Source organism: Andrena cerasifolii, chromosome 15 (assembly GCF_050908995.1).
Source record: "Andrena cerasifolii isolate SP2316 chromosome 15, iyAndCera1_principal, whole genome shotgun sequence".
Taxonomy (NCBI): domain Eukaryota; kingdom Metazoa; phylum Arthropoda; class Insecta; order Hymenoptera; family Andrenidae; genus Andrena; species Andrena cerasifolii.
Genome location: NC_135132.1, coordinates 3,907,904 through 4,015,524, shown reverse-complemented (window position 1 = coordinate 4,015,524; position 107,621 = coordinate 3,907,904). Strand labels below are relative to the sequence as shown.

At 35.3% G+C, this 107,621-nt stretch overlaps 1 protein-coding gene and 1 long non-coding RNA gene across 4 annotated transcripts; one reads left to right on the top strand and one right to left on the bottom strand.

The window, feature by feature from the left end:
- Positions 1–4,833: 4,833 nt before the first annotated feature.
- Positions 4,834–99,767, bottom strand: Hnf4 (Hepatocyte nuclear factor 4). Of its 3 annotated transcripts, none has more exons than XM_076828250.1 (7): positions 99,517–99,767; positions 27,512–27,713; positions 24,302–24,396; positions 23,250–23,386; positions 18,655–18,925; positions 10,581–10,733; positions 4,834–7,155 (listed from the first exon to the last, which is right to left on the bottom strand). In XM_076828250.1, the coding sequence occupies exons 1-7, from the start codon at positions 99,548–99,550 to the stop codon at positions 6,647–6,649; spliced, it is 1,401 nt and encodes a 466-aa protein (XP_076684365.1). In that variant the 5' UTR covers positions 99,551–99,767; the 3' UTR covers positions 4,834–6,646. The 3 variants fall into 3 exon arrangements, with proteins under 3 accessions (XP_076684365.1, XP_076684366.1, XP_076684368.1); XM_076828251.1 differs by having other exon boundaries at positions 10,581–10,715; positions 99,517–99,766; XM_076828253.1 differs by lacking the exon at positions 99,517–99,767 and adding an exon at positions 85,919–86,428.
- Positions 33,698–37,086, top strand: LOC143376862 (uncharacterized). Its single transcript, XR_013087178.1, has 3 exons — positions 33,698–33,940; positions 35,318–35,545; positions 35,751–37,086. It is a non-coding gene; the product is annotated as an uncharacterized LOC143376862 (long non-coding RNA).
- Positions 99,768–107,621: the final 7,854 nt, after the last annotated feature.

Genomic DNA, 107,621 nt, shown 5'->3' with positions numbered 1-107,621 from the left:
AAGAAAATTTATTTACAATCGGAGTGATATTTGCGCGCTTTCAATGGCGTATTGTGAAACAGCTTATTTATGAATTGTTTATCTTGGTAACAATTAGCTCACAACCCATATTAAATGATTTTTACTTTAATGATAGTGCTTATTCTAAAAAAAAAAAATGAACGCCGAAGAAACAGAATAATTAGATAAATAATGTTTAATCGACAACTGTTTTCACTGTTTAAACAATTGTTGACTTTCCACAATTTTGAAAATGATGATATCGATGATAAAACATGACTTATTTAATAATGCGTCAAAAATCGAAAATTAAGAGTATGTGTATCTTTTAATATAATTTTTTTTTTTATGTTTACAGTTTGTATATTTATAAGTTTCGTAAGAAGTTTAAGGAAGCGTTTCTTTCCATTATTCGTTCCAACTGTTAATAACAAATATTATTAAGCTTTAGTAAAACAGCGTGTTAACACTACTGGTAGGTACAGTAAAAAATAAATACAAAGAAAAAAAAAACATTATGCAGAAACTTGTTACAAGTTACCATTTCGTTTAACCAGTTTCCTTGTTTACTAACAACAATATTATCACTTCCACTAAATTACAGAATACACGCGCACGTGCACGCATATCACATAGAAAACTATATTTATATATTATATACTTTGTATTGCATAGTAGTAGTGTTACACGTTAAAAAAATATTGCTAAATTAATTATATTATTGCTTGCTATCCGGCCATAAATAAGAAATCTAAGAGAAGTCGCGCTGAACACTTGGAATCAACGATTTGTTTCTTCAAATTCTTATGCTCTTTCAATTTACTGAGTCTCGTGACTAATTATACGTGTGGAATAATTTCACTGTATTAATTTCACGAATACATCTAAGTGTAAGTATACTTTTATACAAATATGTAATTTTTACATAATAAATGATTCCTTAAAATTTAAGGTTTATTTTCTCTTCATACATTTATTTTGTACTGACTATATTGTATTAGTTATGTGATTCTATTGTTTTATTTATCTAATCCAGATTTTAGCAGGCATATCATTTTCTAAAACAGAATGCCACAAAAATATTGAAGAAACATTAATTAAAGAATAAAATCTGATGCACATGAATTTTTTTCACAACCTTCCAATACTTTCCCCCAAAATTCCAAACACAAGTATTACAGGTGGGACAAAAGCGTGCGGCCCCCCACGACCACTGGGGCGGGGCTATCCCCACCATACCGTTCTGTTACTCCCACCACTATTTCTCGATTCCTCGCGCAGTCCTGTAAATCCAGGTTGACCAGGTTAATCTATTGAAACCGTTCAAATTTGAGTTTGACAAGGAACGATACACCGATCAGAGTACATAGTGGTCTACGTTTCTATCATTAATAGCTAATTGTTTACAATTTTTTAAATGCCTCAACGCGTATTACATCATTTTCCTTGCTATTAATAGTAGCTTACATTTTATTCTTAACTTCAATGAATGAGCTGTATGTTTCATACGTAGGCACTTGGCTTTAGAATGCAAAAAAAAATAAAGCGGCCATGTCTATCCATATCTTCAATTCCAAAACGAACCACGCATTTGCTCCTAAAAAACTTTGAGAGCAAATTCATTGAATCAGTGAATATAATATCAGTTAATATAAGACACAAATTAACGATACGAATTTTGTAAAGTAATTTTCGATTGATGTTAATTTCATAGTGACAAGTATGGTTGTGGGCGTGGCTAAACAGTATGGTGGGGGATAGCTCCGCCTACATAGCCTCGAACCGCCCATTGGACTTGATCTAACTGTATTTCGTGGAATTCTTATTGCATAAAAAAGTATCCGATGCTGCTGTCTAAAACATTAGTCATCAAATTATCATCACGAACAAAGATCATCACCAATGAAACATGTTTTACTGAAAGTTAAACGTAAGAAACGAATCGCGCTCCAACTATACAGGGCATTTATAAAAGCACGCGTACTCCTTCGCTAAGAAAAAATTGCATTGCAATGGCGTGTGCTCCTTCCTTTCTTCGTCGAGAGGGGCGATAACTACTCGCTAATTGTTTTTGATTTTTTTTTTCTTACATATGGAATGTCATTTACTGTGGACAGGGTACAAAATCGTTCCAGAAAGTGCGGCGTGGTTCCTCGAAAAATCTACGAATTTGTTTCGGATGTCACATACGACGATATTCTTAATAATATTGCTTGTTTCTTGACAACGATTTGTACAAACATTGCGCTTGTTTAACTGTGAACACGTACTCAATCAGTGGCGTCTCATCAATGTTAACAATCATCGTGGAATATTAATATTTCTGTTTAGCTTTAACGATTGTAATGATTGAATGAGTTTTAAACAGGATGCTTATCGACTAAAATTTATACAATTTTAAATTATGGTAAGCCTGCAATCTTTGCTCTCACTAACTTACAGTAGTTTGTGAAAAGTTTTTTAGCTATGTTATTTCGAAATTTGAGGGCAATCCGAAAATCAGTTTTGTTAAAAATATCTAGCAAACGTATATCTACTGACAGTTTTGAAACTTTTTTTATGAATGTAGTAGGCGTTCGTTAATATTTACTAAAACATGGGATTCCACGTATGGAAAATATCGGCATGTATCTTGTTGGTCCAAAGAAGCTTGACGCTACAAGTGGAACAAAATCAAGTGGTCGCTTAAGATCATTTGGTTACGCCCACTATTCTTTTTCTACTAAATATAAAAAAAACGTCAGAGAATTACAAAGAGAAATACTGATTTAATGTACAAGTGAAACTTGTGGCTTTGACCGGCCACCACATTTTGTTCAGACTGTAGCATCTACAATATTCTGTAAAAAATTCATATATTCCTGGAGTGTGTCCAACGTCTGGTATATCTTATCAATTCTGAATGAAATTGTTTTAAATTGTTTACAGAATATTGTTTGTTCTACCAAATTAGCAAGGGAACTTCGGAAATCAATATATTTGTCCACGCGATTATTTACGCTTTTATTTCTTATCGTTCGAATGAAATATGTAATTAAAAAAAATTAAAATCGACTTAAAAAAAAATAAAAATGCAGAAAAAAGTTAAAAATAATTGTCTTATTTAATCTACAACTCTCAATTTTTTTATGTCGGCACCTCATCATTTGCACTGTGTAAATCTGGCGTCGACTTAAACAAATTGAGAGTTGTAGATTAAATAAGGAAACAAAATTATTTTGTACTTTTTAGTGAATTTTTTTGTGGTCGTTTTTAATATTTAATTTTTTTTTATTTTTTACTTTTTAGTTGGTTAAGTTTTATAACTACATTTATTTTTAAAAATATGGGTAGCTCTACACGAAGAGCTGCTCGTAAAAAGTACCGTTTCCTAGGAACGGAAGATTGCAAATATAACCGATATGAAAAGGGAGAATAAGGATGTCAAATACGGTATACGGGGTCTATAACTCAAAGCGCGGAAATACTCTAAAGTGCGAGAATGATGAGACTACCGGGACATCGCCCTCTTTCGAATAAAAAAAAGATTATCAAAATCGGTCCATATGCTGAGGAGCTATGCGGGGATAAACATAAAAATATATATATACTGGTCGAATTTGTAACCGCTTCCTTTTTGAAGTCGGTTAAAAATAGAAATACTTGATCACGCATCGAAATAATATATTGTCAGCTAAGTTTAATACACATATCTGTATTTATAATGAAATTCTGCATATTTTTTTTATTATTTATTGCCAAAAAGGCAGTGGGGGATGTTTTATATTTTAAACAATTTTCATTGCACAATTTTAAACAGCATAAAAAGTCATTAAATTTTCATTCTAACAATTTTTGTATATCCAGGAAAATAGAAAACGACGCAGTGAAATTTAAGGGATGTTTTCACATTGAAGAACCAAAAAGTAGCAAAGAAAAAAGATTACCCGATGCTTCTATTGCGGTGCCCTACAAACCTGCAAAGTTGCTCCAAAATAGGAATTTTCGGGTTTCCAAAGTTCCCTTGTGACTATTTTGCATATTGAAAAAAAAAGTCTTTAGGAATAACAAATCTCCTACGTAAGAATAAAATGTACATACTCTTAAGAATTGAATAAAATGAGAAGAAATGTTTTATCTGACATAGCAGGTTTTAAAAATTTTTGGATTTTTTTCAGAAAATTTTTTAATAATTTTTTTTCCAAATAAAATTAAATATTTTTCCTTCTACAAGGTACCAAGCAGTATGGTCTGTTTTTTTTGTGCAGTGACATTTTTTGCACATTGAATAGGAAAATATGTTTTTCATTTCATCCACCATCTTTTAATATGCCGAATGGCATAATATGTGTTTAAAAAATTGACATGCAGTGTTCCCTTAAGATAATCTGCTCCTCTCAAGTGAATATGTGTTGAAACGATTGAAGCACTCGATATTGCATGTTGTCTAATATTATTACGAAAAATATAATGCATCAGTTATAAAAATATTCGATTATTATTACAATCGTTAGTCACTGTTTCTGTATAATACAATGTATATTTTGTATAACAGGTGTAACAAGTTGTTTATTGCGGTAACAAAAATATTCTCTGTAGGAATATATTATAAATAATATAATTAATTAACCCTTTGTATAAATAACAATGCACTTACTTCCTACGTATGTAACAATTAACGCTAATTATTATTGGTGTGTTCAGAGGTCGGTCGTTTATGAGCGTATAAGATGCAAATTAAATGAAAAATTATTTCTGACGAAGGTCCAAGTTTAGAATTAGAAAATATTACATTTGATTAAATACGAAATTACTATAATATTATAGTTTATTTGAAAATGATAAATTTCTTTAAAAAAAATAACGAAAAACCATTGAATATTTCTTAATTAAACGAACGTGAACAATCACAAGGCTTTATTTTTTTATATTTCCTTTTTAAGATTCGTAGACTATTCTACACACTAATTGTTCATTCCCTCTACTAACATTACAGTCGCTGAACATTATGCAAAGAAAAGAGAAAGTTGAAAATTAACGACTTTATTTAATTGTAAACTGACTTCGCGGTGATAAAACGCTTTTGTTGGTCGACCGATTTTGATTTGACCTTACGATTAAGGTAATTAAGGATTAATTGAGCAATCGATTGAGCACGACTTTCACTCTGAAATCGGAAATCGAGTACAGCACTTCTGTGATGGCTATAGCTCGAACAAAATCAACTGACCGCTCGAGACCACTGGGGAGGAGCTATCCCCACCATACCGTACGCTCCCCACTCCGTCTATTACTGGCTTAAAAGTGGGCGTGGCTTCAAGCGGCCAGTTGATTTCGTTGTAACTTAGCTATATTTTTTGCGAATTTTGCCATGAGATACAATAAAAACCATTTGAAATTTTACTTTTAACACGCAAACCAGGTGGACTCTGGTCTTAAAAACTGTTCCCAAAGTTGCAATATTAAAAAAAAAAAAAAATTATTACAGCATGTTACAAATGTTCGAGTGACTTGTACCTGCACCGCAGAATTATTTATAAAGATCACTATAAATCACCAAATTTTTCGTTATAAACTTGAAGTAAGTTCAGAAATTAACCTCTACTGCGTGATCTTTAAAAAATTCGAAAATCCCGTGATATAATTCAAGATCTCTGATAATATTTGAAGACAGTTCTCAAAATCATCAACTACCTTTATATATCTTCAAGAAATTCTGTGATTTACTTAAGTCACGGAAATCACCATCTCTTCAGTACCTTCTATAATTCCATCTTATCTTTACGACTTCTTGAAATTATTCAAGAATTATTCAAGAATTAATTATCAACGGATAATGTCACTTTGAAGAATCTTGTACACTCCACAAAACTTACACAGGATTCTTTTAATATCTTCAAAACTTTTTAATATTTCTTAATGTTTGTGAATTTAAGTTCTGCACGATTCCTTGCAGTCCTTGCTCCAGCGTAGCACCAATCACTTTCAAAATAATGTAAATTCCTTCAATCCACGTTATAAAAACTTTAACAAGACGCTTTCACTATTACGACGTTCCACCCTTCCTGGACATTTTTAAAAACCTTTCAAAGTCTTCCTTCCTTTCAAAATCTCAAACTTAGTCCAACGTAGTTTGAAGGATCCAGGTTCAAAATCTGGAAAGATCCTGGTTCACAATCAGTTGTGACACATACTTTATTACCTTAGACCTTCGGTGTTCTCTATTTTGTCCTGTGGAAGTCGTCGAAGTCATCTGCAAGTTTCTCAAGGATCGTGTGCACTCCTTCCGTTTCTAATGAAATAATTTTTCCTCAGGAACAATTTAAGATGACAAACTCCCCTGGGTTGTAAAATTCTTAAGGCAGAGGTGGGAGCAACTTCGTTGAGCAGATTCTATGGCACTTCATCTTCAAACAAACTACAAAACTCCTTTAAGATTCCACTATTGTCCCCCAAAAACTTTACAGACTCTTCGATCCGTAACAGGAGCCCCCTGACTTCTCTCGTACCTCCTGAATCTTTCAAGATCCTTTCACACCTTCAAATTCCCGTCGTAAGTACGTCAAACTCGCAGATTATACTTGCCAACAATCGTCTAGGTGAACAGCAAGTGGCATTCTAGCCAGAAGATCTTCCAACTGTCCATGAAGATTCCTTAAAAGAATTCTTAAAAGGTGGACTCACTCTCGAGACTGGGCTCCTGCTTGAACATCCTGAATCCGGCCACGCTGGTCACGTCTTCTTGGCTCTGAATCGGCGTGAGATCCCTCAGGATCATAACAGGACTCCCGCCAGCTAGCATGTGATCCTGGGGACTCAGTGGGGGCGCGTTGGCTGGCGTCAAAGGACTACTTGGACTTTCGTTGCTGCTCACGTAACTGCCAGGAGCGTTTGAGATCGGTATCGGCGTTACAGTGCCGTTTACTTCCGCCGTGGCGCCGCCTAGGAGCATCTCTTGTAGCAGGTTGTCGATGTGCGCGACACCAAAGAGTCTGACGAACTGGATCTGCTCGATCATCTGCCAGGAGATGGACTGCAGAGCTGGTAGGGTCAGGAGGATCTCGCCGAATCGACCGCGGCTGTCGTACTGTCGGTCGCTAATATAATCCTCCAGGTTGATCTGGATCTGGTAACGGAGTTGCTTGATTCGCTGCGGCTCGCTCAGGCCTTTTGCATCTGTTGGCAGAAAGGACGTGGACGATTTTAAGTTGTAGGTTATATAGTATACCCTTGCTATAAGAACTATATAGCAAGTTATAGTAGAATATGTATAGTATACCCATGCTCTCGACATAAGAACGAGTTTCGCTCTCAATATAGAAAAGAGTATCACTATCGCTTTAGAAACAATTTTCATTCTCGCTATAAGAACGAGTTTCGCTCTGGATATAAGAACCATTTTCATCCTCGCTATAAGAATAAGTTTCGCTCTCTCTCTATAGAGAAGAGTGTCACTATCGCTATAAAAACAATTTTCATCCTCGCTATAAGAACGACTTTCGCTCTCGATATAAGAACCATTTTCATCCTCGCTATAAGAATAAGTTTTGTTCTCGCTATAGAAAATAGTATCACTATCGCTATAGAAACAATTTTCACCCTCGCTATAAGAACGACTTTCGCTCTCGATATAAGAACCATTTTCATCCTCGCTATAAGAATAAGTTTTGCTCTCGCTATAGAAAATAGTATCACTATCGCTATAGAAACAATTTTCATCCTCGCTATAAGAACGACTTTCGCTCTCGATATAAGAACGAGTTTCGCTCTCGCTATAGAAAAGAGTATCACTATCGCTATAGAAACAATTTTCACCCTCGCTATAAGAACGACTTTCGCTCTCGATATAAGAACCATTTTCATCCTCGCTATAAGAATAAGTTTTGCTCTCGCTATAGAAAATAGTATCACTATCGCTATAGAAACAATTTTCATCCTCGCTATAAGAACGACTTTCGCTCTCGATATAAGAACGAGTTTCGCTCTCGCTATAGAAAAGAGTATCACTATCGCTATAGAAACAATTTTCATCCTCGCTATAAGAACGACTTTCGCTCTCGATATAAGAACGAGTTTCGCTCTCGCTATAAGAACGAGTTTCGCTCTCGCTATAAGAACGAGTTTCGCTCTCGATATAAGAACCATTTTCATCCTCGCTATAAGAACGACTTTCGCTCTCGATATAAGAACGAGTTTCGCTCTCGCTATAAGAACGAGTTTCGCTCTCACTATAAGAACGAGTTTCGCTCTCGATATAAGAACCATTTTCATCCTCGCTATAAGAATAAGTTTCGCTCTCGCTACAGAAAGGAGTATCCCTATCGCTATAGAAACAATTTTCATCCTCGCTATAAGAACGACTTTCGCTCTCGATATAAGAACCATTTTCATCTTCGCTGTAGGAACGATCTTCACCCTCGCTAAAGAATCATGTTCACCTTTGATATATGCACGGGATAAATCCCCCATCGCATTTTCTTCGCGTATATCAAACGAAAGCCCCTCGCACACGTGCAACCGAGAGCGATAAACTCGGCATACAGGATGAGTCATCTACTCATATCAGTAAATGTCTAGATGTTCACATTTTGCATTAAATATTCATAGGAGTGCTATTAATAGATTGGGGAAGTTTCCTCAATGATAACTGAATACGACCTCATTTAGTCTACTTTTAATTGCATGTAATTTGAATCGCGATTCAACTTGGCAAGTCGGTCGCAAATTGTGTATAATTAAGGGTAGTCTTATTCAAAACTTTGAATTGAACTTTTTTTCGATATCTCTTACGATATTAATATGAAAACTTACAATTTCTTTGAGGGCGTGATTTCACCCTTAGGACCGTTTTAATGCCGAATCAAAAAATAGTAACGTTATTAGCATCACTTGAGGTACATTGCTCTAAAATTTCAGATTTTTGGGAATCTGAAGAGTTAAATTTTTTTTTAGAATTACAGATAGTCTGGGGAGTAATTACTACGTTTATACGGTATTACAGCGGAGTCTTGATAATCCGAGTTTCGCTTAATCCGAGTTTTCTCGTATGGTGCATATAGGCCCCAATCTTTTTGGACAGCCTGTACTTTTATTTTGAATCAAATACACCGAGTACTTTATGACTTCTTCATTCAGTTTCGAACTGTGGTATTTTATGCTTCTTAAAATTTGACAATTTTGAAATGGAGGAACCAGCAGGGGGGTAAAATAAAAAAAGCAGCGAGTACCCGATCGTTTGCAATTTTCATCGACATGGCGGCGATGACCGCGCCGATGATCAATTAAATCTCATTGAGGCAATCGTTCTCGCGTGCCCGGCAAATCTTCGTCGAATGACACGCAAATTCTTCGTCCCCTTCGGCTGCAGATCGCGAAACCAGATCGTCTAAGATAATCGATCCCCAGACACGAATATCCACAAACGGAGGCCCAACTTAATTACTCGCTTGATTGTTTAATTCGCTACCTCACTTCTGCGTGTAATTTTTATTTTTCATTATTCCAGTGCTGGTTTACTTGCTTATAATATCAACATATAACAAAGTTATTGAAGGAAAATATTTTCTTTGTTTTTTTCGATAATATCCATTGCATTTCTTAAGTTTAAGAGAAAACTTCCGTATAACTCATTCGTGCTCAAAACTCATCTTAACTTCGCCTGTTGTATCCCACTATAGCTTAATATACCTCTACTCATAAGTATTTTAATTAAATAAATATTACATCACCCAAATAAACGGAACGGAATATTTTATATTCAAGACAATTTGAAATTTCATAAGAAAATACAAGAATACGAAATTTCTTTTCATAATAATTTTAGAATTTCAAACGTCACTATAGGTAAAGCTTACGTAACCAATACCTATTCTAATTAGAAGTTAACTTTAATGTTGACGAAACCTTAAGACATGAGTACTTTTTTTAAAAAAAAAATTATGGTTCACAATCGATATCATCAATTGTATCAACTGCAACGATCCAGACAATGAAAGCCACAAATACTTTATTACTGCTAATTTTCAAAATTTTCAAAATCTATCATAAGGCCAATGGAGGAATCTACGTGAGAGGCGTCCCACTAAAAAAGCTCCCCTTGCACTTATTCCCTTACTTGACACTTTGCATGCTCAAAAAGTGGCGTTGTTCAGTAGAAGTAGTGATGGGTTGAAACGCACCACGAGTATTTTTGTTTGACTGCAACTACGCGATTCTAACACTAAAACAAAACTGCTGCTGGAACACGATTACCTACATTTCGAATTCTATTACAAGGCTAAGCAACAGTTTTATACAAATAATCATTGAAATAAAATATTTTCTATCATGTTTCATTTAAGATACTTATTCGTCACATTTACTAGCATCATTCGTTCTTTTGAACAACGATGATGGAAATAAAATATTATTGTATTAAAATGATTAATAATATAGTTAATCTATTGGTCCGTTTATTTATTACATAACGAAGTTGCAAATCATTTTATGTTTATTTAATACTGTCTTCTCAAATTTCCACCACCACCCCTGCCCGTTGATTCTCCCTTTGACCTGACCCAATAGCGGTCACGATAAACTGAGACACATGCGAGGAAACTTACTGGGATCAAAAAAGACGATGGCTTTGAGGCAAGCGAATTCGGTGTCGTCGATTTGCACCTCGTTCAGAGGCTTCACCAACTCGTCCATCACCCTGACACCGACCTTGCTGATGTCCAGGTCCTGGTTGCGACCCTCTGCGGACAAAGATATGACTGATAACGGCGGTTAAACCGTTCCCATCGAGCCTTACTACCAATCGACTGAGCCCGGATGAGATACGTGGTATTAAAAGCCGCTGAAACCAATAACCAGTTGAATAAACCCACTATTGCAGCCATGCTACTGCAATCGCAACGTGAAGGCCGGACTCAGTCTACTAGCTACTCCCCAATACGTTCGTGCAACTTATTCAACGAGACTGTCGATCTTCTTAATACTAGAAATCATTGGATTCCTCTGACGAAATCAATTTCTTATTGCGGAAAATAATTCTACTAGGTAAATGCTTTTGACTTCGTCGATTGCCTTTACTAATGAACTTACTTTTTTTTTCAGTTTTGGAATTTACTTGGGTGATTTTCTTAGCGATACTTTAGAAGATAGGTTCTTTTATTTAGATGACCTGTTGGGACACAATACTATTTTAAGTATTATATTTATTATCGTTTTCAAGGTCAATACTCCCCTTCTCCCCACCACCATTTATCAGCACGTGATAAGTTTCTTGCTGCCATGTGACAAGTCCGTTGATCTTCTTGTTGTGTTGTAACGCGAATCTCGTCTCAGAGTTCGGAGAACTTCGTTTAAAGTGGTAAACAGTGGGATTGAAATTTTGAAATATTAACCCCTCGTGGTCACGCGGGGTGTATTGCACCCCGAGAATAATTTTCCAGTTAAAATATCGCGTGCTTACGACTTCCAAAGGGGATTTATCGCAAGAAATTTTTTTTTTAAAAATTTAAAAAATTGCTTTTTTTCCCCACAACCGTGGAAAATCGCCCAGTTTCAACTATAAATTTTATCACATCAAAATTTACATTTCTAGAAAGAGACTATTAGACCATGGTGGTATAAGTATTACGAACGTACAATTATCACTGAAAAATTAATAGATTCAGAAATACGAAAACGGTAACTCGAAAAATGACGCTGGGGTGCAGTCAGGGCCGGCGCGAGGATGGTTGGCGCCCTTATGCATGAAAATTTTTGGCGCCCCCAAATTTTTGCACCCGTTTTCTATTTAATATGTTTTGTCTTTACGAGGTACAATAAAAGAATAATTACATTTACGTTTTGTTTATGTGGGAGTTGGATTCCTTTATTATTAAGTGTCCGATATAGTTCTTTAGCGCCCCCTTCGGCTGGCGCCCCACAGTGGTACATAGTGACATCTTTTGTTCGAATCACCCTACAGTTCGTAATTTTTCAGAAAACTTGACGATTTTTTTTTTAAATTCTTCGCAATTAAATTCTCCATCGATCTGTCCGGCCGAAAAATTGAATTTCGTTGCTGATTTTTTTATATTTAGCGGATTATACAGCACTTTTCGAAGATTAGCACCTGTGGGCTTTTTTGGCCGCCTGTTCCGAATTTCAAGTCAGACTTTCGAAATTGAAGGTGGTGAATCCAATATGCCGAATATAGTTGACTTTTCTGACTGAATATTGATGAGCAGTATTTTTAATGTTTGATATTTTTAAACACGTACATAAACAAAAAATCAGAGACTTGCTTCCAGAAGCACAAATTCTGCTTCTCAAACAAGATTGCACATAATAAAATCGGATTCCTAAAGGCAACCGAGATAAAATGTCAAGTGAATATGGCTTTCTAAAAATATCAAACATTAAAAATCTTGCTCATCAATATTGAATCCGAAAAGTCAACTACAAGAACTCGTATGAACACAGACGAATAGGCTTAAATATGCAAAATCACGTACACATTTATGAGATGCGTAACAATTTGTCAAAATACGAATGCCTATCCGCCATTTTAAATTTTGCAATTTAATCTACAGTATTAGATCTGTGGTACAAATAAAAAATTTGATCTTCATCTAGAAAATCTAGACGCACTATGTTTCTTCCGAATAAGCTCATTTTCAGAAATTTTGCTTCAACATATTGGACTCGCCACCTTTAATTTCGAAAATCTGACATTAAATTCGGAACAGGCGGCCAAAAAAGCCCACAGATGCTAATCTTCGAAAAGTGCTGTATAATTCGCTAAATATAAAAAAAACCAGCGACGAAATTCAAAATTTCGGCCGGACAGATCGATGGAAGATTTAATTTCGAAGAATTTAAAAAAAGAATCGTCAAATTTTCTGAAAAATTACGACCGGTAGGGTGATTTAGGTGCGCCCTTGTTCCGCCAGCCCTGGGTACAGTGAACCCCGTGTGACCAACTTGTGATCATAAAAAGGTGTGACCACGAAGGGTTAAAATTCTTTAACCTTCTAAAGGGGTGCTTCGGAATCACTCACGCCGTGGATTTAAAGACCCAAGAAAACCATGAAATTCAAAGCCATAATGTTACAAATTGATCCAGGGGTTCTCAAGATATTAACTGTGCAAAGTTACTTGAGTCACCCTGTATGCATCCATAATATAATGTATATAAAAATTTATTTTGTATTAATATTAATTCTGATGGGAATGCAACTACAAGTCCTACAACACAACGTAGTCATATATACCACAGAGAATAATTTCCAAAGATTTAATACAGGATTTTCTGCAAGTATTTGAAAAACATTTGGAACCTTATGATATAAAATATTGATATTAATAATTTAGTTCAGATAGACTTAATAAAATGTCTGACAACAGGGACTAATTAAGATCGCTAAGAAAAATTACCTTCCACGTTATAAAATTATTTTCCATTGATCGATTGTCTCGTTTTACAGTGCCTCACCCTGAACATTATAAACACAAATGTCCTCCACAAAAATTCAACGAAAGTATAAGGGACAACGTGCTTGCTTCTATTATGCACCGAGTAAAGTCCCACTTTGATGTATAAGTCCAATGAAACAAGTCGTGATTAATAAAAATAAACAGCCAAACTTTTGTGGTTGAAACCGAAATAAACGAAAAATAATGTTAGCCAGTTTTAAACATTTTACGCATGCACACTGTTAATCACTCACCCATATTGCTCCTCATAAGTATGCCATACCTGTTTACGTAAATTTGCAATTTAAGAAGGGAACTTCGAATTACAAATTTGTTTCCTCTTTGAACGAGCTAGCATTCAAATGTTAAATCATTTAGCTGACAGATATGTTGAAGCAACTATAAAATTTTATCGCCACGAAAATAACGTCTTTATTTGCAGCTTAAAGTGTAATATATATGTCCACCAATGATGCTTTATATTGGCATGCAATTGTAGGGAATATATTTAATCGTAATTTGTATTAATATTTTTTCCTCGATAGTCTTTGCTATTGAATACAATTTTTGATTGCTTCAATTCTGGGGGATTTTCAGTTTCGAATAATGTTACTCATTTTGCACTAAAACTTTGCTTTCGATGAATGAGGATTTAAAAGCTGCTTTTCAATCTCGAGGTTACTGTCGATGCTAGATTTCTTGATAAATGTTTTCGGTATTGAGTACTTTATCACTTCGGTGGAAGATTCCGTGGAAAATAAACAGGAAATATGAATTAAATAATAATTCTGCAAGGGATATATGACTCAGAATAATTGTGGGAAAGACAGTTTTTTCTTCGGGTGGTTTGATACAAAATTTCAAATATTATTTAGAATTTTATTTAAAAGGACAGCCATGCAAATAAAAAGTAAGATAAAAAATATTTTGAGTGGGAAATAAATAACTAGTTATCGAATACAACTTTGATCTTCGGTTAATATATTTTCATTTTTAGAAGCATTCGGATTATTATTTTCAGATTATTAAAAAGCTGCGAGAAGACTTTATATTTTTTAACGATTTTATTATCAAACCGAAACAACAACGATACTTAATCCTTAGCAAAATTATAAAAAGATTTGTAGAAATTAGTTTGATTGTCTTTAATATTTAATTGACAAAACTCATTTTATGCACAACAATCTAATGGCTGGAAATAAATTATCGACGATGTAATCATTTGTGATAAAATTACTTTTGCTGGGATTAAGAAGTTATCATAAGTTTAAGGCGTGTACTAGAAAGTAGACACAATTTTTAATTATATCACGATCTGACAAGATCGGATTTATCTCTACTAATTTTATGGTTATTTATATACAGGTGTGATTAAAAGAATATATAAAAGGTGGTCTATGCAGATTTAAATTACGACTTTGTGCACTTTCGTTACGTGCAAAATTGTGGGCAAGAAATTTAACACTTTTCTTCAAGGAATATTACATAAATTTTTCATTGCACAGAAAATTATATATACAGTGACTAGTTACTGTACAATGCTCCAAATTTGAAGCACACAAAATATTAAAAATTGTTTTAAAGAATTCAATTAATAACTAATAACATAAAAAAATATTGAAAATATGGTTGTAAAATTGTTGGAATGATATTAATAATCAATGCGATTAACTTCTCGAATTATTTAAACGATTGTATGAATTTTAAATTAGAATTAAACATACAGAGGATTGATATGTGAAACGTTAAACTTGGATGGAAAATGATTTATGAATTGAATTTTTTTTAAAAATCTTTTGGAAATTATTTTTATGCTGTCAAATTTAGGAACACAGATGAGACAATTTTATTAAGATTCTTTATATAAACGTAGTCGTTTCGTGCTTGCGTACCTACATTTTATTATTTTTAATCTTCTGAAATCTTATCTATCAGTGCCGTGGAAGGATGAAATAATACTGTGGTGTAATCTATATTACGATCGAAAATATTTTCAGCTGTTTCATGTTCTATCAAGATTTCTTTTAAAAAATATTTTGCCGTGATAATTACGCCCGATAACACTGGCGAACGAAATAATTATATGCCTTGGACAAATTTCTCCAATAATCGCTAATTTCGAAGGGTAACTGCAGCTGTACTTTAAATATTTATTTTTTCATAATACTTACACAATTCAAACTCAAAAAAATTTAATTCAGAGAAGGGGACATAAATTCCGCTTTTTCCGGCAATGTTAACAACAAATGTACAAAATAAATCCTATTCAGGATTATTGAAAAATCCCCATGGAAGGAAATACGTATAAAAGTGTCATAAGGAAATTTGTTTAAATTTCACACTATTTTACCAAAATACGCAAAAACTTTTGGGACACCCTGTATGCATATAAAGCTAGAGGTTTTGGCTAGTGTGATTCACAATGGAAGAAGTGAGTCTAATTGTAAAAGACTAATTATTTTTCTAATGAGTGCACAAAACCCCCGAAGCTTAATTCCCAGTGAAACCCTTTAAACAATAAATTTGACGACAGAGTTAGTATCATTGCGAACGATGCTGAGTTAATTCACAGAAACTTGTCTACCAAAGTGTATCCTTAAGAAAAGGATAATATGATGTCTGTAAATTCCTTTCGAATGAAGGAACATGTTGCAATTGTTAGAAACAATTATAAGTATCATTCTTCTCCAAAAAATCAGATGGGAACAACTCCAAAAACAACCTCAAAGTTCGTAATTTAAACCACATTACGGAAGGAAATTATAGTAAATTCTTGAAAAAGAAATTGGGGTCAGTGGCGAATCCCCCTCAAGATTAATAAAAGAGAAAAAATAATATGACAGTGTGTATTATTCTGTACAAATAATAATTAATGTGAATTTAATTATTTAGGCTATAGTATCAGATAGAGATATTAAAATTTAAATTACAAGCACATTTTGAATTTTGTAAAAGAAAGTTAAAAAATGTACTTATATACTTTTACATATTTGCCTCTCCCCACCCCCCAAGAAAGGCTCCTGAATCCGCCACTGGCGGGATAGGTATGTTTAGGTATATCAGGCCGTAGTGAGGTATCCAATACGCATGCGCAAAGGAAAGATGTAGAAGTGGATGGAACGCGTAAATTCTGTGAGAATAGCGATGATGGCATTCGAAATTTGGCGGTCGACTTTGCCAGTGCCTTATATTGTGTTTGAGCATGCGCGCCAGAGACATCTGTCGGTGTTTGTGGGAACTAAAGAAGTTTTTCAGCGGTGTATGACCGTCAGCACTAGATGATTCGCTATATAATCTCGAATCTAATTAATGGGAAGAAACTTTTACAGTTTTTTGTTACTGTATAAAGGTATATGTTTACTTAGAATAGTATATAAAAGAAACGTGGTTCCAAAAGCAATGGAACGCAATAACCGGGAAGCAAGAAGAATATAAAACAAAGAAAGCAATGTCTAGTCCCATTAATTAGTCCTCATCACTCTGAGGGCGCCACCGTCAACGTCTCTAGGGCGTCAGGAACAGAGTAGCCATGCCTAGGGAATTAATGGCGGCTTAGGGAAAACGTGACGTAGAGGGGGAACACCTACACCAATAACGGTATATTTGTGGTAGTGACGATGTACGCAAGACGTATTAGTGTACATATATAGGTCGATGCGAAGTCCTGTCTTGGAGTTCGCTTACGCGTAGGGAATTGTCTGGCAACTCTGTTCGGGATTACTTTTATTAACACTAATCTTCCCGATATAGTTTGCGGTATGGAATAGACGGCACTGATGGCTCCACCCACTTGCCCATCTTCTGTTTGGACATGCGCATCGGAGACCTCACTATGGCTAAGAAGGGAGCACCGCGAACCCTTACTCACCGATTGGAACGCAACTTTGTGAGTTTATAGAGTGACGCAAGACAAGAACAGCGGTATGCTTCATTCGTGCCTAATCACCCTCTAAGGGTGTGAAAACTAACCTCAAAGTCAAATAGGCACTCCCACTTTTTCGCGTATAACTTCTAAAGTATAAGAGACAGAAGAAAAATTTTCAAACGAAAGTTTAATGGTACACTAAGCGCTGCAAACTTGCGTTAACAAAATTTTGAAAAAAGTTTCAAAAAATAAATACCTGACCAAAAAAAAAACTTTTTTCAAAATTTTGTGAACGCAGATTTGCAGCGTTTAATGCACCATTAAACTTTTGTTTGAAGCATTTTTTTCTTTCTCTTGTACTTTAGGAGTTATACGTGAAAAAGTGAAAGTGCCATTTGACTTTGAGGTTAGTTTTCACACCCTTAAGGGGCGATTGAGCGCACCATTGTTCCTGTCTCGAGTCACTCTATAATCCTATCAAGTTGCGTTCCAATCGGTGAGTAAGGGTTCGCGGTGTTCCCTTGAAGGTATAACTATACTATACCCTGATAGCCAGATCTGGCAGCAGAATCTGACGTCAGAACTGCAGCAGTCTGTGTCCGCATTTGGGTGCGTTCTGATGTGCAGAGCCTGAGGTGCAGTGCCTGATGTCAGATGGACAGCAGATCGACAGCAGATCGACAGCAGATTTCGCCGTCTGCTAGGCACAGCAACAGCGCTATCTGAGATCCAGAATTACCAAGCAATTGCCTACAGATGGCGCTGTTGCTGTGCCTAGCAGACGGCGAAATCTGCTGTCGATCTGCTGTCCATCTGACATCAGGCACTGCACCTCAGGCTCTGCACATCAGAACGCAGCCAAATGCGGACACAGACTGCTGCAGTTCTGACGTCAGATTCTGCTGCCAGATCTGGCTATCAGGGCTATAAGTACCCTCAAAAGGTGTGAAAATGATATCCTTGAAACTCAAGCAAATATGTTCCTTTCTACTATGTTCCTTTGATAAGTGGCGGAAAAAATATTTGGTGACACATGTCCTCAAAGATATTATATTTGCGATATTTGCTATCATTTTCTTCGCCACCAAATTCGAAATTAAGACCTTTGAATTCCCCTTTTTATGCGTTTCCATCTGACAATGATTTCGAGGACCAAAATGGCGTCATTCGATATCCCTTGATCTTCCCAGCGATCCATTTCAACCATCACAACCATATTGTTACAAACCACTCTGCAGAGTCAACATTGTCCCCAGCATACAGTCTACATTTTCCCCCATCACACCAAACAAACATCTAGCCAACACCCCCAAAACAAAGAAACAATAAAATGCAGCCAAGACAAGGCCAACAGCCCAACGTACCAGGACAGTTCTTCGTGATGATGCAGTTGTTACCGAGGAGAAGGACATCCTTCAGCTGCATGCTGCGCCTGGCAACGCCCAGAAGGAGATGCTCGCCGGCGTGTGCCCTCAGGAGTGCGACCTGATCGTCGAGGGTCAGCTCGCTGAAAGCGGGTATGTACTTGGCCCATTCGACCAGGATCAGAAGCTGCTGTTTCATGCTGTCGCAGACGTCGTTTATGTTGGCGATCTGTTTTGTGCTTAAGTCGATATCGCTATCCGGGCCGCCTAGCTGTTGACAGATAATCTGGAATTATCATCCAGGAAATAGTTGAAAACTTTTCAATTTCTTGTCGATGGTAGGTTCTTACACATCTATGAAGAATAATATTAACCCTGTGGGTGGCATTGCCAGTGCGTGTACTCCGCGGGAAACGCCTATAGGCGTTCCATAAGTATGACCAGCAAATGCGAATGAAAGACTTCTGCACAGTGCGTGCGCTGTTTTAATCTCAACGCCGAAAGCGTTAACTGAAGACAATTTATTAACTACGGGGCTTGGTTAATAAATTGGTGTTTATTTTAACGCCTGTATCATGTCCTACATGGAAAGGTCCCGAACCCGGAAATTCCAAAAATTCTGAAGCTTTGTGAATGTGTAGGGGATTTCCTCATGATTACATCGCAATTTTTGTTTGCTGCCCAAATTCACCCTAAGGGGGTGAAATCGGCCCCTTAAGCTCCGGCTATTTTTCGATTTTGCGCTATAACTTGCGCACTGTAAGAACTGTAACTTACCAAATGATAGACCTAATTAGAAGAAGTAACTTTTGTCTGGAAACCTTTTTTCTAAATCTTACAGATTGCGAGTTATTTAATTAAATCTGAAAATTAGCCGATTTTTCAGGGATTTAATTTCACCCCCTTATTGTGAATTTGGGCAGAAAAAATGCGTTGTAATCAGGAGGAAATCCTCTATATTTTGACAAAATTTCAGATTTTTTGAGTTTCCGGGTTCGGGATCTTCCCTTGGTAGTATTTGAATTACTATAAGGTCACTTTGCACACTATTTTTGTGCAATAATTATGTATCGTTATTATTGATTTTCTTTTTTTACTTTTTCGTTTAAATAAAGTGTATTTATCATCTCGAGTTGGACTACAGTCTCAGTGAGCAGTTTCATGAAAATATTTGGGAGTAGGTACCATAACTGAATTATTTCCCATTCAAGTATTCAGTGACTGCACCCTTTATGAAGCAAAAAAAATGATTCTCATTATAAACCCTGACTGAACGTGAATCAAACAATATATTTTTAACTCGTATTTACAATTAAATGCAACTTGTTCTGCAAGTCCTCGATATTTCAGAAGCAGCGTTAATCTCTAAGTAATTATTGTACCACGAACAAAAATGCAGCTAGAACCCTCGTATGCCTGGCATTAATTCAAAATCGCAACTGATTCGTGAATACTTAATACTTCTTTGACCAATATGTCCTCTATGTGCATCGCCAGCCTTTATTTGCCCACATTAGCATAAATATCGTGGATGTTGAGAGGCTCTGAATTAATTGACATCATAGTATCTTCTAATGATGTCTAAGCAGTACTCGAGGCACGTGGAAGCGTTACTTAAATAAGAGAGAATTCTTCCAAGGACATCGCCTAACAAAGGAATGGTTCGAGATGTTCGCCTTTGATTTTATTTAGTTTTGCAGGACGACTATAAATCGTTGATGCTATCTGTAAAATATTAGGCGAAGGCACTTGCTAATTTTGGAGACTGCAGTAATTGAAATTACGTAAGGTGTACTTGTGAATTTACAAGGTGTTTCAAAACTGTAGATAGAAAATCAACTTCTTAGTGGAACTCGAGATATTAAGCAACTAATTGCTTTTTATATTATAAACCAATGGTTCGAATGACTACAGGTGGCGTAAAATGATCGGTACCTCTCAAGTCAAAGAATGAATATTTAAACATTTTTGAATAAAGAACAAGCCTGTTCATAAATTAATTTTGCTTAAATATTCAGTTATACGACGATTTGTTCCACGTAGTCGTAGTTTGTCTAGGAGATTGTAAATCTACGTTTCTCACTGTTTCTTATACTTCAGAAGATTCTCGTTGTTTTCTTTTTATACAGACAAAATGGACGTCTTTAAAAAAACTCTTTTACTAAGAAACAGAAAATTTCAAGGAGCTTTAGTTTGCGACAATAATGTTTGTCAAAGTATTTTATTCCCTTTTATGAATTCCATTAAGAGATAAGTTTGTGCCCATAATTTTGAAACGCCCTGTATATATCACAAGTTGTAATATAAGGAGCTTCAATTAGTCTTATTTGTAGAATTATTCGGTGTATATAACTAATATTTTTATAGTGTTTAATATTTATTTTACAAAGCTTTAGGAAGGCCGCTCAATTCAAGGTTTTGGATTTTGGGGTAAGTGCCGCGTGGTTTTTCAGCGGAGTTGCCATACGTAGGGAATTAACGGGGATTCTCGCGTAGCTGCCCCAAAAATAACTGATATTTATGAATAATTTTTTTTAAAAAAACTATTGTTAATACTGAGTTAAACTCTTTTGGATTATAAGGAGGCATCTTGAAATTTACAGATTTTTTTTCATATTGGTCCTCCTTATTATTTATTAATTTATGTGGAATCCTTCCCTACGCGTAAGGAATCGCCTTGCCACCGTCAAAGGGCAAAACCCTCGAAGGCAGAACAGCATAAGGCCACCCGCCCTGATTCCATTCCAACCACTTTGACGCTAACAAGTGAATCACTAATATTAATAAAAAAAATATATATAATAATATTAATATTTGAACATGAAATTCTAAAAAAATTATTTTTTAAAATTATTATTTCTAATTACAAAGCAAATCAACTGTGAAGAAAATGGAGTCATTTGGTAAGACTTGATTGTTTACTTTGTCACTCTATGTACAGGTGAATTTAAGTATGCTTTACTTTAAGGCTGAGAATTGCAGTTGGAGGGCACATGATTGTTCAAAACGGGGATGAAACGCAAATAGGTGTACCAAGCAATATTGGGACTTGTGGACGAAGTTGGAAGGAACCTTGGGTTACGAGATTCTGTTTGATCATGCGCATTAGAGACCTCACTATTACCTAACAGTACAGCTATACAGTTATAGTCCGGCGTTTGAATATACTGTTTAAAACTCGCTGATCACTTGTCCCTTACATAACTATTATTTTCTAATTATTTAAGACAAATATGCATCTACATTCGTATTCAGTAGAATTTTTGTCACAAAAATTTGCTACAAAAATAATTTTAAAATAAGATGAGTATCACGTTTTGATTATTCAGCATACAGTAATTTATTTTCAATCCGTTCTATATCCTCCTGCAATGCTCAAAACATCTCGTACATATAAGTGTATTTTTCATTGCGTTGTGCCCATAAATCCCCCCCCCCCTTTTAAATTAAGTATGGCGTATTGTGAGCTAAATTTCTGAACAATAGTAACAGCATACATGCTTCACGATAAAAATAAATGGTTGGAAAGGAATCGCGAGTTTCTTAGCCCTGTATTTATCGAATTCCAGTTGCTTTGGAAATAAGCTCTTGAATTCTTTGCACAGAAAATGGCCGGATGTCTGCCTGTCTCGTGGCATTTACATAAATGTACATTGAGGGGACCGTCTTCATTAATTCCCTTTCCTTCCATACTCATTAAGACTGGCGCATTAAATGCGTTTCACCGAACGCATAAACAAAATATCGAACCTTGAATTTGCATATTCATGATGATTAAGTTCAACAAGCTCGAGTTTATTCAGGAAAGCACTGGCGAGGAGAGGCCCCGAAGTGGAAACGCGTTTTTGTAATAAGTCATACATACATATATCAAATTGTGGGCTCGTTCAAGAAACACCCACCTTTTGGGTGCAACTGGTCGTTTGTTTTCGGGATATTTGCGTTCGATAAATAGGTTATAGTAGACGCTAGGAATTAATACATCTCCGTACAATGCGGTGGTAGTGCGCGTAGAGCGTTGACTTCTGAATTCGAAGGTCCCTAGATCGATTCCCAATAGATGCGATTTGAACAAATGTATTTTTTTTATGTAAAACAAGTAAAAAAGATAGAAGGCTAGGTCCCCTTTGACGTTCAACTATTTAATTTTCTCTCAATAATCGATTTTACCAATGATATTTAATGTAAAAAAGTATGTCGAATCTAGTATACCAGCGCTGTCCAAGGTCACGTAAGCGAAGACGCTAGCCCAGCTAGCCCGTCATGGCAGCCTTCGTAGCGTCGCGCGGTCTCCTTGACAACGGAAGGCACGCTGCGCCAAAGAAAGATTGGAAGGGGAAGCAGCCGCGTAAGGGGCCCCTATACTGGGCAGCGCTGTAGTATACTATCTTATACTTTCCAGTAATCATAGTACTAAATCTCTCATAATAAATGTTTTTGCAAAATATTCGTATAGGTGAAAATATTGACACGTGATTCGTTCGCGTTTTACGCCCACAAAAGAAAGTTTGACTAAAACAGGTGACACTGCTACTGTCACAGCATCTTCTTGGAAGATTGGACACTTTAATTCATGATAATTCATGTAAACTAACCTCAAGCGCTGCGCCGACTTGTCTACTAAGCATTTCGGCCTGAAGAAGAGAAACGACGGAAAGTCCACTTGCGTTGCTACTCTGCTCCTCGTAACTTGGCCTTCTACAGCTTATTCGGTCCCTTTCGTTTTGTACGGCTACGTGCAGAAACAAAAACAACCCGAAGGATAATCATCAGTTGCAGAAACACGTCTTCGTGATATTTGACTTATGAAGTGAAAAGCTTTGATTACTGATTTTCTAGGAATGTCAGCTTTTATTGATTATTACCGCAAATCAAATCAACACCTGATTCCCTCAATACTGTTTTCTTTGTATGAGTTCGTTCACTAGTTGCAGACTATTTCAAAATTTTGCGACAGATAGAATTATATAAATTCTCTCCGTCAAGAGGAACCGAAAAGTCCTTCAGCATTTTGCAATTCGAGGCTGCGTTTTCGAAATATGAACAATTAAAGTTTCGAGGTGTAACGACTAGCGCGCGCAGTTCAAACGCCTGGCGCTTGGGGGCGTATTTCCACATGATGTTACTCGACGAAGAAATGCCAAACTACAAAATGGTAGAGGACTTTCCGATTTCCTTTCACATAAAGAATATCTATGTGTCAGATTTTCGCATATTTTAGGGACTCTCTTTATAAGTCCTTCAAACATTTTCATTCAAGATAAATTAAAGGAAGGAATTTACTAAGGAAAGTGTTACAGTGAGCTGTATCAGTTATTCGAACAAATAGGGTTTTTCTTTTTTCAGTTCCACATAAATTTTGTCAAATTTTGTGAAATAATGTGGAGTTCGTTGTAGTTATTATTCAATTGTATTAACAGCAACTTGGTAACACAGAAAGCAGAGTAATTAATTAAGTTGCAAAATATGATACGTTGTAATTTTTCAATTTTATGGAATCCTTTTGGAATTTTTTGCACATTTATATGTAGCTTCTTAAATTGCAATGCATTCAAAAATTTGACTCTGAAGATATATAGATTCCTTTTAAAAAAAGGCAGGGGGAAATAATAAGGAAGCAAAATATAAACACTACGGTTTCTCTCACCTTCTTTCTTCATCCCAGCCTTGAAACATTTTCTTAATCTGCAATACCTACACTGATTCCTCTTGTCCTTATCCACTACACAATTTCTACTGAACCTGCAACAGCGACAATACACACAATTATAAACTTGTGAAAAAATTCATGAATTAACCGATCAATAAACAAACAAAATAAGATTGCAAATCTGAAAGTCTCAAGGGAATAATACTTACAAATGCTTTAAAATAACATTACTTATTTGTCTCGTAACTAACTCTAAGAATATGCAATACACAAATTTTGCTGTCACTTTGATCATCATTGGAAGCATTTAAAAATACGAAATGTTATAATCATGTGTCATGTAAGACCACTGTAAATCACGAAGGTCGTCACAAATACCAACGTTGCCATTACCATTTCTATCATTCATCACTTTGATTTTTGGTACTTCAGTTTAATGAATAACTTCAGTCACCCAACTTTCAGTTAACGTTTTCTTTTGAGTGTGTAAAGTGGTTGACCTAAATTCTTCCCTTCAGAAACGGGTTTCAAATCGATGCCTTTATAGACAAGCATTCCAATTACGAATTCTAAGTTTATTTGTTAAACTGTTCTCGCCTGATTTGCTTGACACAGATGGCGCAAAAGCTAAAGGGAATCTAATAAGGTGTTCAGTAAGATTACCACGTGTATTCCTCCCCAATTATTACCAGGCTGCACAGACCCAAAATTACTGTTCACCTTCGTGTGCACAGACCTTTAATGCGCTATACTTGACGCAAAATAAATTGGCCCATCAAGGCCATTCACCCCATCATCCTATAACACCCTCTGCCAATATTTAATCTACCTCATTGTTCTTTTAAGCCTGAAAGTGCAAACAGCAAGACAGAAACAGAGATATCACGCCAACGAGGCAAATATTGGGTTCACTAGTTTGTGGAAGTCAGATACTGTTCAGTAAATGGATTGTCTTCACCATTGATCAAAGCACAGAAAGAAGTATTCTACATGGCGACTTAAAATTCACTTTAGGGTTAACCGAAAAATGGCAAATATTCATGAACCTGATAGAAAATCGTGCCGCAATAGAGATGAAATAATTATATTTAATGTAGGTCCGCAAGACTCGAATCTGTAAGATACAGTTATATTAATTTTCACGAGATGATGATCTCATACAAAATAAAGGAAACAGAGAAATTCGCCAACAACGCGTGCTGCTCTCGAGCGATCGCCCACGTATTTCAAAGAAGCAAGAACGGATAGCGAAACTGTACGTATAGGAGGGGGTCACTTCTGATGTCATTCATAGTTGGGCAAGTGGCCCTGAGGTGCCACTTCACTTTGCGTCAAGTATAGTGCTCAACCACTATACAAAATGTGTCCCTGAGCTGCTGACTCTCTACTCTCCAGTGCGGTACCATCTTCACGTGTACAGCTCTTATAACCCCACTATGTTCCTTTCACGCTACATATGCCAGTCCTGGCCCACGGGTAGTGCCCCTTATCCGTCTTTGTGCCTCCTCTACACTTCATTTTTTGTTTATATGAAACGCGTACACATAGTAGAGCGTGAGCTATGTACTGTTGTGCACGTAGCAACGAAGAGAGAGAGTTTTGAGGTGGCAAGTAGCCCGATGCCTCTAGTAAAGAATAGGGACTATGTACCTTACGGATCTGGCCACGGAGTGGGCAAGGCGAGGATGCCTTTTGGTAAGAGGACGATGATGAGAGCAGGGTTGCTGGAAGCATTCCTCCTCGGCGGGACGAGGTCTCGGTTAGGCGACGGCACATAGACTTATATACAGTAATATGACTTGCCCACCATGCAAGGATCCCCCTCTACTAATCCCTACTACGTCACTGAACTCCCGCCGCGGCCCATTGAACTATAGGATATCTGAAATGCGAACTGTGGGTACTAAGAGCCGGGCAGAGATAGTTGCATTGCTGTTTCACTCTTACAGACGAGTCCATATCTGCCTATACCCAAATTTACTACACGCTAGAAGTACATTTACTACAGGATAGTATCCTCCATTCCATATAAGAGTAGACCTACCTCTTCCGCTTTGCGACCGATCTGCGCAGCTTCCACGGATCTGACACACGCGGTTGGACTTTCCCTGCCGGTTTCCTACCAATCAACAGTATATCCCTGCGCGGAACGAGTCTAGTGGAATGCAGCATAGTATAATAAAAGATAGACACCCCCCAATGCAACTATCTCCCGAGGCCCGGCCCGTCTAGCATTTTACGTACCGTGTTCGTATTCCAGATATTCTATAGTTCAAGGCCGCGGCCATGTTTCCCCTCCTTCTGGCAACCCTGGTGATGAGCCACGCGGCACTTACCCAAGAACCTTGGAATTGAGCAGTCTTTCTAATATATTTCTAACATACACCAACATGCGGTTGGTCCCAAGAATGTGGAATTCATTATTCCGCCCTACGGACCCAAAACGACTCCTTGGCAATCACAAAGTTTTAAGGGGAATATTAAAAAGACGTCAACACTTTGTTGTATACGTATCTGAGCTACTGACGTTTGATGCTCAAGAATGCTACTGCTTTCAATCTCTACTACTTCTATTGAATGCTTATTGGTAACAGTTTTTCAGAGGTGTGTAGTAACTGCAGTACACCACAGTGGTTCCCGGATAAGCTGGTAAGTTCAGGTTCCGGATAGTATCGCTTATCCGGGGTGGGAGGCGAGTTTCATACCTCCAACTTCATGCTTCACTGATTGTGAGTTTTGGCGCTCGAAAATAGGGGATCGAGAAGACAAGGATACCACTAGCCATTAACCCTTCACTGCTATACTGTTTCTTTCAAACGTAACTGGTATTCTGGGTTCATGGCAGACCCCAGGATACAAGTTAAGGGTTAACAAGGAAAAATTGTCAAGTTCCGAATTTCTCATTGGATCTTCACGAAAGTGACACCGATCAATTCCTTGTATTTTCCCGATGAAGATGATACCAAGTGCGACACAATTCAGGCTATAATTAACAAAATCACGCAAAAAAATAATTTGCAGAATATGCGTTAAGTCCCATTTACATGGTATTTGGGTCCCGCGTCCTAAGTACACAATAGGTGGTAGTGGGGACCATTTTGAAGCAGCTCTACCCAGGCAAAACTCATCATCTTACCCGGGGACTACTGTATTTGATCAATAATGTCCTTCAGCTAGCGCTGCATGCAATGAATCCACTTTACCAACCTGCAGGTGTAGAGATGGTTCTTCCTGACCGACCGTCGGAAGAATCCTTTGCACCCGTCGCAGGAGGCAGCGCCATAGTGCTTTCCAGTGGCGCGATCTCCGCAGATCGCGCAGTGCTGTGACAGCACACCTCCGACGCCCGATCCTGGGAGGCCAAGCACCGAGCCCCCCGCTGCGCCTGCGCCCATGCTCAGATCGGCGTCTATAACAAACAAATATCGACTCATGAGTATCACTAGATTCAACGAAAGTTGTATCCTTGTAATAACGAGGAAGTGGTTATTATATTCTTTCCACTTCGGGTGTATGTATGATGTACCTCCCAAGCATACCGAAGTTCAATTTAACGTTATGTGATCATTTCCTTAAACCCTGCATAAATAGAAAAAATTGTAGCTGTTATGGCTAAGCGAATTATAATTGTTAGGGTTTAAACTGCTCTACTGTAGTATTTGTTATGTGCACATCCTATATTTAATGAGAGTGCGGTGGATCTATGGTTCGATTCTACGCCTCTGCAAGGGGCTATATCTTCTAGGGTAGGGTTTCTGAACCTTTTATGCTTCATATAACCCCTGGAAATGTCCGCTTACAGCAGCGCTGTCCAGCGTAGGAGCCCCTCAAGCGCCTGCTTCTCCTTCTAATCTCTCTTTCGCGCAGCGTGCTTTCCGTTGTCATGGAGAACGCGCGACGCTATGAAGGCTGCCGTGACGGGCTAGCCGGGCTCTGTGATGCCAGATCGGGGACGGGTTCCCTCGAGAATCCCCCCCACCTCGCGCACACTACGCCGGAGCTGCGTGTCCGTGAGTTGGACTCCGAAGCGCCGAGCTCACGGACACGCTGCTCCGGCGTAGTATGCGCGAGGTGGGGGAAATTCTCGAGGGAACCCGTCCCCGATCTGGCATCACAGGCCGGGCTAGCGGCTGATCTGTCATGGTCGCCTCTATAGCGTCGCGCAGTATCTATGACAACGCGGACGAGAGTGGGAGAACCCCGAGTGTACACGTACACGACTTGGGACAGCGCTGTCTTACAGTGAACTCTCGCTAACGGCTCGCGCTTGGGACTGACGGCGAGCGCTTAACGAGTAGCGTCGGCGATTCCGAGCCGCCGATGGCGCGAAAGAGACAGAACGTAGGCATGTGAAAGACGAAGTGAGACAAAGTATGAAGCTTTCTCTCTTTTTCTCATTCGTCCTCTAGAAAGCCTAGCCGCCTTTTTACAAAACGCCGTCGTTTTATCGAAAAAGTGTTTTTACCTCATTTAGGCTGAGGAATTATAGCCTTTCTGTAACAGGTATTTTTATATATAGGTACCAGTGCCGTCTGAAGCTGGAGGCGATAGAGGCAACCGTCTCAGGGCCCCCGAAAAATTGGAAAATTAAAAAAAAGTTGTGAAAGCTAGAAAAAATTTGGAAATGTGCCGTCCAACTGTGGCGGAAAGAAAATCACGGATACACCAAATTAAGATTTTAAAATGAGGTCTTTTTTCGTGGAATGAGCCCCAAGTTTAATCCTATTTATTTAATTGTTTTAATACTTATTCACCTCGCGTGTTAACGCGGTATTTTTTATTTTACTTAATTGAACTTAATTTTTCATTTTACTTAATTTTAAATACTTTAATACTTTTTGGTGTTTTCCAAACTTTCCATTACATTAAGGCTGGAGGTCTCCATCCATATTGCAAAAAGGCTACGATTCCTGAACCTAATTGGGGTAAAAATTTTGTAAAAAAAGGCTAAGTTTTTTACACAGACTAATTTTACAATTATACTGCGACATATATGTATCAATTAAATAAGGGGCAAAATCGACTCTGCATTAAACACGTGGTCAACCAAGGGCGTCCGGAGGACTTTTTTCCAGGGAAGGGGTTTTCCACCTTGGGATGAGGGTAAAGAAAAATATACCCCTCTTGCTTTTTTAACCTATTTTATAACCTAATTCAATTAAAATTTTAAAACCGAAATTTAAAAATATTCCCTCTTTTAGTATAAACTTAATAAAGATCAGTTTTGAAAAATAAGCGATTTTTTCTCAAAGCCAGAGAGACAACTACCCCTTTTGCACCCACTCCGGACGCCCACGTGGTCAACCTATCCGCCGATTAAGGGTTAACTATTAGGCTAAAGGTACCAGTAGTTGTCCATGTACCAGTAGTTGACAACTTTTCACAAAAACGTGAAAAATAATGTTTTTAGAAGCGCAACTATTTCATCAGCGCGCCGCGGCTCCTAATGCCCACAGTTGGCCACTTCTGAAAACCTTATTTTTCACGTTTTTCTGAAAAATTGTCAACTACTGATACCTGGCCAACTACTGGTACCTCTACCCTAGGTTAACAATGGTAGCTACATGTACTTTCGAGGCTCCCCAGAAAGCGTGAACTTAAAAACACCGACGCCACTCAAAGTAGAAACGTGACGGTGACACAGTGTTCAAACCTTGTTACTCGAACTACTGTCCCCCGAACATTTCGTTCAGATGACAATGGCTGTTAATCTCCTGCTTCCGAGCAATTTCGTGTACGCGATAGTACATGGTAGGAATTTCACCAGATAACGATAATCATCCCTCTCCATGTACATATGTACCTGTCTATCTATCCACGTATCACTTTGTATCTTTGGCACATATCTATCCAATTGATCATCCTTTTATCTAACTTTTTCTGATTGCTTATTCCCTCCGCGTATCTCTTTGTGACACTTATCACTGCCTAATTGCATATGTAACATAATAATTTTATACAGGCTAATGATTTGGGTGTAAACGTAGTCCCAACTTCAGGAGAAGTTTCGAATTAAAATTCTAAAAGTCTTCGTTGCACTTTTTCTTTGTCAAAGTTGCGGAACTAACTTTAATAGTTCTGTCAGAGTTCTATGAAATTTATTCTTCCCAAATGGGCAACACGAAGACATTTCAATACCTGTTATTGACTTCTCCCATTTTTGAAGTAATTAGGCAACGGAACTCGCGAAAAGAAACTAAACAATTAAATTGAAAAATTAAATAGGTGTAGGGATTGTTTAATTTTCTAGATCAGAAGCTAGTAACTACTTGTGGGACGATGTTTTGAGGAATCCAGTCTGTCAACAACCGGATCCTGTTATGGATTAGTGTTTGTTTGCACGCTCAGTGATGCCAAGGTTTATTCGGAGCAGTCGCGGCTTCTCTAAACAATCGTGAATCCATGGTTCTTACTATTTCCCTTGTTTTTTCTTTAATTTTTTGGATAGTTTAAAAGCCCATGTATTTTGCGCGTGAATGTGGAATAGCCAACGTGAAATTGGCAGATCCATCGTATATCGGAATTTCAAAGAAGAATTACTAATAAAGAAAAGACTGAAATCTGTAAACTTTGAGGACTTGTATTTTTTAAACAATTGCGAAACTAGAAAAATGGTGACTTAAACCCCCCCTAATTTCACATGGACTAAAATATATTTAAATATGAAAATTAAAAAAAAATAGAAACCCGACTGCTTAAAAAAACAATAAAAAATTAATTTTTAATTTAATTTTCTTATTAATCAACAAAATATGCTGTAATTCTGAAAATCACGAGAAATGGACATTCCCTGTACTCCCCCTTAACCTTCATTTGTGACATAGCTCTGAAACGCCCTGTATAAGTGATTTTATATGAATAAAATGTGAATATTTCTGTACATTTCGCAAGAAGGGCTTAATTCGACTCTACGAGTTACACTCGTAAGAAAATAGTAAATGCATATTACTGGGTTTATGCTGCATTCACTCAGGGTGAGATGACATAATTGATGTGACAATTACAGGAACAGAGTTATTTAGAAGTTGCTTGGCCATTACCATATTCTTTTCATATCGCACCATTCAATTACCTTCCATTTAGGACCCTTCAGAACATCTTAAATAGAAAAATTACGCAAATCATGAATAATTTGAGACTCGGTGTGTTAGTCAGTGTAGAAACTCTGTGTCAAATTTAGTTGCTTGATTTGAACTTTTTCACTGGCTAATTGTGGCAGTCACAAGCTGGACTGCTGTTAAAAAATTACTTGTCGACTTTTTGCTTACAATTAGAAACATTAGCTTAATTATTTACCTTGTTGATTGAGCTATATATATATTTTTAATATTTCGTTTGTTTTTTCTATTATTCCTTTTTTATAATTATTCACTTAAAGTGCTAATGTTATAAACATCAATAATCCTGTATTCATTATTTGTATAATTTGTTTATAAGACTCCTACTTGCATAATAATGATATTATTATTTTATTCTATGTGGCCATTAATTCGAACAAAACGGTTTCTTAACTGGTAAAATGAAGAATTTTGTAGAAATAGCGTTGGTAAAAAATTACATTGTACATAGAGTTTATAGAAAAACCGACTTTTGAAAAAACCGGTTTTCGAATTCCACTATTCCCAAAAAAATGATTAAACTGGTTTTCGAATTTTCACAAAAAAATAAGTAAAATAGAAAATAAATGTTACATTTTAGAATTACAAAAAAATAGTACAATAAAATACACTGTAGACAAAACCAAATATTAAAAAAAAAATGGAAAATTTTAAAATCAGTACAAATATTTATTTTCTATTTTAATTTTTTTTGTGAAAATTCGAAAATATATATTTTGTAATTCTAAAATATAATAGAATAAAATACACTGCAGACAAAACCAAATATTAAAAAAACTGAAAAATTTTAAAATCAGTACAAATATTTATTTTCCATTTTAATTATTTTTTTTTGTGAAAATTCGAAAATATATATTTAGTGAATCTAAAATATAATAGAATAAAATACACTGCAGACAAAACCAAATAAAAAAACTAAAACAACTAAAATCCGTACAAAATATAAATTAGAAGTCTTTATTTAATTTAGTTTTTTTCCGAAAATATAAACTCATGAAGATTAGTTTTACTAATATATGCTTGTGTCCAAGGCGATTTCAAATCAAAATGTTAACGTTTTTAATTAAATAATCAATTCTTTTTTACATATTAATTCTACTATATAAAACCGTTTTTTTTTTTAAATTTAAAATTCGGTTTTCGAATTTCACAAATTTATAAAAAACAACCGGTGTTTAAAAACCGACAAACCCTAATTGTACATATCTCGTTAAATCTTCTCTAACAAATTTCGTTTTCGTGTGAAATTATGTAGAATCTGTAATGCGAACTATGAAACAAAAACTACTATATTTATTCCACTTATCAGCAGAAAATTCAAAATAATTCTTGCACGAAGCATGAAAGCACAAATATTAAAAAATTATAATTTTATCACGGTTAAACGTGCCCAAAACCTTAATTAAATTCATATTAAAAAAACGAGAAACATTGTACACAGTCGAATCCGAAAATTCCCCAAAAAAATTATTCATCCTGCTAATCTGAAATCGAAGCGTGCACGTTGAGATACATCCCGAGGCACTTTTCAAAGAGCTCGGTACGTTTGCTATTCGATAACCCGAAACTAATTTTACTGTCGCTTCAACTTGAACTGTAGAGGAACCTCCGAAGCTAAAAGTGTGTACGTTAATAGATTATTTTTATCGGGGCCGCGGGAGATTTCGATGTAACTGAACGATAGCCTATATTTAACAACAATTTACCTCAGGCTTAACCCACGTTCAGATAAGGTCAGCATGTACATACGTCGACCGGAGCCAAGCCACAATTCCAGTATTGGCAGAGCGTAGACTTAGTTCAGTGTAAACCGAGGGGCATCCAAAATCTCGTTTCCAGAACGCAGCGACGCCCTTATCGCCGCGAGATGTATAAATAACGATATTCCAATGATAAATAATGCCGATACGCCCCTCTGCTTCCCAGCGCGTTCCTTCACGAAACTTCTGCTCGTAGCGAGCCCGCTGATAACATCCTTCCTTATCATCCACACACCCACGCACACCAGCGTGCGAGGATCTTTGTTGTGATTTTCAGGAGATCGAGCAAATAATTGCAATCTTCAAATCTTATGATCGTGCAGATGTGATATTTGCACGTACAAAGTCTGTGCAGGTTATTAGGGAAAGGTAAGTGTCTGTTCCCCCTGTTGGAACAATTTTTCTTGATACATTACTGTTGCCCGATGGAAAGAAGACCGTTGAAATGTCAGGGGCGAGAGGGGTTCCTCGCTCGCATTGGCTCCCCCCCCCCCACCCGTGTCCCGCTTGCTTACTCCGTATTCGTCGACGTTGTCGCGCCGGCCAATAGGGATAGACTATTCGGACCATAGAGTTTCTCAACCGACTTCTTTCCATCGGGGCACAGTAGGTGCTTCAGAAATATAATTGTACGTATTCTTCGACAGCAGAGAGCAGATGGGAAAATTTTTAGAATGTGGGCCTGTGTTTCACAAACTTTTTTCAGCCGCGATCCCCTTTGAGGTTATTCAAATAACTTGCAACCCCATCTATATGAGGTAAGGTAAATTTAATAAGGTAAGGGAAATTTGAATTTTGATTTTATTAGTTCGTTAGTTCTATTATTTTGTTTTATTGTTTGTTTATTTTTGCACTAGTTTTTTTCTCTTCTCTTTTCTCTCACACTGTCTCTTTGTTAGTTTTGTGAATTGGTTATTGGGAACTGAAGAGTCTGTACCCGTGGAATAAATAATAAAAATATAAAAAAACAGGTTAAAAATAGGCATTGCGGAATATAATTCCAACTTAATAATATTTAAAAAAAAAAGAACCCCCAAAAAACGTGGCGACCCATTTGGGGTCACGACCCACAGGTTGGGAATCACTGCTCTGAGTAATGATTACTCCCTAGTAATCGCTCGAAAGTTACTCGAACTTTTACAACTTAATTGCAATTGTAGGCACTGTATTGTACAGTGTGCAATCTCTCCAGAATTCTATATATTTGTGGTTAATCCGTAACCTGCGAATGGATATGTCGATAGCTTCCAAATGCAAGCTGAGGCCTTTTGGGAACCTATCTTGACATTTTACTAGCATTGCTGGTAGACAAATAGGGGAGGCCGGGGTAAAGTGAACCTCGGGGTAAAATGAGCTTCCTTAATTTGTTCTTTAACAAAAGAATAAATTTACAAATTTTAGTGACGTAATAAATGTATGTAGTATAAGAATGATAATTATGCACATTCAGATATCGAAAAATGTAAATTCATTTAAAAAATTAGAAATTAATTTTTAGAGACTTCCGATTGGTTCTCTTTTCCATTTAGCTTTTCGCATAAACGAGTCATAAATGTGTTATTTTAACTCCAATTTTTTTCTGCGTGTTTAAAACAAGCTTATAAACATACACGTACAGGCGTTTGCCAAAACATTAATCCTAACATTATTAAATAATTAATTTTCCACTGAGTACATGTTCGGGGTAAACCGAGCTGCAAATGACTGCTAAGAACCGATGCGCAAGTGATGTGCGCAATATCCTAACCTGTCAGCTGGCTAGAAAACCGGCGCGGTGGAACAGAAACTAACCCCAAAAAATGAAAAATCTGTCACAGTTTTTGACAACCACGGTGCAAAAAAAGCCAGAAGCTGCCGTGCTAAACATGTTATTCCAGCGCACGGGGTTAATATTTACCTATACCCTTAATTAAAGTTCTTATTTTCTTGCATCTCACTTTACCCCGGATAGGAGTTCATTTTACCCCATACCACTTGCATCATTTTTTTCAAGTTGAATTTTAATATACTCTAAGTTTATTTTAAGTATTGCTATTCGTTATTTACCAACAGTAATGTTTAAATTATATTATAAACCTATTCCCACGCATTTTTATTGAAAGGGAAAAATTTTATTCGACTTCAAACTTTTTCAGGCTCACTTTACCCCGGTCTCCCTTAAGTCCATGATGGATGTATGCCTACAAGCCTCATAAAAATTCGAAAGGTGCACTGCTAGCAACTCTGAGGTCCAAGAGTGCACTGCTGCTAATTGCATTAGAATCTGATGGATTCTTTGACACTACTATCAGGAGAGTTCTGAAGATGTGCATGGCTACCAGCTCCATCGCATGTCTGAGGACATGTACCACCTTCGCTCAAAGGTGCATTGATAATAATTTTGTCAGAGGTCCTATGTACCTCTGTTAACAGTCCTATTAGAAGAGACTTCTAGAACTAGAGTCCTACGATACTAGTTTCATGCTAGACGTAGGATTCTATGTTACTAGCTCCAGCAGAGGTCGAAGGATACCTTATTATTACCCTTACTACTGGTTCAAGAAAACATTGACACTACCTTTGTTACAGATTTAAAAACGCACTGATGCTTGTTGCATCAGAGGTTTAAGAGCCCACTGATGCTAATAGCTTCACTGGGGGTCTAGAGAAGTACGGATAGTACCTTCAGTAAATTCATTAGAGGTTAAATAAAGGGAGTAAGACCAGCTTCACCAGGTGTCCAATAAAGTATAGGTACCCATTTCACTTTAATACTTTTGTAATTGTTTTATCAATCTACATCCTGGTATCTTTAGTGAAGTTAAAATACCAAGATGTAGATTAATCTACCGTATCAGGTAATTCTTGCATGCACTGTATCCTTATCACCTATTTAACATGTTAGTTTCGCGAATCTTTAGGAGAATTATTCGTAGAGCTTTACTTGATCAGCTAATCAGTTGTCTTATCAAAACTTCAACCGAGTTACGTAAATATTATTAAAATTCTTGAATGACTTTTTCAAGGAAACATACTTTACACTGGAGCCTGAGACATTTAATGTGACATGCTTAAAATTATTGAAAATCATATCAACCATGATATCCAACCTTGCTGTCTCTTTATCTACGACATATCTATCAAATTACTAAAATTAGTGAAGTGACAGTCTGACGAACCCGATTAAGAATGAATTTCAGTGACAATCTTAGCCAAAAGTTAATCGATTTCCAAGATATTAATGAATTGTCCGGAATTCTTGTGGCAATATAGTACGGTGCTTGATATTTCTATGCAGAAAATTTCAAAAACTTTGGCTAAATATTTCACTCTTAATTTTGTAGTTATATTTCTCGATAATTACGTTTTCCCATAAGAATACACGTTAAATTAAATGTTAAATAATTCAAAGACTACCGAATCAATTTTTCTAAAAAATTGCGAGGGATGTTATTATTGTAGAAAAATTCACTCCTCCAATTTTCAAAGATTTTCGCTTATTTTGAATGCTACTGAAATTCATCCTTAAAACAAAATCTGAGTACCCAAAATTGTTGCAATTGTATTTCATTGCCTTGAAACAATTCTAAATACAATTGAGACCCAGCAAGTGGGACTCAAATCACTTCGAAGTGTTTTGAAACGTTCTCTCGAAGTTATTACATGTTTTTTTATTTAATTCAATATAGTTATTATACTTTCTCTTAGTAAACTTTAAAGTAACTTTTAGCATTATAGAAAACTTGGAGACTCGAAATTGCACTTTCATATTTCTTCGAGTCATTCCTACTGAAATTTTGGTGAAGGGAAAGTTTTTTATATTTTAAGTATTTTTTAGCGAAATTAAGTAATTTTTGACAAATTTTAGAAGCAAATTCCGTTAAGTCCGAAGCGTTTTTAATTTAATAAGTGATAAGGTTATAGAAATCGGACAATGTGGGCAGATGAATCAGCACTTCTCGTTTGGTATCTGTGCTCTAGTTCCACATACTAACTTGAAATACATTGCGACTCTGAAGCTGAAACTACATACCTTCAACATATTCTAAAACGTATTGTTTACTTTCAATGCACGTAATAGTATTCATAAGACAATCTGTTTATCTCGAATTTGATACAGATTACAGCTTCCAGCCTTGAGTTCTTTTAAAAAATATCAGATCATACCTGAAATTGAGTTTTAGAAAATTTTAAATAGTTTAAAAATTTCGCGGTTGAAGGAATTTTCATGACACAAAAAAAATTTTGCAGTTGAAGGAATTTTCGTGATGCAAGTGTTAAGGTTTGAAATTTTTTTCTATGAATATTTTTCTTTTTTCTTGTTTGGTTTGAAAAATTTTCCTATCAATATTTTTTTCTTTTCTTTTTGAAAATATTTTTTTCTTTTCTTTTTGAAAATATTTTTTTCTTTTCTTTTTGAAAATATTTTTTTCTTTTCTTTGTGAAAATATTTTTTTCTTTTCTTTTTGAAAATATTTTTTTCTTTTCTTTTTGAAAATATTTTTTTCTTTTCTTTTTGAAAATATTTTTTTCTTTTCTTTTTGAAAATATTTTTTTCTTTTCTTTTTGAAAAGAAAAAGATATTGATAGGAAAATTTTTCAAACCAAACAAGAAAAGAGAAAAATATTCATAGGAAAATTTTTCAAACCTTAACACTTGCATCATGAAAATTCCTTCAACTGCAATTTTTTTTTTTTAAATCATCAACCAGTGTTACGAATGCGAAATAAATATATCGAACTGGCTAAGTGTATTGTTTTCACTGTACACAGTTAATATTCCCTTCACTTTGGATTTAAAAAATTCTATTTTCAATTTAAAGAACTCTAAAACTATTCAAATGTAATTTTAATCTCAGGACAAGTCGAGATGTGTAAAGTGTACCAAAATATATTAAAAAGATATTAAAGAGGCTGCGTTTTCTGCATGTAAGTATTTAAATAATTGGTGGTTCCAAATGTTGAAAGTAACTACTGTAATATATTTTCAATTTTTTTCTCATGTATCAGTCTCAAAGCAAACTGTTCCTATTTTCTTAAAATTTCATTATTTTATATATTTAATTGGAGGTTCCAAATGTTGAAAGTGACTACTCTAATATATTTTCAATTTTTTTTCTCATCTATTAGTCTCAAAGCAAACTCTCCCTATTTTCTTAAAATTTCATTATTTTATATATTTAATTTGAGGTTCCAAATGTTGAAAGTAACTACTCTAATATATTTTCAATTTTTTTCTCATGTATTAGTCTCAAAGCAAACTGTTCCTATTTTCTTAAAATTTCATTTTTTATACATTTAATCCTGAAAACTGTGATATTTTTATTACTTGGAGCAGATGTTTTTTGCAACCTTCGAGAAATTCAAATCTTCACTCGAAAAATTTCGCTCGGACTACAAATGTTTTCTACTTAATTACCACTTTATTACAATGATCTCCCAATTTTGCATATAACAATAGTTACTTAAATTTATAATAGCTGCGTTCAGAAGCACTAAAGTTTCAACTTCGTGATTTTTCAATGTTAAATGTAACTGCCAGCTATTTTCACACAGGTTGTTTCTCCTATTTTCACGCTCTTAACAACTATCGCGAGCACATTTAAAAATAACGCGAAAATAAGATGGATAAATATTTAAACATCTGGTCTTGTTTCGAGTGATCATCGATACGATGCTACCACTTGAAGCAACAAACAAAACGTTCCTCTTCAGAGGCTGAGGAAATTTATTTTTGATTCGTTGGTATCTACGCCCGATCTTAGAAATCTATAAGACCTTCAATGGTGACAAAAGAAAAAAAGAAGAAACAATTAATTTTCCTATTTTTCATCTAATTTTGCCTTCGTTTTTTAAAAAACATTTTTTAACCACGTTCTCTTCTTTTCTTTTAACAAAAAAAATTTGAGAACATTTGTTCCTTACAAATTCACTTTTAAAAAAGTCTAGCTATAAAATTTGCCTGGTATTTGACTCAATTTTAAATTACACACGTTCATAAACTCGAATAGCAGTACTGATTTTTAAAAATACTAATGTTTCTTCTTAAATTCGTATTTTCGTTTTAAATTACTGCAAATCAAAAATGTTAATTATTACTAAATAAATAATTAAGTAAGTCTGCTTTCAGTGTAAATACGGAAATTCTCATTCCAATTAGCTATAATTTATTCGGAGCTGGATAATTGTGAATAAATTTTAATTTAGTGCGAGTATAATTAAATGTTGGCAAAGTGTCCTCTTATAGAAATCGTGGCTTCCTTCTTACAAGGTGGAAATATCAAGTTAGGTCGGCATCGGGGTCAAGTATGCATAGTCTCAAGGGCCTTGAGACAATATTTAAATATTCGTGATGAACTATTGCAAAAACTCCTCGTGCTCGCTCCAAAACGCTGATAACGTTGAAACTTGATTTTATTACTATTCATTATTCGAAAGAACCACTAAATCATCTCGACCGAAACGACATTTTCGAATTATATTTGACGCGCGACGATCCATTGAATTAATTCAGAAACTAATTTATTTATTTTAAACGATACAAGTTAACAAATTATATTAATAACAGTGATTCATTTACCGCGGAAAAGAAACGACTTGTTTCGCAACGAACAAACAGGTAAATTAAATGTAAACTGTAAAGTGTTGTAATCTTTTAATTCGGTCATAAAACAGTCGTTTGCATTTTTTATTCGAATGAAAAAGGAGCACCTAAGCGCTGCTGGGTGGAACTGGGAGAATAGACTTGCAAATGAAATTTAAAAACGGAAAATGCAAATAAAAGTGCACGTATGTTTATCGAAGAGAATTAATTCTACCATGCAGAGACCATAATTGAAACCACATAAACTAAAAACCTACATAATAAAAAATGTAGGAGTGGAGTTGCAATTAAAATTGATGCAAGTGGATAGAAGGCTAAACAACATTATCTCGCAGCAACATGTAGTTCAATCGTTATATAACCAGATACTGTTTCTTAATGCACCACGAGCAATGTCAATAACGCGCAGAAACTTTCAGAATTTCAGAATAAATATTTTGGTCCACGAGATTAGAAAGGAGGAACCAATTGTTTACAAATTTTGTTTAGACATGTATTTTTCGAGAAATAATTTTTTTTTTGAAATTCACGAAGAATATTAAAAGAAAAAATTGTAAATTAATTGAAAACAGGAATATCATATCAGTGATAAACTTTAGTCAAACGGAAACGAATTCCAACAGAAATCATCCAGCCTTGAACTAATTGTAAATCTGAAGTGGTTAAGCCTGAATGGTTATTTATGACGCGATAGACAATGCTTTAATTGTAATGATCCTTGTGTGCTGGCGTAATCTGAACAAACAAATTTTATGTACGCGAACGATCGTTTATGCTGAACATAAAATTATATATTTACAACTAGTGAGTTGTGCAGATTGGTTTTTGCAGTGGTAAAAATTTATTCAGTTTATGTAGAGGGTAGACTATCAGACATGAAATTTAAGGGTCTAATTGGCATGCTACCTAAAATCGCAGAGGAAGTACTGATAACCAATTATTTTCAATTTATATTATAAAAATTTTATTGTTTATAGTCATGATTTTTTTTATTTCTTGTAGGTTTAATGTCGCATTGTTACCCTTAAAAAGTGTACTTTGAGTAGCATTTAAATTTACAAGTATATTGAAGATTTATTTTTATGTTTCAATTTTTTATTTGGGATTCCAAAATTGTGGAACAAGTTGAAATATTTAATTTTTTTTCAGAAAGCCTTATAGGGTTTTACCATCTGAAGCTTTGTTTTCGAGAAAAAAGTAATTGTATTTAATGGGGTTCCTACTTTCAGCGCGGACTATTTAAATATTCTTCCAGCGCGGGCTATTTAAATATTTTTCCAACGCGGGCTATTTAAATATTCGTCCAGCGCGGACTATTTAAATAATATATTTAAATAGTCCGCGCTGGATATATTGTAGATGAAATAAACAAGTATATGGGCAAGGATTGAATTTTGCAATAAATATAAATACATGGGCAATAATTAAATTCTGCAATAAATATAAGTATACGGGCACTAAATTAACTAATGCCTAATAAGTGCTTAGAATTTAACGAAGACAAAGTCATTCAAGCGTTCCGCTTTTATTTAAATGAAATTAATATTTTGTTGCACGTGGATGGAAATTAATTTGCCTTGTCGTACTCGTGGTACTTTATTTAAAAAAATCAGTTATATTAAAACGACCCTCAAATATGAAACTTGTTGTAAAGAAATAGATTTCTGACCCAGTAAATCAAACATCTTCTAACCTAACACCTGTGCAGTCGTTTAATTCATTACATTTTCAAAGAAGTTCCGCCAGCTTAAGCCGGGTTCCCACGCGTGCAGCGCAAACCATTCAAACAGACTCGTTCCTCAGAGATAGTAAACACTGTAGATAAACCTTTGCATATGTGGAAATGTAGCCTAAAGTATTAGAACTTCATTGAAAGAAATATGAAACTAGGTCATAGAGTCTTTAATAACTCATAAGAGATCCTTTTACATAAGTAAATCTACTTTGTTACAACATCTCATATTATATTTAAGGTTAGGTTTTATAATACTGTCTCAACTGCACCGCGCCAGCTACGCCATCTGTTAGATTTTGCCACAACTACGTACCAGTGACGCACTCAAAACTCAATCTTGGGGGGGGGGGGGCGAGTTGAACGGATAAAAATATTTGTAACGCAAACTCAATAAAATTCATTTGTACAATTTATTATAAAAATTTATTCAAAGAATAAAATTCAGTTTTCTTTTCCTTTTACAAAGCCCTTTCTCTTTGGGGATGCCAGACCCCCCCCCCTCTGGGTGCGCCATTACTATTTACATTATATTTTTTACGAAATAAAGAAGATATGATAATATTATATTTTAAATTTGATATTGTCCTGCAATTTCACTTCAAATATAAACAAAACACCCCCAACACCCCATTTAATTCTGTGTCCTAAAATAATCCAACTTAAGCTGGTATAATACTTGCATATTCCATCACAATTTGACAGGCCTCCGAATTTTCTATCAACTGAATGCCACCCCGAGAGCAACCCTATCATGCTCGTCCATAACCCCGTGAATTCATCGGAACTATAACTCAACCGCCACAGTCATTTAATCGCTTAATTAAAGCGCCACTCATAAAACTAGGCAACCTTGCGTCCTGTCCTAATTCCGAGTAATCCTCCTCTATTTATCGATCGGTATCAATTGGATAGATCACGCAATTGCGAAACGGCCGAGAAAAAAAAACCCACGGGGATCGTTGTAAAAGCCGTTTCGTAACCGGAGCGAGATAGGAAAAAGGATGAATATTGAACGCGGTGGAAAATAGTGGCGGCGTAATGAAGTCGTAATGAATCGGTCGTTTTAAATTATTCCAAGGTCCCCACCAGTGTTCTTTTTTTTCTTTTCGTTCCCCGAGCTTTTTTGCGCCCGCAGTACCGGCGTCGATGCAACGCATACCATTATACCTGGCTGCACATTGTCGGCCGGGTGAAGAGGCAGGCAGTCTACGTTTTTCTCCGCGAGCGCGACCGACTGACCTCTGCGTTTTGCATAGTTTCTGGCAGAGCTGGCTAAAGAAATCGGCTGAATAATGAGCCGCGAACGGCGCTCGCTGAATGACGGTGAACCGTGAATAGGATATCGCTTCAACGAAATTCTGTGTACAGTTAAATGCTCGCGCGCGGTGTCGCTAAAGGACTTCTGAGTTTCTAAAGGTAGTTTTGTAGCTCGCCACGGTTTGGTAACTAGTGCTGATGAAAAGAATTCAAAGCTTGCCAGAGGGGTGCGCAAGGCTTGGGTCACCGAATTGGCTATACTCAAGCATGTACAGGGTGTTTCACAGCAGGTGATCAATTGGAGATGATTCTACAGACCAAAATAAGACGAAAATATAGAATACAATTTTTTCATATCGCACTTCGTCTTTGAGAAAATCGACTTTGAATTTCAGGTGGCTACGCGCGCACCGTAGTACCGCTTGCCGCCGCGCGCGCTGCAGGCGCCTAAAAACTGTACTAAGGCGCACGTGGTAGGCAATACCTGAAATTCGAAGTCAATTATCTCGAAAACGAAGCGCGATATTAAAAAATTGTATGAAATATTTTCGTCTTATTTTGGCCTGTAGAATCGTCCCCTAAAGTATTGGCCACCTGCAGTGGAACACCCTGTAAGTAGTTAGCCCACACCATCTATAATCTACGTATCGAAATAGGTTGATTGTTATAGGAGTCATCAGTGACTGAATTTGTAAAGTTAATATTGGGAATATTTGCAATATTAAATAATATTACTGTTGTTAAGGGGGGGGGGGCAACAGGGTAATTGCTCGAAAATTGAAGGTCTCTTAGAAAATTGGTTGAAAAAATGTCAATCATGTCAGCGGAAATTTTTTGCAGCGCTAACTCACTGGTCCTGTACAGCTTATAAATCTGCTTTAAATAAATTTCAAAAAATATATTCGCACAACTTAAGTATCCAATAAAAAGTGCTGAAAGTTGCAAAAGGATTCATCAAGAAGTTTTCTTTTAATAAATTTATTAAAAATAATAATTTATTCAAAATTTATTAAAAATAATACATTTTTATTAAAAGAAAACTTCTTGATGAATCCTTTTGCAACTTTCAGCACTTTTTATTGGATATTTAAGTGGTGCGAATATCTTTTTTGAAATTTATTTAAAGCAGATTTATAAGTTGCACAGGACCAGTAACTTAGCGCTGCAAAAAATTTCCGCTGACATGGTTGACAGTTTTTCAACGAAACGGTTCCTCTAAAATCAAAAAACCAAAGTATTTTAGAAACTATATGCAGATTTCTATGGCACGACGGGAGATTCTTTTGATTGGTTAAGAAGAGGTAATTAAAGAGGTTAATTTTCTAAAACAAAATTTCAATTTTCTTCAAAGGTCCGCCATTTTGTCGTTTTGCAAAATTTTCAAAATCCAACCCATTTGGTTTTTGGATTTCAGAAGAACCGTTTCGCCGGAAAACTGTCAACCATGTCAGCAGAATTTTTTTGGAGCACAAACTTACCGATCCCATATAGTACATAAATCTGCCTTAAATAAATTTCAAAAAAGATTTTCGTATAACTGAAATATCCAATAAAAGGTCCAGAAAGTTTCAGAAAGATTCCTTGAGTAGTTTGCTTTCAATAAATTTCCAAAGATACCTTTAGTTTTGGGCCCATTACCCTGTAGTCCCCCCTTAAGGTGGGTTTCCACTGACGCCATTTTTCGGTAACATCGTCCCATTTTTTTTCCGCACGCGACATGTTGCCTTGGGTTGCTTCAATAGATCCGCACCTTTAGGGATGACAGAACAGTAAGCGCATTGTCCAGGTATAAAGTAATCTTACTTCGGACTTCGAATTTGACTGATCGTGAGTGAATGGAAGACGTGAAAGAGTCGCGTGACAGTGGGCGTGTTAAATGTTTCCGTGGAAATAAACTTCAAAATTTGATCTTCTTCCAGCTTGTAAGTGAATCTATTTACATGTGAAAATGAGACCGATTCGGAGTACGGTTACGAAGTCATGCGCGAGTGCATATATCGAGGGTCTGGAGAAGGTAAAAGTTTCGACACGATCTGCTCGAAAACTTTTCATTGGTACGCCTTGTGCGTTTAATACATTATTGTACGGGCTGTGCAGTAACTATATGCGAAATTTAAATCCAATCGGTGACCCCAATTTCCTGCACATCCCAGTGGCGGAGTTAACGGCCGGCTGATGAGCAGTTATCGCCTGGGCCCCTCCTCAGAAGGCCCCGGAGGCCTCATCTTTCAGAAGAAATTATGATTTTATCCAAACTTTTTCTCTCCTCTATACTTTTCATATTACACGCGCGTAAATTTTTTTGTAATTCTGTTACGTATACAGGGTGTCCTATAAGTATCGCCATTTGGGCCTTATTCCTCAAACCCGCCACTGGCGCTTCTCATCTTAGAAAGCATTTAGTAGGTACTTTCTAAAACGAATAAAAATACCGAAGATACTGATCGAAGCTTTGACCCTGCCAAAGTTAGATGTGCTATTTGGTAGCTCTACTGGATTATTCACTTTTTGGCCGAGGTACGATAGTACAGTATTAAATAATAAGTGATTCAATGTAAGTACAGTAGGGCTTTCACTATCCAAACTTTCGTTATCTGAATAGTTTTATTGCCAATGAAAATTCAAAATTGTAAAATTGGTGAAGATATGTGGCACCAAGAGATTTTCAATTATTATTGGTATTAAAAATTATGTTGATTGAAATTTTTTTAAAATGCTCTTGAAATGAAATAATGAGATTGCGGTGGGTAACTGGCAGTACCAGAAAATATTATTCCACGCAGTTAGACTATTAACATTCGTTGACGCCACTTTCAACGAATGTTAAGAGAAAGTTAGGTTTTTTGAAAAAATTTAATCTTCTCGTGAGGTTATTATTTTCTCAGGAACGCTTCTAGTGCGTTTAAAACTGTGTACTAATAATGATTAAAGACGAATTAACTAGTTTCTTCTACAGTAAATGCCACCCATTACCCAGTAGGCACTACAGGCGTGACCAGTTATTCACTGCTCTCCTTAAAGGCTGTAAAATGGTGAAAATAATATTCTAGAAAAGTGGTGTCAAAAACCGATACTTAACGAGGTGTAAATCTTCGTAGTGGTGACCTGAGATAGATGCGCCAACAAAATGGCCATCTAGGTCACCATTAAGGTGCAAATCCACGGCGAAAAAAAAATATCGTCCCAAATGAGACTTTAATCTCAGAGACAATTATTTCACTATTTTGTAATTATTTTATAATTAGTGTCATGAAAATACACAAATTTCACGATACATTTTCAAAAATCTCATCTCTCGCCAAGGGCGTCCGGAGACTTTTTTTTGGGGGGGGGGGCAACTTTGGGATGATGATAAAGAAAAATATTCCCCTCTTGCTTTTTTTTTAAATTTATAAATATTCCCTCTTTAGTATAAACTTAATAAAGATTAGTTTTTAAAAATAAGTGATTTTGTTCTCAAAAGCCAACGGGGTAACTGACCCTTTTACACCCCCCTCCGGACGCCCAAGTCTCTCGCGACTATTTCCATTATTTACCTACTTTTAATTGTTGGTGAGATTTTTGTCGCGTGTAAAATCTCGTCGTGGATTCGCAGCCTTAGATTTCTACCTTTGGGCAGCAATGAAGCAAACACTTTGCCCCCGTCAGCTGGAAAAGCTGGTCGAACCGTGGAGTACAATATTAGCTGCAGGTGAAAATATCAAACAGTTACGCTTAAGCCGCATTGACCTTTGCATGGAAGAAGGCGGTGGCCATTTTGGGCCTTAATTATAACTTTGCGACGTAAGTGGTGCTAATCTTTGAAAACGTTAAGTATTCGTCTTTGACACCGTGTTTGTAGAACTTCTTTTTCTTTATTTTACCCAGGGTTCGAATGATGGACAGTGGAAATTTTTTAAAAGTGTTCTCAGATTATAAGTTGTTGAAAATAAAAGTTCTAGTTGCAATGGAACTTATAAAATTAAAAAAAAAATTTCTCTATAACAGTAACAGATATTTTGTTCATCAATATTAAAAAAGTTCTCAATCGTTGTGATAAATACTGAATACTATTCAACGAATAGTACAGCAACAGTAATAAATAATTATTACAGTGAAATTGATATTCTGAATGTGTTATTTATTTGCAATATTTACCTACGTAGATAATTTCTACGCAGATATAAAGTTATAAAGAAATATTATTTAGATATTATTCTTGAGAAGTTCTTTTTCCTGTTCAACAATTCTTATGAAACTATTAATTACTTATGTTATGATTTTCATACCTTTCATTAAATAAACACGAACAATATGATATTATATTGTTAAATAAAAGTGCCTAATACCTAATTGTTTAGTACTTTTCTTTATGGAACTTTTATTATATATAGTTTCTAAAATATCTGTTCCACGAGAACACTTTCCACAGAAGTTCCTAAGGGAAACATTTCTTTCAATAAAAATCCCACAGGAACAGATATTTTCTTAAAAAAAAACATAAGTTCTAAAAGAATTTTTTTTAAAAATAACAGTTCCAGAACTTTTTCGATCCCTAATTTTACCCCCTTTAAGGAGATCAGTGACTAACCAGACACCCTGTATATTCACTCCTTTTAAAGCAGTGCAATTCGTGAATCTGCGTGATGAATTAGAACGTCTTGCTCGGTGTAAAGGCAGTTTCGAATGACGAGTTGAGTCGACCTCCCCAGTTGACAGGTGAAATAATAATCCTCCTTGCAAGTTTACATATTTTTATCCAAGTAGAGAGTGCCTATTACGAAACACGCTGAAGAACCAATCTTTCCATTGAAAAAAGTGACGGTGGCCTTCGTGCTTCCAACCACACGTGGGTCTATAAAAAAGGAGGAATATCAATGCTTAAGCCGCGTTTCCACGTGTGCGACGCGCATCCCAGAATACAGTGGAGATGCTTACAAAGAACCGTCAATATCACTTTGCGAGCATCATTCTGATCGAAAAATCGCGACACTTATTTTCTACTTTTCGCACGTGGGAACGCGGCTTAAGGTAACCCTTAAGATCGTATCAAGTTCCTCGTGAGCACTATATAGGTAAGCTGGTTTGTGAAATAAAATTATATTATTATACCCTTGGATTGATTGGTTATTTCTGCAAGGACAGAATGCAACTAAAGCTAAATTTTAGTTTAACGTAATTTAAAATCCAAAATAGTTGATAAATTCCCTCGATTTGTTTAATAATATGTTATGTGCATGCTTTTTATTCTCTATGAAAATTTAGTCTTGATTTACACTGGGTACTTCCTCTTTTTAATTTAACGCGTTTCATTGACCCTGAACACTGTACCTATTACACATAACACACAATGTAAGATTTACTCTTTTAAAATGTCATTTTTTTTTTAAAAATATATTCCACGTGTTGTGTAACATTTTTGGAGATACATATTGTTATATAGTAATAATAAGACCTCTTATCTCTGTTGTTAAGAGATATCTAAGTAGTTATAGTGTACAGACTACAGAGGAACACTTCCATGCGTGAAATACTGTGGAGTGTATAACGAAAATTGCAAAAACGGGGCACAAAGTTTGGCACGTTGTTTCTTGCAATTTCATGGTTTCAATTTGCAGAATATCCTTATGAATTAATTTAGTTTCGATGTACTGTTTGTGCTTCAAGCTTTGTTAATTATTATAGTATGAAATTTATTGTGTGCTAAAGCAATGCAGTACTAAAAAAGACGGAAGGAATTAGTTTAAAATTTTTTGTATAATTTAGTTATGGTTTTATTGTTATGTTTAGGGCTATAATTTTACTATGCCTTTATGTGTTATATCTTCCATGTAATGAGTAATAAAGTCGTAATAATAATAATGAGAATTTGAATTTTTATAAATTATTTTAATATAATTTTGAAATTGGATTTAAAAGTGAATATATTAAATTCACGACTTTAATGTGTGTGCTTAGAATAATTGAATATGTTAGTGTACAATTTATATACAACCGTGTAGTTAAGAAAATCAAGGATTTGTTTAAATGTCCCTGAACTGTAAATTCAACACTACATTACACTTCCCCACGATTAAAAATAAAAAACAGTTTAGACATAAATTCTTCGCTGAATAGTATAAGTTTACTGTTTTACACGTATGCCTATTTTAATATTTATTTTAATTCGTTCAACTAAGTTTAATGTGAAGTGATTTGGTAATAAATAATTAGAATTTATATTCTAATTATTTATTACAAAATCACTTTTCACATTAAACTTAATTGAATTCTAATTAGAATATAAATTCTAATTAAAATATAAATTCTAATTAGAATATAAATTCTAATTAGAATATAAATTCTAATTAGAATATAAATTCTAATTATTTATTACCAAATCACTTTTCACATTAAACTTAATTGCACGAATGAAAATAAATATTGAAATAATAAATATTGACATAAGTCCCCCTTCTCACAAGTAATCAGAGCTGGGCATTATCCAAATTGTCACGAAAAAATGTATCTAAGCTAATTACCCAAATAAACTTTCCTTAATCAAATATTTAATTCAAATAAGTTATTGGTTACTCAAAATACTATTATTTAATCCAACATTTTATTCGAACAACTACTCCAAAATCATTCGACTAATGACGCGAACAACTGATGATATTTTAAATAAATGGAAAATGTTAATTCTTCTATTAGGCAAACCACAAAATAAATCACCCCCAAACAAAAATAGTAAACCATCCAACTCCACTAAAAAAAAAAATCTTATTCGATCAACATCTTCTTATTGAATCTATGAAATTTCTTAATCATCAAATTGCGCAATCAAAAATTCACCCATTACTCAACCGCCCTAAATCAACAAGAAAAAAAAAAGAAGAATCAATTCCCACCGAGCTGCTGCTAACATCAGTGCACCGAATCGAAACTGGTGCGCACGCGAGGATCCTAAAGACCAGAGACAGAAGCCAGAAAGAAAAAGCATCGACGAGTTTCGGTTGTGTCTGAAAATAAACTGATGGAATAATGCTCGACCTTGGTGATAAAAAGCGAACCACCATCCATTGAAGTTATTCCTTTAAACCTGGAATTCGCAGCGATAACTGGAAACAATGGCGACGCATTTCTCGGCAGGTGACAATTAACGATTCGAACGTTCCGCTGGAATTGCTCGATTAAGTAATTAAGAAACAACTATGTGCGCGCAGCGAAATAAAAAGCAGACGATTTATCAAACGCGTTACAGATATGTATTTGAAATTCATAGCGAGTTTCAGTTGCGTTATGTTCGCTTACGTCAAGCCCGAGCACCGTGGCGATCGTAAACACAATATGTGGTTAATTCTAAGATGCTGTTTTCCACTGGACTAGCTTAAACAAAATGGTTTGTTGCGACCAGCAAGCGTGGAGGGTAACAAAATACTGTGCGGGTTGTTCCTATCAGCATTCGACGATCGTAAATGTTTACACTTGTTGATTTCACCGTTAAGAACTGATTGAAGTAATAGATCAGTCCTTACATGTTGCGTTAAGGTATTTCTCCTATTTTGCAAAACCATGTACAACCGTTTTCTATTTAATTTAATGTGATTCCGGGGATAAGAGACATGATTTTTGAATGACGAGTCTGGGTTAGGTCGAGGGGTTGTTTAAGGAAGGGGTGAAATTTTGTGTACTTTAAAATACAGTTTTCGATTTTGAAGGGACTTTTTTTTAGAGGTCTGGGTTAGGTCGAGGGGGTGTTTAAGGAAGGGGTGACATTTTGTGTACTTTAAAATACAGTTTTTGATTTTGAAGGGACTTTTTTTTAGAGGTCTGGGTTAGGTCGAGGGGGTGTTTAAGGAAGGGGTGAAATTTTGTATACTTTAAAATACAGTTTTCGATTTTGAAGGGACTTTTTTAGAGGTCTGGGTTAGGTTTGGGTGAGGTCTGGGTGAGGTCGAGGGGGTGCTTAAGGAAGGGGTGAAATTTTGTGTACTTTAAAATACAGTTTTCGATTTTGAAGCGACTTTTTTAGAGGTCTGGGTTAGGTCTGGATTAGGTCGAGGGGGTGTTTAAGGAAGGGGTGAAATTTTGTATACTTTAAAATACAGTTTTCGATTTTGAAGGGACTTTTTTAGAGGTCTGGTTTAGGTTTGGGTTCGGTTTGGGTTAGCTTTGGGTTAGGTCGAGGGGGGTTGTTTAAGGAAGGGGTGAAATTTGATGTGCTTTAAAATAAAATTTTCGATTTTGGAGGGACTTTTCAGAGGGTTTTTTTTCAAGTCTCTAGATTATTTCGTACTAAAACTTTGTACCTTTCAGTCTGAAACGTTTTTTTAAATAATATGCGGTGATTTGGAAGCTGTGTGTGGTTTTATTAAATAGAAAAAACACCTACAGTAGCCAGTTTGCTTCAACCTTTCAAATTAAATTCTACTGGAAATTCAAATTCGTCTATTTATTTTTCAACCATGAATATTTAAAAAAAAACTATTTTGAGAAGAAAATTGATATTTCCAAGATTAACAGGTTTAAGTTTATCGTAATAATTTATAATGTGATCATGAGTGAAGTGCCTGTTATAGCTTACAATGTATTTATTTATAATTTCTATGATAAACAGAGAGCAGTAAGAATTTATGGGCAAATGTTTTTTGTTTGAAATATTACTGCCAGGATAATAATTTTTGTGTAAAATAAAGTGATTCAAATCTTTACGAAATGTATATATCTACCACCAATAATTTTCTGAAATACTTATACCGCCTTATAGAGTGTATTTATTAATTTATAGTATTTCCTATTGCAAAATTTCTGACTTCAAAAATGTAAAAACGAGAATTCACTTGTTACGTAATAGAGATTTGAAAAATGGACTTTCAGTATTTGTAAAAACCATATCTGCTGTTACAGAGTGTGCTTTTAGAGAAATAAATGTTCAGAAAAACATGAAATGTTTATAATTTTAATTTCGAGTGATACGTTTTGAAATTCATAATGACTTAAAAAAATCTTTGAACATACATTGCATATTCCTTCGTTTTACGTGTCAGTGACTTAAATATGTTAAATAATAATTATGCGAACCGAATAGAATCAGAATACAATTCAAAAATATTATATTTTTAAAGTAATACTTGTTTGACAATACAATTAAAAAATTTGTAATTGTATTGTCAAACAAGTATTAGTTTAAAAATATAATATCATAATATATTTCTTTGGCATGAGACTTTTTGGTACCACGTACTTCGCTGATAAACCTTCATGGCAAAAATATATGGCCGCAAGAAGCATACGAAAATTCGACGAAACTCCAAATTCAGAATTTGCAAAAATGACTATTAACAATGTTCATTTCTGTCAAGAACTAAAATACACTTTCGCATTATTTTTAATAGAAACAAAATTTATGCCGCGCTCGTTCCAGAATAATTTCTGTTTAAATTATGTTACGTGCTATTACGAAATTTCAATTTAAAGAAGAAAAGCAACAGTTTCACAGATGAGAAGATAACGCATGTCCACATCCTCGATTTAACGAGACAGATTAAACCCACCCAAGTTAACTATTTCGATTTCTCGAGTCAGGAAGCCGTGACATGGTATTTCCCCGTGAAAGCTGCGGTCAACTCGTTTGCAATGAAACGAAGGCTGGGCAATGTGACACATCGAAAGCTTTTGCCGATTCTATTTTGCGGCGCATACCAAAGTGGACTAGACCTGCCTTAACTCGAGCCAAAGTCTAGTTCCTGACCCTATTCATTGTATCTTTCGACGATTATGCTTCCTGATTACATGCGTCCCGCCACGCAACCGGCCGCTGCAAGTTTCACCGTGACAGACACAACGCTTCCACCACTTTCGTGCCACATTTGTTCGCTCTTTTCTCCACTGAAGTCGCCTGAACGATTAGAAGATCCGGAATAATGGGGACTGCTTATATTTGAATACAGTGCTGCTTACAATCGCGCGATATGCTATTTATTTTGCATTCGAATGCAAAAATATAAAGCTTGATATTCGATAGTGTTTTAATCCTTCCATACTTGTTAAGAAATTTTTGTACCATAAGAGTGTTTAAGGGGTTATGCCTAGTCAGGCGGCCGAAAAGAGACAAATATTTGTGATTTTTTTTTGAAGAAGCGGAAGCGTATAATTTTACAAAACTTTTTGCGTTTCAAAGAGCAACATTTAAAGAACATTTAGTAATTTTTTCGTAGAAAAATATTTACGTTTATAATTAAATAACAAGCGACATCCAAGAAGCATTTTTAAAAATTTGGTTTTGCGGTGAGCATTGCCATTCGGAACCAGATTATCTAAAATCAAAAAACAAAACAGATTTCGTTAGTATATTGATGTATCCTCAGGTTGACGGAGAGAATTTTCCGAAATATTAAGTTAAAACAAAATGGCGGCTATTTAAAGTTGAAATCCTGAATTTTCGCGTGATTTTTGCAGGAAAAGATCAGGATTTCAACTTTAAATAGCCGCCATTTTGTTTTAACTTAATATTTCGGAAAATTCCCTCCGTCTACCTGAGGATACATTAATATACTAACGAAATCTTTTCTGTATTTTGATTTTAGATAATCTGGTTCCGAATGGCAATGCTCACCGCAAAACCAAATTTTTAAAAATGCTTCTTGGATGTCGCTTGTTATTTTATTATAAACTTAAATATTTTTCTGCGAAAAAATTACCAAATGTTCTTTAAATGTTGCTCTTTTAAACGCAAAAAGTTTTGTAAAATTATACGCTTCCGCTCCTTCAAAAAAAAATCACAAATATTCGTCTCTTTTCGGCCACCTGACTAGGTATAACCCCTTAATGTAGAATTATTTATTGTCGAGTCTAAACTTATAATTAATACGCACACAGTCTAAAATAAATCGAAATTGTGGAACAATTTTTTTTTCCAAACAAGTAGCTGTTTTTGAGAAATTTGATTTTGAAAATACGCTGCAAATGTGCCACTTTTTAATGATCACCCTGTATCTCGAATCCATTTTCCAAAACGATTTTGTAAGAAAAAAAGTTTTGCTCGAGAAAAAATTATCCCACCATTTTAACAGAATTTTGCGGAAGAATACATTTCATTCGTAGTTGTACTATATTTACTGCTTTATTCTGTCAAGTTTTGAATTCGTGGGATGTAGTATGGCTGCAACGAATGATGGCACCATTTCGGGACTTGTGACTTATTAAGGGTAGTATCTTTAAACTTTCTACGAATTTATCTGGTAAGGCGTGTATGCTTTTGTTATCGTGTTAATAGAGGGAAGGCGGCGATAGCTGCGGTTTAAGGGGTCTCCCTAGTGTGGTGGCTCAATAATACATTGATTTTTCGGAATTTATTTCTAAACAATTACATTGTTTATCGACTTAAAGCTTTGTTCATTGGGTGTACTATATTTGGAAAATATCGCCTATTTTTTTTTAAGTAAAATTAATGATTTTAGCAAAAGCTATAAATGAATAAAAGGAATCATCCATGGCTGCCAAACTAATTTTCTTTGAGACCCCGCCATTTTGTTATTTGCAAATATTTCTCATTTATTCTAGTGCCGGCTATAACCATACTCATACAGATTAAGAATCTCTCTGAATGTTCAGCCAAGGATGAAGAGTTTTGAAAAGCCATTTCTTTCATTCATTTATAATTTTTAATAAGGAGGACCTCTTTTTCTGAGTCACCCTGTATAAGGAAAATCTTATAACAAAGTGACATGCATTAGGTGATCTTTCTCATGAAATATAAAACGCATCACTGAGAAAATATATAGTTCCATTTAAATAAGTTTAGTAGCCTCAAAAATCTCAAGAACCATGATCTTAAAAAAAAAATAATAATTCCATTACGATAAATTTCACGAGTTTCAAACCCAATGCGCGCATTTGAGTATAGGTAAACAGAGCGAGTCGTAGACTTCCATGCGCATGCGCGAAGAAGCAAGTGGGGGAATCCGGACCAATGGGCCACCTTCACTCTTCGCTATTTCTGGCCGCGGTGTCGCACAATCTAAAGGTGCGTTCAGAATTTAACTAAGGAATTCTGTTAGCTTCAAAATAAATATACAGTGGCGTGCAAAAGTTTCCGGGCAGATAATTTTCTTTTTCAATTTTTCTCTCAAAAGCAAAGTCTTTGGAAGGAAAGCTTTTGGAAGAGACGTGGAAAAAAATCATCTGGCCGGAAACTTTTGCACACCACTGTACGTAAGTACAAAGTGTTACTTGGAACTTCCAAGTTGGAAATGGAGCGTAACTATCGAGGGTGAAATAATGGCACATCGATCCACTTCGCATAATTTTTAAATCGTTCCTGCCGGTTGGTTAAAATTTGACACGAATCAGTTTCTCCAACTTCTAGTAAATATATTAAATTTGGAAAAAAAAATTCGTGACTATGGTGTAAAAATTTGTGTGATTTAAAATGGAATGTCCCAGGCACTCGCGAACTTGTAGCTGAATAGATGAAAGTTGGCAATCTCAATATTTCTGCCAGTGTAAAAAACGCTTTCGTTTTCGTAGGTTGGAGGAGGGGGGGGGGGGGGGCAACGAAATCTAATTGGATAGCTGTCAACCAAATAAATTCAAGAATTTATTTCTCTCCGATCCGCCTTTTCCACCAAACCCCCATACTGTACATATTTTTAATCTTCCCACCCTGTACACGAACAACCACCCTGCACAACTTAATCCACCATGCTCATTAGATTTCAGTAACAAGTATATGGCATGAGATTACATCGATTTCATTCTTCGTTCTTAATTCGTCAGTTTTTATAGAAAAGGACCATTTTCACGTTTTAAACCCTGCCACCCTAAACGCTTACCGTACGCCACGTGCGGAAACCCACCAATCCTATCTCCTACCCATACTCGTCGAACGCCCATCGGCGTTCTCCGCACAGGCCGCCGAACAGGTGCACGCGGTACTCCGAGGTATAATTGCTCAATTACGAAAACTAAACGACATCTTGACCGGGGAAAGGGATCAATTGGAAACTCCTTCTTTTTTACCTCGCGCTCGATAAGATTCGCGCGGTAACATGCACTTCTGGGAGAATCCTCCGGCGACGGTTGATTTCGCTGACGCGCGATGACAAGCAGAACTGACCCTCGTGACGTAATCGTCGCAAATCACTACCAGCTCGTTCTCTCTGCCTCCTATAGCCGTGGTTTTCTACGATGCGCCTACGTGACGGTTACCATGAGGCACAGCGTGGCCACCGGCAATGCCAAGAATTTTTTCGAAAAATTATTTCTCTGGTCCCCAAAAAATTCGCGATGCACTGTTCAACGCGACGGCGTAGCTTCGAAGTGATTAATTAATGGTCGAGGACGGCGGAAGGAAATTTGGCAATAGCTCCTCGTAACTCAGGAGGGGGGGGGGGGGACTTTCACTCTCCTCCGTTCCCCTCCCCTCCACCCCTCCATCGCGTCTTCCCCTTCGGGTACGTGTCCATAAACACGAGTGCTTGCGATGGAAAGAAATTCGACGTTCTCGAGCGATAAAGAGAAAGCATCTCTGCAAGTGGCTGTTCGTAGAAACATTCTAATGCACAGTGTCTACCAATGTCGACGACAGAAATACGAGACGCTTCTGTTTTGGTAATTAAATGCCGACGGGCAGGGAAGCGAACGGATTTGAGAGAAAGAGGTTTTGAGTTAGGTTAGCTTGGCAATTTACGAGAAATCGCCACTGGAGGGGGCAGCACCGTCGGGATCAAAGTTGGATGTAGCAGAAGGATTACATTAAAATTTGCATAGAGGCGATTGGACGGTGTTGGTTGGGGAGAATTAATTGGACAGCTGGCATGGAAGTATACTATTTAAATAACTATCTGAGCAAGGATAGGTATTTTAACTGTGACTGGAACTGCTTCCCAAATCTGTATATGTACATTTGAATATTCTGCTAATTTTAGAACGTGATTTGTCTCCTCAAGGAAATTTAAAAATCAAAATTGGCCTCTGCTTACAATACCTCCTCCTCCTGCTCCTCCCCCCCCCCCTCCGCATGTACATGATTAATATTCTGAGTCGCCATCGATGAACTGTGCTCAAGTTTGAACTTGAGCAAGAGGCAAACACGAAATATCAATTGTCTGAGCATTTTGACTTTCAATGTTGCTAATATAACGAGAGTCGAGAGTGAATAAGCTGTGGGTCACGAGCTGTTAACAAATTCAAGTCGATATCTTCATTCCTTTGAGAAATGTGACTCTCGTCAATTCAGGAAATATTGTTTCGAGAAAGTTGCATTTAGAGTTTAAAATAATTTTCATTGGGATCGCTGTATTCTCAGCAAATGTCCGAATTTCAAAACGTTCTCTTAGGAATATCTTCTTAAGGGGCTCCCTAGTGTGGCAGCTTAAAAATATAGGGTTCATTCGCAACTTATTTCTAAAAAATTATTTTCTTCGTCAACCTAAAACTTTGTCCCTCGCCTGCACTAAAATTTCTAGAGCAAGACTATAATTTTTTCTCTGAGACACCGCCATTTTGTTATTTTTTAATATTTTCCATTTATTCTAGTGCCGGCTGTAACCATACTCATGCAGATTAAGAAACTCTTTGAATTTTTTATTTTAGATAACCTGGACAGCTGATATCGTGGCAGCCAAATTTCAGTAGCCACTGATTTCATTCATGTATTATTTTTAATAAAAAAATCGTTATTTTAACTTAAAAAAAAAATAGGCGATATTCTCTCAATACAGCGCAAGCCATGAACAAAGTTTTAAGGGGTTATGTCTAGTCAGGCGGTCGAAAAAAGGCGAATATTTGTGAATTTTTTTTGAAGAAGCGGAAGCGTATAATTTTACAAAACTTTTTGCGTTTAAAAGAGCAACATTTAAAGAATATTTGGTAATTTTTTCGTGGAAAAATATTTACGTTTATAATAAAATAACAGGCGACATCCAAGAAGCATTTTTAAAAATTTGCTTTCGCGGTGAGCACTGCCATTCGTAACCAGATTATCTAAAATTAAAAAACAAAAAAGATTTCGTTAGTATATTAATGTATCCTGAGGTTGACGGAGAGAATTTTCCGAAATATTAAGTTAAAACAAAATGGCGGCTATTTAAAGTTGAAATCCTGATCTTTTGCTGCAAAGATCACGCGAAAAAATCAGGACTTCAACTTTAAATAGCCGCCATTTTGTTTCAACTTAATATTTCGGAAAATTCTCTCCGTCAACCTGAGGATACATCAATATACTAACGAAATCTTTTTTGTTTTTTGATTTTAGATAATCTGGTTCCGAATGGCAATGCTCACCGCAAAACCAAATTTTTAAAAATGCTTCTTGGATGTCGCTTGTTATTTAATTATAAACGTAAATATTTTTCTACGAAAAAATTACCAAATGTTCTTTAAATGTTGCTCTTTTAAACGCAAAAAGTTTTGTAAAATTATACGCTTCCGCTTCTTCAAAAAAAAATCACAAATATTCGCCTCTTTTCGGCCGCCTGACTAGGTATAACCCCTTAAGTCGATTCGATCGACTCGGCAATTGAGAGTGCCCCCCCTTACAGAATATTTATAATCCACAAATACAATAAACATTTACTAGGCAGCCACAAAGGTCAGTTAAAATTGCCGCTTCTCCGGAAGCTAGGTATGTATATAGATTTCTTTGTTCCCTATTATAGCAATGATCCCGCAATGACACGCGTATCCGCGCAGTAAGAGACCGCTGCCGCGCATGCGCGCGGAGAAAGAAAACAAAGTGAAAAAGCGCGCACGGGCAAATGAAGCGTTGCTGGTGCAAAAACACCTGTCGACCAGCAACCGATAGGATTTATTGAGCAACACCTTGACACAGTGCTGGCGAAGCAGCGGCCCGCAGCCAGGCATATCAAGAGGGAAGCAAAAAACAAGAATGACTGAGCGCTGACCAGGCCTTGATCTCCCAGACGACATGATTGGTACAGGCACCGCTGGCTTTTTTCTTACTAACACGCGCGCTTCACTAAAATCGAATTTTGCCATTGTAATGCTTCAGTTCGCCGCCGCAAAAAATGGTTCGGCGCAAGAACGAACCGCTTGTGGAGAGGAATGGTTTACTTCCCGGATCACTGATAGGCGACATATATGATGCTGATGATTTTAGGTGGCTTCAAGGACTCCCCTTTTTATCGTCTACTAGCCTCGCGGAATTTAGATTCTGATTTTGTAAAAAAAATATTTTTTTGGGACGTTTCATCTGGATTAGCCAGGCGTAATGAGCTGAGGCACATTTCCTGACCCCAGAGTTTACCGTGCGAATGCTTTTAGGCGACAGACGAATACACAAATATATAAAGTTTCTGCTTTATATGCAGCTCGTTTGCCGCAACAACGACGCAACTAAAAATTTGCAGCTTTTGAGTTATTAGTATAGAAAAAGGGGTTATTGTCTGACAAAACTTTTAAACCAGTAGGGGATGAAATCGTGAATTTTTAGTTATGTCGTTATTGCAGCAAATTAGCGATATTGAGATGGGAAATATAAGGACGTATTGATTACTGTCGAAAGATTTCCAAGGGAAGTCAAGCGTGCAGGAAGATTAGCAGACTCCATTCAGGGTTGAGACAAGAGGGGGTGAGAAAACATTGTTAAGAGCTAATTTGTGTGTTTTTTTCTTTTGAGATGAGTATTCGTCAGTTCATGAAATTTAGAAAGCCATACAGTCGTGATTAGAGATGAATGATACAGAAAATAATATAATTTAATCAGCCCCTACACTACCACTCAGAGGTTGGGGTGCACCTGCCATTTTGTGCATTTGAATATAAAATGGGAGAGTCTAACACCTACTTAGGCGACTATACTTTAATCCTTACAAATTCTTTGAATATTTTTATACCATTGGGACATTTAATTTACTGATTTAATTATCATTTTATGACATTACTAGCTGACCCGTTACCCAGTTTCACCCGGGAATTATTTATGATGTTTCCAAAATAAAAAAGCCTAAACAAAAAAAAAATAAGTAACCTATAATCCAAAGATGGACAGAAAATTATTTGAAATAAAAATTTCGTGCACAAATTTTTATTTCAAATAATTTTTTGCTCGTCTCTGCTATAATCTAATCTAGGACGTATGTAATGCATATTCGAAATTTCATTGAAATTCGTTCAGCCGTTTAGGCGTGGAAGAAGGACGAACAAACAACGTTTCACTTTTATATATTAGTAAGGAATATTATTTACATCTCGTTTGAATTTTGACTTTGGCATTTATCTTTTCATGTACAATAGATATACTATTTTCATAGACAATATAAACGAAAGTTACATAAACGAGCTATGCAAATATCAAAATTATGTAAAGTAATATAAAAAAATAATATAATACTATTTTGATGAGAAAAAAAAATTTCCTATTGACATTGTATCCATAATGTAAAATACTTTGAGTACTTGTCACTAATGAGTGCAATTACACTTTCGAACGGTAATTATATGTATGTATGTACATTTCCGTAAGTACCACGAAGTCAAGGAGCGATAAAAGCAATTCAACAATAAATTACTTATATGCGAATGCAAAAAATCACTCTTATACTTCCTTTCGACCTCCATTCTGTATCTTCATCTGTTCAGTGTCTTTCTAATTTTGAGTAGTGACCTTGTAAGCTTAGTTTGCAACACCAATCCCTCTCCAGCTACTGAAAATTTTCTTCGATTTATAGGAAAGCATGATCCTTGCTATCGCTTCTACAAAAGTTTGTAACCGTGCCACTTCTAATTTGAATACGGTTCACTTCAAAGCCTGCATATTTTTATTCTTATATCCCACTTGCTCCAAACTTAGATATCTAAATATGAATTCACATCCCGTTCTAAGAAGCTATGTTATACTGGCACATTCTAAATGTCTGATGACTATCTGGCTATTTTCAAAGAATTCTCTTTTAAGACGCCGCATTACCTATTGAAAGAATTATTTAGTAATAAATATGTAATTCCCGACTTTGACGTCATATTATTACAGTCGAACCTCGGCAATTCGAATCTCAGGGGAAGGGAAAAAAATCTTCGAATTATAGAGGTTTCGACTTATCGAGTTTTCGAGTTGTAGAGGTGCTTACAGTGGAGCCGATGGAAATGAAGAAATTTTTGGACTCGTAGAGGTTTTCGAGTTATTAAAGTTCGAGCTATCGAAGTTCGAGTTATCGAAGCTCGAGTTATCGAAGCTCGAGTTATCGAAGCTCGAGTTATCGAAGCTCGAGTTATCGAAGCTCGAGTTATCGAAGCTCGAGTTATCGAAGCTCGAGTTATCGAAGCTCGAGTTATCGAAGCTCGAGTTATCGAAGCTCGAGCTATCGAAGTTCGAGTTATCGAAGCTCGAGTTATCGAAGCTCGAGTTATCGAAGCTCGAGTTATCGAAGCTCGAGTTATCGAAGCTCGAGTTATCGAAGCTCGAGTTATCGAAGCTCGAGTTATCGAAGCTCGAGTTATCGAAGCTCGAGTTATCGAAGCTCGAGTTATCGAAGCTCGAGTTATCGAAGCTCGAGTTATCGAAGCTCGAGTTATCGAAGCTCGAGTTATCGAAGCTCGAGTTATCGAAGCTCGAGTTATCGAAGCTCGAGTTATCGAAGTTCGAGTTATTATTATTATTATTTCGAGGTTCGACTGTATTAAATTAAAATACCTGCACGACGTAACAACTACAGGCGTTTGGTGTTTGAATTGTATAAAAACAAGTTTTTTTATTCCATTATAATTTGAATCCCATTGTTAGACACCATTCTCAATATTTCTGTACGACAGTGGACGAATGGTAATTCTTCTAGATGAATGGGGTAGTTATGGTGCAAGGCTAAAGCAGTAAGTAGTTAATATTTTAAAGTAATATTTTCTGATGCCAAATGTGACTGCACAAAATGTGTATATTCAATACTTTTAATAATTAAATTTTATAAATGAGAACTAAAGTAGTGATAAATTACATTCTAAATTTACATTTCCCTCCATACGAATAGTACTAAATAAAAAATGTTAATCTAGAACAAGAGATGATTGAAATAGCCCGAAATATATCGTTAAAAATTCTACCTTTCAAATTAAAAAATGAACTCCACGGGCGTCCCTTAAAACATCGAATATTTTGAAACAAAAGGACACGAAGGTGGTTGAAGTTTAGCGGCGCCCAATTAAGTAACTCGCGAGCATACACACGCACCTCGAATGTAAACAATCATTATTTGATAATTTGCTGCTGTCCTAATTTGCAGGAATCCAACGTGAGCCTACATCAGGCATATTTACACACCTGAGGCATTAGACAAATTTTACGTAATACCGACGCGAGGCAATACACCTGCTAAAATTAGTATCAGAGACGAGTGAAGTTGATCGAGCACAATGAACAAGTAGTATCATGGTACAGTGCTTAACGTCGAGTTTGATGGACTAACCGAGTGGACAAGAGGCAAACACGAACAGATGCTTTACAATTCCACGTGTGCTTTAAAGACAACAAAAAATAATATTATAATAAAAATGATTGTAATGTGACAAATTCTTTTTGGATAATTCGAAACATACGAACTCTTTATACGAAAAGCAATCGAAAAGTCTTTTACTGTTTGCAAATCTGACGCTCAGTTTCCAAGATACTATGCAGCAAATACAATGTCCAAGCTTGGCTTCAGGGCACGTGCTATTCAAATACCAAACTATCGAACACGCAGTGGTACAGGCACACGCAATAACCGTGAATAATTATTTATTCAAACGCTTTCTGATTTTTTCCAGATCGAATAATTAAACTGTAGGTATCAATTTCCAACAGCTTGATAGTCAATTTAAAAATCGGATCGTTGAACGACACCAAAATGTTATGAATTTTAGCGTCTTAATTTGTTTTTATGTGTCAGGTAGCACAGAAGACGGAATTTATGGTAACACAGTAAATTCTACTCACTCCGCGAGGGACCAACTTTGAGCGACTATAGCGAGGGCAGGGAGGGTGATTTTTTTAAATAAAAATTCTTTTAATACCTCCAAACAGTGGTCTTTCATTTGCAACAAACCCCGTCTTTCTAGCTTTTCATTTTCGTAGCGAAAAAAAATCATAAAGAATGCTTAATTTTCAGGGGAATAAGTACTACGCCCCCTCAATAATATTTTTCCTAAAATTGAACGTGTATTTTATTTTACTATTTTCGAGTGCTGTAATAAAATTTCCTTCGGTAGGTGAAGGAAAAACTATTCAAGCCTGATTCGAAGATATTCAGCTCTTAAATTCAGTGAATTTAAAAACGTGAGTATTTTGTTTATTAAATATTTGAAACCTCAAGGGGAAGTTGATTTAAAAAAGTAACCATTACTCTTTGGGAATTATGATTATCTTTATCTAAATAATTATATACTTCACTACGATTATGCAGGAGACTATCTTGCAGAATACATTTTGTATTTCCATTTTTCAACTGAATTTATTATCTATTTCAAACTTAGCATATTTCAGTTGGAAAATTGACATTCATTTTACTAAATGCAGAACTGACCTCGTTTAACAAGTAGGAAGCTTGTTCGTTGAAAATTTATAATTCTTACTATTTTTATCACATTCAATCATTTTGACAGCTCCATAAGAGAGTGCTGAACAACAACGAATCCCAGCAAGTTTTGTCGTTTTTCCAAGAGTCTCTCCACTTTGAAGCGACTACGTTCTGCGTACATTTGACGATGCTGTCATCTTCACAGCGTCACGCAGAAAAGAAGAATATTTTTACAGCGTCTCTTCATCGATTCGCACACTGGTATTAAACTCAATTCTCTAGCACCAACTGTCTAACATTAAACTCAAACACGAATGCCCACCGTGGATTCCCATCTTACTCGAAACTTTACCTCGTATCACGCAAAGCTCCGTTCAAGGTTACACTCCAATAGCTCGATGCAGTGCATTAAGGGGTTATGCCTAGTCAGGCGGCTGAAAAGAGGCGAATATTTGTGAATTTTTTTTGAAGAAGTGGAAGCATATATTTTTACAGAACTTTTTGCGTTTAAAAGAGCAACATTTAAAGAACATTTGGTAATTTTTTCGTAGAAAAATATTTACGTTTATAATAAAATAAAAAGCGACATCCAAGAAGCATTTTTAAACATTTGGTTTTGCGTTGAGCATTGCCATTCGGAACCATATTATCTAAAATCAAAAAACAAAAAAGATTTCGTTAGTTTATTAATGTATCCTCAGGTTGACGGAGAAAATTTTCCGAAATATTAAGTTAAAACAAAATGGCGGCTATTTAAAGTTGAAATCCTGATCTTTTCCTGCAAAAATCACGCGAAAAAATCAGGATTTCAACTTTAAATAGCCGCCATTTTGTTTTAAATTAATATTTCGGAAAATTCTCTCCGTCAACCTGAGGATACATCAATATACTAACGAAATCTTTTTTGTTTTTTGATTTTAGATAATCTGGTTACGAATGGCAGTGCTCACCGCGAAAGCAAATTTTTAAAAATGCTTCTTGGATGTCGCATGTTATTTTATTATAAACGTAAATATTTTTCTACGAAAAAATTACCAAATGTTCTTTAAATGTTGCTCTTTGAAGCGCAAAAAGTTTTGTAAAATTATACGCTTCCGCTTCTTCAAAAAAAATTCACAAATATTCGCCTCTTTTCGGCCGCCTGACTAGGTATAACCCCTTAAGCAGACACTAATCAGGGGAATATCAAGATTGAATGAAACCCAATTTAAGCAGCACGAAGCGTGGACTGCTCGCGCGAGTCTTGTGCTTCTATTTTGTCGTAATCAGTGAAATTAATTTTTCTCGATTCTTTCAGCCGTGGCAGAATATTACCCAATGCACGATTTGGATCTCTCTACTATGCAGCATTTTTCGTTCATTAGTTAAAACACTTTCTTATTTCCTGGACTATCAAGATAATTACTGATTGCGGACTTCGGATTAATTTTATTAATATTTACACTTCACTCTATTTCTACGAACAAGACAAATTAATGTTTTTATATCTCTATGGCCATATGAAAATTATCCTTAATTGTAGTACATAGTTTATTTCACAACTTCCATGTGACAGGAATATTCAAACATTTCAGAAATTTCGAAATTGATATTTGTGTATATATTCAGTGAAAATTTTTTATATTTATATTCTGCACATTATTTCGGAGCCAAACGCTGACTTAATGATTTATCGAATGTACTTTTCCGATTTAATCGTCGCTTTTTAACTTTTCCTTGTAATATTGTTTGGCACGAAAATTATTTCTCGTTTAAAAAACCTGTGAAACAAAATACTGTACGTTAAAGGAAGTTATGTAGATTAAGAATCTTGAACAATAAATTAATACAATGATATTAATTATTTATCGCTTTAATAATTCTTTTTTTCTGTTATAAAGGAACAAATGCAAAAGTAAACTCAATTTATTAGAAAGGACCATTTTTTTATTTTGACTGTATGATCTTTAACAGAGCTGTTTGAGTTTTTGTTACAATTTTTTAAAGAACTTTAATAAAGATTTAAAGATATTTCATAAATTTTGTTTGATTCTTAAAACACTGTACTTTAACATAAAAATTACAAAGTTAAAAAAAAAATATTCTGAAACCGTGTTTTTTTACGTTTCAATTTTGGGTATTTTTCACCCGGTAGCGACAACCTGTGTTACAATATGGGGTGCGCCTCCCGCCGGGTTAAACACAGAGGGATGAAACAATTTACTTTTTTCATATTGGGAGTAGGACATTAGTATGCGACACTAGCGGTTGGTGCGCGAACTAGTCGTAATGGCCGACGCAAGTATACAATTTATTGTGGCCTACCAATTTTCACAATATCGACGAACTGTATACAGAAATAAATGTTGCGTAACAAATTGTAACGCTACAACGAACAATGATCTCAATTTAAGTTTTCATAAAAATGCCAAAAAGTGGAGCAACTAAAATTCTTCATATTACACACTTTTACGTATTCCAAAATTGTGTCTAAATGTGTTGTCAACATTTTTACTGTAAGAAATAATTTTGAAATAAACTTTTATAAAAGGTAAACTTGCGTCGTCCATATTTATTATGCGAATTAATTTTAAAATTGTCTCAACTCTTTTAGGTTAAAATATTTCATGGTAATTCCCGGAAAACGACGGCTGACGCTCGTTAGCCAAGGGGCGCAAAATCTCCAAATCCGCTCCTGGTGGTGCGTAAACATTAATGGAAATGATTATACTTCACTAAATGTTTTCCTGTAGAAACTGTGCTAACTACGAATAATACATACTAAATAAGAATCAGCACATGCAAATTAACTATCGTTATAACTAATACTGCTCCCAAATGCTTTACTGAAGTCGTTAGAAACTCAAACGGATTCGTAAACATAACGTTCCAACATCTATCCACGCTAACTTTGCAACTGAATTCAGTTTCGCTAATTCTAAAAAACTGTTTATTAACTTATAATTTTAACCCTACTCATGGGCGTCCGGAGGGGGAGGGGGGGTGCAAAGAGGGTAGTTGCCCCCTGGCTTTTGAGAAAAAAATCGCTTAATTTTCGAAACTGATCTTTATTAAGTTTATACTAAAAAAAAGAGAATATTTTTAATTTTCGGTTTTCAATTTTTAATTAAATTGGCACTACAAAATGGGTTAAAAGTAATGAAGGGTATATTTTTCTTTACCATCATCCCAAAGTTGACCCCCACCCCCTGGAAAAAATCTCCGCACGCCCTTGGCCCTAGTTTTTAATTCTAATGTTAATTTTACTCAGAGTTTTTAGGTTAGGTATTACAGCAATATACTAAAAAAGGGAATATTTTAATTTTCGGTTTTCAATTTTTAATTAAATTGGCACTACAAAATGGGTTTTAAAAAAAGAAAGGAGGGTATATTTTTCTTTACCATTATCCCAAAGTTGCACCCCACCCCTGGAAAAAATCTCCGTACGCCCTTAGCCCTAGTTTTTAATTCTAATGTTAATTTTACTCAGAGTTTTTAGGTTAGGTATTACAGCAATATACTAAAAAAGGGAATTTTTCATTTTCGGTTTTCAATTTTTAATTAAATTGGCACTACAAAATGGATTTAAAAAAAAGAAAGAAGGGTATATTTTTCTTTACCATCATCCCAAAGTTGCACCCCACCCCTGGAAAAAATCTCCGGACGCCCTTAGCCCTTATTTAATTCTAATTTTAGTCAGAGTTTTTAGGTTAGGTATTCCAACAGTATTTTGTCTACACTTTGCCTTTTACCAAATCCTTTTTATTCCAAGGAGTCCCTTTTATTTTATAATAAAGAAAACATAATAATAATAATATTGCAATAACGTCCTATAATGAAAAAATATTTCGACGACGAATATGAAATAAATGGCCAGACTTTTCTAGTTGCAATATTTCCGCGAAGAATCATGGCCGTGGCCCTAAGTAATTATTTGCACGCCAAGAAACGTGTGTTTGCTTTCTGGACGACTCTGTTGAATGTGACATTCTTACCGGACATTCAATGACAGGTGCTGGATGGTAGGTCAGTGGATCGAAGCAAACTCGTTTCGTTAAAAATCTTCGCGTTCTTTGCGCGTCCGTTCTGCGTCATTGTAAACACGAGGTGATGTAATTAGCCTATTTACATTGAATCTCTAATTCATATCTCCGCGTGCCACTTGCTCTCGCTACTGTCACTCGCTATTACCCCCGAAAGTCTCCGCTCCAAGTAAACAAATTCTTCTTGCACACGCGCAACAGGTTGCTCAATAAATCTATCTGGTTTCGGACGATTAAAAACACTAAACATACAAGGTGTACCGACAATACCGGATTTATCGAAAAAGAGGCGATTCTTCGTGCAAAAATAAGTAAAAAATGCAGAATTAAATTCTTTCCCTAGGAGGCTGCATTTACGAAGAAATCAACTTGAGAAATTCGCTCCTGCCTAAAAATTAGTAGAATTGCCGAATAAATGTGGTGCGACTGCAAATTAAATGAATCCCTGTGCAAAAATAGTTGGAATAACTTTTTTTCGAACGAGGCTTTGATTTTGAGAAAATCGATTTTGAAAATTGCATTTGCAATAAACTTGACACTGGTTTCACAATTAAATCGATTTTTTTTTTTAAACAAATCCACGTTAGAAAAAAGGTGTCCTGCGATTTTGAGTCAGCCAATTTTTAGCGATGTATATCTATGGGAAATGATTTTTTAAATTGTTCGTCTCGAAAACGAAGGCTCGTGTGAAAATAATTTATATTATACTTTTGCACCACGAATTCGAATGCACCCTGTATACTTTTCTCCTCTGATATGATTTGTGTCTTCCATCTCGCATTTTGTATTTTTGAGTGCCATTTTTAATCTGATTTCTTGGGCATATCTACATTTTGTATTTTTTTATTTTTTAGCGATTTAACCCTGCTGCTTTTTTAGGCACAGTAGCCCCCAAGTGATTTTAAAGTAATTATGTTTTTTTTTGTAGATGAAGAGTGTGGAAAATGTTCAGAGAAATTTTTGAGAACCTGCTGACGATTCGAGAAAATTACAAAATCGAAATTATCAATTTTAGAAATTTGTTTATTTCCCTCATTTCGATTTACTTTAATCCAATTCATCATGTCAGATACTTTCATTGCTACCCCTGTTGTGCAATTTTCTAAAGACCAAATTTTCCCAAAAACTATAAGATTGAAATGTGGGTTACAATCAAGCCATTAAGCAGTAATTTATTTTCAAAGTTGATTTGACTGTGAAAAGAGAATCTTTTGTAAAAGATTCACACTGAAGGTCGAAACGTTAAACTAACAATACTAAATGGATTACTATTTGTATAACTAATTTTAAATTGTCATGTTCCTCTAGTCTCACTGCGGGTTCCAAATTAGCGATACATACACAGATTGAGGAAACACAGCGAAAAATACAGAGTGGAGTATTCCCCGTGATGTAACCAAAAAAGGTGCAACGCTTCGTAGAAAGACGGGTCGAAAACATGCGACAAAATTTTTCCTGAATTAGAGTTACTTTCGAGGTTTAATACTGAATATTTTAGAGAGGGCTTTTACTTTAATTTTTACAGCTGAATACTTGAGAATTATCTTTATAAGATTTTTAATTTCATTAATATTCGTGACATTTCAGTTAACCACATTTAAATTCGTAATTATTTGATTATTTGAATTCAGGGTGTAATGCCTCGAATTTGGTATGATGTATATATGCTGGAAAGCAGTTCTTTCTTATGCTTTGATTTATTTAATTTTTGTATTCGATTTAAAATAAAATTTTGAATTAGTTATTTAAAGTTAAAAGAAAATATTAATTCTGTTGTATATTTTGAAAATATATGTCTCATTGGACTCAGTGAGTAATTTTTACACATTAAGTTGTCTCAGAAATTATTTAGCTTTGGGTTAACTGAGAAATATGAAAAATAGAAAGTTATAAAAATTTGTCATAACTCTTTGTAAGGGTATTAATAATTAATATTGCTAATTTAGTAAATTTTATTTATTACTCTTTCTTGGGGATTGATATGCGTCCCCATTGACAGTGGTAAAATTTAAACAACACATGGTCATATTTGTACGTCACAAATTTGTCATGAGCATATTTAATCAACAATCATACGTTCGTATAATCGAGAATCTTCGTACACGTCGACGATGTCAGTATCAATTGCAATAGTTTATTGTTACCTAGGATTTGTATTTAAGATTTATGGCTTAGAACTTGCGGAATTTATGGCACTAAATTACCATGAGCTATAAATACAGCAGAAAAAAAATGAAAGCAACAGATAGAGAGAGAGAGAGAGAGAGAGAGAGAGAGAGAGAGAGAGAGAGAGAGAGAGATTACGAAACGCTTTAAACGCAACCTTTCTTGAGAAACTAATTATGAAAATCAACTATGGCGACGCCGCGCAGAGGGTGGGGGGTGCGAGGAAAAAAGGAATGGCGTTTTTTGTTCGCCAGCGAAAGAAATCTTTGGTGGGGCGATAAAAGCCATCGACTTCGTTTACGAGCAAGAAACGTGGAAAATTTTCCACGCGCGAAGGATGAAATCGTTTGCGCATGTTTTTCCGTCGACTCGAGATTAATTGTTTATTAAATGCCTCTTGCGCCTCTATTATGTGGAATGGCGATACAGCGCCACGATAAAGCCAAACAATGCAGTGGGAGTGTCAACGACAGAGAAACACTTATCCATCTGATTTTATGCTATTGGGTCGGTTATTATTTTTTTTGGGGGTCATGTGTTGTGAATAAGATCCCGTTATTTTCGAAATAATTTGTGGGGCGTTTTATACGTGCGTGGGGCTTGAAGAGATGCAAATTTTAAGTATTTGTATTTTTTGTATTCCTGTTAAACTGGATGGGCGTTTCAAAGCCTATCGCTTTATTATTGCCCAACGAACTTACTTCTCTTCTTTATTACTATTTTATTAGTATTATAGTCCCGTCCTTTTATTTTATTATCTATTTCCTCCCCTCCCTCTCCTTTGGGTCCCAGCAGCAGCGGCGCACCGGGAGAAAAGAAAGGTGTTTTTTTTTTTGGTCGGTCCCCGCGGTCACCCATCTTTCCCCAGCACCCGGCCCGTGACGCTTAAAAAACATCGGTTGATCTAACGAGAACCGGTGTCTCCATCACGGCTACGGCCGCTGGTTAAATTTAAAGCATGCTGGTTGAATTGAAGATTCAACTTTAAACATACAACAATGGCGGTATGAATGTAAATATTATTTAAATGTCAGTGGACACCGATTCTTCGGGGAATATACCGGGTGTGGTAAAATTTTCAGGTGGAATAAAAAAGTGGGTTATTTCTTTAAATAAAAATATATCGAAAATATGAAATTAAAGTTTTTCATATGAGGCTTCGTTTTTTGAAAATGTGTTCCACCTGCTTTAAAAGATGAAACCTGTTTTTGGGAAACATGATACACTAGTGGTTAAGGAAAGGTTTAGAAATATCATAATCGGGCAAGAAAGAACTATAATTTAATATTATATAATTATATTTAATTATATATTTCTATAAATATATATTATATAATATATAATATATTTTTATAATATAATAAGTAATTTAAAAAATATTAAAAATATATTTTCCCTTTTTTATAATATATAATATATTAATATATATAATATATTTTTACTATATATTTAAATTATTTATATATAATAGTAGATCTGTAGTAGATCAATAGTAGTATAAAGTTCCCCTTTAGTAAGCTACAATAGTTTCAATATTAATATAATTTTAATTACTTGTTTTACCATTACTGTATATAAATATATTTTCCAAATTTCCTTTTCTCCTCCACTGTACACAAGTTGAATAGTTAAGTCGAGTTCAGATCGACTTAATTCGATTTGACTATATTTTCTTCAAATCGACTCAAATTACAGTCAAATAATTAAAAATTGAAATATTTTAATCTAAAAGAAAAATGTAACGCTGTCTGTAAAAAGTAATTATTTTAATTTAAAGTGTCTTAAAATTCTTTCGATTCCAGAGTTAGTATTAGTATTAGGAAGTGATCAAAAACTTAAAAAGAGTTTTTTAAAAAATAATTTAAGTAACAGATAAATAGCTGCCGTACAAAATTAAGATGTTGAATACAAACAATGAATTGGAAAAATGAAAAGAACAGGCCTATTTACTACCTGCAATCAAAAGATGACGGATTCGAGTTCACATTTTGCTACGCTTATCATTAAAGGATATTAAATACCCACCATTTAGAAACGGCACGTTAATTGCTGTAGTACTCTGTACACAATCACGTAAGAAAAAGTTTAGTGATGGTATAATAATGCAACACCACTGGATTTTTTTATAAAAATAAAATAATTACGTCGCCCAATTTTAGAAAGTATACAGAATTGCATTTAGCAAAGAGAGGCAGCTTTTGGAACATGACCTAATTTATTATATAACTTTCCATTCGAACACCACAGGAGGCTCAATATTTTTAATTTAAACGTGAGTTCCCAGTTTTTGCTAGCACCCAATTAAAAAACTATAAAATCACTATCTGATACCAACTTCGTCGAGCTTTATTGAAAGAAAATATTTTACGATAAATTTAAATAAATTGTACCGGATTATTATACAGGGTGTGTCACGAGTAACAGAACACCCTGCGATGATGACACTGATGTCATCATTAGATTTGGAGATAAGAAAATAATGTACAGAACTCAAGGTCATTCTTTCCCGAATTATCAAGATCATTAATTTTTTTTTTTTCGTGGAACTTTGTACTTTTATTCTGTGCATACTATAGCTGACATCAAGGTCGTCTGTGTATATACGACACTGTGATCTTGGACTGACAATGAGCTTGAACTAGGAAGTTTAATGTCAAACGAAATATGCCCCCCTTAAATGTTTAAAAAATAGTCAACTATAATCTAGTACTTGTCGAAGCCGATTTTGAAAAAATCAATTTTTTTTTAAAAATGGCAACTACTCAAATTCAAGTTTATGATTTTAAGTTTTCATCGTCTCTTGTTAATAAAAATCCTGTTCCTACTTTAATCTACCTGTTCTCTTTCATAATAATAATAATAATGGTAATCAATTTTCTTGATTTGAATTTCATTTGCGGAATACTGGAGCAGATCAGTAATTGAAGCTGTTGCTGCTCGAGTTTAAACCGTAATTTAAGGCCGCCATCTTTGACGGCCTTGAATTTTTGACAACCCGCCAGATTAATTAGTTAGGACTAACTATGTTTAATAAACAATTGCAACAACACCGAGAGATACTATAATGTAATAAGTTTTCGAAAAGAAGCCGACTTAACAGATAAACTAAAACTGACCTAAGTGTGTCATATCGCTAATAACCACTATCATCAGTTGACGCGACAGTAAACCTCCATGAAAATGGAACTACTATTCCTGTAGCTATGGTATTATAATTTCAGAGTCTTATAAGAAGCAATATTTTCCTCTTTTTCGTGTGTAAAAAATGCCCGAAATCTGCAAGGTTGCCTATAAAAGATTTTTCTATTTCTTTATTTATATTGCCTCGAGAAAATATTCGGTGACAGAAATAAATAAACTGATTGGGGACTTGCTAATAAGATATAGGTACATAACTCGGTCAAAGCAAGTAACGCGAAAAATTGGAGGTATGTTCACCGAAATTTTGGGTAGCATGTTACGTAGCACGATAAAAAGTATTTAGTCTAATAAAATTAATTTATTTATAAAGGTAAATTCTTCACCGTTAAAATAAAAGCAGGAACTCTGCGCGATTGAGCGTTTCGGAAATAAAAATTCGTTTAAATACTCCGTGTCATTTAAGAAGGAACCTGCCGACCGACGAGTTTAGACCGGTTCTGCGCAGGTGGACGCTCATTGGTGCCGGGAGAAGCCACTATTGGCTGTACCCCCACCAACGCTTTGTCGGAGCCAATGAGCTCATTGTACATGCGCGAAACGGGTTCCTTCTTAAATGACACGGAGAATAGAGCCTATTTTCGCGAAAATGGGCAAAAATTTCGTACTTTGACTGTTTGTATTTTTGAAAGAAATTCAAAAACAGCGAAATGATGACTTAAACACCACCTAATTCGTTTCAATTTCAACAAACTCTCTGATATCGACCGCAAATAGTGATCGATTTTGCGTGGAATGGCCGTATATAACAATTCTTAAAGTTCAAATTCTTCAGAAGCGATTTATCTTTTGGTTCGTTTCCTTTCTTTTGCATTGCATTTCTCGATCATTTGATACCCGTAGAATGTTTGAATGGCTTTCGTGGAACAGTTTGTATAAATATTAAACATCATTGACTCAGGGTTCCTATCAGACTGGAGATTAGAATTAGATCAAGGCTAGTAAACTAATATTCGCAAAGACGTGCCAAGTGTCTTCGAGTTAATCGGTACGTTAACATAAATATATTTTTACGTCATGTAACATGCACCAGAAAATGAAGTAGGTACATTCATTCCAAAATCTAATTTGTCACATTACTGGCTATACTAAATAGGTAATAGAAACTTTCGATTCCACAGTGCTGTATTATATCACAGTATGCGCAATTTAGTTGACACTAAATAATTACGATTAATTTGTGAATTAATTTTTTTTTAAAAAACGGAAGCATATATTTTTACAAAACTTTTTGCGCTTAAAAGCGCAACATTTAAAGAACATTTGGTAATTTTTCCGTAGAAAAATATTTACGTTTATAATAAAATAACAACCCACATCCGAGAAGACTTTTCGCGTGATATTCGCACGAAAAAATCAGGATTTCAACTTTAAATAATCGCCATTTTGTTTTAAATTAAAATTTCGGAAAATTCCCTCCGTCAATCTGAGGATACATTAATATATTAACGAAATTTTTTCTGTATTTGATTTTAGTTAATCTGGTTCCGAATGGCAGTGGTCACCGCAAAAGCAAATTTTTAAAAAGGCGTCTTGGATGTGGGTTGGTATTTTATTATAAACGTAAATATTTTTCTACGAAAAAATTACCAAATGTTCTTTAAATGTTGCACTTTTACGTGCAAAAAGTTCTGTAAGAATATATGCTTCCGTTTTTAAAAAAAAAAAATTTTTAAAAAAAAGATATATATATCTAGTCAGGCGGCCGAAAAAAGGCGAATATTTGTGAATTTTTTTTTTAAAACGGAAGCATATATTCTTACAGAACTTTTTGCACGTAAAAGTGCAACATTTAAAGAACATTTGGTAATTTTTTCGTAGAATTTCTTATATATATATAAGAAGAAGACTGACTGACCAATCAATGCCCAGCTCAAACCGTTTAACCTAGGAACGAGAAATTAACTAAGGAAGGATTTTTGGAAATTCCATCCCCAAAGGGGTAAAAAGGGGCAGAATATATTTCCTCGGACTCCCTAATATTTCTTAGCCCCGATTAGATATCAACTTCCTTCTTACTCACAAAGCTCACCCACACAAATGTCTAAAAACCAATTTCACGATTTTTCCCTAATGAACCCATAAGGGGGTGAAAAGGGTTGAAATGTGTTTTCACGGATTGCTCAAAATCTCTTATCAACTTGGTTTTTACTTCGAAAGGTTACCCACATAAATACCTAAAAACCAATTTCAGGATTTTCCCTAATCAACCCCTTCGGGGTGGTGAAATAACCACTATTTTTGCATACAATTTTTTTGGTCATACTCTCTGAAGATTGGCAAAATAAAGCCACAAAGCTGGAAGCAAATATATTTAATGGTTTTGTTTTAAAAAATTCCAACGTAGGGAGACCAACGTGTACGCCCCTTTCGTCAGTCTTCAACTGCACTGGCCCACTGAACTCAGGCCTATACTCTCGCGATCAGGTTCGCGGAGTAGATAAGAAACGGCGAAAAGGAGGTCCCAAATCCGATCGCCGATTTCCACGTTCAGATCGGCCGGTTTCGATAAGCGGCCTAGAAATAGCCTGTCGTTACGAAATAATCGACCGATCGCTTCTCGTTTTATTTCTCAATTATTTCCTATTAAGTAACACGCCTCTCCCGACTTTCCACTTCGCCCGTCCGTCATTCCCGGCTCCCCGTTTCGTCCGCGCTCGGCGTTGGCACCCCGAGGACTCAGGTGACAAATTCATTCATCCACGGTGTTAAACATGAATTGCGAAAGCCGCGGAGGGAAAGAGGCGGGCAGCGCCGGGCAGAGAGAGAGAAAGGGAGGAAATTGCATTCGAGGAGTAACCAAGAGAGAGAAATAGAGAGACGTCGCGTGCGTGGCCCATTATATTACGCAACCGTACGAACCAGTGGATTCCGGGCTTGCCAACCGGATACCATTTCCGTTCAAATCCCACGAAATTTACCTAATCGAACTTAACGAGATTCGCTGATGTTCTAAAAACGCCCTAACACACTGCTTTCGGCCAGGGAAAACCTAGGGGGAAATTGTACGACCATGGAGGGCAGCCCTTTGCTACCGATTAAGGTGGAGGCCTAGCTAGAACGGTCAAAGCAACGTGCTTCTTTGGGAATTTTTTCTAGAAAAACTGAGAAACTTTTATTATTAAACATTGGTCTATTGGAAAGAGCACATCTCACGGATATTTCAGTATTTTTTCTGGCTAAAAGTATTGGAAGGTTTGTGAGTTATAGGGGATGCCAGGGATATCCTTTTTTTAGGCGCTTTGCGGCGACAACCGTAGCTCGGTGCAGGATCATGAGAAATTAAAAATTCGATTTCTTTAAGATAATATATGAAATTATCTATGCGCTGTCAGGCCTGAATTTGGAAAAATTGTTTTGAGACAAAATGGCGGCTGTGCAGAGTTGAAGCATCGATGTTTGGCAAAAAATCGCTCGTTTTTCGAGTGTAAAATAAATCTAGGGGAAAAAAATAGAAAAGCTCCCGATATCGCTTAGATATTTAGCTCTAAAATAAGCCTGCAATGTGATTATTCTTATGAGTAGTAAGAATTTTATTTTTAGGTGGGAGAGTAAAATTATTCCTATGAAAGTGTTTATGATATTAATTGATGTTAGTATAGGTCATGGTCTAATTGTTGCTATGTGGAATCGGTGGTTAGAAATTGTCATAGTTTCATTCATTAAAGTATACAGGGTTCTTAGAATGGAGAATACGCATGATTGAATTATTGCGACTGAGATATCTAGGATGAATAGTATATTTTGAATAATAATTATAAATGGTATAATTATTAAAAAAATTATTTAATGAGTTAGCTAGGAGTGAGAGTAATAGATGTCCTGCTAGTATGTTTGCAGTTAGTCGAATTGCGAGGGTTCATGGTCGAATAATGTTTCGAATAATGGTAAAAAAATATTAAAAATGAACAAATATCAGCCACTTAATATGGTTTGAATGTTAACGTTATGAGACTTAAATAGGAGAGCATCTGGAATTGGTAGTAGTTTGTCGATTTTTTGGTAGCAACTAATATTGCAATATTGCCAGACAAATAAATATAGTTAATGGTTATGACTATTAATAGTATTAAAATTGATGGGTACTACTTGGTCACAGTTTTGTGAAATGTGAGAAGTGATAGTTCCCTGTTTCAGTAAGTAGAAAATGCCTGCCAAGTGCAGACTAGGTGTTCTCGAAACGTCAAAATCATACATGGATTTCTTACTTAACCCGGCGTTGGTAAAGTGGGGTCTCACCTTAGAGCATGTACTAGACTGGAGGTCTCATTGCCTTATGTCTGGGGTCCTCGAAACTGTCGCCAACATCACGCGAGAGAGAAAGACATGTGCGAGCTGGTGCGAGTGAGAGGTGTACACCGGCGCATGCGCATTGCGAGCGATTGGGTGTCCCTCTACCCCTCTCGCTCGCACCATCGAGAAAGTGTCTCCTTCTCTCTCGCACGATGTTGGCGACAGTTTCGGGCTCTAAGGGTCTCACAGATCCCAAAGATTTTAAGATGAGTATAAATTTTTAATACCGCGTGGCAGTGTTATTTAGTTTGTTCATTATATAAGCTACGAAGAGTATATTTTTGTTGAAAATTAAAGATGTTTAACTAGTCAAGTAATTTTTGGGTAATAAAAATTTAATTAAAGATATGGATTTCTATAACACACTAAATTATTTGCGGGGTCTGTGGGACTCCACCTTACTACTCTTGTTACATTTCCCCACCTTACCAACGCCAGGTTAAGATACAACTATGTCACATGGGGTTCACTGTAACCCAGCGTCATTTTTGAGTTACCATTTTCATATTTCTGAATCTTTCACCTTCTGAGTGGTAATTGTACATTCGCAATGTTCATACAATCATGACCTGGTAGTCTTTTTCTAGAAATCTAAATTTTCGTATGATGATATTTGTAGTTTGAAAATGAAAATGGCCCTTAGGATGCGACGCACCCCGTGTGGCCACGAAATGTTAATATATACAGGTATTTAGGTTTACGAAGTTCACTCGTCCCGCGGCAAACACGTAGCGACCATTATTTAGCTCAAGAAGAAGAGAAAAATAATAAAGACACTAAATGGCACTCTGCATCAGACAAAATAAAAGAACACCAGGACCCGGACACCGCCATCTGTTGGCCCAATAAGAAAATTAAGAAATAAAAATAACTCCTCAGACTGGTGTGTGGAAATGGAAAAAACAGCCCTAAAATTAAAAATCGAACATTTTCTGCTTATTGAGACTTTAAAGGCAACCCCTCATTTCAAATCTACTCAATGCTTTTTTTAGATGAATCGTAAATCTTAATTATTAAAGGATTAATTATTAAGGAAAGGGTTGTTTCACATACCCAATGTCGTTATGCTTTCCAATGTATCAAAGATAATGTACCATGCTCTATATACAGGGTGTTCCAACTAACAAGGAAACGTCCCCAACCCGAAAATTCTAATTTTGTAGAATTTGTTCTAATTTTAATGTAGAGCATATTGAAGTATGCAAGGAGCAAATTTTTTCTGGGGAAATTCACTCTGGGGGGGGGGGAGCAGCCCTTAAAGTTATCGCGTTTTTTTTTCGTTTTTTAATATTAAGTATCAGTTTCTGATAAGTGCCAGAAATGGCGATGATAACAATTGAATTTATAACAAGAGAATACTGTATGTAAAAAAAAATTTGTCACCACTATTTTTGTCACAATATACATAAAGTTGCGATGAGCATATTCCCTTTACTGTATTACACAGAAGTGAGCTTTAATTCAGTTTTATCCTAAAACTCGAGATTAATCAGAAGTTTTTAATATAATTTGGGATTATTGAATAATTTTCCTTGGAGACAGTTTTATTTCTTCATCTTGCACTTTGTAAATAAACGGCAATATTTATGACTATGTACCATTGCATAAAATAATTCTCGTTGTAGTTACGTCAAGTTGTTTCAGTGATAATTTTTTATCAGAGCTTGTATGCTGATCACCCATACTATTTATTTCACTTTGTATCTAAATATACTCAGTCATTTTATTTTGCGGGCTCAACCTTTTCAATGATAATTGATTTGATATTGATCTTCTTTCCTTAATTAAATCTCATAACTGTAACTCTTAATGTCGAATAGAAACAGTTACGACATATTAGCAATAGTAACTCGCAGAATTTTAACAGATCATCAATATAGAATTATACACTGTTAAAATAGTGTCGTGTTCATTAAATATGACCCAAAGACGAGACGCAACAGTACGAATCAAGCATTTCTCATTTATTTAAACGAAGAAATAAATAATATTAGCACAGATAGTTGTCGGTTTATTTCAAGGTCCAACTGGCGCGCTGCGCCTCAGAAGAGTTTCTCTCTATAGCAGCATTGAAACCAAAGCAAGATGGAGTGAGCATTTAATGAAAGAAAGACCGCGTCTTGAATCGATGGGATATCGCCGTAAGGAATTTTTGCTATTTGTGCTATTTTTTTCTATTACCTACCCGTAAGGTTGCCAGCAGCAAGCGACGCACCCACCAGGAGAGAAAAATGGTCACCCATCTTTCCCCGCTACACGCCCCACGATGTTTAACTTCGGTGATCGAACGAGAACCGGTGTTTCCATCGTGGCCACCGCCGCTGGCCATAATAATGTGGCACAGAAAACAATGAACAATTTCTTCTAAAAGTACCTAATGATTGAACACTTTAATATTTTTAAACATTATCAGAGAAGAATATGTACGCCACTCCTAAAGCAGAGAACAACTATGTATTCTGAGACAATAATCCCAGAATAGCTTTATATAACATGTTTTGAAAGGACGCGTCTGTTCTGGCTTATTTCGAATAAGAGCATAGATTTTCATAGAATTCGACGTCAACAAAACTTGATAGCTGCACTGTCTGGTGTCCTTCAACTGAAAAGAACAACTTTTTATGGAAATTCTTATTGATGATTCAGACAACGTAATCGCCAAAGCGAGTTCGTATAAGCAGTTTTTAATGGAACCGCTAGAATTCCTTAACGAGGTTTCACGCGCCTTTTCGAAATTTCTCCCAGTATTTAACGACGAAGTAGGGACCAAATTTTTTGGACATTTCGATCTCCAAAGGCTTGGCAGATTCAAAGAAGGAACTTTAAAATATTAGGTTTTGTAGTAATTATTATATCACTTTTATTTACCATTGTATAAGGGTTAATTATTAAATATTAAATTTGTTTTAAGTGTCAGTTTAATGGTAATGGAATCATAAAACAATGTTGTAAATATTATGCATTGATAAGAATGTAAATTTTAATCTCATCTACATATAATATGGGCATGGAAACAGTAATTAGATTTTTTTTGCTATGTTGTCTATGGGAGTTTAAGGGTTAACAATTAGAATACATTAAAATTACTTATTTCAATTTTTTTAGTGCATCTTGATTCTTCTTGGAACGCCTCATGAAGAGTGAATCCAATTTTTGTTTTGACAAAATAAACTGCACGCCTCCGTTCCCGTGATATTTCGAATGTTGCCTAATTGCTAATAAAAAGTTGTTTCCAAATGTAAGAGATCTACGCCGAAAAGTGAAAGCAAGGATAATGTTGGTAAATGAGTCAGGCTATTACATAGCAACGCATGAAATCTGGACAGCTTCTTACAAAAATATTCCGAATGTAAGGAAACATTCGAGATATTTTGCTGGGTTAATAATAAGCATAAGTAGGTATCATAAAGCAACGATTACTTATGAATTATTACGAGGGTCTGTCTTTTGTACTCCTCTTCTATTTAACATGCAAGAAAAAATAAGTTTTCGCAGTAAAAAATATTAGGGCTCTTTGAAAGCAGAGTTATATAGCTTTGGTGCCTTGAATGTAATTTAAATAACATCAGACAATTGTGGTTAAATGTTCGAGGCTATCAAATGTAGCTAATTGAAATTTTCAGTTTACGAGTTTTCATGAAACCTGAATTTCAAGAGAAATAAAACTTCTATATTTAGTTTTTGTGACGTAATTGAAGCAGTAAGTGATATTCTATATTTTCAACTTGGAAAACTGTATAATATTTCGACGAGTGAAATATAATTTTTTTTTTAATAAAACAACAATAGTTATTTGCATTATACTATAATAAAATGCGTTTAGGAAGGGTAATGACATATTATCATGCATTTTTGCGCTATGAAGAATTCAAATTTCAAAAGTTAGTAAAATTATTTAACTTACAAATTACTTATTTACTATTAACTCTCATAAAAACTTGATGATGAGATTTATATTAAACTAGCGTCTCCGCCTCGGCTTTGCTCAAAATATTAGCGTGACTAGTTTATAATCTGTAATCTGCAATCTGTAAATTCGAGAGCCCTCGGCCAGTTATTCCCTCCGCGGTGCTATTTCGCAAGCGAGAAGCGCTGCGCCCGGTCGCCGCCTGGCGGTCGCGTCGCGATCTTCATATTTACAGAGAACCCGCATTTCAAAGTATGCAACTTCAATTTTATATAATAGTAGTATAGATTTTAAATAGCTACACGAGGTTTATACGATTAATTTATCCCTATTTTTTGTATAAATGAAAACCTTGATCCCTTTGAATTCTTCAAATACGTCAAACACATGCATTGAATCAATGCTTCAGTCCGTGCGTAAAACGCCCATAGGCGTTTGACTTGTATGGTTAAGAAAAGCGACTACTAACTTCCCGCACACGGCATCCGCTTCATTAAAACCAAAAAAATAAACCATTTTAAATATTCGAATTGCAATATTAGAAATCATTTTAATGCAATGTTTTGAAAATCTATTTATGAATCTTCAAAATTCTAATATCTTTTTAACTACGGCAAAATAGGAACATAATTAATTTAGAATTGTTTTTTTTTTGTTCTTTTAAATGCTGACTCTCGCGTAAATTCCGTCGAAAAGCAGACACGAAAAATAAAATGAAAGCAGAAGTGAGGCGGGAACGAGTGTTCCTTGTATGTTTTTCAGAAACGCGTTTGCACGACGAGCTAACAGTATTAATAATTAATGGCGAGCTCTTCTAGCTAAAAGCTTCTTTTACTTGTTAATTCGCGGCTTCCCTTCCGTTTGTCCTCTGAGAACCGCATTAACATACGCAAACACAGAAACGCTCGAAGATAGTCCCCAGTAACCAAAACGTTATCACAACGATTTGTCAAATATAAAATTATGTTACCCCCAGATATTAATTTGTAATGTTACGTTTTTAAATGCCCAATATTTTCCGTCGCATATTCAAACAATTTCTTTCTTCTTTCTAATTTGAAGAACTTTGTTCTTTCGACGATAGTAATTTAGAATTCACAACCATATCAAATTTCATTATGGTAATTTTAAGTAGTTCAGCGTTCAATTTTTCACTGAATTTCGTAATTTCACTATCAAGATATATCGTTGCTATAATCATTTTATTATAAATTCTGTACATTCGTGTTGAATATGCAGCTACTGAAATACTTGGACCTACTTTTATTTTTGCTAAAAATTTGCCTTAGATTAATTTCAATTCCCTTCACTTTCCATGGCCAATGATACACTTATTTTAGGTGGCACATCATTTCTCTAACAATGTGCCTTTAACACTGTTTTTGTGCTGGTTTTAAGAAAATATAAAACTATGATTTTACATTTTTACTAAATCAAAAAATTATGGATTAATACACGTGCATATGGGACTTAAAAATTTCCAACATTCCATCCCCAAAGTTTTAAGCATCCTGTAGAAGCTTAGCTCACCTTTTACCAAGCTTAAAAAAATTTTGAATGGGTAATAGAACTTCTTATAATTTTTCTTGACAGATTTTGTTACTCGTTCTACATTACATTTAATTAACAATAATTAACGACCATCGTGTACCTATACAGAGTTTATGTATGGTTTCAAACTAATTAATGAAATGAATATACACTCATGGGAATTATAATAAAATGCATAATAACATTCCCACAAATTTGATTTCCCAAAATTACCCAATTTATACTCAAGCAATCGTGCAAATCGTTAAGAAAATTTTAAAACTGTATTGCAAGCCACAAAATGTCCTAATAATCCCAATAAATAAGCACAACACTCCACGTTCACATTGTATCCCACAAAATATAAGAGAGACTCAAGCTAAAAATAAAACGATCCCTTTCGCATATATTTATTGTCCATTTTCACAGCGATAAATTATTTTTCATTACGTCGAACTATTCCATTATTTTTACATTGTTATATTGTTTCACAGCTTTCTACATTGTTCAAGAATTATTAATACGCCGGCATCGTTATAACTTTGTTACTGCTGTTTCGCTAAATCTTTATTGCGATGCATTAATTCCACCCAAACTGGGTCGATTACATAACCTCGAGATTTACACAGGAACGACGCGGTTTAAGAAGCGAACGCGTCGAATCCAGCAAAACAAGCGCTACATGTACAGTTTTTTCGTATTTTTCTCGTTCCTGTGTGACTTTACGCAAACGCAGAATTGCGAATCCGGAGCTCGAAAATAATCAGAAAGAAAACATTAGGAAAATGATCCATTGCTGATTAACAAATATTTCCATTTTTTTTTATACAATTTTTTGTTAGCTGGCAATAGTGAATAATCTTGCATAAAGATTTTAACAACATGGTTCACGATTGTGTTATTCAATTTGGGTACTACCATAGAAAATATTTTTTTGACGATTCAGGTCGTTAAAAGTGAAAGTTATATTTATTATTTTTTGTTGAAATCCGATCTACCGTGAAGTTGATTATAATCAGATGGCTTTAAACACTCTTTCATAATAGGTACTGGTGTAATATGAAAGAATGCTCGAAATAAATTACCCAATATCCGGTAGTCGATAAGCTCATTTTCAAAGGGTTTCCAATTTAACAAACACGAACTTAAGAAAACTGCCATTTTTATCCGTGAAGTATCTTAGTATTAGAAATCACCCCTCGTGAAATCATACAATGAAACTCAAGCAAAAAATTGATATAAAGATATTTTGACCATAATAGGGGGGGGGGGGGTAATAAACATTAAAAATATATTATTAGTCACTGATATGATACAACATATTAATTTTGAGATTCTTTGGCGAAAAATTCTTGGAAGCTAATAAACAGGTGTCGAAACTCTGAAAAAGACATGAATATACTTACTCTCTCTCTTGTTAATTTTGATCTAAATGTTATGATGTAGCGGTTAATGGACTTTGTCATTATTAATACCGTAATCTGACGTGTCGAGCGTTAAAAGGAAGTACAGTTTGATAAATTGCTCTTACAGAATGACTTTCATTAATACACAACTTTTTCCGGAGGTGTAATTTGAATCTTATTTATTGGTCTGGCAGATGGCGCTAGTTGTTGGAAAAGATTTGTCCACCATTTTCCCTCACTTGAGAAACAAATAAATAAAAATTCGACCTTCCTATTGAGTCTGGCGAACAATATCTTGTTTTAAAACTTTTAACCACTCGGCATCCCTGATTTAAAATTTTTTTCTGACTTAAAATGGCCCTTTTATTACTATTTCTGCAGTGCTGCAATGGAGAATGGATTCCTATGATCCAAACATTCCCGATATTCTTACATATTTTCGGTTATCTTCCTCGACAATTCCCATCAATATTTCCTCAATATATTTCACGCCGCAAACAATGAATTTAAATCAAAGATATGCGTTCATTAAGACCAATGTATTATTTAAAATCGATATAAAACGCATTAAAGTAAAATTCTGTTGAATTGCAAATATATTGCGAACAGTGACATATTTGCAAATTGTTCTTTTGCTCGGAAAAAACGCTTTGAATATTATAAATGAAGATATACATTCAAGGATACCACGGAAACCTTTAATCTTCACTTTTTTTTAAAATAATATTTAAAACGGTTTGGAAATGCGCTGTTTATTTGGTTAAGGTAAACTTAGGGAACTACATGCTTACTAAATGGTTTTTACGAAGTTTCCCACTTTTTGTATGTCGAATAAAACAGACATTATGTAATAATAATAATCTGTTATAATGATAATAATATTTACACAACGACGATAATAATAAATTCTAGTCAACCACCAGACTCAGTTACTACTACCATCGTGAGTCAAAATGACTGGTTTTAAATTTTCATTTTAAAAAATTACTCCATGACTTTCCGTTTCACAATTTTCTTCATGATTTTTATTACAATATCTAAAGAATTAAATTTATCATTTGCCCTCCCCTTTCCCCCACCCTTTTCAAAGTTACATACATATATACCGCAACCAGTCACCGTGACATTTTTTTTCGTTAGATAGAATTTCGCAAATACGACAAAAAATTCGAAAAAACGTAAGTGGTGGCAAATTGGATATTACAAAAATAATAAAACCAATAAATCTTGCGATAAGAGAAATATGTGTGCGTCTTCACTAACAACAAATTTACCATTTTTAAAAAAAAAATTGTATTTCTAAGTAGTATAAATATGTATATATTTATTAACAATATAAAAATTAAAACAATATGAATAAACGTTTATTTTCCTTGCACAACGTATTTTATAAGTAACCAGTCACTGTGACTAGTTTGCTAGAAATACGTATACATTAATTATTGCTGGTAGTTCCAGCGCTAACAGAACTGCACAATATTTCATTATAATTACCAGCACTATATTGCGGAAAGATTCCACAAGTAAATGCGGATTTGTCCAGTCGTCTCATTCTACAAATCGAACGTTTCGAGTCCCATAAATAGATCCCGCATATCAGTTCCACTTAGATTTCAATAAAAGAAAAAAGCATCCAGCTGAAAGTCCCTATGCAGCAAGCTACCGTCGAAGCTCCATTTAATTTCGAAGCAATTTAAACCGTTCCGCTAACTCGCTAACCGGCCAAAGTGGGGGGGAGGGGGGGGGCATCAACAAAGAGAGGGGAGAGCCGGAGATAACGTGGAAAGAAAAAAAAACGATGGAAACTCACGTCTATCCGCATAAACAGTCGATATCTGTCCCGGTCTCGAGATCGACGGAAAATCTCCCGGAATTTAAGCAAAACAACGAAGAAAAAACAAGCGACGACCAAAACGAGAAACGTTCGGAAATCAGCGTCTCGTAGCTCGCGATGACATCGAGACGGAGGCGAGCACGCTGTAACGAACGATCGAGGGTTCCTCGATAATGCTCGAAGAAGAGAGAGAGCGATAACAAGCTTATCTATCGCCGCTTTATTATTGTCACGTGGTGGTGATCTACACAGCAGCCAGCGGACACCCATAGGAGAGCCTCGGGGAACAGAAACAGAAGGAAAGAGCGCGCTGCCGTCGTCGGGTAAACACAATTACCTGCCAGTCCCATTTCGGCAACGGACACGATGGATAGCCGTGGATCAGGCGCGCTGGTCCGCGATCGCCCGCTCTCCACCGTTCCTCCCGATCGCTCCCAGAAAGAGCTTCTCGCAGGTAGCCTCCATTATCGTTCTTATCACCAGGACAGTGCGCGGCGAATTACGCTGCAACGCGCCGCGGGATTAATTGCGTAATTACGTGGAACGTCAGTGGCACACTGTTGTCCGACGGTCACGGGGCACGGGTGGGCGGATAGCGAGGACCGAGGTGGTGAATTTGGAGCGCATAGACGAGGGATGGTGGTTAGGTACGAAAGCACCGTCGCCCGAAAAGTGAAAATATACATGTACAGTAGTATATCCTTACCAACGTCGCGGAGACGACTGGCAAGCAGCTGACGCGTTTTGCGCTCGGCTCGCGAGCCCGGAGTGGGGATGGCTAGAGTCTACGTGAACCCTGAGAGTGGGTATAACTCAAGTCATCGGAGAGACTCGGAGTGGGAGGCCGGAGACTCCGCGGAGTTCAGGGGCTGATTCTGTCGTTTGACTCCGTTTGTCAACTGGGGTTACCACCCGTACTGTATTATGTAGTAGCGTGCTACACTTCGGTAAATTGCACTAGGGTAAAGTCGGGTGTGTCGGTACGGCAGGAGAGTTGGCGCAGTTGTTATATTTCGGATTCTGTACACGAGAGCGCGTTAAGGTGCAGGACAATTTGCTTGTCTATGTACCATTCTGTATTGGGTAATTATGGGAGAGATGCCGCGCTTTCGGTATTTCAGGGTTATCGGTAATAAAATACAACACTGTCCGTTTTATTTGCTTTAGGCTGTTGGTTTAGATCAGATTAATAAAGAAGAACGTGTTTCTCCTGTTACTTTTAAAGATTTTGCTAGTCTTCGAGATAAGCCCACCGCACTTTGCCTCAGTAGTTATACGTCGAGTTTATTTTTGCTATCGCAGTAGTTAAAAATTCATAGTTCTTCGTGATTTAATTTTTGTAATACGTTAAAGGAACTCTGTGGAATATTTCTCCGCCAGAATAGGTCGCATTCGACAGAGCACTTGGAAATGCGGAAGTGCGGCGTCTCTCCCGGACATTTGGGATAGATGCCGCACTTTTAAGGCTCCCCCAAACCATTCCGATTCGATACGTTCTGCTGGCCGAGAGTGCCGCTGAACGTCAGCAACCCACCTTACAGTTTACACGCATACTACGGCAGCTAGTGGCCACAGGGTGGGGGAACTGCTCTCGGCGTCGCTCTTCGCTTTGCGCACGAAGAGCGCTCTTGCCCGGCCACAGCCTAGCCGTGCAGGCCTGAGTTATACTGTTCTGTTATTTGTGATTCTTGTAAACAAGCAGTATGTCCGGCACATCGTTTTATTTTATGCGAAAGTTGTGATATATCTAAGATGTAAATGTTAACTCGTCAATTTCAATAAAATAATATCGAAACATAACTGTTTACCTTGTCATTTCATCGATCTTTTACCGCTGTGTCAATTTCACACAGAGGGACAGATTCAGTTTGTGAAATGAGGAACGGATCAGGATTAAGTGGAATTCAGTGTAGGAGCCAAACAGTTGAATGAATAACCTCATTGCGCTTCCTTCTGTGTTTCTTTTTTGGATTTATAGGTTATATAAGGTAAGTAGAGGTTATGGCATGGTTTAACCTCTTTTATAAAATTGTTGTGTACGCAATGGTATTTAAAATATACCTCTGAGTTCATTTTTGTTTAATAAGGTACTAGAAGTATTAAGGAACAATGCAGTAAAAGGATTTGGCCATGTTAACCCTTCGTTTCAAAGCTAACGAGAGGACCAACGACGAGGACCATTTCTCCCAGCACCTCGGAAGGGATGGTCAGCTGTTATCACTTCAGTTTTCAAAACGATTCTCAGCAAATATTGTGTTAAAGCAAATATCGACCAGTTTTTCTGAATCAGCATAAAATTCCGAACATATCAGGTTCATTCTGATAAAATAGGTAATATTAGTATTAGTTTTAATAGCCATTTTATGTTAGGTGTACCGACACCCCCGGATTTGAAAAATATAGTAGAATACCAAAATAATATTTTTTCGCTTCATAGTTATTTAAAAAAATATATAATTATCTTCCTAACTAAACTAACCTAATTGCAGCGAGTCTCTATGCATGGCCAGCTTAGGTTAGCTGTCGATGTCTGACAATAAGTTGTTCTTATGTGAATATTAAATAATGCCACGAAAGAAATAAAGCTACAATTAGATTTAAAAAAAATCAGCTATTAGTTTATATTAATACGAACATAGAATGCCGGAACTCTTATAGTTTATTTGGGAAGAATAATTCCTTGATACTAAAAGCACAATCTAACAACAAATGTACTTGGAAATGTAAGTAAAATAAAACAATGAATCTGTACTTTTTATTTTCCTAAATTTCTCTGAAAATACTATATTTTTTTCGAGATTCCACAAAAATACTATATCCCCCCCCCCTAAAAAAAAGGTGGCAACCCTATTGCCAACCCTCTCGAACTCGTAAGCCTCAGAAGCGGAGTAACTAATCACAAAAGTCAGCTAAAAATTAAAATATCGAAAACAGTAAACTTGCCTTTATAGTTCCCAGTGACGCACCCAGAGGCCCAGGGGCCCCGGCACCCCCCAAAGTAGAGGCTTTGCAAAAATAAAAGAAAACTGTTTCTGTGAAAAAAATATTTATAATCGCCTAATGAATTTTATTGAATTTGCATTAAAAATATTTTTATCCGTTCAACTCGGCTCCCGCAAATTTAAATCCTGAGTGCGCCACTGATTGTCCCCAACGGAATTATAAATATATCAGCAATATTTTTATAACAGATCTTTTATAACAGATCAAAGTAAAAAAAATTAGTTAAAAATGAAATTTTCTCCTTCAATGGGTGGTCGCCATTTTTTTTATCTTCAATACTAATGAACGACTAAATAAAAGTAGGTTCTTTTATTTCCGACGACTACAACGGGCGCCAACGTGGTAACCGTGAGGGCAGAATTTTTTAAAGTGCACACGAGCACCTCTAACATAGTAAATATTTGTCACTTTTTAATGCAACGGCGTAAAAGTGTTAGTAAAATATTATTAAATATACGTTCAGAACCAGAACTGTGTACAACGTTTATTTTTTAAGAAAAAAATTTATAAACACTGTCTATTTTTCACGCACTTTCGAGTGAAATTAATGCTTCTTAAATTAGAGTTTCTAACCATTCAAACCATTTCTTCGATTCACAGTTCGATCCAGTTTACCTCAAAGCGGGATCGAAGTTATATGAAATCCTCCAAGAATTCAATAACTTCGCTCGTTTTGCATTGTAATAAGAATAAACTGAGTCCCATCGCGAGATTACGGGCAACGAAAATCGCAGGATATTACGTCAGAGCGCTCTGGAATGACATTTCGAATCGTTCAGTGGCATCTCTGCATCAACCGATTTGCGTCAAGACCAAAGAAACCTGAGATTGGACATGAAACAGTGATGTGATTCATATCGTAATAAGAAGCGCATGCTTCTGCAGAGAAAAATACTAACGCTTTAACATTATCCCGCCACTCCTCGTAACTGTCAGGCGCATAAATTATTTATAACTTAATTTACGCTCCGATAGTAAGAAACTACATTCCTAGACCACTTTAGTGTTGATAATATAATTTTTTGTACAAGTTGACATTTTATCGTGAAAAAATTCCAGCCTCTGTAGTTGGTTGAATGACGATTCAACACATCCAGGTCAAGAAATATAAAAATTCCACTTCGCAGCTGCGATTAACAGATCCGTTTTAAAAATTTTATATGTGGTAGATAAAACAAAAATTAATCTAATTATTCTTAGGAAAATTTGTAATTGTTTGACGATAGGTAAAATTTTTTTATAAAAATTATTTAAATAAAATTGTTTTGGTTTTTATTTAACATCACAAGTGGCTTCTAAATGGAGTTTTACAAAAAAAAAATGATACGTAATTGAAAGGACGATGACAGTGAATTATTTCGAAATTCAAAAGGGCGTCGTTGGATAACCATTAATTTCCCCTTAGGGTATTCCCCAAGCGAGCTAAACATTTTCTGGAGACTTTGTTTTGTTACACTTAACCAAGTAAAAAATTCAGCTGATTATTAAGTCACGACCTTCATGATCTCAATCTAACAGACTTGTTATTGAGAATATAATTTCTATTCTCAGTCTACTACATATATAGAATTCACTTGAGTAACATATTTTCGTGATTCTGCAGACTCCATGGCTTATAAATACATTGTTCTTCAAAACAGTCAGGTTAGTCCCCAGAATGTCCCTAAATTTTCAGCAAGAAAAATTTAGGCTGATGGGTTCAATTAGTAGCACAGTCGAAGAGGAATCGATTCCTTGTATAAAAATAATATAATTTTTTTCATAGGAGACTTCGTTAGTGGAGGAAATAAAGTTCAAGAATTATCTGGGTACGCTTGCACTCAACTATCAACTGGATAGGTGTCGCTACTGGTACTGTGCTCGTGTTCATTATATAAACAATGGCAATGCCACGATAAGTCCTGATAAGGATCCTAATAATCTACGTTTACATTAACTTAAGAATCATTGAAATTACGCCCCCTGCCCCAATATTGGTCTCCACCCAGAAAGGACGATTTTAAATCTCTAAGGCGGTGACTGCCCCACGTGCGGCAATTGCTATGCACCATTGGGAAGGTCTCGTCAAGACGAATTTATTGATACCACTTTTATTAACTTCGAAATCAGATGGGGTCACCTAAAAAAATGACCCCAAAGTTTGAGGTTTTGCGGTTTTGAAGAAAAGAAACCAGTAGCAAAAATCCATCTAGTCCGAGCGTAGGGACTTCAATGACATCCGAGGAGTGTAAGCGAAATCAATGCAGAAAACAGTGAAAACACCTCTCTTTCGATTTTACTAAAAATTGTGCGTCTAAATATTAATTCCTTAGCTGTCGCATCCAGTTCATTCTTTACATCTGGTTTCATAAACTAGCATAAAGGACTCGAAGTAAGAAAATAAATTTATTAATGTGTAAAGCAAGGAATCTTAAAGTACTGTATGGTTTCCTAAAATTAATGGGGATGAACATGTCTGTACAATTCGGAAAAATTTTCTTTAATTTTTTTACTGCAGGCTGTTAAATAATAATATACGCAGCCTTCAAATGTGTTAAGTATAACATTACCTAGTTATTTAATTTGTAACATATTCGAGACTGATAAAGTGCTGAATTAAATTTGTACGTATTGCAGACGAAAACTTGAAATGATATTCTCACTAATCCTAGATCAGGACGGAGACCACCCACCATTTCCGTTGTTTACCCCAAGTTACATCACTTCCTATGCGGCATGTTGAAACTTTCACAATTTATTAAAATAGGGTAAACTGCACTAATGCTGGAACTGCACTAATCATTGGCACACCTGATTAAAAAGTAAAATATTAAGAAGTACAAGCTTAGAAAGTACTTTTTTACAATTTTTTATTTGTCTTTCCCTACGACACTGCAAAACCCAGTAGTTGACCTACACATTTTACATCTGGCAACACCGCAAAGTGGGACAAAGGCCTAAGCTTTAGGCGTTCTCTTAAAATTTTGATAAGGGGTAGGTTAGTATATTTTGTCGCTTTGTAACTAAGTAATGGATTGAAATACTGACCTAATAAGTGTTGTAGATATTTAATAGTTAATGAAATAGTCTGTTTAAACAGTTTAAACTTCGTTTTTACCTACATATGTTTTTCTATATAACCTCAAATTTTAGGGTGCTAATGCTTGTATTTTTATGGCTATTTTTGTTTTTCATTGAATATTTTTAAAATAAAAGACTTAATAGGTAGGGTGGATGCACCATTTGTGGCCACTTCTTAAAAAATATAATATTTTTCCGGGTAAGCAATTTTTGTATTTCTGGCGATATACTAAACAAAATATTTATGATGTGAAATTCTTCATGTAATAATGGTCTGCAAGCAATTTAAAAATAAGATATAATTATGCACATGGCCAAAAACAGTGCAATGGCCACAAACGGTACATCTACCCAACTCAAGATGTTTTATTTTAATGAGAAATCCATAAACATTGATAATAACTGAAAATTAAGACCATATAAAAACTTCACAAAAAAATATTTCCGCTTAGGGTGCCAATCATTGTACAGTTTACCCTACTTCACTTTCAAAGGAGTTAAAAATGCAAACAAGTTTTGAATGAGTACCCACTTTCAGGGGTACTTACTCCTTGCTACTCCTCCTCGAAAAAAATGAGGTTAAGTGACAAAATTTAGTGACCTTTTTAGCAACGAAAGACATCTTTGTAAACGCACAATTCTCGATTAAATGAAAAAACAATTCTTCAACAATATCTTTATAAAATAACTACTAGAATGAAGGCAGAAAATTATCGTCATCACCATAATTATTTAAAGTATTATGTACCGTCAAGGACCCAGTTCCTGATCACTTAAGACGAACTACCGTGGATTTTTAAACGTATAAAGGGAAAACTTAACTAAATTGAAAATATTTTTTGTTATTTCAGTAAATCTATGTTTAATTTGGTATTAAAAAAAGTGCACACATAATAATAATCTATACTATTATATAAAATTGAAGTTGCATACTTTGAAATGCGGTTTCTCAGTAAATATGAACTGTACGCACAAGTGTGTTACATCACTTTGTTCGTCTTGGCGAGAGGAAGGTTCTAACGTTTTCATTTCTTTTAAATACTGATTTTTAAATAATAGTAGTTCGGGACGCGACCGCCAGGTGGCGAGCGGGCGAAGCGCTTCTCGCTTGCAAAACAGCACCGCGGCGGGAATAAGTGGCCGAGGGCTCTCGAGTTTAGATATTGCAGATTGCAGATTATGAATCAATCACGCTAATATTTTGGGCGAAGGCGAGACGGGGAATGCTCGTTATTTTATAATTTAACTTTGAAAGTGAAAAATGCAAAGGGACCAGTTTTTGATCACCTTCACACGTTTTACTATAAGCTATCGAATTTTGCGTATAAATTTCAAATACTTCATAATTATTTAGTAATTTGTTAGAATAAATTTGTATCATAATAAACTTATTAAATATTTGGTTAATTTTCCTAAACTGGTCAGGAATTGGGTTTCTGATCAGGAACTGAGTCCTTACCGGGTAGGTACATTAATTCAACAACTAATTCCCAGTAGGTTTACTCTAATTAACTTCCAACAACAGTTAATAATTATTAAAGCACCAAGAAGCAAATAGCACTGCACCTGGAATGGACCGTTTAAATTGCACATAACTGAATAAATAAATACTCAGCATCCTTTTAAACAATCTCACAGGTTGAACGTACTTTACTCTCCCATCGATATTACAAGTTTTTCCCTCGTTCACCTAAAAATTACAAACGTTCCGAGGCATGGAAGCTTTCCATCATCGGCTTTGAAATAGCCATTCGCGGTTGATTTTTTACAGTGGACAATTCTCGGCAACAATCAAGCTAATGAGGTGATCGCAGGCACGCAGGTGAAAAGCAGTATGATTTTCGAGAAGGCATTCTTGCCGGACTGGTCAGTTCGAGTGACAAAGGATTACAATTAATTTTGTGTCACGCTGCGCCGAGGCATATTTCCATCTAAGGGACACCGGAGCTAGAGGGCAGAGGGAGCGCGAGAGTGAAAAGAGAGAAGAAGAGGGGGGGGAGGGGTGAAGAAAAGTGTAACAAAGCCAGTAGGCTGGCAAATGAGTCAGTTTGCGATAAACAGAAAGGAACCAAGTCGTTTCTGCCGGCGAGAGAGACAATGAGACGTAAATGAATCACTTTATGTGCTGGCCGTGTATCTACTCACAGGACGATAATTATACTTGAATAAGAATTTCAATGCGAACCTGCGTTTCAATGCACTGAAAAACTCTGCGCATTCAATCATGCGCGAGGTGTGACATAAATACCCTGCGGGGCACATTTCAGGGATGAGTGCAGCGCTTAGAAATTTTTTAATTAAAAATTATATTCGAAACGATACACTTGGTGAAGGATGACGACAAACGTTAAAAAAAGGTTTAAATTGTCCTGCTGCTGGATTGGGAAACTTAAGTAGCCTCCCATCTGGTAGTTTATATGTACATCGACTACTGTGTTTTCATAAAAGATATTTTTCAATAAATGATAATGCTCATATTATAAGATTTGTTTATGCTCATCGTCCCCTACATTTTATTGTTTTTTTTTATTTATTTAACGGGGTGTACTCTTTAGTTACAACGAAGCAGATAACAAAGTAAGTAAGAGGCTGTCTGCAATAATTAATCTGTATAAAGGAAGAGAAAAAAAAAGAAAATGTAGTCATGGGCGTCCGGAGGGGGGTGCAAAAGGGGCAGTTTCCCCCCTCCCTCGCCTTTGAGTAAAATCGCTTATTTTTAAAAAATGATCTTTATTAAGATTATACTAAAAAGTGAATATTTCTAAATTTTGGATTTAAAATTTTATTTAAATTGGCACTAGAAAATGAGTTTAAAAAGCAAGCGGGCTCCCCTTTTTTTTAATTATTATATTTTTCATCGTCGTCACTCCAAAGGTGTTCCCTTCTAGAAAAAAAATCTACAGACGCCCCTGCACATAGTCGTTTCGCAGCATGGAAATAAGAGAAGTAGAACATACATATAATACCTAAGGTATACATGTATATATAATCGTATTAAAAGAATGCAGAAACGAGAAAGGAAAAATAGTAGGGAAAATAAGAGTTTCAGCTCACTTTTCGAAAAAGTAATACTGAAATAAATTCATTTTGTTTTTTTTGTTTTTTTCAAAATTACAACCACTTGTGCAGGTGCGTTTTAAATTTCTGGAATTGTCAGGAACTTTTCACAGAAAACGCTTCTGTGGCTCACGATTAGTATGTCCAATATATTCCTTTGGTAGAGGCAGTGCTGTTTCGAAAACGATACAGACGAATATAAAATAGAAATTTGTACAAAGTAGTGGTGATGTCACAGAAATGTCTCGTGTGAAAAAGCCTTTAGGATCCAAACTAAAACTACTTAGCTGTATCTCCAAAACAAGTGCTTTTAGAACCCATGTTTATTAGCCCTTTTTGGTTAGCTTTATCGTGCAAAATGCGCCTATATGTTTTTTGACAATAACAAAAAGTGGATTTGCAACAGAAATCGGACCAATTTTTACATAAACTTATTTAAATATTTTTAAGCAGTGAATTCATCCCTCATGTGAACCCCAAGTATTATTACACCTTGTAGAAGAAAATTTGCAAATGCTGGAAGCAACAAAGATGACACCATAACGAAAAATACAGCTGTTGACACTCCTCTTTTTTCGATCAACTTTGACATAGCTGGGCTCACCCAGAACAATTTTTGAGCGACTGCCATTCTCATCTAAAGAATCCAATCGTTATGAAAAAAATCACGAGTCAATCTCAAAGCCTCTAGAATGTATTCCAATAATTTTTGTATTGAAATTTTATCACAGTTTTTTGTAAAAAAATTCTAGATTACCATATGTCGAGAAAACGAGAAGAAAATCTTCAAAAAATTGTAACTTTTTCAAATTTCAATATTAGAAGCTAAAAAATCTGCAGAGTTGTTGCTCAAATATAATATTTACAGAAAAAAATAGTTTGTAAGTCGGCTTTGGAAGAAAAGTATTTATTTTGCATGTAGAAAGTAGAGAGCATCAAAATCAGCTTACGAGTGTTTCACACCCAGAGTGTCAACGAGGGGTTAATAAGTGCTAAGGGTAGAATATTCTCCTTTTTTATCGTGGTCAAAAAATTTACCACTTCTTCCCACATTTTAAAAGCTTTGGAGTACAAAATTGGCTCTTTTATTGACTCCGACAAGCCATTTGGTATTTTGTAGGCACTTAATTTTGCAATATTTACAAGTTGCTTTCTTCTCGAGGTAAGTTTGCTAGTTTTCCCAGATACACAAGTGCCATACAAGTTAGTCCAAGTGCTGTCAAATATTTCGATACGTTTTGAAATTTGATACGTCTCTCTTGTTTCGTATTCCACTACAGAATCATCCTTTATATTTAAAATAAAACTGCTGCTGATTTCTCTACGTCGATAGTACCATGCAAAGAGTAAAGACAACTATAAAATTCACTACTATTACCTAAAAATAATAGCTACTTCAAATCACTGTATAAAAAAAAAAAAAAAATCGTTTGAAATGGCAAAAATTATTACTATCACTTCAAAAGATTCTACTTGCTGTGTACTATTTCGTAATACTATATCAATAAAAATTAACATCACACACACCAAGTACGTTGCTAAAAATTCCAGCAAATAAAAGACATGGAGAAATATTGTAAATTGTAAGTCACATTAAAGAACATTTTTTATTGAATTTTATTTTCAGCTGTAATTAATGTCCAATTTTTCTCTTTGACAATTTACAATGAAATTCACCTACCCACAATGTAACTAACAATTTGGAGGTTTTTATTTCACGAGAACATTTCCAGTTTAACGTTGAACCGAGGAATGTTTTTTATCATTGAACATATTTTTTCAAAATAGTACTGAGAATAAATTAAGTTTCTGGAACTGAGAAGATTAATAGTGCGTTGTTATCAGAAAATTTTTCCTCGGAATTATTATTGAAGTCGCTTCTAGGACGTGAAAATTTCACAATAAAATCGTGCCTCTGTTTTCAGGCGAAAATGTTACTTTCCATGGTACGATCGTGCTTAATCGCAGCTCTTACAAAACTCGCGTAGATAATGCGGCTTTGGCTCTAATTAATTTCGAAGTTATTTCAGACCTTTAGCAAAGCAACAATTCACACGACGGGTTGCACAATCTACTTACACTTTCAGTTCAATAATGTTTTACAAGTCTCGCATTATTTACTGTACGACCCACTTTAACAGTTTTATCAGCAATAGTAACGAACGCCATGCCAGTGTTTCTGCTCTTATCAGAATTTTATTCACAATTTTAAAAAGAAATAAAAAAAAAGTATCACAGTTGATGCGACATTAAATAATGAAAAAAAAAAAAGTATGTAGTAAATGTCACTATAATACTGTTTTCATTGCTTTTATACTGTTTCTCTGTAATTATTATATTATATTATTATATTATATTATATATTATATTATATATTATATTATATATTATATTATATATTATATTATATATTATATTATATATTATATTATATATTATATTATTTTACTCAGTTTTACATTTTTTATTAAACAATTATTGTCATACAACTTTCCTTTAAAATTCCTTTTTATTTTTTCGATTACTGTGTTGTAAAATCGCATAAACGTCACACGTCGACTTCCCTATTAATAAAATTAAATTATAAATTACGATTTGAGAAAAGTAATTAGATTTTTATGTCTTTTATTTTTCCCTACGCGTGTTTTTTTTAATTAATTTTAAATCTTTATGGATACGAAATATAGTGAATGACTAATATAATTAATTGTATCAAATAGCTTAACAACTCGTAAGCAGATTGTGATTATTTAGTTCACACGCGGATGTTTCTTTAAGTTCGTTCTTTCTTTAAACAATCCTCAGATACAAATTAATTAATTGCCACTTTTGTTCTCGATAGTGACATAAATAACTTCCGTAATAATCGCAGCAGCCAATTTTAAGCTGCAGGTTACGTAACGTTGGCATTATTATGGTCGAAGCGTCTTAATAACCGAAGAATATACGTGCGTTCATCTGCATTCGCATTTCAATTGGGCTTATCTTCCCGCATGAATTATTCAAAGCGTTACTTTTGATTTTCTTGTGCACTACTTCTAACGCCACCAATCAGTTAATTGCAATAATTTCAAATCTATTAAATTCCACTTTTGAATATTTCGGTCGTAAAATACCGCCCCCAAAATTTCAATGCCCGTGAAAAGTCATTCTTCCGTATCAGCCGGAATTTTTAAGCAGGTTCGATAGAAAATGTGCACACTCAAATTCCTGGAAACGATTTACATTTCAGCAAGCATGCTTGAATAAGGATATTTTATTTCGCAGCGAAATTTGCACCCCTATAAGCGTTAATAGTATTGTCCTGGTGATCTACAATGGTTTCAGGCTACGATAAATTCGTTTCCTTCAATTTCTCACTCCCCCCTTCTCGTGAAAATAGAAATTAAAGTGATCGTTTTGTGTTCTTTTTTTCTGCTGTTTTTATGAAAAATTTTCTGCTCCCAAACCCATTTCTTTTTTTTCTTCTAATTATTAGGTGATTATTGTCGAAGAAAGTGGCGCACTTGGAATCTTGGGGGTGCCGATTTGAAGGGATAAAAATATTTTTAATGTGGATTCGATAAAATTCATTAGGTGATTATAAAAAATTATTTAAAATCCAGGTTTCTTTTCTTTTTACAAAGCCCCTTCTTTTGGGGGTGGCAGGGCTCTTTGGCCTCCCCCGTGGGTGCGCCATTGTATTTTGCCTTTCTTTCCTACTTCTTCTTATTAACTACCGCGACAAATGTCAGTGTCACTCGGTATATTTGCAATTGTATGGATTTTTTGGGGAAATTAGAAAAATTTTCGGGGGGTGGCGCAAAATTGAAAACTCTGAAGCAGCCATTTAGTAGCTCACTGTTGGTTATACAGCTCCTCGTGGTGTTATTAAAAACCTCAGTGAACAGTTTTTAATAAAAAAATTTCTAACTTGAATCTTTTACCATTTATGCAGAACATAATGTTGTACTATCTAAAATACACAGATAAGATTTGACACTAAGTTGCATAACTAATCTGGCCTGAAGCAAAAAACTCTTTCAAGGTCTGAGTAAAATAATTTTTAATGAAATTTTCTTCGCTGAAGAAATTGAATTTGAAAATCAAAATTGTTTTGTTTTTTATTCCCGTGTGCTGAAATTTATACTTTTTACAGTTTGCAAAAGCAGTTTGTGTGGTTTACATATTGTCCCCGAATTTGTTAGAAGTTTTAATCAAAGAAAATTGAAAAGAACATATAAATTAGGGTGGTGCTTATTTCACCCCCCAAAAAATTGTTTTGCATTTTTAACGGGGCACCGTGTTCACCCTTATCAGTAAATAATGTGACATTTATTAACCAGATCCGTTTTTCAGTACAGAGAAAAAAAATTTAAACAATATTTTAAAAGTTGGCATTTAAGCGCCACCCTAATATAGTTGCCACTATTGCCAAAATTAATAACTCTTTAATAATAACACAATCAATTCTGCTAGCCAACCCAAATGTATGACCTAAACATAAGAATCTAAAAAAATCTAAAAAAAAAATTTCAAACTACCTACACAAGGTAGAATAAATCTGTTTTACCAACAGAGGAGCGGGCTTTTTAAAATTCCAACTCCGACAAAAATGATTTGAGTAATCTGCACGACGTAGAGAATAATTAACGCATTACCATAATCGGTATCGGCAAGAAAGAATTCTTTTAATTTTATTTCTAATTCGATATAAATTATTTACACAACCACCCATAAATTACAATAACTAAGCAAGGAATCGTCGCGGTCGCTATCGTGATCACAGTTATCCTAATTATTCCGTGGGAATAAAAGAATAAAATTGGGACTCACCGAGAACCTCGAAGAGCTGATCGTCGAACCGCATCTCGCTGCCTCTGGTCGAATCTAATTCGTTGACGGTGACTCGGCGCGCGACGGTGCTCGCGTGTGCACAGGAACAACACAGTCACAGACAATACCTTTCACGCGGCTGTCATGCTTCTGTCACCGTGGCGCGGCTGATCGTTGCGAACGATAACGTTTAACGAATTACTCCGACCATGCCGCGTCGTAGGTCGCTGAACGACTGAGCACCAAAACACCACGCCAGTCCCCTGGCTCGCTGCTCGCCCGGCTGGAGGGGGTAACGCGTGCTGATAGCGAGAACAGTAGGAGCGGGCGGTGGGGGTAAGGCGGCGCGCGCAGCGCACTCCAGCCGCGGGATTAGCGACTGTACATTTCAAACCGAAATAGATACGAATCTTGGCGAATTGCGATAAAGGCTAGACGGATCTTATTTGAGATAAAAGGTTTGAAAGAGCAGTCCTTGATTGGAATTACAACAGTGTTGCATATAAGAAAAAGATACGGTACAGTCAAGTTCGGGAAGATAGGTATTTCTTATCACAGATTATACCGTTGGCTCAGTGCAGAAATATTGTGGCTCCACTTTTTGTGAAATTTGAGTTTTTATGTGCAAAAAATAGTTATTGCTTGTTTCTTTATGGTGTGTAAAAGTTACGTTTATGTCTGCTTTATAAAATTGTCAGAAATAATATTTTTATTTGTTGACTGCCTGTGGATCTTATGTACCATTGGATTTTTAAAACTGTTTTTTTTTTCGAAAACGACAAAAGTGGACATAGAATGTTGATGAATGAAATTCAAAAAATTCTGAAACTTTATGAATATGTGGGGGATTTCCTCTTGATTACAACGCAATTTTTGTCTTCTGCCCGGAGTCACTTGAAGGGGGTAAAATTAACCCCTGGAAATTCGGCTATTTTCAGATTTTGTGTTATAACTCGCGAACTGTAAGAGATAGAAAAAAAGTTTCAAGACAAAAGTTACTTCTTTTAATTAGATCTACCATTTGGTAAAAAAAATTTTACAGTTCACGAGTTATAAGACAAAATCGAAAAATAACCAGATTTTTAGGGCCCAATTCTATCGGCCTTAGATTGAATTTGGGCAGCAAACAAAAAATGCGGTGTAATCAGGAGGAAATCCCCTACATATCCACAAAGTTTCAGAATTTTTTGAATTTCCGGGTTCGGGATTTTCCCTTGTAAACCATCGATATGCAATTTGAAATTTTGTGACAGCACCACATGGGTTTGTTTGGTCAGCTTATATGGGGTGTTTAATAGGTTTTAACAGGGACGAAGACTTTGCCAAAATTTTATAATAAAAATATGAAATATAATGGAAAAGGATCGCACGCCTCTTATCGATAAAATTCTGACATCCAAGTAAATATTGAATTTATCCTGACTTGAATTTTGTCCCAATTTAATTCCCCTTCAATAATTAATTCCCTGTACTCGTTTGCACAGTGTAAACTATATATTAAACTGCTGAAAATTGAAAAACTAAAAGCGTAGGATTTTTTGACCTAGGGAACCAAAAAACTAGCTTTCATCTATCGATCCAAATTTGGGGGTAAAGTTCTACCAGTTTCTTGCTATACATATGGTCGTGAATTTTGTACCGCACGCACAGCCACTTTATTGTATCCGTTCAATTGAATTTTTCTTAATTCGCTATCGTGCTGAATGATTGTAAAATAGTAAACACAACTTGAATCAACAGATGCATAAACATCAATGACCTACTCCTACTCTATGCCATACTATAACAATAAAACCTCCTAGAAAATTGCGTCACACGTTTATTGTCAGAAAGTTAAGTGGAAAATCTAAAAGCACCATTCTTGACAATAGGTATCCACGCAAGTGTTTTCATGTGCAAACTTTATGCATTCGTTGAAGAAGAAATATGTTCTTGATTAATGTTATTATACATTGAAGTTGAATTAAATTGAAAAATATCTGACTGCAGAAAGAGATATCATTTCGATCTGAAGATAAAATTTGAATAAGTATATCAATCTGAAAGCATAAATGTATGACCTTGTCAGTATCTTAACAGTACATATTGTATAAAATGAAATAATGTACATGTAAGACTGTCGTATCAAATTCCCGATAATTTTTCCTCGATAACATCAATTGGATTATAAGACGCGGTACAGGGTAACCTTGATTGATTTTTATAACTTCTTTATTGCATTTGGACATTTTATAAGTAATAATAGAGTTAGATAAAATTTGAATTGCAGCCAGGGGTGGATTTGGGATTTTCGGGAGGGGGGGGGGGCGCAGAGGCGAATCTTAAATTTTCTTGAGGAGGGGGGAGGGGGGTGTAGGTCTGAGAAATAAACCAGGGACCTTTCCCGATAATATTTTCCTGCTAAATGAAAAAGTGTTTTTTTTTTGTATTAATTTATCATATTTGCTCTCATATTGCTAAGTTAAAATAAGTATTTTGCTAAGTTAAAATAAGTATTTTGCAAATTAAAATAAGTACTTTGCAAATTAAAATAAGTACTTTGCAAATTAAAATAAGTATTTTGCAAATTAAAATAAGTATTTTGCAAATTAAAATAAGTATTTTGCAAATTAAAATAAGTATTTTGCAAATTAAAATAAGTATTTTGCAAATTAAAATAAGTATTTTGCAAATTAAAATAAGTATTTTGCAAATTAAAATAAGTATTTTGCAAATTAAAATAAGTATTTTGCAAATTAAAATAAGTATTTTGCAAATTAAAATAAGTATTTTGCAAATTAAAATAAGTATTTTTCCCTTGAGGGAGGGGCACCCCTCCCCCTACCCCTCTGAATCCGCCACTGGGTGCAGCTCCATTTTTTGACAGTTTTTGAGTTAAAAAATCTACACTGTTTAGTGCATATTTGATGCAAATCCGATAACAAATTAGCGATTTATTGCAAATTTTGAACCTGCACCCATTACCCTGCTGCAAGTCAGGGGCAGCCCCAGATCTGAAAAATTCTCAAAAAATAGAAATAAAAACTTATATATCTGTATACAATTTTCTTTTTTGCTGCACCCCTCTCGCAGGGTCCTCAATAATTCTTAGTTGAAGTAACATAGGTTTAGAAGGGGGCTCGAACGAATTTCTACAAGGTATTTCAAAACTGTGAAAAAACACCCCGCATGTAATATCTATAACGTCTCCTAAACTTGACCCCCTTCGTGACCAAATACAGATATTTTTATTTAATATAAACTTCAGTGAATACATTAACGATACGTGTCTTCTCTTAAAACCAGAATGTATAATTCCTTTTTTTTAACCCCTGACAAATGTGCCACTTATAAAACTAATTTTTTAAAAATTCTTGCCAAATGTGCCACCGTGTATAAACGTTATTAATTTTCACAATACACTGAACCTATGAACCTACAACTACTTAAGTCTTTAATTTCTTATCTCTGCTTTGTATTTCATTATATTTACTTTAACTAACAATTCTGAAATTACACAGCATTCAAGATTCTTTAATTATCGAAGCATTCCACCTTCCATGGGCGTATTAATACAGAATTAATAAAAAATTATAAAAATGTTCAAAAATATTTATCGTTAGACTATAATACACATGCAACACTTTTACTTGTGTTTAAAAAACTTGCTGTAGTGGTAGGTACACAGCAGACGAAAATTCCACAGTCCTACATTTTATACAGTCATGTAAAGATTTCAATTAATTGAAGATGTTTATGCTCAACGCACATATGATTAGTCATCGCAATCATTCAAAATATGGTTCGATGGTTTTTCCTAAAACAGTATTGAGCAAAGAAAATATTATTGTAGGAGATAAACTAAAGTCAGTCACAGAATTGTGCGCAAGTAGAACGTAGAAAATTATTGGCAGCAACTTTGCGGCTGAGAAAGTTGTAGAAACGTCATAATATTGTTTCAAGTTGCGCAAGACTGATAAAGTTCTTAAATATTATCTTTTGTGACGTAAATAGATATCCGATGTTGATTTGTATTATAAATTGTTACGTGAAATATTTTTTTTATTTATACAACAATAATGGTCACCCAAAGATCAGCACTCAAGCATTCAATTTCTGTTATAATTTACTGCATATTAAGCTAAGCACCTTCAAGTACTCGTATTGCTAATTTCGGATTTAAATTTAAGATTTAAAAATTTCGAAAATATTAGGAGGGGGAAAGCACTATTGTAGAATTTTAGTCTATACTCAAATATAATTTTAATGAAAAATATGCAAAATTAAGAAACGTAGATATTTAATTCACAATATTTTCAAGGTTTCGTTGAAATTAATAATTTTCAGTCTCTTCGTGGTTGTTAAAGAAAGAAAAATACAGAAATTCGTAAAAAGTGTAAAAGCAGCCGCCAATTGACAAATCGTGACACGTTTTAAGCGCATGGCGAACTGAAGGTTGCTTATAATAAAGTTTATAAACGAAGAGGTCAGTTGATAACCCCGAAGAATGCCCATCGTATCGATTGTCCGAACGTTCTCCAACACCACGCCGAATTAGACTCGCGTGCACCTTTTATCTTAATATAAATAATAAATAACGTAAGAGTTTTCGTACGAGACTCCTTAACAAACATTTTTTGAACCCTCGCTTTAAATTATATTATATATATTAATTAAAACTAAATTATATTAGATATTTGTATTGTCCTTACTATAGTAAAAAAGGGAGGGGGTAAATGTAGGAGAATATTAAAATAGAATATGGAACATAGTACAAAACAAGATAAAATTAAAATATTCTAGATAACAAAAATTCATATTAAAAAAAAAATGTTATTCCATAGTCTTGACCTGTTTATTAATGAGAAATCGTCTGTTATGTTATATAGTGGTTTATGAAAGCATATTAATATTGCTAGAAGTGAATCCACGAACTGCAAAAAATTGTTATATGGACAAAGATTGTATGTATCATAGTTTTTGAGTTATAGGACGTTAAAGGAAATGGTCAAGCTGCACCGATGACAGTTTGACACCTTCGATTTTGATTTTTAGCAGCATTAAAAATCTATTACGTATTTTTGTATATTTTAATGCGTAGGCCTGCCAAGAAGGAGGTTTAAAAAATTCATTAACATTTTGTGCATCACCTTGTACAAATGCGAATAATTATCGTTACGAATTTACAAAACTCAAAGAATAGATACACTGTAAAAGAAGAAAGATACAATGTCTCCGTATATTGTGAAGAAGAAAAGTTACAGCGAGTGCAGATTTTTAAACATTTATTGTCATTGCGATGTGTGCCAACAGACTCAGCAGATAATTTCTGTTCACATCTGTAATGAATAATTGCAAGAATTATATTACAAGATTAGTATTAGGTGAGAATCGGTTAAAAAATCTGTTTCTTTAAAATATTTTTAGAGGTATTATTATTGCTTGCAACAATTATGAAAATTGTAAATTATCAGTAATTATGCTGCAATATTTGAATTCCGTCACGAATTTATTTTTTTACGAACTTGGCAAGGTAGCATATATTAAACAAGAACTTGAAATTTTCAGTTTAATATTGTCAGTTAGGATGCATTTTAGCATTTATTTTGATAATTTAGTGATTCACATTTTCAATGGCCTCTTTTATCTCCTTTCCCTTCTCCTTTATCTATTTTTCTCTCTTCGTCTATTTCTTCTGTTTCTCATTACTCATCTTTGCCTCCTCCCCCCGCCACCCCCTTCTTCCTGCTGTTTCCATACTTTCTGATTCTTCTTCCTTTCTTCCTGTTTCTCTTCTTCTTTTCTTCCTCCCTTTCTTCTTCTCTTCTTTTCTTCCTCCCTTTCTTCTTCTCTTCTTCGTTTCTTCCTCTTTTTCTTCTTCTTTTCTTCCTCCCTTTATTCTTCGTTTCTTCCTCTTTTTCTTCTCCTTTTCTTCCCCTTTCTTTTCTTCTTTTCTTCCCCCTTTCTTCCTCTTTCTCTTCTTCTTTTCTTCCTCCTTTTCTTCTTCCTTTCTTCCCTTTTCACTTCTTCTTTTCTTCCTCCCTTTCTTCTTCTTTTTCTTCTTCTTATTTTCTTCCTCCCTTTCTTCCTCTTTTTCTTCTTCTTTTCTTCCTCCCTTTCTTCCTCTTTTTCTTCTTCTTTTCTTCCTCCCTTTCTTCCTCTTTTTCTTCTTCTTTTCTTCCTCCCTTTCTTCCTCTTTTTCTTCTTCTTTTCTTCCTCCCTTTCTTCCTCTTTTTCTTCTTCTTTTCTTCCTCCCTTTCTTCCTCTTTTTCTTCTTCTTTTCTTCCTCCCTTTCTTCTTCGTTTCTTCCTCTTTTTCTTCTCCTTTTCTTACTCTTTCTCTTCTTCTTTTCATCCTCCCATTCTTCTTCCCCTTTTTCTTCTTCTCTTCTTCCTCTTTTTCTTCTTTTTTTCTTCCTCCCTTTCTTCTTAGTTTCTTCCTCCCTTTCTTCTTCTCTTCTTTTTTTCTTCCTCCCTTTCTTCTTAGTTTCTTCCTCCCTTTCTTCTTCTCTTCTTTTTTTCTTCCTCCCTTTCTTCTTCTCTTCTTCTTTTCTTCCTCCCTTTCTTCTTCTCTTCTTTTTTTCTTCCTCCCTTTCTTCTTCTCTTCTTTTCTTCCTCCCTTTCTTCTTCTCTTCTTCTTTTCTTCCTCCCTTTCTTCTTCTTTTCTTCTTTTCTTCCTCTTTCTCTTCTTCTTATCCCATTCGCTTTCCTTCTACTTCTTCTTCGTCACCATATTATTATTATTTTTCCAGCTATTATCACAATATAATATTAATACATCCTCGACATATGAACATAGACGTAAATAGCATTTCCTTGCCAACATTTATCTCAGACCCGAGAAATCAAACGGTATTTCCTACGGATTAATGTGTCCTCGCAACAGATTTAATTAACGCACCTGTCGCATTGCATCGTTATTTTTTATCCAACCTCTGAAAGCAAAATGATAAAACGTCTCGATAAGCCTTATCGGTAATTACTCGATACATATCTATCAGGATTACAAACAATCGATCACGCTTTCAAACCGCGTAACCGTTTTTAATTATCAAATAATAAAACTTAATCATCGACGAAAACATAATTAGATGTTTATAAAGTCTGTAACAGGTCCACTTGTTATCGTATCTGCTGCTAATTGACTATAATTATACAGGATGTAGTATAGCTACATAATTGACGAGGGGCGAGTGATTTCTCGTCCAGAAATAAACCAAAATCTGGAGTACACTGTTTTCGATTTCTCGAAGCTTTTGTTTTCACAAAAAGTTGGCTCCGAGTATATTTAAGTGTGCACCTATCTGCAAAAACGTCCTAATAGATGGCTCTCCATAAATTTGTACGCATAGATTACATCTGCCATTGTAAATATAGTAGTTTACCATTTATTTTGTGACATTTTGTTAGTAAATTATCGTCTCTTCTTATATGTACACCTTTCACCTTGTATAAATAAATAAAAAAGTTACTTAAGTATTATTAAGTTTTAAGCTCGTACAGGTTAACAAGGAGAATGTATTGAATAATCTATCAATTAAAAAAAGAAATCTGTCATTTGCATGTAAAAAAGCGTTAAATTAATTTAATAGAAAATTCAAATTTCAAAACTGAAATTTTAAGAAATTTTTTTTAAAAAAATCGAATTTAATGTCAACTAAATTTAATAAAATTATGCTCCTCCAACTGAAAATATCGCCGTAATCAATTAAAATTGAAGTTAGTTTCCACTAAATTTACTAAAATTTAGCTCCTCAATAAAAAATCGAATTTAATCTCAACTAAATTTCAAATCTCAAACAACAAGACATTTTATGAAAATAAAGCATTTTGTGATTTTTACCTATTTTCATATAAAGAGTCGCCCTTTTATTATAGAATACAGTTTCTCAATTGTTTTTATACATTGCACTATTTTTTTAAACTTGTTTTCGCAGTGATTCGTGAGAAGCGTGAATTTCAGAAATTATTAAATGAAATAAACAAGGATAATTCAATTTTTTTAATTAATCTGTAATTTCTGTTTTTCGCACGTGTTATCAGTAATTCATTTAATCAATTATTCTCCCTTCGATTAACATTATCAACACGTACATAAATTAAAATAAACGAGAGAATTGCTATCAC

What these genes read in the sequence shown, in the direction of transcription:
- Hnf4 (XM_076828250.1), bottom strand. Translation starts at nt 99,550, where the DNA reads ATGCGGTTCGACGATCAGCTCTTCGAGGTTCTCG. An exon ending in TCAGCTCTTCGAGGTTCTCG is followed by an intron (nt 27,714 to 99,516) that starts GTGAGTCCCAAT and finishes TGTTTGTTATAG; the next exon opens with ACGCCGATCTGAGCATGGGC. An exon ending in AAGTCGGCGCAGCGCTTGAG is followed by an intron (nt 18,926 to 23,249) that starts GTTAGTTTACAT and finishes ATCTGTCAACAG; the next exon opens with CTAGGCGGCCCGGATAGCGA.